The sequence below is a fragment of the Erpetoichthys calabaricus genome, chromosome 5, assembly GCF_900747795.2.
Source record: "Erpetoichthys calabaricus chromosome 5, fErpCal1.3, whole genome shotgun sequence".
Lineage (NCBI taxonomy): Eukaryota > Metazoa > Chordata > Cladistia > Polypteriformes > Polypteridae > Erpetoichthys > Erpetoichthys calabaricus.
The window spans coordinates 165338488-165482666 of NC_041398.2; the positions used below are offsets into that span (position 1 = coordinate 165338488).

At 39.6% G+C, this 144179-nt stretch overlaps 1 protein-coding gene across 1 annotated transcript; it reads right to left on the minus strand.

Moving 5' to 3' along the window:
- Positions 1–34496: 34496 nt before the first annotated feature.
- Positions 34497–115391, minus strand: LOC114652820 (pyroglutamylated RF-amide peptide receptor-like). Its single transcript, XM_028803130.2, has 6 exons — positions 114923–115391; positions 77025–77183; positions 43936–43997; positions 42538–42773; positions 42337–42434; positions 34497–35503 (listed from the first exon to the last, which is right to left on the minus strand). The coding sequence occupies exons 1-6, from the start codon at positions 115260–115262 to the stop codon at positions 35115–35117; spliced, it is 1284 nt and encodes a 427-aa protein (XP_028658963.1). The 5' UTR covers positions 115263–115391; the 3' UTR covers positions 34497–35114.
- Positions 115392–144179: the final 28788 nt, after the last annotated feature.

Below are 144179 nucleotides of genomic sequence, written 5' to 3' on the forward strand. Positions count from 1 at the left end.
TTCGGTGGGCCTCTCTTGAAATGATATTACTGGATCAACGCACCACAAGGTATAAAATTGCACTGGCCAATTACATGGTGTGAAGGATGTCACTACCACTGTTAAAGTAGTGCTCTTTTCTTATATAGTTTCTCTGTATTATGAAACCTGTCCAGCCTGTCATTGATGTTAGCCCCCAAGTGCTTGTATGAATGCACACCTCTACATCCACTCCCTGAATAGTGACCAGACACAGAGACTCTTTGGTGCAGTGAAAGTCAATAACCAGTTCCTTTTGCTGATGCTAAGATGCAGACAATTCTTTCTGCTCCAAGAAACAAACCTTTCCACCAGACCCCTATATTTTGTCTCACTCCCCTTATCAATATACCCCAGAAGTGCAGAATCGTATGAGAATTTCTGCAAGTGACATGACCTGGTGTTATATTTATAGTCTGAGGTGTACAGAGCGAAGAGAAAAGGAGACAGAACTGTTCCTGATGGTGCTCCAGTGTTGCTCACATCTTTATTCACAGACACAGTTGTAGGGCCTCAAAAACTATAACTATACTCTGCCAAACAGGTAGTCACTATCCAGGACAACATAGGCTCATCCACCTGCATATCTCTGAATGTACCCCTTAACAGGTATGGATGAATGGTATTAAAGGCACTGGAGAAATCTAAAAACATAAACTCATAGTGCTGTCAGATTTGTCCAGGTGAGAATAAGCCTTGTGGATTAGATAGATAATTGTAACCTCCACTCCATTCTTTTAGCAGTAATTGCAATGGATTCATGTGGTTTATCACAAAAGGACTCATAAAGGGCAGAAAAAGCCTCTCAAAGACTCATGATGTGAGACGTAAATGCCACTGGTCTGTAATCATTAGATGAAGTGGTGCTTACCTTCTTTGGTACAGGAACAGTCCAGGATGTTTTCCCCAGCAGTGACACTTTCTGGAGCCTTAGGGACAGACTGAATAGGTGACAGAGGATGCCACAAAGATGGTCAGAATTTATATCTTAAGAACACAGGGACTGACTCCGTCTGTCTGACTCCGTCTGTCCCCGTGGCATTTCCTGTGTGTTGTTTCTTCAGTTGTCTCCTCACTTGGTCTTCTGTTATGGAGAGCCAATACTGATGTGACTCAAAGTAGTAGGGGTTGTTGATGTAGCACAAAAAAAATCTCTGCCAGGATGTATTTTGCACTAAAGAGCACATGAACATAAGCAGTGGCATTGCCTAAGTCACATCTGGAAATTTGTTTATTATTTTGCAAAAATTATGCAGTAATATGACAATAAAAATAAAATAAACCCTCTGAGCTTGATGGGATTTTACTATATTGGTGAAAGAAATTAAAAATATTATTTTTAAACATTTAACAATCATCTTCTAGAAGTCATTTCAGGAGGAAGAAGTTTATGATTACCAGAAAACTGAAAATATGACTCCAACCCACAAGAAAGGAGATAGAATTGATCCCAGTAGCTATAGGCCAATAAGCCATACATTCCATCCTATGCACATTTATAGAAACAATAGTCAGAAATAAATAAATATACGTTTCTTATATGAAAATAAAATACTAAATAACAGACACTGGAGGGTTCATGAGAAGGAGATCCTAACCAAACAGAGCTGTTTGTTTGAACAGGCAACTTGAGTACTGGACAAAATCAAAGCATATGGCATATGTATTTAGACTTTCCAACAGATTTTGATATAATTCTGTATTCAAGATTAATTTTGAAACTAGACATTGTTGGCATCAGAGTCATGTTATAAAACTAAAATTTTTCATCTGGCCAACTAGCCAAAGGCAGAGTACAGTTAGAAGAGAATGAGCTGAAGACATCAGTTGAATCCCTCAGGGTTAACACAGATCACTACTCTTTCTAATTTCTCTTACAAACATTCTAAGCAGTCAGTCTGTTTATAGTGCCAACTATAATAGTGAGGATAATGTAAATAGTAAAGTGGAAAGATTTAATACTAAGGTAAGAGCTGCTGTTGACATAGTTGCACCTGAAAAGACAGTTAAAAAATCTTCTAGCATTGTTATACCATGGAAGACCCAAAGAGTGTCTGATTTAAAGAGAGCATGCCGTAGAGCTGAGCGTAAATGGAGGAAGACTAAACTAACTATCCACTATGAAATATTAAAAGTTAAAATAACAGAATACAATAACACAGTCCGTCTTGAGAGGCGCTGCTATTTCTCTAAGATTATAAATAACAATGCTAGTAATCCTAGAGTCTTATTCTCAACGACTGATCGTCTGTTAAACCCAAGTAACTCAAAGGAATGCATCCTAAGTACTTCAAGTAAGACCTGTGATGCTATCGCTGTATTTTTCAATCAAAAAATTAATGATATTCGAAATAACATAGCATATCTCCCCAACACTAAGGATCCTCCTAAACCCCAGAATTCCGTTATAAACAAATTGAACTGTTTCACTAGGATAGATTTACCTGATTTACATAAAATAATTTCTCAAATGAAACCCTCCACCTGCGTCCTTGACCCAATACCAACAAATTTTTTCAAAGAAGTATCAGGCGTGCTAATTGATAATGTTCTTGACATAGTAAATTCGTCATTAGATACGGGGGTCTTCCCAGACTGTCTTAAGACTGCTGTAGTTAAACCCCTACTTAAGAAAAATAATCTTGACCCCTCTGCTCTTGAAAATTTTAGACCCATCTCTAACCTTTCTTAAGTAAAATTCTAGGGAAGGCAGTCATTATGCAGTTAAATGAGCACCTTAATAAACATGCTATTCTTGATAAATTTCAGTCAGGTTTTAGAACAAATCACAGCACAGAAACTGCACTCATTAAAATAGTAAATGATTTACAGGTAAATGCAGACAGAGGCCATTTATCTGTTCTCATCCTCTTAGATCTGAGTGCCGCATTTGACACCATTGATCATAATATTCTTAAGAATCGCCTTAGTCAGTGGGTGGGTCTCTCTGGCAGTGTCTTAAATTGGTTTGAATCCTACCTGGCAGGGAGAAAATTCTTTGTTAATTGTGGTAATTACAACTCAAAGACACATGATATCCTATATGGTGTTCCACAAAGCTCTATCCTGGGTCCGCTGCTCTTCTCAATCTACATGCTTCCGTTAGGTCAGATTATCTCAGGGCACAACGTGAGCTACCACAGCTATGCTGATGACACACAGCTGTATTTATCAGTTGCACCTGATGACTCCGAATCTCTTGATTCACTAATACAATGTCTGACTTGTATTTCAGAATGGATGAACAGTAACTTTCTCAAGTTAAATAAAGAGAAAACTGAAATCTTGGTAATTGGCAATAATGGATACAATGAGGCTATTAGAAATAAACTGGAAGCATTAGGATTAAAAGTCAAAACGGAGGTAAAAAGCTTAGGGGTAACTGTTGACTGTAATCTAAATTTTAAATCACATTTTAATCAGATCACTAGGACAGCATTTTTTCACTTAAGAAACATGGCAAAAGTTAGACTTCTTATATCATTGAAAGATGCTGAGAAATTAGTTCATGCGTTTGTTTTCAGTCGACTAGATTACTGTAACGCACTCCTCTCAGGACTACCCAAAAAAGACATAAATCGTTTGCAACTAGTGCAGAATGCAGCTGCTAGAATCCTTACCAGGAAAAGAAAATCCGAGCACATCTCTCCAGTTTTGATGTCACTACACTGGTTACCTGTGTCATTCAGGATTGACTTTAAAATTTTGCTTATGGTTTATAAAGCCTTAAATAATCTCACCCCATTCTATATATCGGAATGTCTGACGTCTTATATTCCAAATCGCAACCTCAGATCCTCAACTGAGTGTCTCCTTAGAATTCCAAGAGCAAAACTTAAAAGAAGTGGTGAGGCGGCCTTCTGCTGTTATGCACCTAAAATCTGGAATAGCCTGCCAGTAGGAATTCGCCAGGCTAATACAGAGGAGCACTTTAAAAAACTGCTGAAAACACATTACTTTAACATGGCCTTCTCATAACTTCACCGTAATTTAACCCTGATACTCTGTATATCCAATTCATTATAATAACCATTCATGGTGGTTCTAAAATCTGTACTAACCCCTATTCTCTCTTCTGTTTCCTTTTTCAGTGTCCTTTTGGTGGTGGCCACCACCATCTACTCTAAGTACCATGATGTTCCGAAAATGATGGATGGATTAAAAGCCAGAAGTCTGTATGACCATCAGCATCAAGTGACTCTGTGAGAACCCTAACTACAAAGAGGACTATTTCATTTATGTTAGGTAGAATGCCCAGAGGGGACTGGGCGGTCTCGTGGCCTGGAACCCCTACAGATTTTATTTTTTTCTCCAGCTTTCTGGAGTTTTTTTTTTTGTTTTTTCTGTCCACCCTGGCCATCGGACCTTACTCCTTTTCTAAGTTAACTAATGTTGCCTTATTTTAATTTTTTATTTTGTCTTTTATTTTTATTTTCTTCATTATGTAAAGCACTTTGAGCTACTTTTTGTATGAAAATGTGCTATATAAATAAATGTTGTTGTTGTTGTTGTTAATCCAAATACATTTAATAAACTTCTGAAATTTATGGAAGACACCAAACCTGGAAGGATAGCAAACACTGAGACAGCAGCCTCAACAATTCAAAAAAAAATCTGGGTAATTTTTCAATTGTGGAGATACTTAAAAAACATACTTTAGTAGAAAAATAGAAAGGACTGCATGCAGGCAAAAGGAATGTTTATTATCTATTTAAGATGGGTAACTTTGACAAGCAGGAAGCAGCCTCTGAAAGGGATTTATGGGGGTTAGCTGAAGCAACGATTTCATTAAAGGCAAATAAAATGTTAGCTTATATTGCAAAAGCTACTGAATATAAATCAAGGCGTGCTATGCTCAGACTATAACTGTATAATGTGATGGTGGGACTGCATGCTGTATGTAGTGTTCCCTCTGTAGTGCTCAGTTCTGTTTTATATGTAAAGTGCTACTATAGGTGCCCTATTTGATTTTGAATTCATTAGGCACTCTGTCTAGTGGTTTAGGGGACATGATTAAATTGCCATCCTCCTGTAGTGATTCCCATTGAATGAGACATACATCAGTTTTATTGTGCAGCACAAACTATAATCATTGATGTTATGGGACTCAGGCAGCACTCGTTTATTCACACTGTGGGTTGAGTTTACATTTGCTCCTGTCTCTTAGCACCTTTATATGAATTCTGATGCTGTCTACCTGAAAGAGTATTCTTCTTTATAAACTAATTTCTGCATTTGGATAGATTAACTACAGTATGTTTTTACTAGTGTTTGCAGTAAAAGCATTGCACATTTAACATTCTCTCTCTCTCTGTTTGTGTATTTTCTGTTTTATTGGTTTAGGTATTAATACAATGTGGACATTATAAATCAGAAATCCAGACACAGGTATATTGAGTACTCTAGAGAGTAGGAATGGAAGAGAAACAGTGAGAAATATTTATATAGTCTGATTCATGTTACAGTAGTATTTACCAGTAAAAATGGATATATTACATGATGTTTACTTCCAATCATCTTTATTGAGAGAAGTGACATCAGAAGATCAAATGTCAGAGGTTAGGGAGAATGAATGGCACTGGTGGGACTGTATTTTTGTTCCTTTATAAATAGCATTTCATAAAGGTAAATGTTCACTTAAAAAGAGCTAATTATGTGTTGAAGAATGTTCATATTTAAAATTATTTAAAAAATAAGCAAACATTTGATCTTAAAAACTGATTAGTACACTTTAGTAAAGAGACTAATGGAATGTTGTTATGGTTATTTCACAATTCTCTAAAAATAGTTATACAGTAATTCTGCATCCTTTAAACATTTTTTTGCATTAACAGAATATTAAATAGAATTCTTATGAAAACCAGTTAAAAATATTGATACACAAAGGAATTACTTCATTTAAAATATGTAAGGACAACATTATTAATTGCCCCAGAATTGATATGTATGAATACTTAATTTCCTGGCCAACAAGAGATACTATTGCTAGCATGACTTATGTTTTTTAAATAACAATAAAAGTACTTATTAGATTAAATCCACAGAAATTCTACATTATTTGTAATGTGCCTTGAATTATTATCATCTGGGCATCTAAATCTGAAGAAAAAAGAAATGCACGTCTGTATTCAAAGATGTGCTCTGCTCAGAGAGTCTAATGAAACTGCTCTGTTTTGTACAGACAGATCTTTGTGGGAATCACATCCAGATTGGAGTACAACTGACAAAGTGAATCAATTTCATCTTTTCCAGCTCTGTTTAGACTCTGCAGAACTGAATCATCATCCCTGAACCAGTGAATCTGCAGAACTAACCTTTGCTTGGTTATACTACCAGAAAAGATCATGCGTTAACATTCAAATCCAGGTAAAATATATTTGTTTCGTGAGATACATAGAGAACTATGAGCCATTGTACTGAACATAAAGCACACATAGAAGGGGAACACAGGTTTAGCAAATGTACAAAAACAGATGTAAGAAAACAGTTAATCCTTTTTGCCTCTCTAGATCTCCTAGTAGGAATGTGCTGTCTTTTATATAGTTGGAAGAGAGGCTGACCAGCTTTGCAGCATTACACCGTACGTAACACTCCTTTCTCGCCACTTATTCCTTTTCTTCACAATAGCCTGGACTTCCTTCTTCCTGCCAGGTGTGCTATGAATGCCCTGAGTAAAACAGAATAAACCTCTAGGAGGAGGTGGTAAGATCAATGGACCAAGAGGTAAAAGGCAAAGGAACCCAGCAGAATTCAAAGTCTAGGTCTAGGTACAGCAACAATAAAAACAAAATTCACAAACAATTATACCAAAACACTAATGCAAAATCTGTGGTTAAAAGGAGGGTAAAAGCATAAAAAGCCAAACTCCCAAATTAGGGTGTCTAGACAAAAAAATTAATCATCTGAAAGTTAGAATGTGAGATACTCTATGCCACCATTTTAAATAGGTGGAGAATGAAAGGGCACTGACATGAAAGTGCAGGATGATTTAGAGTTTTCAGTTAGCGTAACAACTGTCACCAGTCTGTGCCAATCAGCTTTTAAAATGTAACTAGTTCTTTTTGCAAGTTCTTTTAACTTTTAACATTCTATACCACAATTACTCAGTTCTAATAAAAATTATTAGAGTCTCAGTTATCTCTAAAATGGATTGGCACCTATTTGTTGGATCATTTTCTGCCTTGTGTCCAGTGCTGCCAAGACTAAAAAATGAATGAAAGGATGAAACAATCCTATTTAGGAGTTCCAGTGTTTCTGAATTGGTCTAAATGGGTTTATAAAAGTATGGACAGATAGACGTTTAGCAGTACAATACATATGTCCGTTCAATGAAGAAAAAATCTAACACAGTGGTCCTCACACTGAAGACCTCATGTAACTAAAGATTTAGTTCTAACCAACTTCTGTTTTAAATTGGACTCCAGGCCTAATTAAGCAAGCTGTTAATTCACAGCTTCCGTGTTTTGGTTTACAAAATAAAGTATTTTTTTATTATAATATGCCTATTATTTATGTACATCAAAAGGGGATAATTTTGTGTTTATTTTTTACTTGCTTTTTTTACAAATGTCATTATCATTATGATTTTCATTCTACATTCTGGTTATTTAATCCATTACACCTCATTTATTAATGAGTGCATTAGTGGGTCTGACACTGGAGTACATGTAGCTTTTCAGTAGTTTTGTTTGCTCTGGTGAATGTACTGTTTATTGTTAGGGTACAATTATGGATCCAAATTTCACAGAAAAGGCAAATTAATAGGAAAACAACAGAAGAGTTAAGCATTTAAAGCTATAGCAAAAATACAAATATTTCTAAATGTCTTGTACTTGTAAAAATCACAGTGCTGTGCTTTACAGAATGTAGAATAAGAGAAGGGAAAAAGACCAACTAATTACATTAAATGAGAGGTAAATGATAATGACTGTGAACATTGGTTAGAACAAAAACCTACCCACCATATGGCATCCACAGGGCTGAGTTTGAGAGCCACTGATCTAACCAGTACCAGCACAAGGTTATTTTGCATCTTAGGCCAAGGCTTATTAGTGCACCAACTGACTGTTCAGTAGCTAACTCATGAGGCTGGGCTTTTTTCCCCCCTTATGATCTGACCCCTAGGTGAATGCCTAATTCGCCTTAATGGTGGTGCCGGCCCTGGGTCTAACACAAGCCGGATAAGCTTGTTCTAGCCATAGTCAGTTTTCTTAACAGGATATTAGCACCCTCTAGTGGCCATCTAGTAAGTAAATGTTGATACAAGGAGACTCGTTGGGGACACAGTTGGAACCAGATGTTTATAATTTTGAAAATAATGAAATAACCAAACTTCAAAAAATGCTAAAATCAAACAAAGCACATTATTATGTCTCAGAAAGCATTTATTTAATAAGATACTTTATAGGGGGAATTCACTAAAAATATTTAATAGGTTGCATGTGACAGTAACAAGGGATTTTGGGTTGAACTGTAGCTAAAAACATAAGTTATATCTTTATCTTTGAATGCTTGAAAGTATTTCAGCTCAACCACAGTGAACAAAGTTAAAAGCAATGCAATACTTTTGTAAAAGAAAACACACTAAGAAACAGCCAGCAGCTTCCATGACACCTAACCCAATAATTAAGAGATGTCCCTGCATTCTCTGTAGTCCAACAGTACACCCATAATGGTTGTTGGGGCCTTTTTTCAGCCACAATGTGACAGGCTGCCCATACTATTCTTCTTCTGTTGAAAAATGAAATAAATGCATCAGCATTTTTCTGACATCCTGGCTCCTGTGTGTCCCATGCAGTCACCTCAGTGCTCACATTCTTGAAACTGTGCATATGGCAAGAAACATTCAAAATGTGCACAGTAAAGAAATAATTAGATTTAAGAGACCCTATACTTCTAAAATGCTTCTATATGATATGAAAAGGTTGATAGCGGCAGCTATTGAGGACAATACACACTTTTGGGGGAATAATTATTTCTCTTTAAATTCTGAAAAAACAGAAGTGCTTTCAGTGGGTGATAACATGTAGAATTTTAAGGTTATGTTTGACAAAGTTAAACTTAAAGTCCATATTTCTCCAGAAATATTGCAAAGCTAAAGCAGTTTCTTAAGCTAGCTATTTTAATCAATCACTACTAGATAAAAGCTATATCAAAACACTTCAGCAATGACCATATCTTAAACTAATGCAATATCTTCAGTTCTTAAATCACTATACTAGCTTTCAGGTAACTTTAGACTCCTTTTTAAAATCCTTCTTCTCATACATTTTACCTTTCCTCGCAAAGTCTCCTGAGACTTCACAGGATTCCCCTCAAAGTTGCTGGATATCTTGGCTTGCCTGTACACTGGTACTGTAAGTGCCGTGCATTTTTCCCATTTGATTCTGGGGTTTGTCAGGAGTGTATTCTTGCTCCTACTCTGTTCAGTGCTTGCATGAACAGAGTGTTGGGCAGAGTCGTGGGGACCAGCAGCTTTGAGGCATCTGTTGGTGAAGAAAGAATTAACTAATCTCTTAAACTGCCCAAAGATACTGTGATTTTCATAGAGTCAAAGGTTTGCGAGTGTCCTGGATAAAAACCAAGATCCAGGCCTTTAATGACCTCTTGGGCACAGCCATCTGCAGTGTGTCTGTTTGTGAAGAGAGTGGCGACCTTGTTGAGAGGTTTACGTACCTCAGCAGCGACATTCATGTCTCTGGTGAATCTTCCTATGAAGTCACTATACGGATTGGGAGAGCATGGGGGGATCATAAGGTCACTGGAAAGGGGTGTGTGGCGTTCCTGATATCTATGCAAAAGGATGAAGGTCCAAGTCCTTAGAGTCCTTGCTTCTTGTCTTGCTTGCAAGGCATGGACACTTTCCAGTGACCTGAGATGAAGACTGGAATCCTTTGGTACTGGAATCCTTGGGTACCGCTGGTTTGACTTTGTGAATGGTTGCTCACGGAGTCCTGAATGAGGCACATTACCTGCATTGTGAGAGAGTATCGTTTACGGCACACGGCCATGTGGCATGATAACCCGAGGGTGATCGCAGGATCCTCATTGTTGAGGGGACGTGCACATAACACCTGGCTGCGGCAGATCGATGGTCATTTCCAGAGGGTGGGACTGGACCAAGTGTCTGACTGGGGAGTTGTCAACCATAATCATTAGCTTTTTCATTGTGTGGTGTGTGCAGTATGCTCTACCAGTGCATGTTCCACAACCTGACCAAACCTTGCAAAGTGTATAATGCTTATACTCTCAGGCATTCATTGTTATCTCAAGATGCCGACCTTCTTAAAATTCTGAGAATAAATAAAGTTAGAGTAGGAAAAGAGCTTTAACCTACAGGGCACCCAAGCACTGGAATTACTTACCTACTGTCTACTCTTGTTAGTTACTGCTGAGCTTGCTTCATGTTGCACTCAATTTTTTTCAGTTAATTGTATGAAATTGTTTTTTTTTTATTTTTTTGTTCTATTCTTCGTTTCTGGTTTTATGGAGGTATTTGCTCTGTGTTGGAGTGGATGAGTACTCGCAAATCATGGATTGATTTTGTTCAAACTTAAACATCATTGTTTCCCCCTGAAGGGATTCAGCTCAGAATGGAAGACTGGACATTGGACTATCCATATTACTAACCGAGAATGAATGCTACACCGGATGATGGACGCAGGCACATCCGGCCATGGGCCGTAGCTGCAAAAAGACGTACTGCGCCGGCGCAACAAAGAGTCTGCAAAGACGTACTGCGCCGGCGCAACAAAGAGTCCACGAGAGTCGGCTGAGGAGCCGAGAAAGGCGCGGGCAAAGCACGAAACACATTGCACACGAAAATAAACACACCAAAAAAAAAGAACAGACGAGCGCACAACAGCAAGGCACGACCACACCCCCCCCCCACCCTATAGGCACGGGACGGGACGGGACGGGACACACACCAAGAGGGGGATTCAACAAGCCCATAGAAGACAAAAAAAAAGAACACAAAAACAACCCCACAGACCCTACAAGCAAGGGACGGGACACACACAAAGAGGGGGATTCAAACAAGACACAGGAACACAAAAAGAAAGAAAACGCTCGCGCAACAACGATCCCCCCCACACTTCCATAAGAAGTGACACCCAAAGCCACATATTCGAAAGTGAACGTCCACACCTTCACACTAGGCAGCATAGGTGTCGGGATAGGTGTCAGCATAGGTGGATGTCCTTTCAATAAAGCACTATTAACCGTTCAACTGCAGAAAAGGATACATATTAACAGTGAGTGCGATCCTCCTTATTACTTATCCATATTTCGCATGCTGAGAAAGAAACCAGTCATGAATACACGCTCACGGGTACAAAACGATTCGGAAAGGATAACGGGAACAAACACACGTACACGAAAGAAACAAGAAAATAGACGGCGGGAAATAAAACACGCTTCTGAAACACCGGGAGAGAAAATGTCTCGGATCGAAAAAAGGAAAGCACAAGTGACACCGTTACAGAGACGTGCCGAAATGGACAGACACAATGAACGTAGACGCATTCAGCGCGCGTGTCAAAGTGCTGCATCGAAAGAAGCACGATTACAAACCGAAGGAGCTCGCGTATCAGACATACAAAAAAGGGAGCGAAGAGACAGAATAAATGAACGGAGACGTGAACAACGCGCAAATGAACTGACATAAAAAAAAAAAGCAAGATGCGAAAAGCACCAAGCTCAAATGACCGACATACAAAAACGGACAAGGCTCGATACAAACAATGCACGGCGTAGACTGAAACGGACTTTGCGCAAAGCCGAGGCGAATAAAAAAAAGAAAAAAATAGCGCGTCACAAATAATGAACATGCAACAAAAAGGCAAGCAACCGCAATAAGCAAAACATGCCCATCGCGGTCATCAACGCCACGCACCTGTTAAACGCTTAGGCCAAATGGCTGAAAACGCCTTCAATAAGGAATCCACTATTGAGGAAAATTCATTGGGATTAATGAATGTCATTTGCAATCATTGTCATTCACTTAACTTCACAGAAAAAACAACTGGCAATACAACTAATGAATTTACACGTTGTTGTCAAAAAGGTCAGATTAGACTGCCTCCTTTACATTCATATCCTCAATATCTAAAGAAGCTTCTAACTAACAATGTGCCTGAAAGTAAAAACTTTATGAACTGCAATATTCAAAATACCGGTCCCAATTACAGAGACATCAGTATCCACTATGAACATTCACAGTAGCAATGCCCGAGACATCCGTCTTGCAAAACTGATAATTATTGATGAATGTACAATGGCATCCAGTCACTTACTCAACACCATTAATAAACTTCTACAAACATTAATGAATAATAATATTCCCTATGGAGGAAAAGTTCTTTTATTAAGAGGAGATTTTAGACAATGCTTGGCTATTGTTCCACATGCCATGCGCTCAGCTATTGTTCAGTCCACCTTAAAATACGCAAACAATTGCCATTGCTTTAAAACAATACAGTTCGTACAAAACATGCGATGTCCAGATCCAGAATATAACAGTTAGCTAATACAACTGGGAAATGGTACACTCACAAATACAGATGGACTTCACCCAGATATTATTTCGATTCCACAATCCTTTATCTCAGACGACTTAGTAAAAGAGATATTTGGAACAGCAATCACATTAGACCAAATACCCCTGTTAACACAACGCACTATATTATGTCCAAAAAATATTAATGTTAATCACATTAATAACCAGGTCATTTCATTACTTCCTGGAGAAACACAGATATTTCTAAGCTCAGACAAAGTTGACTCTGATGACGACAATGAACATATAAATTTCCCCTTAGAATATTTGAACACTATTAACCCTGCCGGATTACCACAACACGACCTTGCCCTTAAAAACAGAACAATAATCATGCTATTAAGAACCCTTAACACAAAACAGGGTTTATGCAATGGCACACGGTTAGTCGTCACCACCATGACACGCAATGTTATTCAAGCAACAGTTCTTACAGGATCACATGCTAACAATACTGTTCTCATTCCTAAAATTGACCTTACAAGTTCGGACCTAGAATTACCTTTTACATTAAAACGGCGACAGTTCCCCATTAAACCTGCATTTGCCATGACCATCAACAAATCACAAGGACAGACCATGGACAAGGTTGGCATCTACCTCTCTGAACCCGTTTTTGGACATGGACAACTTTATGTTGCCTTCTCACGTGTTCGCCGTTCATCTGACGTTACAGTTAAAATTATAAATGATCCATGCCAAGGAAGACTCATTCAAGGACAAGACACCATCTTTACTACTAATGTTGTATACAAAGAAATATTCCAATAAAACATTAATATATGACAAACACTCTATTTGTTATTTCTATGCGCATCATCCAAAGCTGCAAACTATTCTATATCTAATTCATACATTTCACTCTTTGTCATGTCCCAACGCCAGGGGTTGGCGAGCGAAGCGAGCAGGGGGCGGAGCCCCCTAGTCACAAGACAAGCGAAAGAACTGTGTCTCACTTGTAGACTGAGATCAAGTGCTCTTAGAGTGCTCAGAAAACATTGATATTATTAGTGGTCATAAAGAAAAGAAATACTAGCAGGTAAGACAAAAATCAATGGTTTAGCAGTTACTTTTTATTTTTATTTACAATATATAAAAGGAGTATTTTATTACCTTTTAAGGGCCAGGTTTTTCTTTTGCCAAAGAGCACATAAAAGGAAGATGATATTTTTCCACTTGGAAAATGTCCTTGCTTTCTGTGCTGGTGCCTATGCCTGATGTCTTTCTAATCTTCCCACACTAAAATTGGGCATCCGAACCCCTGGCAGTGTCTGTTTACTTGTTTACTATACAATATTCCAGCGCCATTTTGTGTTTGTTAGTGTCAATTACTAGTGTGATATCTTTGTTCAATTCCACTTCTTCAGTATGCCCTTTCTTTCCTTATTATTTCTGTTTATTACAAGCTCCATATAAAAAGCTCAAGTGTCCAATAGACCCTCTGCTTTATTTGATAAGTTTTTTCTAAATTACCACTTCATAAATGAAGTATATTTTGAAGTAGCTTTTGCTTAAATGTAAAATATCTCTGTTACACTGAAGCCAATATTTCCCTAAACCTATCTTACAAACATCTCTCGTGAATGCAGAAAGTAGCATAGTCATTGTTATTTACAGTAACATGTAATTTAGTGTGAGTTTAGCAGTATACATTTGTAATAACTGTTACAAGGAAGTTACCATAATATTGTTTTGGCACCACATGTTATGCTATCGTGTTTGCCTTTGAATATGCTGTCCTTGTCCTGCAGGCATAGGTTCCCAGAAATGAGAGTGACCTTAAGAAATCATAGTAGAAAACACCTTTCTTTTTGAAAAGGAACTGCAAAGGAGAAAGGAGTGAGTTAAAATAAAAGAGAGAGATAGCCAGCTCAAGTGGAGCAACTTGCCAAATCTGAGGGGAATATTCAGTGGTTGGATTTGGGGAATCATTCAGTGCTCAAACCAGTGAGTATGTTGAAAGATCTGGAACTCAATAGAAATGTGCTTCTGAAAACTGAGGGGATGATTCTTCATTAGACATGCACTAAAACACATGATTTCAGAAACTGCATTGTTAATTTTGGGAAGATGATCCTTAGTATGACACTTGGATGTAACACCAACATATTTTGAGACTTTACACGGGATTTATACTGTACATGTTTAAAATGCGAAGATAGTGTAAAACATTTTTCAAGCTTGTATGATTGTGATATCTTCAGCGGTTGTTATGGTTGTGTTTATGTCTTTTTTCAAAAATTCAAGTTATTTTTTCTCAATATAAACATTTTGTATTTCTCAGAGTGTGTTGGAGTTATTTTCTTTACATTGTGGGGTGGGTGCTTTGAATCCGTGTTCTTATGGCTACTAAGTGTGATGATCAGCATTGGAGTTAGTCTTAATCTGTTAACCTACCTTTTCAAGATGGGGGTTATTATAACAGTCAGATTGGAAACCTCCCTTATATTATGTGGTTTGCTATAATATACTTTATACAGTATATGAACTGCATTCTTCAGCCATTTTCAAAGTCAGCCAGTGCAGACAAAGGTAGTGGGAGTAATTGGTGAACCAGTTATACATGTAATATGGTAAAAATGTTCCACTTCCAGAAAATGAATTTGGATTCTGCTCTCATCATGAAGCATAGAAAAGCTACTATTTTATCCATATGAAGAATGGAACGCCATTTTGACTAGTGTGACAGACAACCAGGGACCTTGTCCCACTGGGACGCCTGGAGAAGGGAAGGACCGGGAGAGGAGCAATATCTTTTCCAGGACGCAAGAGGGCAGCCCCCCTGGATTACATCAGGGTCATGGATGGAGAGCTTGGAAGTTCAGCCCTGTTGGGGTCCGTGGCCACAGCCAGGGGGCTCCTGGACAATCCCAGAGCCCTGAATGGCAGCACTTCCGCCACACCAGGAAGTGCTGCCGGAAGAGGAACTGAGTGCACCTGGAGTGCTTCTGGTGGCCAATGCAGCATTTCCGCCACACCAGGAAGTGCTGCGGGAGGTTCATCGGGGTGCACCTGGAGCACATTGAGGAACAACATAAAAGGGGTCGCCTCACTCCATTCGAGGAGCTGGAGTTGGGTGGAAGAAGACGGAGCTTGCAAGTGGAGAAGTAGAGGTGGCAGGGGACTTGTGAGTTTAAGTACTGTTTGGTGCACTGTGCTGTGAGTAGGAAGAACTGTGAATAAAAACGTGTGTGTTTTGGACATCTGGTTGTCTCAGTGTCTGTCTGTGTCTGGGCTTCTTTCACACTCATGACTATTCCAAATCTTGGTACTTACATCACTATCACTTTGAAACAACAGCATACACAACTCTCACCTGCTAGGCTTCATCTTCTGTGCCAGAGTTACCACCATTTCACGTAGTAGGTGTTGTCTGATACACATAGATGGTGCTATGGCTCCAAGTTTTTCCATTTGAAGAACTAGAACTTGAGGCCTATCTAGTCACTGACAGGTAACGATTTATTGGCATCCTTAATTACCTTGCATGGTTAATGATTTTTTTTGCTAATTCATTTTTGTTCATAAATTTTTAAACTTCTAATAGTGTGTAAGTTTTCAGGGTGTACTTAAACTGTTAAAGTTAGAATACAGGTTTTACTCATCAGTTCCATCACATGCTTCTCTAGAAATGACCCAAACTGTTTTTCTTAAGCCAGCATCACACTGCATGATTTTTCCAATGATTTTCAGTTGTAGCCTTCATTTACATAATCTTAGAAAAATTGCAGTTGACAGTTGCAGCATGTACCATCAGTTGCGAAGTGTGTCACCCCCAGCGACTCTGTCATAGGCATTTGCAACTTGCTTTAACAAAATGTCACAAGTCATAGGGGTGGGCTCTTGTGTCTATGACAGCTAAGACAGGGATATACTTAACGCCACACAACGCGTGCACTTGAGGATGCTGCTGCTACGAAAGCAGTGAACGATCTATAGTTTCACATGTATTTTAAGTAAATCTGGATGATTCCACCATGGGGCAGTGCGAGAAATCATCACGGTGAGAAAACAATGTCTGGTTTGACTGCATTATGAGTTCAGGAACGAAAGATGTTAAAGATAAAAATTCTTTGCATTCTTATGCTGTTGTGAAGATGCAAAAAAAAGATGGCAACAGTGACACTAAAGATGGTATGTGAGACCTTTACATGTATTGAATCATTACGAACATGCAACGCTTGTATTGCCTGTGTGAGAAATAGATGAATAAACACCATAAAGACATTTGCATGTTAGCATGTACGTTTGACTATTTGCTTTACTGCATCGAACCATTCATCAAACACTGAAGTATGCACATTTCTGCTGTTGGAGCAGCATTGTGGTTTGCTGTCACATGTTGATAGTAAACAATGATGCTGATGTCACATACCAAAACTTGAACACACAAGCCACCGGTATTTTTGGTGGTACTGCAACTCGCCCTGTTAATTTGTGACAACTTTGCTCAGAAGAAGCATAAAAAGAATGCTGGGAATGCATGGCAGATGGCAGCCATGATCCGTGTGCATACACATTCTGAACGTGAAGTATACACAAGCCCGAACACTTACTCTGGAGCCTAATGAACACAATGCTCACAAACAGTGAGAAACATCATCATCTACAAGAAAAGAAGGAAAGAAAGAAAAAGGATAGACTGTTGAAACTAAGATATTTCTGTTCAATGTTTCATGTTTGTTATAATATGACAAAACTGTAAAAGCAAAAAGATGGGCCAACACTGTAGCTTAATTAAAATCAGTTGTACATTGATAACGTAACATCTTGCTAATTTCACAGCACAAAACAATATTTGGAACAGTACTGGAAATTCATGTGGAGATCATGTAATCTGTCAAACAAGCAGCTGCTAACCAAATAATTTGATATCCTAAAAGCCAATGAGGTTGAAAAATTGCAGTTAAGTACTCTCCAACTCCCCAGCATGTAGAATTAAAATGTAATATCAGCCTAAGACATTCTGTAATCTGTTCTAGGCCTTATTATTCCACTTCCAGTCATTCTCTAATAGACAAATCCAGTGTCCAATCAGAGGGAACTAGTATCTTCTTACAGGATGAGGAGGAAGGTTGGAACCAGCATTGGATGGGACAACAGGATGTTATTGGGCAAACTCGTGTAACACATACCAAACACAATATTTAATTAAACTAACCTGTACTTCTTTGGGATGTTGGAAAAAAGTCAAATTACTCTACAGCATCCTGAGCCTGCACTTGAAGTGTTCTATACAAAACAACCTGAACTGAACTTGGAGAGAACATGCAAACTCCACACAGACGATGACTGAGCTGAGACTAGAACCCTGGATTCTGGCAATGGCTATACTAACTATTGCAATGCAAAACATTACCACCCCATACCCAGTTTAGCACACTTTATTGCTAAAGTGTCACTGAATATTAAACTGTACTGTGAGTGGATCACAGTAACCCATACAATAGCATAAGTATTAAAACAGTGCACATAGTGGTTTAAAGGTTTTCTAACAAATTTCATCATTTTGCTTGTACATGTGGTATTTAAACACAGAGAGCAATGGTTCATGGCACCAATGATAAGACAACAGATCTTTACTATTTATTTTTAACAGATGACATATCATTTCCAATGGTTGTTTGCAATGTTGGCATTTGTTTGAAGGAAGACATAAACTCCAAGTATAATAATGCAGGTAGAGATGAAAAGTTTAGAATTAATCATTACAAAATTCAGATTAGACAAACTAGTTCTTTTCAGCACTACAAAGTCTTTGCAATTTTAAATAGAAGCAGTCTGTGTCCTCTTTAAATGTACGGTAAAGACTAGAAGATTGGTCGGCCCTGTAAAGTAGATATCCAGGAGATTTTACAGCTGTGTTTGAATTTAAATTGTTCATTTAAATTTTTGTTAAAGAAAATGTGAGTAATTAAATCACATTGTTGGAAAAAAAACACCTACATAGTAAAAATGAAAAGAGATTAAATAAATAGATGAACATCTTTCTAAATAAATTTTTTACATATTAAACAGACATTAAGAGGAGAAGGAAATGAAAGAAATGACGAGAAAATACATTTATACAAGGAAAGAGATAACAAATGCATAACTGTCAAATTCCCTATAGGCAAAATGCACAAATGGAAATTTAAAGTATAAACCCTTATAATGTGTTTTCTTTTAAACTGAATTTTAAAACATGAATTGATTTAATTATAGACTTTTTCCATTACGAAAATAACGCATACTTTACATTCTTAATACCCACATTATTTTCATTTGTAAGCATTGTAGGGCATTGAAATCCATTAAGTAGACGTTTATTCATTTTTAGATCTGATTTATTTGAAAGTTCTGTTTACACTTCTGTTTAAAAGTATCATTTCTTTTACATAGAAAGTTACAGCCAAGGTCAGGAAAGAATATATAAAGACATGCACTTTTAATAAAGCCCTGAGAAGATGAATTTAAAAAGCCCTGAGAAGATGAATTTACATTAAGTGTTAATTTTAGAAATGAAATCCAATACATAATAAAACACTAAGCTCTGTGTGTCTCACAAGGAGGAGTATAGGTGCACACTGAGAGAGCAGCCTTCATAGATGGAAAGTATAAAACATGAGGGGTGAAAGGTGCCTCAAAAATAATGAGGGTTTGAGAAGGAGGCTTCATGGAAACACAATCAAGAAAGGGAGTGCCAGTGAAAAGAGGTTCACAGACACATGAATACAGAGGTAATGCACTGAAAGTACATGTAGGACAAGAGATAGCAAGTATGTTTAAATTATTCTATTACCTGTCTTCAACAGGTATCGTGGCTAGTCATAATTACTATATTAAACTAAACTACTTTACTTTTTTTTTTTTAACTTGAATTACTCAATGCTATGTATTCTTTGAAGTGCTTTCCTTAATGCCCAAGTCTGTCCCACTCTTGCTTGTCACCTAACTGCCACTGCACCTGACCAACGTAGGTGGGCAACCCATATGGCTGTACCCAACTGGAGTACTTTCACACTTCCTATATTGTATGTAGGGTTTATTCCCTGGCCCATATTTTTTTTTTTTTTCACTTCCTCATGTTATTACTGTTGGTTTTGTTTATTTTTCATTATTTGAGTACTATGTCTTTAAGTGTAAGTCTATTCCTTGTGTTGTGTTCAGGAGGCAGGATCACCCTGAACTCTCCACTCCTGAGATTTCCTTTGTCTATTTAAGGCCTGGAGACGAGGATCTCAGAATTGGTGCGTTGAAGCTTACTAGAGTCAATTGTGAGCATCTGGATTTGGAAACTTAAAATACATGTAATACATGTGAAATCAGAGTGAATTGCTTGAACAATTGACTTTGGGGACTGTCCTATGCTTGCAATCTTGTATGTGTTTTAATCACATGAGCAAATTAAAGATTAACAGAGCACAGAGGTGGCAAGGGGAGATGTTGCAACAGAGGAGAAAAAGTTTGAAGAACTGCCGAGTTTTGCCCTCTCAATGCTGTTTTTAAAATTTTGTAATGCTGCTGCTAGATATTCTTCCTTACAGGTTACACTCATAAAAACAAACCTCAGAAACAGAATGGAGGACAATGCTTTGTAAAAATGTAATGCGTGTTTGAAGATGCATGCAAGAAAACAACACATTGCCTCAAATTCCAGTCAGCTCAAAGGACATCTTCACTGTTCACAGCTGACATCTATTCAGCTCTAGTTGAGGTAAAAGAGGAAGAAAACAACTCTGTATGAAAGAAAGAAAACTTGTGTTGTGTTATTGATAAATATGAGAGGTGACCAAAAGGGAAGGAAGAAACAAAAGAACATAAGAAAAAAACAGGACAGAAAAGTTAAAAAAACGTGCTAACATTTTGGACTTTTCATCATCCACTACCCATGACTGTCAGATGGCTGTCTAGACTTACCGGTGAGACTTTTTTGGTTTATATTTCATAATTGCCATGTTTGAACTGTGTTTTGTTGACATTTCATCATTTGGGACTTTGCTGGATTTCATCCACTTCTCAATCTTTGCAGTTACTGTGTTCTCACATTGGACTTTGTGTGTATATGGATGTTTGTATCAAAAATAAACAAGGGAGTTCAGGTCCATTTTGTGTTTTTTTTCCTATCACTGTAAATATTTGCATCTGCATTGTGATTTGGGAATTTGTGGTGAGTGTATAATATATCATCCTCTTGAAATATATTCATTTTACACCCACAGAACATTTACCTTTGACTAATTTATCTTTTTTTGTCCATTGACTGGGGAGCTTGAGTGTTAGGCAGGTAAGAAACTGAAGAGTCCAGACTTCGCTCCTGCACAGCCAGAGTGTGTAACTTGCCACCATTCGAGTGTGGGCACAGTTGTTATAAAGTTAAGGATTTGTTATGAGTCTGCACAGTGTGATCTTTAGATAACTTTAAAGCATACAATATGGTTTATTGTGGGAATTTAGGAAGAGACCACAAACATGGTCTTCTTCCCCATACAAAAGAAGGAAAAAAAAGGGGAAAGAAGACCTACTTGAATAAATTGGATAACATATCATTATAACCAAACTAATGAATTAGGTGCCAGCTCATTTCTGGAGCTTCTAATGCAATCTCACACACAGCCACTTTAAAATTGTGAATTAACATTAAGCACACCTTTTTGGAATATTGAAGGAAATCCCAGTTCCATGCAAATACTGGGAATACACTAAAACTCCACACCCAAACAAACTGGTCTTCAATTTCAGGTGGTTGGATTCATGAAAGAACAGTGCTAACCACTACACCACCAGGCCACACCAAATTGGAGTACAGTAATTAGTGTATGAAGCAACATTTTTCCTCACTGAGCACTGAGGGGAGAATTAAGAGGGAGATTCCTACTCCGTGTTTCCTACCAGTTACTGACGAAAGTAGTAACAGTCATGAAGATCAATTTTAATGATCAGTTCAAGAAAATGATGCAATTTAGGATTAACAGATTAACTAGTGCTCAATGTAACCTAGGTATACTCCTTGTATCCTGGCACAAGAACATTTGTGCACACACAGAAAGATACCAGCACAGGGTGTTGATTTATTCTTTTTCCCTATCAGCTATTTGTGCATTTGTTTTTTTCAACTCAATCTATTTTCTGAAAAGTTATTTTTAACCACTTGCCATGTGTCATGTTACTGGGGTTGGTCATGCATCCCTCCATCGTTTTTAATAAAACAGACCTTTTCACTTTGATGATACTCAGATAGGTTCTCTCCCCAACTTGCTGTTCCCTAATAGCAACTGTCTTGCTTATAAAATAGATGCAAACATAAAAAATATATGTAAAAAGCATCATATCAACAGCAGGAATCTGCAAAGTTCAACGGGCTGTCATTTCACAATTACTAACTTATGGTTTATCTAATTGTTATGTATTCTTGGCTCACTAATAATTATTACATAAACCAAGCTTACTGTTCTTTGTATAGCCTCAAATGGCAAACAAAGTTCGAAGTTGCTGCATATCCAGCTGCAATTTTTGTTCCCCGTTTGCAGTTCTTTTTCTGTTGGTAACACTGTAATGTTTGTGGTTAAACATAACAATCCTTGGGAGCACATTTCCGGCTCTTTCTATCTGCCTTCATTTAAACACAGACACACAAACGGGTTTGACTTAGACCTTGTTAATGCTTAGCATGTTGCGCTGGCCGACAGACTGCAACGCAAAGCGCAAGGTCAGCGACGAAATCACATTCATGCTTCTGGTGACATGTTTTTGTTCGATGTCACATACCTAACAATGTCACAGTAGAGAATGTGAGACTCTACTGATGGTAGAGGAGTTGTGGCTTTAAGAAGAAAAGAAGGGGAAGGTGGAGTATAGTATTCTCATGAGTGGGGGACTTGCACAATTAACAGATACACTTCAGATATTTTTCCAGGTCTATCTTGCACTTTAATGGTCTGTTATATCATATTCAGCCCTTCATTCATCATTCTGGCTCTGATGTAACCAAACTCTCATCTAAATTCACCACTTTGGATACACGGTGCCACTTCTGCATCTTTAAAAAGTCTCATTTGGATGTATATGCCAGTCACAGAATGGAAATAAGTTTAGTTTGAGTTGTTAATAATATTGTAGCATGTTTTGATAGCATTAAAGCTAATGTATCATTATTAAGAGATGTTAGAACAGTCAAGGAGGAAGTCAAGAGCATCAGAAATAGTAAAGGGGAATTAAAAGATACAGACAGTGAAATAGCGGATGCCCTAAACTTACATTTTTCTGAGGTGTTTACAAGTGAACAAATGGATAACCTCCCAGCGGTAACAGGGACTACTAAGGAGATACTGATGGATTTGGAAATAGTAGAGGGAGAAGTGCTGCTCAGATTAACTACGCTGAAATTAAACAAATCACCAGGACCAGATAATATTTACCCTCGAGTTCTTAAGGAGGCTAGCGAGTACATATATAAACCCTTGACACATATTTTTAGGAAGTCACTACGCGCTGGAGAGATTCTGAAGGACTGGAAAATGGCAAATATCATCCTATTATATAAAAAGGGTGACAGGGCAGATCCAAGCAACTATAGGCCAATAAGCTTAACATGCATCACAGGAAAATTAATGGAAGGAATTATTAAGAATAAGATTGAGCAACACATGGCAATGACAGGAGTTATTAGGAAGAGTCAGCATGGGTTCAGAAGAGGGAGGTCATGTTTTACTAACATGCTGGAATTCTATGAGGAGGCAACAAAAGGATACAATCAAAGTGGAGCATATGATATTATTTATCTGGACTTTCAGAAAGCATTTGTTAAGGTGCCACATGAGAGGTCGGGCATCAAATTAAAAGAAGTGGGAGTTCAGGGTGATGTTTTAAGATGGGTGCAGAATTGGCTCAGACACAGGAAGCAGAGGATGATGATGCGAGGAATCTCATCAGAACTGGCCGATGTTAAGAGTGGTTCTACAGGGGTCAGTGCTAGGGCCACTGCAATTTTTAATATACTGTATATAAATGATTTAGATAGGAATATAAGTAACAAGCTGGTTAAGTTTGTAGATGATACCAAAATAGATGGATTAGCAGATAATTTGGAATCCGTTATATCATTACAGAAGGACTTAGATAGCAAACAGGCTTGGGCAGATTTGTGGCAGATGAAATTTAATGTCAGTAAATGTAAAGTATTACACATAGGAAGTAAAAATGTTAGGATTGAATACACAATGGGCGGTCGGAAAATCGAGAGTACACCTTATGAGAAGGATTTAGGAGTCATAGTGGACTCTAAGCTATCGACTTCCCGACAGTGTTCAGAAGCCATTAAGAAGGCTAACAGAATGTTAGGTTATATAGTATGATGTGTGGAGTACAAGTCCAAGGAAGTTATGCTCAACCTATATATAATGCACTGGTGAGACCTCATCTTGAGTACTGTGTGCAGTTTTGGTCTCGAGGCTACAAAAAGGACATAGCAGCACTAGTAAAGGTCCAGAGAAGAGCGACTAGGCTGATTCCAGGGCTACAGGGGTTGAATTATGAGGAAAGATTAAAAGAGCTGAGCATATACAGTTTAAGCAAAAGAAGAATGAGGTGACATGATTGAAGTGTTTAAAATTATGAAGGGAATTAGTAGAGTGGATCGAGACTGTTATTTTAAAATGAGTTCATCAAGAACACGGGGACACAGTTGGAAATTTGTTAAGGGTAAATTTCGCACAAACATTAGGAAGTTTTTTTTTTACACAAAGAACAATAGACACTTGGAATAAACTACCAAGTAGTGTGGTAGACAGTAACATGTGGGGAACTTTCAAAACTCGACTAGATGTTTTTTTGGAAGACTAAGGGGCTTTGCCCCCTGCTCGCTTCCCTCACCAACCTCTGTGTTTGGTTAATCGGATATACAATTAAAATTTTTTTTTTCTTTGGAATTGTTTCAATTTCATTATTTGCACTTTTACTTTAAAGCTTCATTTAAAACAATATTTTTTGGAGACACATTGTGACAACGTGACGTAAAACTGCCCGTGAGTGAATATTGTTTCTGTTTCTCCAACTTTTTCTAATGTTTGTCCCTGTGATTTATTGATTGTCATAGCAAATGCTATTCTCACGGTAAACTGTAAACATTTTAATACAAATGGCATATCACGATCTCCTTTGGTGTGTAATGTTATTCGCGGAATATATACATTACCTTTCTTTTTGCCTGTTAAAATTTGTCTGTACCTTTCTCTGCATGTGTATCGGACCATAGTTTGTTTGAGCCTTTCGAATTCCACTGCTTTCATAATCTCTTATCTGCCTTTTTTTCTCTCGAACGCCTTTGGGTCTCTATTCTCCATATTGTCCTTATATACTTTATATGTGCTGAAAGCACATGATCTGTGTGTACTACATGACTGAGTGTTTTTTGATGGATGAGTTCTTATATGATATCTTTTGTAAGTAGGGCGTGTCTTGCAAGAATCTTAGGTTCCACGTCCCCACGAGACGGCCCTGGGACAATCTCTTGGCACCAAGTCTCATTGTTTACAGTCCCCGCGAGAGCTCCGTGGCAAGTCTCTTTTCTCTCGCGGGTCTTTTAAATGTCTTCCGAGAACTTACGAAAAGATCACGTATCGTAGCCTTGCTTTTGCTTTCCAGGATTTTTTCTTTATAATAGAGAGAAATAAGTGGATAGGACTGGTGAGCTTTGTTAGGCTGAATGGCCTGTTCTCGTCTGGAATGTTCTAATATTCTAATGTTCTAGATGTAAGGTACAGTGGATTCAGGAAGCATTCAGACCCCTTCACTTTCTGCAGTTTATTGTGTTGTAGATTTAAATTTAAATCAATAGATTTGCCATTTTTGACCATCAATCTACACTCAATAACCTGCAACGACAAAGTGACAACATGATTTTAGAAAAGGTTGCATATTTACTGTAATATTTAAACACTATTAAAAACACAAGTATTTTTTTCTTTCCAACCAGAACCCTGGCCTTTCTTTTGTTTGTTTCTTTGCTCTTCTTTTGCAATACTATACAAACTGAAATGCAATGACAATACTCAAGCATGATCTTAAGTAGCAAAAGATGTTTCTTCAGGCTCACTGTTACTACTGATAGCAATTGCACCTTCACTGTTAGGGATGCCACATTCATATTTAAACTTTGAATACTTCTGAAAGTGTATTATGGTTTATTTAAAACTGAGGAGAAAATATTTAACATCCATAACTGGTATCAAGGAGATCACTAGGTTCTTTTGCAGGATTTTTCAGTTTGACATCTCATATTTGCACAGGATTGCCTAGTTTAATTTTGGGTTGGGTAGCTACCATTGTAATCAATGTAACAGTCACCCTTCTGTCCATTGGGAAAGAGCAGCCATTTTCTTTTTAAATGTGACATGCTATGCAACACTCTATATACTGTATTGTGAAGAGGGGGGCTGAATACACCCCTAGAAGACACGGTCGCTCCTCCGAAACCCCCTCTTAAACGGTGATACAACCGGAAACAAATACAATTTTTTTACCTACTCTTTGCTCTATTAGTTGCTGGCTTGCTGCTGCTGCTGTGCCGCGGTGTTTGGCTTCTCGCGCGGCTCTTCTAACATATAAAAGCCTGTACAGCAGCTGACCTTTTGTCTTTTTTGCCTTGTCTCTCTTCTCCCCCAGACATCCTCTGCTGTATACAAATAAAGTTTGTTTCTTGAAAATCCTGAATGAATCTGTGCAACTGTGTGACCCAAGCCTTACAAGTGGTACCAGAAGTGGTTGCACAGATGGATCCTCAGAACGATGAGAATGTTCCACTTCCTCCAGACCCAGAGGTACTGCCTCCTATTCCCACGGTTGCTCCTAAGGATCTGCTAGCGAAGATGGGTCCTACGGATGACCCCGAGGTGTTCCTGTTAGCTTTTGAACACTTGGCGACTTTGATGCGCTGGGATAGACGAACCTGGGCTGCCATCGTCGTCCCATATTTGTCCAGGGATGCCCTGCTTGCTTTGCGAAATGTCCCTCTCGATAAGCTTGGTGATTATGGTTTCTTCAAGCAACAAGTTATTCAATGTAAAAGTACAAGCTTCCTGGCTAAGGGCTCTGTGCTTTGCCAATGGAAGCTGTACCTGGATCACCCAGTTCGTGCTCATTTGCAGGATTTAATTAATCTCGTTTACAGCTGGTTTGAGGGGGACCTGATCGAGCAGCTTGTGGAGAAAGTAGCCAGTGATGTTTTACTGGCGGGGATTCCTGAAGTTCTCCAGGATGAGTTTTTTCATCACGATGTTGACTCGTTCTCCACCTTGGAGAAACTATTGGAAGGCTCCCAGGCTGCTTGGAGACAGGGTGGTGCATTTGCTCCGCCAAGGGCACACTCTCAACCTGCCCAAGATCGTTGCATTAAACAGTGGGCTCAGGACCCTGAACATCCAGTTTCCTCTGATAGGCCATTATGAGCTCCCGTTGTTACTGATGTGACCACATCTGGAGAAGCTCCCGGTCATAGACGCCACCGTGCGTATTTCAGCAGTGGTGCTGAGCGCAGATGTTTCCGATGTGATCAGGTCGGCCACCTCGCCAGAGAATGTCACCTCTCCCTTGCTCGGTCCTTGGAAGTCGGCTTAGCTGAGGTGTGTTGCTCCCATGTTCCTTCTACTTCACTAAAAAAGGACCGCTTAATGATCTTTGTGATGTTGGTGGGCCGCGAAATCCCTGCCTTGTTGGACTCAGGTAGTGACCTTTGTGTTGTTAGACGTGACTGCCTCAGCAGTACGTCCCCATGTAGCACTGAGACTATGAACATATGTTGTGTACATGGGGATGTTAAGTACTATGAGACAGTGCTGCTTCCTTTAAAATATTAGGATTGGAACTTTAAAGTTTGGACTGCCATTTTGGATTCCTGCCCATGGCCCTTGCTAATCGACAGGAGGAACACCCTATTCTCTAGGCTCTTAGCTGAGTTTGGGGCACCAGCCCTAGAGCCCCCTGTCATCATGAACAAAGGGGAGGAACTGGTGGCTGTCAGAGAAGGCCTCGAGCCCCGATTGGACATTGAACCTGATCTTTCCAGTGAGACCGGGAGAGACTCCTCCGATTTCCTAGAGCAGCTGGCTTGCTCATCTTCAACTTCTCAGCCTGCTCCAGCCACCGAGTGCAAACCGAGCACTAGCGAGCAGACAGATTTTGTGAGTTTGCAGCGTGCCCATAGCTCATTAGAATATGAATTTAAGCAGGCTTACTCCGCTAGTGACTCCTACTACCAGGAGCATGAGTCCGCGGGCTTGAAAACCCTGCACTTTCTCGAGAAAGGCGGCTGCCTTTTTAGAGTGATTTTGGATAATTTAGGGGGTGTATTTATTGAATAGTTAGTTGTACCTGAAGTACATAAGAACATTCTTTTACAGTTGGCCCATTATCATGTCTTGGGTGGACACCAGGGGGCTTATAAGACTAGGGATCGATTATCAAAGTGATTTTATTTGCTGAATATGGGCAAAGATGTTGAACAATTCTGTAGCTTATGTCCTAACTGCCAGATCATCTCTGCTTATAAACCTCCAAGGGCTCCCCTTTCGCCTATGCCTATTTTGAATATTCCTTTTTATCGGGTTGGACTAGATATTGTTGGCCCCCTTCCTAAGAGTAAAAATGGGTATCAATATATTATTGTGCTGGTTGACTATGCAATGCAGTATCCTGAAGTGGTTGCTCTGAGAAAAGCCAATTCCTCCGCTGTTGCCAAAGCTTTTTGTGAGAATTTTACTCATATTGGCATGCCTAGTGAAATTTTAACTGATCAGGGCACACCTTTTTCTTCTTGTGTGATTAAACAATTATGTGACAACCTTGCCATTAAGAAATTAAGTACGACTGTTTATCATCCACAGACGAATGGACTGACTGAGCGATTTAACAAGACTTTAAAACAGATGATCAGGCGAGTTGCTCATTATGACCTGAAGTTTTGGGACTCTGTCCTGCCTCTCCTTAAGTATGCAGTGCAGGAATCTCCACAGGCATCCACTGGCTTGAGTCCTTTTGAGTTGTTGTTTGGTAGGCGCCCACGAGGCGTCTTGGATGTTGTCTGTGGGGAATGGACAGGGATCTGGACAAAAGCTCACGGACCGAGCTTTGCAGATCGGGTAATTTCGTTGCAAGACAGGATTTCTCAACTTTCTTCTATCGCTGTTGAGCATCAGCAACGTGAACAAGAAACCCAAAACCGTCTATACAATAGACGCTGTAAGCTCCGTGAATTCAAACCTTGTGATTGTGTTTTGGTTCTGATTCCATCTGACCAGCACAAGTTCCTAGCAAAGTGGCAGGGTCCTACCATTATTGACAAGCGTATGGGGCCAGTGAATTACAAGTCAGAATACTGGGCCGGCGCAAACCATTCCAGATTTTACATGTTAATCTCTTGAAGGAGTGGCATGACCCGCAGGGGGTTTGCGCTTCCTTGGCTGCTGTCTCTCAGACTGATGTTGCCATTGGTGATGATTTGACTGACTCGCAAAAGGCAGGGTTGTTATCTTTGATTCAACGTAAAATTGATGTTTTTTCTGCCCTGCCAGGCTTGACTTACCTTGCAGAACATAAAATCACTACTGAACCCAGTGTTAAGGTGCAGATGTGCCTATTTTGGATCTTGGAAGCACAATGGAATATTGTACATGAAGAAGTCAAACAGATGCTGGCATTGGGTGTTATTTGTGAAAGTAAGAGCGAATGGTGCAGTCCCGTTGTATTAGTCCCAAAACCGGATGGTTCGGTTCAGTTCTGTATCGATTTCTGACACATGAATAAGGTCTCCAAATTCGATGCTTTCCCAATGCCCCATTTGATGAATTGTTGGAAAAGCTGGGTCAGGCCTCCTGTATCTCCACGCTGGATCTCACGAAGGGTTACTGGCAGGTGCCTCTTGAGGCTGACAGTTGTGCGAAAACAGCATTTGCAACTCCTAATGGTCTTTACGAATTTACTAGGCTTCCCTTTGGACTTCATGGAGCTCCTCTGACTTTCCAGCGTATGATGGATCAGGTCTTGCGTCCTCATTCTGAATACTCCAGGGCATACCTCGATGATATTGTAATTTTCAGTAATGATTGGCAAACACACTTAGTATGACTTCAGGCTGTTCTTGATAGCTTGAGAGAGGCTGTTTTGACCGCTAACCCTAAGAATGTAGATTGGGTATGTCTGAGACACATTATTTGGGTTATTCAATGGACAGGGGATTGATCTGCCTCCAACTTAGAAAAGTGGATGAGGTGCTTGCTTACCCACGTCCGGAGACGCAGAAACAGATTTGTGCTTTTCTGGGGCTTGACGGTTATTATAGAAGATTCATCCTTGATTTTGCAAATAGGGCTGCTCCTCTTTCCAATCTTACAAGAGGCAGAAAGAACTGTCCTGTTTTTGGACATATGATTGTGAAAGTTCCTTTTGTGATTTGAAAACTGCCTTGTCTCCTTACCAAGTTTTGCGGAATCCAGACTTCTCTAAGGATTTTGTTCTACAGACGGACACTAGTGTGTTTGGTTTAGGCACTGTCCTGTCTCAGGTTTTTGATGGTGAAGATGACCCTATCACATTTTTAAGTAGAAAATTGCTTCCTTGGGAATGATTATTCAACAATTGAGAAAGAATGTTTGGCGATTAAATGGGCTGGGGATGTATTACATTGGTGACTGATCACACTCCTCTTCAATGGCTATACTGTCAGAAAGATACAAACTCTCATCTCATGAGATGGTTCTTGAGCTTGCAGCCGTAAAGTTTTACTGCCAGTCATCAACCCGGCTCTGCGCACATTAATGCAGATGTCTTGTCGCACCTGTTTGAACCTGGTTTGGAGAGTCGCTTAATTCATGAAGATGTGAATGAAGCTGACGGAGGGGGTGTGAAGAGGGGAGCTGAATGCACCCCAAAAAGAAGTGGTCACCCCTCCGAAACCCCCTCTTAAACGGTGGCACAATCTGAAACAAATACAATTTTTTTACCTACTCTTTGCGCAATTAGTGATTTGTCTCGCTTCTCACCCAGACATCTTCTGCTTTATTATGCTGAATATGAATAAAGTTTATGTTTCTTGAAACCCTGAATGAATCTGTGCAACTGTGTGACCCAATCCTGACAATATATATGTATATTTTAATGGGAGCAGCTGGCATGTGGATGGCACTTTAATATCTAATCTTGAGAGTACAAGGAAGCAAGGTACTTGATAGCTGAGATATGCTTCATCCACAGATGAATTTCCGATTTTCTGTGCCACATACTAACATAATGAAAGGAAGGCAATAAGCACACACGTTATATTTTGTTCTCTTCCCACTTGTCATACACAATGGGCCCACAGGAGTGCTGCCCTGGAGAAACCTAGGAGAACCTCAATTGCATAGTCAAACATGTAACACTCACTGTAAAGCGCATGTGCATAGGTGACAGCTTAAGGGCTCTGGTGATGGTAATTACTCACCGCTCCTGGGTTTGGTGCTGTGTTCTAATGCCTGTTCTCTTCCTCCCTTTGCAGACCGGATGATTAACAGCTGTAACATATTTGACATCACTTCCGGTATCCGTCCACCTGGACCCGCCTTTTCCTTCCAGGAAGATATATAATTGGAAGTCCGGCCATTTTCATCTAGGTTCACTGTGGAACTCCCTTCTGAAAAGATCTTCTTTGCTATTATTGCTTATTTCTCTTCTTTTCAGTTATAGAGGGTCACCAGGTCATACCCCAACTCTTTAACATGGTCTGTCTACTTTCTTGCAACAATTATATAAACTCAGTTTTTCTGATTGCAACTACATAGTGTACAAGCCTATTAACATATTTACAGTAGTATTAAGGTTTAATGAAAATTAGCAGTCTAACAAAACTACAGTAGGATGACAGTTAATTGCATCATAACAAATGTAGATCCAGGAGGAGAACAAATGGGGTAGAAATCATGAGCAATCTCAAAATCCTCTGAGAAGGATTTACCCTTACCACAGTTGAGAACTTCATTGTCCACAGCTTCACATTGACCCTTAAAGTGTATGGACCCTTAAAGCTGTCCATGCAATATGTTTTCCCCAACAAGACAAGCAACTCCCACCTGAACTAAAACAAAACTCCAAGAACAAAACAAGACAAATCATGAAAAAATATTAGGGTAATTAAAAAAAAACTGGCAGTTGTGGAGTATTATATTTTTTCCTTGTTTCCTTAATGGTTAATAATAGTATTAATCAGTAGTAGCAACCAAACTATGGTGCTGTCACCTGAAGAATTTATTGTGAAAACAGCATGTTAATGGGCTCCTTGCAAGCTGCATGGGCTTGAAATTGGAAAGTACATGTAACCTTGTGGTATAGCGGGTCCACAGCTCACGTCAAAAAGGCCATTTTTTAAATAAATAATTGCTGCACTCAGGACTTAGTGAGGGGCCGTGGTGTGTGTGGCCAAGCGGTTCCCAGGGGAATTTGTGATGCGGGCGAACCTCGCTTAAGTGCACAGGTGAGGAGTCATCCGCATCTGTTATTATTCCCGGGGGCTGATAATTGCCACAGCTGATCCATGTCCCTGTGATAAATAGAAGCGTGAGGCAGCTAGGAAAAAAATAGGAAAGAAGAAAGGAATGGAACAGAGGTTGAAGAAGAGGGATGGAAGAAGGCAGGGAGAGGATAGCCGGTGCGAGTGAGCGAGCGAGCGCAGGCTTGGAGGCAGCTGAACAGTGAGCCCTGGCTGGGTGTTTGGCCGACACCTAGGGCAGTTGATTGTGGTCGCTCCCGCTGAGCATTCAGTGAGGAGCGGGAGTGACCAGAAGAAGGATGGCTCACCGCAGAAGACAGTGGGAGTCGGGAGGCTTGGGAGGTGGATTCCCCAGCGTGAGCGTCCTGGTCACTGGGGAACCCAAGTCTGGGTCTGGGGAGAGCAGAACCGAAGCCAGGGATCGGGAAGCCTCCAGATCAGAAGGTAAAATGAAGGTCAGCTGCAGTTAGGGTGGCTCCCCTGGTGCATAGCCTGGACGGGAGAAGCAGGAGAGTCACTAGTAGAAAGGCACCAGGCTGATTTTAAAAGGGACAACTTCCAGCCATTGTTTTAACCTCGTTGTTTTTTTTTTAATTTTTTCTAACGTATTTTAACCTCCACCTTTTCACTTGTTTTAATGAATTATTTATTTAAGGAAGATTTTTTAAAGCATTGCACTATTTATTTGAACACTGTTTTTTTTGTTTGTTGATTTTAAACAAAAGCACTTGCCACTTTTGCACCATCCCATTGCTCCATTTGTTGCTCCGGTGTCAGGTTCAAGAGCTCCCAGAAACAAGACAGGAGTGTGGAGCGAACCCGCATCGCCACAAACCTACAGAATATTATTCTTAAATATATTCAAATAATCCCATATTTCTAATTTGTATTCCTTTATTTGAAAGAAAACATTATTACAGAACTCAAAAAATTAAAAATAACATAGCAATCCATAAAACTCACCATACAATCCCCAGAAACAGTTGTACAACTAGAGAGCCCCCTCTCACATGTTTCTATCTACAGAATACAACCGCAAGTAAAATAAAAAAGTCTGGACAGTAACAGGACATATTTACTTTAGCATTACACTCATGAGTTCTAAGTTCTTAATAGATCTTCATAGAGAAAATGTATCTTGTTTTAAATATAAGTTCATATAAAGCATCACTTTCTTACTCAGTTATAGAGGGTGGACTGGTATTCTTCCATTTGAGCAATATAAGTGTTTGTTCAAGTAGTGTTCTATAGGACATTACAATTGATTTTTCATTCTTGAATATGTATTTCTAATATGAAATCTTCAGACTTCAGATGTGGATTCAAATGACAGACTGATATGCTGCAGTATATGCATTTGAAAGCATAATAATTTCTTTCACTTGTGGGGTATTTATCTGTCAGACCTAATGGGGCTTCATCAGTTTCTTTAATGAGTTAAAATAGAGGCCAACAATCTTAGACCCAGATTTTGGAATTATGTTTACAGTTAGAAACTAAATATTACTGCAAAAGGAATACACTTTTCTTCAGGGGCTGTCTCTGGGTAGAAATTCACTCAGGGTGACACTCCCTCTCATCTGCATGTCCTCCTTGAAACAGCAATGGACATGAACTTGGAGCCTTGGAATTACAGAACACATTGCTCAGCCAGTGTAGCTGTGGGTGGGTGGGTGGAGAGGGGGTGCCACCCTGAGCAAATTACTTAGTAGAGACAAATGGTGTGGTGACCTGGAATTGCTCACTCAGGGGCCAAGTGTAGAAAGTGGTGAGTGTAGCAAGTCTGAGAGAGAAGGAGAGGGAGAGAGAGACAGCTTGCTGTTAAGCAAGAGGTGACCTAACAGTTAGAAGTCTGATTTCTGGTGGGGTTGAAGGAGCTCTCCTTTAGCTTCACTGGCTAAAAAGTGTGTTCTGAAACTCAGAGGCTCCAAGTTTGAGATCTGCTGCTGTCATGGAGGGTGAGCAATTGTGGGTGCTGGGTGGTCATTCAAATAATCACATGAATTTCAATTATAAAAAAATTAACTTCTAATCAAGAAATCACTGGAGTTAAAGTCCACAGGCCTTCTAAGACTGAGGATATGAGCAAACACATTGGATTAATGAAGCACCTATCTGAAAAGAAAGAAAAAAATATACACAAGGGCAATAGTGGGTAAAAACTCCTACATCCTATAGCATGTTGTTAAATCTACTCACAACTCAGGTGTTGTTTTTGACATTAATTTATTATTTTATACACACATAACTGCCCTTTCCAAGACCCGATTTTCAAGTAAAGTGTTTTTCACAGCAAATTCACCAGTGCTATATTAACTACTACAGTGTTTCCATAGCTCTCAGAAGTATATATATGGAAACAATGGTTCCATATATGCACTTTAAGGGATAATTTAACACTGCTGAATTTGCCATGTTACACAAGATACTCAAAAATTCATTAATTCTTTCATTTTATGTTATAATGATTTTTCTATTCCCTTCCTAAACTAAATTTAAATCACTGTTACAGTGATCAATACCATAGCCTGTATTCCTGACAATTGAATTCTTGCCTTTAAATCTCCCATATATATTTTTTGCAGAGTTTGAACTGTTCTGTCAAATAAATATGCTGAAAGCTTCAGGCATTTTTTAATAAAACTTATTAATACATACAGTAAACAGTATGCATTTTATGGCACAAACAAATCAAAGTTCATGAAATGTTTTGTAAACATTGCTTATGAGCTTTTCAGTTTATTTTAAATAAAAATATTTAAATATTTCCTGTCCATTCTGAATCCTCACTTTCCATTACATGGTCACAGGGCATTCTGTCACAGAAGGATCGGTCATACGACAAAAAATAACTCTAAATGGAACACTACTCCATCACAGGGCACACTCACTCGCTTACTTATAATGGATCAGTTTATCTAAACACAAATAACGTCCAGATTGTTCAGAACATGCACATGAGCACATAAAAATGTGCAAAACTTTATATTGACAGTGAGTATTCCTGGATCATTTAAATGGCAAGTCCATAGTGGCTCTGTATACTTACTTCTCAGGATGAACTGTTACTTCAGATACAAATAGTGTCATACATCTTGCACTGTTTTTAATAGGAAAAGGCTGTTCCAGAAACCGTACTTCTATATTTCCTTCTGCAAAGTCCTTTTTGCTTTCATCTACAAGGTTATCTCTCTGTGTGAAGCCTAACCGTGGCTGGCTTAGAGATGTGCAACCAGAATTGTGTTGCCTTCTGAAAGACATTGTGCCATCCTTCAGAGCACAGAAGCAAAGGGCAGATAAGAAATTCTTCTTAAAATTTTCATTCATGAATGCGTAGACAATGGGATTGCAGATTGAGTTAAAGAATCCAACGACATGAACAACAGCAAATACCATCTTGATGGTGACCTCATCATATTCATTCTCAAAGGAACCTGTGAAGAAACACACGGAAATGTAGAGGTTTTACAAATGAGGGATGACCATTCAGTCCATTAAGTTCATTCTGTTAGCTAATAGTTAATTTGTGAAGAAAACATTGAGTATAATGAAGCCAACATTAATTCTGCATAATTCAAAACATAGTGAGTTAGGCCAATAGAGGGATTAAAGTTTTATTTGTAAAAGAAAGGTCTTCATAATTACTGTATATATTTTAGCATTTTTGGTATTATGCAGGGCTTAGTGCATGCCACATGTGCACAACTTATTTTCAATAAAGTTTCTCTGTTCAGCCTATTAGCTTGCACTGCCTATCTAACCATCCATTGATTTAAACACTGTAATGAACAGCACACATAAATTGGCATCCTGACCAAGATTAAACAAGGATCCTTACCCGGCCAGGAGGCCAGTACAATGGGAAAGATTGGGGGTGTTTAGAATGAATAAATATTTTCTCCCCAAATATGCTTGGTGGCAGCCTCCTTTGGTTAGGACCCCGACATGGAAACCTGCAGGGCATGGTGAAACCTGTAGTCCCGTGAGGCAGCACTGTTGGGTTATGTGGGGGTCGCCAGGAGGAGCTGAAAGGATTCACAATCCTTTCTTTTTGGAACTTTCAATTGACCCAGAAGTGCTTCCAACATAAAAAACATTGCTCAACCTCATCCAGATGAGTTGGAGTCTGGTGGAAGGAGGACAAAGCTTGTCTGGGAGGTGTGAAGGAGAGAAAGAAGAGAGAAGAATTGTGTTGTGGTTGGTTGATGCCCTGTTTAATGCCTTTGTGCAAGGTATTTTGTATAAATAAACCTTTTATTTATAACAGAACTTGCGTTGGTGAAGTTATGTGTTGGGTTTAGGGTGCTACATACCACTTATTTTCTAACTTGCTTATCCAATTCTGGATCACAGGAAATCCAGCCTGTTAAGTGGAAACATGTATCCAGCCCTGGGCAAAATACATTCTCACTATAGGCAGCTTATACAAACAAAGTACTTTGACTCTGACAGTAAGCAAGAGACAACAAAAAACATGTGAACAATCTACAATCTCTGCACTTAGAGTAATCAATTCAACCATAGGCCCAAGAGCTGTCAGGTAGCAAATGTATAATGATTGGCGCTAAAGTCCTCTCATACAAAAACATCAGTGTGCTTTTCATCTTTCTTAAACTAAAATTTTTCCACCATAAACTGTTTCTGCAACTTATAAGATTTAGTGAAAAATGCAATTTTGGAGAAAATGTTTGTTTTTTTTTTTGTTTGTTACGTTTGTTTTCATAGCATAAGTATTTTTAGGCACAAAATTTTATTTTAAGGATCTTTCGAGTATATTTATAATATATTCTATATTAATGTCTTCCTTGTTCTTAATATTAATTCAAGTGGTCAAGTCAGCTCAGGTTGGGGAGCATGCACTGGTACAGTTCGTTGCCACACACACCACATGACGAAGCAGCTCAGAATCTGGGTTGGCAACCCCCCAGGCAGACAAGCGGTCCAGAGCCACCCACCAGGAAATAACCAACTATTTGCTGCAGCCTGGTGTAACGTGGGTGTCTCCTTGGCCTGGTCCAGCCTCTTGGATCCTCAACAATGAGGATCTTGTGAGCTGGATCACCCTCGGGGAATGACCTAATGTTTCATTTCCTCTGTCATTCTATATTTACACAGATCATTGTAGACACGGAACATATATGAAATGTATGTATTTCAAATCACAGTATTTCATTACCTATATAATTCCTTACAAATGCATAGCCTGATAAACACTTCAGCTGTGAGGATTGCAGCAGGGTGATGCTTTCATCTGACTGAATGGGGGAGGTAGTGTAGCAGGCTGTGTTCTGCTAATGCACTCATTTGCAAAATGAAAGCGGGCTATTAGCAAAGTGATAAGGTGCTACAAGCTTCTTGGCATATGTCAGAAAAATTTAAGGAGGTCAGGGACAACAAAAAAAATTGTAACCTTCAAGGATTCTAGTGTTAAACACAGAAAAAATAAGACATTGATCAAGCAATTGTTGATAGTCTTTTATCAGCGTACTTAGAAGTTATGGGACTTAATTCTGAGATTTATAAAGGAAAAATGTAATTAATACCAATATCACACACATGATTCGTACAATTAGAAACAAACACAGAGTGTAAGTAGAAAAACTAGGTCAACTTCAAGTTATAGTGGGACTTCAAGAAGTCACAAATGGGGGAAAATAAATGGAATTTTTAATTAATATATAATAATATTTTAAAATTTATTGTAGGTATATATATGAAGCCATAGAAGAATGAATTGCTAAACAGAATGAAAAGGACTGAGTGTAACTCAAAGGTTAACTAAATGTAACTTAAAGCTGAAAAAGAAAGAGGTCTTTCCCCAGTCTTAGAGAAACATCCTAAAAATTTTTTTGCAAGGCTAGAATAAGATAACTGAAAGTAACGAACACCCCTCCATGAAGCGGAGATAAATTAATGGGAAAGTCCATACACCCTTCCTATGAAGCAGTTCTGAGATCAATAGGACAATCCACAAAACTCCCCTATTAACGAAGTGTTCAGAATAATGGGAAAATCAGCATGGTGGCGTTAGTTGATTGGAGGAGGTAATAAAGTTCTGCATTTTAAGAGTCAAATGATGTGATGTATTAGATGAGGTAATGGTAATCAAAAAAATATAAAAGCAGATGAATTCTTTAATTGATTGCTCACTGTATGGACTGACACAAATGTGCATAACTCTCTGCAAATAAAGACATGTTCTGCATTCTCATCTGGGCTCTTCTTCAAATATAAAGGAAAGTTTATTTCACTACAGAAATTTGGTGACTTCGATGTGATTAGTATAAAAGGCTGGGTGAATATACAAGAAACAGGCACAAACAAATGTGTCATACAAGATAAGTGATTTTTTGCTATGTAAATATATCAGTTTCACTGGGATTTTGCCCTGCCAAAAGAAACGTGTTAAGAAGTCTCTCTTATTAAACTAAAAGTTCAGAAAAAACAGTGAGACTGCAGATCTGAGTCAAATTGAGGGTTTATTGATTATTGTAAATAAGTGAAGTTCATGCTTGTTTATCACTCCAAGTTAGGGGACCTGGGTCTTTGGTTCAATAATCAAGCACTTTGATGAAATATCTTTGAACTGATCACTTTGGAATAGCTCCTCACCTGGCTGAAGTGGAAGGCCACCTCAGTGAGTTACACTAGGAAGTTCTATTGGAGGGCTGGACAAAAAGCAGGTAAAAATCCTGAAAAAACATGAACGTCTGGGATCCATGGCTACCATTCTATTGTGTCGAGGAAGTGTCTCAATCTCTTCTCATTTTCTTAAAAAAGTGCAGAATTTCATTAAAAGAAACAGCCCTTGCACCTAAGCCTTTTGAAGTAGAAGGCAGGTTGAAGAAGCAGAAAAACTACAGTCATAAGCAGACAACAGACAGGTTCAAGAAGTTATAAAGTACTTTCTCACCTCTTTTACACAACACAATACCATTATAATATTTGTACATTTGATGACCACTACTTAACTACTAAAACACATTATAGCTTCCACAGGAGTTATAAGACACAGCCATTTACAAGGCATACACACTTTCCATAGCGCCATACCTTTTTCCATCCACTGCAACCTCTACTGATAATTTCCCAATACATGGTGCCTTCACGTTTAGAATTCATAGTAAGGTTTATCATTATATTGGTTGACTACACCCTTTGAAAGGCCAACCTCCAGTTTATGTCAATGTTTATATTATAGCTCTTTATAAAACACTTACACAGACACTTTGAAGTCCTGAAATCTCTCTTCCTTTGCTTTGAAAACAACTACATTTTAGTTGCACTAGAAAAGTTGAACAACACAAAAAACAAACACCACAGACATATTGCACCCAAAAAGCTGCTGGTTTACAAGAAGTAAACATATAGTTAGGTCCATAAATATTTGGACAGAGACAACTTTTTTCTAATTTTGGTTCTGCACATTACCACAATGAATTTTAAATGAAACAACTTAGATGCATTTGAAGTGCAGACTTTCAGTTTTAATTCATTGGTGTGAACAAAACAATTGCATAAAAATGTGAGGCAACTAAAGCATTTTTTAACACAATCCCTTCATTTCAGGGGCTCAAAAGTAATTGGACAAATTAAATAACTGGAAATAAAATGTTCATTTCTAATACTTGGTTGAAAACCCTTTGCTGGCAATGACAGCCTGAAGTCTTGAACTCATGGACATCACCAGATGCCGGGTTTCCTCCTTTTTAATGCTCTGCCAGGCCTTTACTGCAGCGGCTTTCAGTTGCTGTTTGTTTGTGGGCTTTTCTGTCTGAAGTTTAGTCTTCAACAAGTGAAATGCATGCTCGATTGGGTTAAGATCAGGTGACTGACTTGGCCATTCAAGAATTTTCCACTTCTTTGCTTTAATAAACTCCTGGGTTGCTTTGGCTGTATGTTTTGGGTCATTGTCCATCTATATCATGAAACGCCGCCCAATCAATTTGACTGCATTTAGCTGGATTTGAGCAGACTGTATGTCTCTGAACACCTCAGAATTCATTCAGCTGCTTCTGTCCTGTGTCACATCATCAATAAACACTACTGTCCCAGTGCCACTGGCAGCCATGCACGCCCAAGCCATCACACTGCCTCCACCGTGTTTTACAGATGATGTGGTATGCTTTGGATAATGAGCTGTTCCACGCCTTCTCCATACTTTTTTCTTGCCATCATTCTGGTAGAGATTGATCTTGGCTTCATCTGTCCAAAGAATGTTTTTCCAGAACTGTGCTGGCTTTTTTAGATGTTCTTTAGCAAAGTCCAATCTAGCCTTTCTATTCTTGAGGCTTATGAGTGGCTTGCACCTTGCAGTGCACCCTCTGTATTTACTTTCATGCAGTCTTCTCTTTATGGTAGACTTGGATATCGATACGCTTACCCCCTGGAGAGTGTTGTTCACTTGGTTGGCTGTTGTGAAGGGGTTTCTCTTCACCATGGAAATGATTCTGTGATCATCCACCACTGTTGTCTTCTGTGGACGTCCATGTCTTCTTGCGTTGCTGAGTTCACCAGTGCTTGCTTTCTTTCTCAGGATGTACCAAACTGAATATTTTGCCACTTCGTAATATTGTAGCAATTTCTCGGATGGGTTTTTTCTGTTTTCGCAGCTTAAGGATGGCTTCTTTCACCTGCATGGAGAGCTCCTTTGACCGCATGTTGTATGTTCACAGCAAAATCTTCCACATGCAAGCACCACACCTCAAATCAACTCCAGGCCTTTTATCTGCTTAATTGATAATGACATAACGACGGACTTGCCCACACCTGCCCATGAAATAGCCTTTGAGTCAATTGTCCAATTACTTTTGAGCCCCTGAAATAAAGGGATTGTGTTAAAAAAAATGCTTTAGTTGCCTTACATTTTTATGCAATCGTTTTGTTCACCCCACTGAATTAAAGCTGAAGGTCTGCACTTCAACTGCATCTGAGTTGTTTCATTTAAAGTTCATTGTGGTAATGTACAGAACCAAAATTAGAAAAAAGTTGTCTCTGTCCAAATATTTATGGACCTAACTGTATGTACTCCCTAGCACCAAAAATATTATGATGTCCCCAAATCAAATTCTATTGCAGATGTGTTTACTACAAACAATGGGCAAACTCCATCTAATACAGTTCCAGTAAGCATTTTCAGCAGTTCATATGCAGTGTCAACAGCCAATGAGATCTGCTATTGATTATACCTCAGGACATGTTAACTACAAGTTCAGAATTTATAATCAAGTTTATTGTTATAAAGGTGGACTTTACCCCTTTCAGTTCCCTATTATTTGAGGACCAGAGGTCCACATGTTCAGTCTGGTCCACGTGTTCATCTTGCTTCTTTTTAAATACTGAAACCCAAATTCCAGAAACCTCTCCTAATTGGAGCAGCTTATCTATAGTATATAGATATGTACTCAAATGATCCAATTCTTGACCTTGATTCAGGCTCTAAAGGACAGTTGTTTTTAATGTGTTGTGGGAGGATTTTTAATATCCACTTGCCATCATACCATTTTGCCCTATATCAAGTTACTGTGGGTAAAAAATCTACACCCAGTTTTGCTTTATTACATTGCCATCTCACCATCTAAAATTGTTTAACTGCAAGAACTCATGTCCACCCTTTACTTCTCATTGGTTAGGGAAATGTTGTAGTCTGAGTTGAATTTTTTTTTGCCTTTTTCAACATCATTATGCTTACTGTGAGTGCTGCCATATTGTGCAGTGTTTGCTACTAAATCGCCCCAGAAACTTATTGGAAGTGTGCAGCGAGTGACATCACTGTCAAGGCAGAATAAAGGTGACCTTGTGCACTTCCTAGATAGTGTTCTTGGGAAATGATTCTTGTGCAAGCAAAGTTTGAATACAAGTTTAGGTTTCCATTTTTGTTTGAGAATTATGTGCTTTGAATTCTCAGTTGCTTGTTATCTGGATAACATCTTATTTTCTAGTCCTTTCATTCAGGCAGAACAACTCCCATGACTGTTGCCTCATAACGATAAAATCAAGCCAGTTTTGAATTTGTGGTAACGAGTCATAGAGAACAATGGGGGTCTTAAACTACATGACTAATGGTCTTGTGTGCATGTTGCCACTGTACACCACTTGAAGTAATTTCCTAAAATTACTTAAGATGAAAATCACTGAAAAAGGCATATAGTGTGATGCCTGCTTTAGAATTCATAAAAAACAGCAAACAGTAATTAGTATGTGAACTACACTATAAAAATCACATTTAATGTGGACAGTAATGAGTAAATTATATTAAGCAACTTACTGTATTCTATTTTCATGTGAATCACGTGAAAAGGAGCCCAACAAACTGTGAATAGCACCACTACTGTCACCATCATCATAATAGCACGTTTCTTTTTCCTGCAAAAGGAAATGTGCAGAACATTAAATACATAAATTTAAACTTCATTAAAATAATGAAAATGATATTACTGAATTAACAGGATTAAAACATTTACTGCACCTGGCAATTTTTCCCATTTCCTTTCCATGGATTGTTTGCAGAACAGAAATATCTCCAACCTTTTTCCTAACCCATAACTCATATCCAATTTTACTATACAAGATGAGCATCAGGGTCAGAGGAAGGAGAAATAATATTACTAAGATGAAAGTTGTGTATATTTTTTGATGACTTGGTCCTATCCACTTTTCAAGGCAGCAAATATAATGCTGATCATAAAGAAAGTCATATTTAACCTATGAAAAAATTAAAAAGAAAAAAGGTAAATGTTAAATAATAAATCATTAGTTTAAAATACATTCAATTAAAAAAGTACTGAATGCAAACATCATACGCTATTGTTTCCACCGATATTACTTTAAAGAGAGGTTCAAATTTCCTAATTTATACATAACACTCACCAGAACTGTTGTCAATATCGCAGATTGTTTTATATCTGTTGATTGCCTAAAGGTATTTATAATGAAACCCAATCACAGTCAAAATCCACCTTACATCTTTTATTTTAAAAAAAAGCAAACAATGTTGTTTTCCTTCACTACATTTGCATTTTGGTGCATAAAATCAAATTAGAACTTATCCAAAAGACATGCAAATGGTTTGGGAATCAAAACAGTCCCACAGTAAATTTTAAATTGTGTCTGTACTGTCTGTCAGAAAGGGTGAGTTTTCTCTTTACTAATATTTTGCAGTAGCGATCACATCTGTTAAAAAGTTTCTTCTCAATGTTTCAGGCACAATATCACTGGTGTTACAATGGCCAGTAAATGCACCCTAATTCTCATTAAATTCAAGGGCTGCGCTATGTCACAAATATGACAATTTTACAGTGACACTGTGGGTTAATTTCATTTCTGATGAACTAAAGCTCTGTTATTAATGATTTGTTTCTGCATCTTGTAAAGTTGTTATATGCTTGCTTATACAATATATCTATACTCGTTCCAATTTTCTGCATTTTCTAATTCAAGGTTTTGTGAGCTGAAGTTGGTCCATGCATAGACGCAAGTCAATTGCAAATACATTTATATACACTGGGAAATTTGAATTGCTTGTCTGCTTAAGAGTATGTTTTTAATGCTGCTGGCAGGGAACACAGTGAAAGCAAATAAACTCCATATACAAGGTGCCCAAGATTGCATTCAAACTGTGATCCAGTTTCAATGGCAGTGCTATGCAATGCATACCCATTCTGCTAATATTTGCAAATGCAGATTTTTTTTTTTAATTATCAAGAACTTAAGGCAGTCTTTATTTTTTTTTTAGTAAGTTATTTTGGGATTTGTAATTGAAATCACAGAAGATATACATTTTAAGGCAATTTGTATATATTATTTCATAAACTGTTAACTAAATAAATCTAATAATGCATAACAATATGTAAATGTATCAACATACCTCAAGTCTTTGTACATAAAGCAAAGGAGAACCAACTATAGCAGCCAGTATCCACACTACACCTATAACAGGAGGAAATCTTTAAATATTACTTGTATTTCAATGATTGAACAGCAGTGCTATTAATTTGAAAAGGAATTAATAGTAATAGTTTATGTCAATGTTTATATTATAGTTCTTTATAAAACACTTACACAGACACACTGAAGTCCTGAAATCTCTCTTCCTTTGCTTTGAAAACAACTACATTTTATTTGCACTAGAAAAGTTGAACAACACAAAAAACAAACACCACAGACATACTGCACACAAAAAGCTGCTGGTTTACAAGAAGTAAACTGTAAAATAAAGACACACACGATCATAAAGGTTTGGGGTTTCCCGGCCCCGTATACTGTAAAGAAGATGCAATAGGGTTATACAGTTCAAGTACATTCACTTCGATAACTGCTAACAGCCATGTGAGTTGATGGGGGAACATTTATAGAGGGGACCGGAATTGAACAGAGGAATGCTGGGTAACGAGGAGTGGTGCAGTCTGGGATACTGACGTCATCAGAGGGAAGTAAGTTGTGGAACTGGATTAGCGGGAGGTGATTCAGGGTGTCGTCGTTTCCTTCTTTCTGGGAAAGATAAAGAAAATAAGGTTAGCTGCCTGCCCGTCCCATGGCTTTCGGTTTTCGCGCTCTTACCCGGGTCGTTCTGCGACTCCCCATGCGCACGTGCGTGACAGGGCCCCCCCCTCAGCCCAGCCCCATCGGGGCGGGCGGACCGGACCGAGAGGTCGTGAACCCGGGAGAGGGCATCGGCATTGGCCTGAAGGTTACCCCGCCTATAAGTGACGGTAAACTTGTAAGGCTGAAGGTCCAAAAACCACCTGGTGACTCGGGGATTCGACTCCCTGTGCAATGCCATCCACTGTAGGGCCACGTGGTCTGTCATAAGGGTGAACTCCCGACCCAGCAGGTAGTACCTCAGATGTGTAACCGCCCACTTGATGGCGAGGGCTTCCCTCTCCACTGCCGCATACCTGGTCTCCCGGTCCAACAGTTTCCGGCTCAGGTAAAAAACGGGGTGCTCGACACCATCGATGCTCTGGCTCAGCACTGCCCCCAGGCCTGTGTCCGAAGCATCGGTCTGGAGAAGAAAAGGAAGTGAAAAATCAGGCGTGTTTAAGACAGGTGCCGAGGTAAGGGCCGCTTTTAAGTCACGAAATGCTTTGTCAGCTGTAGGATCCCATACCACATACAAAGGAGCCCCCTTTCTTGTCAGGTTAGTCAAGGGTGCTGCCCTCTCAGAGAAACGGGGCACAAACCGGCGGTAGTACCCCGCCAACCCCAAGAAAGCCTGCACCTGTCTCTTGGTACTCGGACGGGGCCATTCCAGGATGTCTTTGATTTTGGAACATTGCGGTTTCACCTGTCCCTGCCCCACTAGGTAGCCTAAATATTTGGCCTCCTTTAAACCAAAAAAACACTTCCGAGGGTTTATGCGGAGACCTGCTTTCGCTAATGTGGCCAGGACAGCATACACCTGCACAATATGTTCCTCCCAGGTGCCGGAATAGATGACGACGTCATCCAGATAGGCGGCACAATAGGACTGGTGGGGCCGTAGCACTCTATCGACCAGACGTTGGAAAGTCGCAGGTGCCCCGTGCAGCCCAAATGGGAGAACCTTATAGTGCCAATGTCCACTAGGAGTACTGAAGGCGGTTTTCTCCTTTGCGGATGCAGTTAAGGGAATTTGCCAGTACCCTTTGGTCATATCAAGAGTAGTCAAGTATTGAGCCGTACCCAGTCGCTCAATAAGGTCGTCTATCCGGGGCATAGGGTAGGCATCAAACTTGGAGACCTGGTTCAGACGTCTAAAGTCGTTACAGAACCTCCAGGAGTCATCGGGCTTAGAGACGAGGACGATAGGACTGGACCACGGGCTGTGACTTTCCTCAATAACATCCAAGTCCAACATCCGCTGGATCTCGAGTTCGACCTCCGCACGCTTTGCCTCCGGGAGGTGATAGGGCCTTTCCCTGACTACCACCCCGGGATCCGTACTGATGTCGTGCTCAATCAGCGCGGTGCGGCCCGGAGTCTCACTTACCACCTCGGGGACTGCCAGTATTACTTGTTCCAACTCCTGGCGTTGGGACAAGGATAAATCCGGTCCGAGGTTAAGTGGCAATTTTTTTGAGAACAGGGAGAGGGTTGTACCGGAGATCGGGGCCTCTTCCCGAACTCTCCACGGCTTCAACAAGTTCACATGGTAAACCCTTTCGCGTGGACGACGGTTTGGTTGTCGGACCAGATAATCGACCAGCCCCTTTCTTTCTATAACCTCGTAAGGCCCTAGCCAATGAGCCAATAATTTAGAGTGGGAGGATGGTACGAGCACCATCACCCGATCCCCAGGCTGGAATTCCCTGAGGGTGGAGTTTTTATTGTAGCAACGCGCCTGCGCTGCTTGAGCACGAGTCAGGTGATCTTTAAGAATAGGCCTGATGTGGGCTAACCTATCACGCAGTTGCGCAATATATTCCACTACGTTTGTAGAAGGAAGGGTTTCCTCCTCCCATCCTTCCTTCACTATGTCCAATAGTCCCCGGGGTTGGCGTCCATATAATAACTCAAATGGAGAAAAGCCCGTGGAAGCTTGGGGTACCTCCCGATATGCAAAAAGGACGAGGGGCAAAAGCTGATCCCAGTTCCTACCGTCCGCGCTGACTACCTTGCGTAGCATCTGTTTAAGGGTCTGATTAAACCGCTCGACTAATCCGTCGGTCTGGGGATGATAAACAGAGGTTTTCAGATGCTTTATTCGCAGTAACTTGGCCACCTCCCTAAACGTATCCGAAGTAAAGGGAGTACCCTGGTCCGTGAGGACTTCTTTGGGTATTCCCACTCTGGAAAAGAAAAGTACTAGTTCCCGTGCGATTGTTTTAGTTGTAGCGGAGCGCAATGGAACCGCCTCTGGGTAGCGAGTCGCGTAATCAACCGTAACCAATATATACTTATGGCCGCGGCTTGAAGGCTCCAGGGGACCCACTATGTCTACCCCTATCCTTTCGAAGGGAATATCGACAAGGGGTATTGGCACGAGAGGAGCTCGAGCCCTCCTAGGGATCTGGCGGATCTGACAGTCAGGGCAGGATTGACAGAAACGTCGGACCTCCTCGTTAATACCGGGCCAATAAAATCGGAGCTTTACTCTCTCCAACGTTTTTTCGGCCCCTAAATGGGCGCCTAAGAGATGGGCATGCGCTAGTTCACAGACCTCCCGCCGGTAGGTCCGCGGAACTAGCAACAGTTTCCGTATCTCGCCTTCGTGAGTCGCGACTCGATACAACAGATCGTTCTCAAGAATAAAGTAGGGTTCCGGTGGTGTGGGATCACTTGACAAATGGCCATTCACAGTAACAACAGCATTTCTGGCAAACTTTAGGGAATCATCATTCCACTGTTCACGTTTGAAAGAAGCCGGTGTAGCCCTATATTGCAGCTCCACCCGGCTTAGTGGGTCGTCCGTCACTGAATAGGGGTCGGTGCTCCGGCTCGGGCCCTCACCCGGAGGTTCCGGGCCAGGGTCCGTCACCTGAGCATCTTCCCCCGGCCGACCTACGTCATCAGTGTTTGCCGCATGGCACGACGTGGGAGTCGCAGCGAGTTTCTTTGGTTTACTCACAGCCAGACCCAAGTTATTACTAGGAGTGGATTCCGTCTTGCCGCAATTAATCTTTGACCAGTCGTGCCCCAATATTACTGGGAAGGGGGGTTCCGGGAGAACAGCGACCGCCAGTTGAATCACCGCACCCTTCCAAGCAATAAAACATTTCGCGGCTCTATACGCCCTGGTCTCCCCGTGCACACAGGTAACTTTTAAGCGTTGACTTATCCACTGTCGCGGCAAGACATAACGGCAAGCAACAATAGAGATATTGCTCCCGGAATCAAACAAAGCCCTCACCGAGTATCCATTTACCAAAACCACTCCCACATTCGGAACAGCCAAGGGATGAGACAAAGCACTATACCTTTCTGTCAGGGCCACGCTGCAGTCCATTGACTCGACATATAAGGGACAGGCTGGTAAGATGTGGCCGAGCTCCCCGCACTTGAAACAGCGCAGCGGAGCCGGCTTCTCCCGGGGTTTTGCTGGTGCTTCCGCCGCACGGCGGCTGGGCTTGGGGTGGCTAACGCATCCCTGTCGGGCACCACGAGCCGGCCGTTCCGTCCCCCCGGATCGGTGAACCGCGAGCTGACGCTCTAAGACCTCTAGGAGGCCTTTCATATCCTTGTAAGGATGTCGCCGGACCTGCTGGGCGAGATAATCTGGCATGGCATTTATGAGGCCTTCGCACGCGACCTGTTCCACGACCTTGCGAGCGTGGGGCCCTTCTGGCCGTAGCCAGCGGCCCATCTTGCCCCAGAACTCAAAGGCTTGTGCTCTGGCCGGGCCTTCAGGATTAAAGCGCCACAGCCTCCATTCACTCGCCTGCTGATCCGGCGTGACGCCGTAGCGGCTTAGGATTTCAGTTTTAAGATTGTCATAACTCGCGGCCTCCTCCTCAGGGAGATCGTAATAAGCCCGCTGCGCAGCGCCCTTCAAGTACGGCGCTAAGATGGACGCCCAGTCCGATCGCGGCCACTGGTTCCGAGAGGCAGTCCTCTCAAAGATTCCCAGGTATGATTCTATATCATCCGCCTCCGAAAGCGGGACAATAGGCGGAGGCGGGGGCCGTGCAGGCTCTGGTCTTACCGCATCAGGTGAGTCAAGCCTAGCGGTGGTTTCTGCCAGTTTTCGCTGCGTTGCAGCATGTTCTACCTGCAGCTGCTGTAGTTGGGTTGCCAGAGTCGTTAATACGGCGTTCAGATCCTGTCCTTCGGTCATTTTCGGACGATTTAGTATCCTGCCGACTACGCCACTGTAAAATAAAGACACACACGATCATAAAGGTTTGGGGTTTCCCGGCCCCGTATACTGTAAAGAAGATGCAATAGGGTTATACAGTTCAAGTACATTCACTTCGATAACTGCTAACAGCCATGTGAGTTGATGGGGGAACATTTATAGAGGGGACCGGAATTGAACAGAGGAATGCTGGGTAACAAGGAGTGGTGCAGTCTGGGATACTGACGTCATCAGAGGGAAGTAAGTTGTGGAACTGGATTAGCGGGAGGTGATTCAGGGTGTCGTCGTTTCCTTCTTTCTGGGAAAGATAAAGAAAATAAGGTTAGCTGCCTGCCCGTCCCATGGCTTTCGGTTTTCGCGCTCTTACCCGGGTCGTTCTGCGACTCCCCATGCGCACGTGCGTGACAAAACATATGTACTCCCTAGCACCAAAAATATGATGATGTCCCCAAATCAAATTCTATTGCAGATGTGTTTACTACAAACAATGGGCAAACCCCATCTAATTCAGTTCCAGTAAGCATTTTCAGCAGTTCATATGCAGTGTCAACAGCCAATGAGATCTTCTATTGATTATACCTCAGGACATGCTAACTACAAGTTCAGAATTTATAATCAAGTTTATTTTTATAAAGGTGGATTGCTTGTCTGCTTAAGAGTATGTTTTTAATGCTGCTGGCAGGGAACACAGTGAAAGCAAATAAACTCCATATACAAGGTGCCCAAGATTGCATTCAAACTGTGATCCAGTTTCAATGGCAGTGCTATGCAATGCATACCCATTCTGCTAATATTTGCAAATGCAGATTTTTTTTTTTTAATTATCAAGAACTTAAGGCAGTCTTTATTTTTTTCTTAGTAAGTTATTTTGGGATTGAACAGCAGTGCTATTAATTTGAAAAGGAATTAATAGTAATAGAAAACGTAAAGTGTTTAAAAAAATACTGAAGAAAACCACTCTGCAACACATACAATTAATAACAGTAACTTTTGGGCTACAATTTTAAAGTATAATCCCTGAGCTCCTGTGTTCATACTGGGAAATCCTCATGGATCAAGTGTTTGTAATGACACTTAAATGAAAAGTGATATTTGAAATAAAGATGAGATGATTAACCAGATATACACATGATCAATAAAAGCTAATGCTTTCTAAAAAAGTTATGTAATTTAGCACCTGTTTTACTGAAGCAATATGTAAAATTGTAGAAGTGCCATATTTCTCAACCAATTAAGAAGCATAAATACATATAAATGAGTGTTTTTAATTATTTGGTCAATTTGGTTTTGTGTTTCAAGAAATTACCGTATATGCATTCATTGACTAAATTGCAAGTAAGGTTGAAAGGGGCTCTTGTGAGTTATTAAGTTTAAAAAGGACATATGATGTGTCCTATTAGATAGTTTGTTAATAACGACTGAAAAAGATCAACTGAAGTCTTTATCTTGGGGCTTAAATGAAATTGATCACTATCCAATGATATAAAAAATGATTATTTGGGGTGAATGTCATCTCCAGGTGATAAGTACTGAATGACCAGAGCTAAACACAAGGAAGCTTCAAGCCAATTGTGACAAAAGAAAGTAAGGAATACCATCTGACAGTGTCAGTTAATAAAATATCATATAAACTATACTACAAAGATCTGTACATAGTATCAAAAATATCTTCATTCATTTAATACACAATGGCATTCATACTGATACACTGACATAACAAATTGTTACTAAAGTAAATGTTTACTTCCTCAGGGTCTGTATGTTTGTCTCCAGGCCAATTTTACAACAAGGTTTTTTACATAAATACATTTTTACACAAACTTCTAAATAAAAAGTAACAAAAAATGAATATTAAACATCTTAAAGAAATGTAAATAAAACATCAGAATATGTGAAGAACATACAAAATTAATTTAACAGATAAATGATGAAGTGTGCCAATCAAAACTGAATTTAATTATACCAAGCAAGGACTTTATTTGTAAAAAATGCACAACTATGAAACATAAACAAAGTGGCAATCAATAAACCTCAATACTTAGAATATAAAGTTCTATTGATTTTCATGTTGGTTCTTTAAATACTGCCAACAGCACAAGAACTATTCTGTTTTCCCCAATATTCAGATGCAGAATTCTCACAGTCGAAAAAACACAGAATTAAACAAATGGAAAGAACAGGAAACTTATAAATGTAACTGAATACATTGATTTACAAATACTATATTGGAAACAGGTGAAAATTATAACAAAAGTATCACAAATAATAAAGGACATTCAACTAACATTTAGACTCTTACTTTCACACAAATACATCAGGAACCCCTGCATTGATACCATAGGATTCAACATCATCAATTCAATGGCCATTTTCTGGGTTTAGCTAGATGGACTAGTTGCCCCCCAGATTTTTTTGGTTTGGAGAGATTCTCATTCTTTTGGCACTGCTCAACACTGCCTTCAACCATGTATTCTTTGTCCTCTATCTATTGTAGGTCTCATCCCCTTCACCTCAGTCTTGGTGTGTGTCTTCATCCAGTCATTTGCTGCTTTTCACTCCACATGTGCAAATCAAAAAGGTCATTATCTTGATAGAAATCAGATACTGCTTGCAAAAGTGCACCAAGTTTTGCTTGATATTGAACGTTTTTTGTTTCTTAATATGTAATCAGTAATGATGAAACATGATATAAAAATTGAACAATAAATTTTATTATGCTTGTACCAAAAAAAAATCACTTTCTCCCTAATTTTAAATATAATGGAAAGAAATGCCCCGGGCCATATTAATAGCATCTTAGGCCCCCAGGGAAAGTAGTACGCTGTGGCCCCTGTTTAGATAGCAAAATCCTGAAACATACATAAGCATCAGGAACATCGTGGGCCCTTGTGCTCCTGGGGCCCCCAGCCAGTGCCTATAGTGCCAAAGTCTGAGGATGTTATTTACTTACAGTAAACTTACGCAAATATGACATTAATCTAAATTGCCAAATTTATACTGGGTCTCAATCATGTTCAAATGCCTGTTACACTAAATTAATCTGTTATTATGTGACCATTGTAATAGATTTAAAAAAGGTTGTCTAATTTTTTTTATATCTATACATCTCAAAAAAAATAATAATTTAACAGATCTGGGCAGCATCTATACATACTAATAAATTAATTTTACTTGTTTAATTAAAAACATTCTATATACAGTAGGATTATAGTGTTATTATTGTCATGTGTGCATAGTACTTTCAGTACTGCAAAAATGTCTCTATTACAATTTTACTGTTATGTAACAAGACTTTAACAAAGGCTTCTTTTAGTCTTACTTAAATTCACAAAGCATCAGTAAATTAGTAAGTCACCATTGTACAATGTGGTATATTGACAGGCTAGTAAAATTAATTGTCAATATGAAGAATTTGAAGGTCTTATACTCAGACTAGGGAGGCAACCCCACTGGCGCCTTTGGCGCCCAACCCCCAGTTGCCGCAAAAATATTAGTAAAATCTGTAAATGTACAAAAGAAAAATTTTTATTTATTACAGTCAAAATCATGAAATTCTATAAATATCCATCCATCCATATTCTAACCCGCTGAATCCGAACACAGGGTCAAGGGGGTCTGCTGGAGCCAATCCCAGCCAACACAGGGCACAAGGCAGGAACCAATCCCGGGCAGGGTGCCAACCCACCGCAGAATTCTATAAATATATAAAAGAAAAATTAATTATTATTTAACTGAGTAAAAATCATGAAATGAGAATAAAATATTTACTCTCTTACCGATTGGAGTATTCCCGATCCATTCGTTTTAACTGACATTCTTATAGATAAAAAAAACTCTTTTTAAAAAAATTACTCATTTAAAATCACGCAAAAACTAAAGTGGTATGCAATGGGTCATTGTAACTCGACCTTCAGCTAATAAATCACCTAAATACAAGGATTGGTGTTATGAATAGATAATTTTTTTTTCATACTTTGTTCCTGTGGAAGAAAGTTTACTGGATCAAAAATTTTCTTGATATTTTAGTTTATAATTTAAAAACAGAATAAAATCTGAAAATCTAACAACATCACATTAAAGTTCGATAAACTCTGAAAAGAATGATATCAAACATTTATACGTAGGTTTTAAAATAAGCATAACATAAAAACATCATATAAAATCGTTGCACAAAATCATTGCACTTTTAGGCTTAGGATTTTATACATAGAGAGTAGATATTGAATTACAAGAGAAGCAGGTCTCAGTTAAACCACCTCAGACCATTCCAAAGTGAAGTTATTGTAGTAGTCCATATTGCAAAGATTAATAAACACTTAATTGATGCTTTGTAAGTGTTATTAAGACCAGAATAAGTGTCTTGATGCATAATAGTAAGTGAGCATATAGATGCAATTTGTGGTATATATTCTATGATGCAGTAATATCTTGATTAATGGTCCTTAAATATTCCACATGTAAAAGATGTAAAACTAAGTGCTGTGATGGATTGCTGGCTTCATATTCCGGCCCTCACCCCCAGGAGGAGCTCTCCCAACAGCATGGACGTGCCCCGAATTCCAGCAGGGCCTCATGGACTATGTAGTTTTTATACACAGCCCTGCTGGATACCTTGGGAACCACTGGGAGTCGCTGTCGGGAGGCCCGTGGACTCATATGTGCCCTATAACCTGGAAGTATGTCCTGGTCACGTGAACAGGAGAGATGACGTACTTCCAGGTTGAAGAAAAGGACTTCTACCCTGACCCGGAAGGAATAAGGACTTGTGGGTAATGGAACAGGAACACCTCTGGGTCAGGGGGTATAAAAGACTCTGGGAAAGCCCAGTACACTGAGCTGAGCTGGAAGGTAGGGTGGCGAAGTGTCTGGGAGAGGAGGATTGGTAATTGTATTAGTATTTGGAGTATTGTTTATTATATGAGTAGTGTGGAGTATAGGGTGCTTTGTGCACGTGATTATTGTAAAATAAAGAAGTCTTGGACTTTTACCTGGTGTTTGGAGTGGTACCTGAGGGTTCAAGAGGTGGATCGATACCTCTACTGCTACAGTGCTTATAGAGTTCATTTATTTTCTGAACATAGCAGCATTTGTTGTAAGGCAGATGCCAACACTGAAAGTGACACCAGTCCAACAAAGGACACAATCCCCATGGGATTAATAAAGTTTACCTAATCTAATAAGTATTCACACACTCATTCACACTTGGTCAGTTTAGCTTTGGGGTAGCAGCCGATGACATTGTACCACTTTGTTGCCCTAGTGCATGTAATGCCTGAGATGTAAAATATAGTGTTGCATCAGCAGTCCATGCAATGAAAAGCTCTTATAATCTAAAAGAATACAAAAACATGTGATGGAGTACAATTGCATGTACATTGAGTAATACACTTTAAATTAGTTAATTTGTTTATTTTTAGTAAAGAATGCATAATATTAATGACTATTACACTCAGTAATTCCTTCACATTTACAGGATGATAAACTGAAGCCATCACTTTCAGGCTGTCAACAACTGACATCTGGAACACAACAACACTTTGCACCAAAAAGTCAATTTATATGAAATACACCTTCAGAGGTGCCCAGAAAGTTATCTTATTTTATTTCAAAAGACAGAAATAAAAAATACAAAATTTGTGACATCCTTTGTTCAATATTCACATGTTCTCTAGTTTGATAGACTTCCCCTCTAAACTAATTTGGGTCTTCTACTGTATATTGTTGGTTGACGCATTGCACAAAATACTGCATAAAGAATCCTCCTAATAGAGGTTTTACTCTGGCACCTCTAATGGTTTGCCTACAGCCTCTTCATCTCAAAAAGGCTTCATCCCAATCTGTACCACCCCTTTCAGGACATTTGCTAGAAGTGTTTTAAAAGACAGCACTCATTTGGTTTACTTTTACCATGCATTATCCACAACAATTATTATTCATTTTCCTCTTGTTTACTGTTACCTGGCAACAATCATTCTGTTATAACCTCAGGCTGTTTTGTTAAGTTGGCTAGCATATCTAAATGGACTTGACAGGCCTTCACTGACTCATTTTCTTGTTTTGTCTACAGTTGGTTTGTTCTAGTCACTCTCTGTCTCATGTGTATAGCTTTGTGCCTGTGACTTTCTCTGCCCTTTTCTATATTCATGGTGCTGTTTGCTTTGTCCTTACATTTTCATCTGTTCCTTTTTTAAAGTATGGAATTTCCATAATAAAAAGCAGATATTCTAATTTATGGAAGTCTTCTCTATTTTATCTTAGACCATTGGTTTCCAGTCTGAGGCCTGGAGGACCCCTGTGGCCCAAGGTTTTTGTTCCAACCAATTTCAGAATCAGTCAATCATTTTCACTCTAACTGATCTCATTGTTTAATTAGCTGGTCTTTTTGCTGTTCTTATTCTTTATTTGAAAAAGAACATAGTGTGCATTTATGAGACATTTAGATATATTTGTGTTTTTTGTCGTAGTTTTAAGTTGTTCATTTTCATTAATCATTACCCTATTAATTTACCTTTTTCTATGCAGCTTTCTCCCCAAGTTGTATCCTAATAGCGACAACTAATGAGAAGTAGTGTAGTTATATTAATATAGTGGTAGCGGTGCTGCCTTGACATTCCAGGTTCCCGTCCCAAGTGCTCAAAAATCCCAAAGCAGATTTAATAGGGATGCAAGCACCTAGCTGCACAAAATCTCTAGTTGCTTCTGATTTTCCTGCCTACTCACCACATTTCTTCTTATATCTGGTGGAGCAATAGTCATATATGTCAATATATATATGCATTAATAATGCTTCTATAATCCTTGATTTTATCAATAATTTTATTATTCTGTTTTTTAAAAACAAGTGTGCTTCTGTTACTTTGATATAAGTCTAAAGGCCAGAGACCCACCTCCTACAACAGAGAAATGTAAGATGAATAAAGTAGGCGTCTGGCCAAATTATTGGATTAATTACCAGTATCACCAAAGGCAAAACTGATAACTAACCAAGTTCAAATTTTATTTTTCAAATCCCAGATTACTACAGCATTATTCTGGTTGGGAATTTTATTGATTAAAAGTCATAAAATACCCTACAGTGGAATTTGCATGCTCTCGCCATTTCCATGAGGGTTTTCTTCCACAGTCCAAAGACAGACAGGTTGGGTGAACTGCTGTGTGGGTGTTTTCCCTGCAGTGGACTGATGCCCTATGCAGGAATTACTCCTGCCTTGCACCTGATATTTGGAGGGATAGGCTCCAGCTTCTCTGTGACCCTGCTCAGAATATGCAGGTTTGTTCATTAATCCATGTTTAAACTGAAGACAAATATCTGTGTTAACTATGACTAAGTAAAAAACTGTTTGTGTACCTTTTTAAATAGTGAATTATATACAACTAGATTATTAAAAATCATGAAAAGCTGATCTAAAAACTTTACAAATCACAACTCTGTAATGGCATCAGAGTCTAAAAGCAGAGTTGTCTGTCTCATCACATTCTGGACTTTTAAAAATGGTTACCAGCCAGTAAGGTATTTCATTTTTGTAACAAATGTTTTCCTTACCTCTCCATCTAGCCATCCATTCATGTCCAAATTTCCTTAACCCACCAGGGCCCAATCCAACATCATCAATAGCAAGGTGGAAATCAAGCCGAAACACAAAAAAGATAATTCTCAGAAAATACAATAGTTTAAGAAATGGAGAAAGAAAATAAGAAACCAAACAAACTTACTTAGCCACTTTAAAAAAAAATATTGACAGAGAGCATGGATGAGAAAATATTAAGGCTTGCTGTAAGTGAAATTAGATGAAGAGACAGCTCTGAGTTTTTAAACACTGACTTGATTTCCGTATCATAATCCGGCAGGCTCCACAGTTTGCACTCCAGTGTGTATTTATGTTTGCAAATTTTACTGAAAGTTGAATTACCAGCTGTTCTTTCTTTAGACAAATTACACTTTTGTATATAATTGCAAATAAAACGTGGTTGTTTAGAATATTCTGTGTTATAAAATTTGTCAACATGGTGATGTACATAATTCACTTTTAACAGTCATTTCTAAGGCTCCTATCTGATCTTCCTGCTTGATCTGAGATCAGATGTTAAGGCTTTCTTCTTGAAATCAGTGTTACTTGTTGAAACATTTAGTCTTTGAGCATTTCTTGGATTAATTGAAACTTCAAAGTACTACAGTCACACTGATTTCTGCATTGTGCTACTTTACACATGCTGTGGACTATTGCATTGATTCCCTTTCTACATTTCACTCCCAGGATCTATTCCGTAATACAGGAAGACGTCTACTTTATAAACACATTCAATTCAGGACCCATTTTATGACAAATTTTTCTGTCTCACTCTCCTTTCTTTTGATCTGATCTAAAGTTGTGCTAAGAACAATTGTCCCTTAAAAGTATCATTCTTATCCAGAACCAATTCCAGTTCAACGTTAAATCTGATAAGGCTTATTTACTTCTGGTTCATGGTAGCATAGCTAAGCAAGAGAAAACAGGATTTTTTCTTAAAACAATGGAAAATAAATGCCATAATTCTGATTTTCCTTTTGTTACTACAACATTTTTAAACTTTAAATGGCTTTTTCATTGTCACTAATGTTCCTTTTACTTACCTCAGCCAACATGTTTCACACTTACTCTGTATTAGGTACCCTGACTTGATAGACAATGCAGAAACAATAAGGTGTAATAAAAAAATAAATTTTAAAGTTATATGCAGTACATTTTGTAGTTTAGTCTTATATATTATTCGTTAACCACCAGCTAGTAGCAGTTAAAGTCAGTTGGAATCTCAATCTACTCAAGCACTCCCAGCCTATTGTCCACCAGCTGCTTTTTTTAAGACTGATAGAAAAATGAAGAATAAATGAATGAATGAGGTACAAAAAGCAGTAGGAACTGGATCCCATTCTGATTTAATACTTATTCCATTTTTTTCCCTACAAGGGTTTTTTTGGGAGTTTTTCCTTGTCTTCTTAGAAAGTCAAGGCTGGGGGGCTGTCAAAAGGCAGGGCCTGTTAAAGCCCATTGCGGCACTTCTTGTGTGATTTTGGGCTATACAAAAATAAACTGTATTGTATTGTATTACATCATCATGTGCACATGACTTGCTGGGCTCCTCTGAGGAGAGTCTTGATGCTGAGATCTGGGATCTGTAATGCCATTTGCAGCAATATAGGGAGGAACTGAGTAGCTGTCGGCCGGACTTCAGGCTTATGGATCCCGAAAGGTGAAAAGAAAAAGTGTGGTAGATCCAGCAGCCACTCACCCCGGGTGAGCAATTCAAGACAGGGCCAGTAATGAGTCTGCACAGGAAAAGGATGGAAAAGATCGTAGAGACATTACGGAGTAGTTGAAGAGGGTGAATTTTAAAGCTGAGATCTGAACCTGGTACACCATTTGCATCATCAGTTCAGTGAAGGAAGACAGCCAGGAGACAGGTATATTCACAGCTCCACTCAAGGGGGCTTGCCTGTCCACATTGGAAGAACAAATCACCACATAGAAGTTGAACATTTAACACCTCTTCTGCATTGCATACCAGGACAGCACTCAACATCCCAGCTGTGCCATCTGAAATGAAGTGCTCAAGACTCCTGGTGATGTGCCTTTGTAACTGGCCACACAACCAAAGCATAAACGAAGACCACCCCACCCAGTGCAGTGCAACACACATAATAGATAACAATAACAAAAAAACATATACAAGATCAGTATATATGATATGTAGCACTCAGCATTAAGATTTTACAATGTAATATGAATATTCTAATCTTAGTTTTTGGCTAATTTGACAGTCCTACTTCAAACCAAATAGCCTCCGAACTGAGTAAGGAATAGGCATAAAACCATAGAAATGGATTACTTTACTATCAGTTTTCAAAAGATTCACCAATAAGCTTTCTAGACATCCCATGTTTTACTAACTAATGCAGAAGGGCTGTTGTGCAGTCTCTCCATTCTAAACATTCGTCAGGTTGGTGATGACTGGGTTTCCTAACTTGTTTCTTTGTGCTCCACTAGAAAATGTGCACTGAAACTTAAGTTTCTTGAGAGAGAACATTACTTTAACAATTGTGTGCATGCTCAGCTGAACATTAAGAAGTGGCACCTCACACTGTAGTAGTCAAACCCGCTGTTGCCTGCTGGAGAGCTGGCACCAAGGGGGCACACTGTGTGCACATACTGTATGTCATTATGGGTGCAGCATTTGATTGGGAGCCTGACAGTAAGTGGTCAAAGAGTAGGCTGAGGGCCTCAACTAAAGAGTTTGTGTTTGCTTCCATAATCTATTCTTAACAAAGTTATAATAGATTAGGGCATTAATTTATAACATATCTGAGAATAACAAAATGTATACAAGCATATAAATTATTGTTTTGAATGCCTTTTACTTTAACTGTACTTTTGGATGAAACACCAGAGGCAGAATAATACAATTATAGTGGTGCAGTACAGAGCACATAATAGTCTTTGAAAAATGCTTAGATATGCTTTTCTGTACAAAGGATACTACACAATAAATAACCATAAGCATTATTTACATATTGTATCATAGGTGAAAACTGAATTTGTAATAACACAGCTATGATTCTTTTTTAGTGTGTGTTAAAGTGAAGAAGCATAGCATATTTATTAAAATATAGTCCTGATTAATATCCTATGATTAGAAGATCAATTCAGCTCGTCTTTTTCCATTAGTTAGTAAATTGGATTAGGTATATTTTTTTCTTAGGCTGTTTTTAAATTATTTAACCAAATTTAAACTTAAAACTGAGATCCTAGAGGTGCCACTCCCCAGAAGTGTTTCTACAATCTTATGTTTTGAAGGCCGTAATTCAAATTATTAACATTTAACATTATTCAAATTAGTAACATTAATCTACTTTAGTATTTAGTGGAGTTAATACTTTGTAGATACTACCAAATTTAAAAGTGCATAGTAGATTTGACAGATCCACAACTACTTTCTTTAAACCTGGACTACTGTCTTGTGGTGAGCTACTGTCTCCATGACTGTCATTTCTAATATAAGTTTGTAATTTAAGTGTACAGTAATTCCTTTTCAAATTCTTGCTTAATCACTAATCCATGGTCTGCAGTGTGTGCTTTGCTTCTAACTGGCATGGGTGACAAAAGTATTAGCAATAAATTTCCAAAACCTCATTTTATTATAATTCATTGATCTACAGTAGGTACACTTCTATGTGCTTGCCAAAGTCTGCATGTTTCACTAAAGTTTTGTGCAGTAAGAAATTATTAGTTTATTAGGTCATCATGAAAAATATCAAAACTGCACACAAATTACCTCCAGTTATCATCTGTAATTAACGAAACAATCTTGATATGTGTACATAATGTATTAGCTGCACAGTGTTACAGCAGGGTGGTGGCATTGATCCCTCGCAATGTTAATTATTGTGCAGTCGTGTGGTGTGGTGGCTATTATATCTTCTGACCTACCTAACATTGAGACAAACCTTTAATTCTTCGTTTCTTTCCTCTATGTTATACCATTGCTTTTATTTTTACCTTGTCCCTTTTGGCTTGGATTTTGTCTGATCTGTGATTTGACCCTCTGCCGGCCTAATGCTGTCAACAATTCAGTAACACTTAAATGTACTGTAGGGCCTTTAAGGGCTTGTTGTAGTGCTTGTTTTAGTAGTTCAATGCTATGTAACACAAACAAATCCACTGGTAATGTTATGTTACACAGCAGTAGCTGCATTTCCAACCTCATTAATGTGCATTTTGAAATTGCAAAACAAAAAAAAACAGTAATGGAAACACTTGACTTTTGAAAAAAGATTAATTGGAACTCTAAATAACCAGTAAGCAACCTGCCTCTTCTGTGACAAAACTCATCATTAATTAACTGATTGATTAACATCATTCAATCTATTCTATTTCTCATATTCATACACGATTTCCTAAATTTACTGGGTCTCCCTGGGTGGGCAGAAACAGAGATCCCTACATTGCTACCCCAAGCCCAAAGCCCCATGCCACTCATTTTTCAGTTTCTACTCAAACAACCTCACCTTCCCTTTAAATTCAGCCTATATAAGGTCAAACCCTTTTCTTTTTATTTTTTTGCATATTGATTTCACTGACCACCACAAACCCAATTTACACTGTTTATACTTTCTTCTGGAAGTTTTCATTTACAGGACAGTTGGGTCTTTGCATCGCTCCTTCTCCTTTTTACCTCCAGGTTCCAATGGCTAAGACCCATCATACCACAGCCCAGCCAAAACAACGAAAAAACATTGTGCAAGTTATGTATGGCCTAATATAGTAAGAAGGTTCTGACATTTATGCTTCTTGCATTTAATTTTTTGTAATTTCCAGAATGTGCTTCTTTCTATGTGTAACGGCCACAGACTGGGATCAGGGATTGTTTGTCTTGGCCCATTCCAAGTGAAAAGTCCAATTTGCTTTATCTCCAGATATGGTGATTACATTCATATAAAAAAACTGTATTTATCATCTGTGGAATAACTTCTAGTTACTTAAGTTATGAAATTCCCAGAAAGGGAAGGACAAAAATCATTAGGTAAGCCACAAGTAAAAAAAATATCAATAAAGACTAACCAACATCCTTCACATTACAAGAGAAGCAAACAAGTTTATAGAAAAAAAGCAGTAAATCTACACAACAAAAACACTGGTAAAGGTATTCAGTTACAAAAGTCCACAAATGTTTCAATGTGAAATAAAATAACAAAAACAAAAAACTCTAAAGAATCCTTTACTAAATTCAACTATTAAACTCCACATTTTAAATCTGGCAAAACCTAGCTAAAAATCCAAATAATCATCAATCAACAAACAAACAGTTTGTTAAAATATGCTAGCAAACTAGGTATATAGATTAATCTTTCAGGATTCAGAAAAACCTACCAAGAGCAGGCAGCCAAAAAACACAGAAGTAAGTCTAACATAGGCCACAGTGAGTGCTGAAAGTGAGTGAGTGCGCTATATAATCCTTTCCTTTAACTGCAGCTCTAATGACTGCAGCACTGATTGGATATAAAGCCTCACCTCTGCAAACACTAGACACAATTTAATAAAACCCATTCTTCTAGACCCTTAGCAATCACCTGTGACTCTGGACTTCTAGTAGTTCATAAACCAAACATAATCCAGTTTTAAGAGACATACACAGATACTTGAAAAAGATGCAAACAGTACTGTCCTTTATTATAATAAAAGTTAAAAATCAAAAATAGGTGTCAGGCAAGTCAACAATTGCTCATTCCAGCACTGACACACACAAAAAGAAAAGAGATGAATGCAAAAAATGAGGTATGATTAAGTTCTGCACTAGACTTTCTCCAGGCAAAAAAAAAACAACAAAGAAACAAACAAAGAAATATTAAAATTCAAAGTAAACCTCTATGCACCATACCTCCAGTTCCTCATCACTCCTTTCCAGATTGCCTCCACACCCTTAAAAATCAAAAGTTTTCACCAACACTTTCTCTCGATTCTTACAACACCTTGAGTGATCTGTAGCTCATATTGGCCTGAAAACAAGCCCCAGCATCCATGCTGTCATTTTATATTGCTGCGGGTTTTTGCCTAGCCAATCGCAGCAGAAACTCCACCATTGCCGGTCCCAAGCCTGGATGTGAAAGGAGGAAGGTTGAATGTGGGGCCAGCTACCCCACTGTGTGAAAAAACCCAGCTACAGAAATGCCATCAAGTAGAAATCTAGATAACTCAGCCCTGGGAAGAGATAGGTCTTCATCAAGAGGACTTATGATGCCACATGGAGAAAGCCAGAAAACACTGGAAGCCAGAAGGTCAAATGCCCCTCTTACAACTGTGGGAAAACCCCATGAGGGAAGCAGCAGAGATGAAGAACTATAAATTATGCCAAATGGACACTGTCCAGACAGAAAAGACTGACCAAAGGAGAGATGCCCCCATCACCAGATCACTTAATGGAGAACCAAATAGATCACATCTGCATTGCAAAGAAGTTTAGAAGATACCTGCAGAACATGAGAATGAAAAGAGGAGCAGACATGTCCTCAGACCACCATATTATCGTGGCCAGACTACAGTTAAAACTAAGGAAGAACTGGATGGCAGTAACAACATAACAGCAGAAGTGCAACATAGGACTCCTGAGGGATGCACAGAAGCTGGAAGAGTATAGAACAACCCTGAACAACAAATTTCTAGTCCTGCAAGAACTGATGGAAGATGAGGAAACCATACAGAACAAATGGAAAAAGTTCAAAGATACAGTGATAACAACATGCCAGGAAGTGCTTGGTGCCAAGAAATACCAGCACAAGAAGTGTATTTCAACTGACAGCTTAAGTAAGATCCAGGAAAGAATGGAAAAGAAGGCCGCAGTGAACAACACCCGTACAAGAACAGAGGAGGCAAAAGTGCAGGAAGAGTACACAGCAGCAAATAGGGCCACCAAGAAAAGCATCCAAGTAGACAAACAGGACAATGTAGAAAACCTGGCAACAGAAGCAGAACAGTGGAGAAATTTTAAAAGAATATAGGTAAATGCAAATAAACTAAATTGAAAAGAGTAAAATTATTTTTATTTTATTATAAGTGAATTTACCATGTGTATAATTTTTTTACAGGTTTACGACAGTTAAGTTATCCAAATAAAAATGGAAGGAATGAAGTCTGTTAATTTAAGAGGCTTGACATATTCAAAATATTTAATGGGTTATTAGTTTGCCAGTGACTGTGATTCTGCCCATCATATCATAATTATAGTGATAAACTGCTACTAAAGATTTATATCATTTTAAAAAACCATAAGGCAGTGTAAAGACATATTATGGCATCATAGGGAAAGGCTTCCTCAAAAGTCCTCATTTTTCGATCCAAATGTCCTCATTTCCAGAGAAAGAGAGTTGGCAGCCCTATACATGAAGTCATCAGTTCGATTGTAAACAGAAATATCCATTGCTGTGTTCTTTTAATGTCCCTTAACAGAATAAGCATTCCTAGATGGGTGGGTGTACTTTCCAGTAATTACCAGGGAACCCTGCCAGGTAGGAAATTCCCTAAGGCATAGCTGTAACACTCAGACTATACACCTTAAAATATATTTTTATGTCAATGTTGTGAGCTGCCTACAAGATGTAGTCTGACGTCTGACTCCTAGCAAATACTGTATATCTGAGGTGAGCAGGTACAAAAATGTATGTGTCATAATAGAGTTTTATGTTTTTACACAACTAATAAGCATGATGTACAACTTACAAAAGGTCCAGAATGAGTATGCCAGCAAATGTACATCTGGCTTATTTTTTAAACTATATTTCTAAGGTTTTGACTCTTGCTTAAAAGGAATCCATATTCATTTAAGCTACAAAAACAGTGCAATAAATGCGATTAAGTTGTAATGTGTAGTTAACAAGTATATAAAAATATAAAAATTCAATTAATTTTTCTGCCAGAATTATTCAGTCACCATTATGGAAGATTCTTTGTTTTGCTTTTGAAATTATGCAAATATTGATTGCTAGTTATTCTTTGGCTTTCATGTTGTATTGGTATTAAAGCTGCTTTTTTGAGATTATTTTGTATTCTTTTTGTGCATATTTAAATAGGTAAACTTAAATGTTTATGTAATTTATTTTACAAAGCATTTGTATTTTTTTCTATTTCTTTAATTACATTTGCCATCCAGTCCTCTTTCAATAAACTGCTTAATCTTTAACAACTAGTAATGGGAATAAATGGAAATGCTGCTAATTGCAGTTCCTTAGAACAGAATGCGATTAGCATAAGTCTTCTAAAAGAGCAAAAGTCCATGCGTATGCTTTTAAAGAAAAAAATCAGTGCTTACAGAATTTCATTACTTTCTGTTTATAGTATTTTCTATTTACTGTTGTTCTTGCTTTAGTTTTCTTCCGTGTGAGCATCTGTCTATGGTTAATTTATGCACTCATTAGATAATTTTCATTTCAATCAGAAATGATCCAATAATAAATGCCAATTTTTCTATCTGATATTTTCATATTTACCATCTAATATGTTTAAGCATATGTTATGATATAAAGCATGTATCAAAGAAAAACTATAAGCGATGAAAAGTCAACACAACTTTATTTTAATAGTAACAGTTATGAAATAGTAATTGTTGCTTCAGCTTCACAAAAACAAATTGCATTAACATCTAACTCCTCACCACACACAACAATATATAACAAATTACAAAGCCCAAATGTTAAGAACAGAAAAACTTAGTTCACTTCTTAATGGCTAATGTAGTCATTTCTCATTTATTTGCTGACATATATACATATAATAAAATAAGCTGTGCCATTTAATAAAGCCTCATCATTTTGATATTATTGTTACTGTACTATTTCACGTATTACTTAAAAAGATTAAAATGAGTACAATAGAGTATGAATTACTGAATTTATTGAGGAAGAGGTAACAGGTAGGTAGGTAGATTTGATTATCCCAGAGGGAAGTTTATTTGCAGCAGGGAAGTACTAAAACTAGGAAGCAGATTCTCTCCCTATTCTCTTTTTCTTCTCCATTTATCTATATTCACTTATTAATTGATCTATTTGCTTATTTTTACTAGGTTTAAGTTTTATTCTGCTGCCCATGCTCTCTTTCTTAGGGGTGGGGGTTGATTTGTTTTCAATCCTATTCTTGTAAAATTGATCTATTTGTATGGAATGTTGTGTGATTTCAATAAAATCAATAAAAAATTAAAAAAAAAAAAAAAAAAAAAAGGAAAGTACTAAAACAGAAGACACTGTTACAGCAATTCAATATATAAACAAAGACATAACCTTTGACAACCAATGTTATTGCATAAACACACCCTCAAGATCAATGCAATGAAGAATAATTACTTTCAACAGTACACAAAACAATAATACCGAATTTAACATTTAGCAGCCTCTCTACAAGTAACCAAATTTAAAATGCTTATAGCTCTAGGAATAAAAGAGTTCTTAAACCTGTTGCTCTTTACCTTTGAAAACCTAAATCTGCAGCCTGATGGCAGCAGCTGGAATTTAGAGTAAAGAGAATGGTTACTGTCTGACAGAATTGAGTTGGTTTTCTTTCTAATGTGTTTGCAATACATTTCAGTGACAGTGGTTTGCTGTGAACCAATAATTTTACTGCTAATATAAGTAAGTTCAGATAGGTAATCAAAAATCGATCAGATAGATTGAAATGTCAAATAGAGAATAAAATGGAGTAAATTTAAACCAACAATAATTTAAAAGATTTAACATTGTAGTAGCTAGCAAATCAGCCTAAAGGTAGGCAGGACCAGATGGGTGATTGACAGCAAAATGTTCAGAGGTGTACTGAGCTCTACATTCCAGGAACCCCTGGAACCTTCTCATTGCACCTTGTAATTCCAGGATGTCCTAAGGAGGCAGGTGGAGACTCCCAAGGAATAGACCTGGCTGGTTTAGGTAATTGCCATTTTAAGAGGCATCTCTCATGGCTTTAACAGTGGGAAGGTCATTCGCCTAGAAGTACAACTGTAAATCATTTGTTGTTAAATAAATGCATCTGTTATCAGGCTTAACTCCCACTGGACTGGACTGGTAAACAGCCCTAGATGGAAGGCTGGTACCATCAATAGACAAAAGACTTGCAGCCATTGGCCCTGTAGAGTGCGATCAGTCAACAGAAATCATCAATGAGCCCCAACAGCAGAATGCAGGAAACCAATAGTGGATTACTGATAATGGAAGTATGGTTCTATAGTTATCCCCCAAGATAGGACACAATAACTGGAAAAGCCCTTGTTCGCTGAGGAGAAAAACTGAAAGTTGGTCAGTACAATGGATCAGGCTACTAGGACTCTTATTAAAGCCGATTTATTGCCGCTGCTAATGGATGGGGACTGAGGGAGCAAGTAGTGTAGTACATTTGGTGGCAGCATTAGAAGGTGAGGTGCTACTAGTTGTCACACATGTATGAGTAGGAGGCAGCTAAAGGGCTTGAGTAGTGGTAAAACCATATCAGACCAGGGGGCAGCAGGGTGTACTGACCGTCTTCCTTGCAGACCATTCCCAGGAAATCCCACCAGGTTCCGGTGCCACTGATGACACCACTTCCGTATGTGGGCGGTTCCGACCCTTTTGATAATGTCACTTCCGGTCATGACGACGTCACTTCCAGTTCTGGCCCTGATGACGTCATTTTCTCTTTGGGCCTTTAAAGCCACCATCTTACCTCCACATCATCAGTTCTGCTTTGGACTCAGTCCTGTGAATATCTCTGTTCAATAATTTTCACACTTTTGCAGCCAGGATATAATATACGGGTGGCTGCCCCGAACCTTTATAATGTCAGGAGGGTATTTCTTCTCACATAGTATTAGAGGATTTGGCACTTGAAGATCGGATGGCGCTGAGTGCCAGTTCAGCTGCAAAAAGTCATCACTGGAATTTCAAGAAAAACTGAGCTTCCAGTCCCAGATGCCTGACAAGTGTCTGGGAAAATTTGCCACCGAGGTTCAAGCGGAAGTGCAAGGGTTGTTTTTGTACTTTCCCCGGGCTGTGTAGGGCATTCTGGCATGAAGTGTGCTCCTGAAGGGTCTCACACTGTATCGTTGCACCAACAGGTCCATCTAACACACCCCATCACATTAGAACAGACACTGACTGACTGCTTTCATGTGCTAGCTAGATAACCTGTGCAGCTTGAATCAGTATTGAGATGAGTGCCTCTCACAACTAGCAATACAAACAATCCAGCAAGCTCAAACCCCTGAAGGAGAGGTCAGACCTCCCTCTCCCAGAGAGGATGTTACCGTGCTGTCATTCTTGAAGACTCCCCAACCGGAACCAATGACATCTGCTTGCTGGCTCAATGGTCATCTCGGGCACATACGAAGATTCTGCTCTAAAAACAGAAAAGAACTTGTTTTGGAGCAGAGAAAAACATTTGGGAAACTGCAGGGCCAGGTGTGAGTGGAATGACAAAGGACCCACTGCCACACCCAAGGGCTGGTCAGAAGGACTGGAAGCAGCCTCATGCTACTATACAATGCTAGAGAGGTGGAGACTATTATCACTTCACATCTGGGTTGGCATTCAAATGATAAAGGCACTGATTGACACAGTGGCCACTGCAACAATTAAGTAGCCAGGACATGTTTTACCATGGCAACTAGAGAAGCTACATCCATGCTTGAAGAGGCTGTGGTCAAACTTTAAATTGAAATGCAATGGTGAACTCAAAGAGTTTAGGTGGAGAATATCAAAGACTTCTGAATATTGGGGATAGACTTTTTACAAAGGGCAAGAGTGTAGCTGGACAGGGCACTATGATTTTTCCAGATAGTACAATCCATAGACTATTAGGGTGCAAGGAACATCTGAAGCCATGTTTTATCCAAAGATGCAGGAAATCTCCACTCACCTCACTGATCAAAGAAATTCTGTGAGCTGTCCTCACAATCACCTTGGTGCATACTAGCCCCAAAGAAAGCTTGCTGTTTTGCATAGGTTATCAGCAATTAAATGCCAGAACTCATAAGGATTTCTGTCTATTGCATTGGATAAATGAGTCCTTAGACCTAGCTGCAAGATCAACTTGGTTTTCATTGTTAGATCTTCAAAGTGGATACTGGCGGGTGGAACTGGCACCTGGTGTGAACATAAAGACAGCATTTACCACAGGGAATAAGCACTGGCATTTTCATGTCATGCCATTTGGTCAATTTGATAGGCTTATGTACAGAGTGCTTGCAGATATACCACACTCACAGCGTCTAGTGTACCTTGATAATTTATTTTTACATGGAGAGACCTTTTGATGATGCTTTGAGTTTATTTCTTGATGTTCTTCAAAGTCTATGAGAGGTGAACCTGAAGCTACATTCATAGAAATGTCACGTGCTGCCCCAGGAGGTTTCATTATCAGAGCACCATGCATATAGCAAGGGCATTAGCGCTGAGAAGAATAAAGTGGTTACAGATTAGCCAATTCCATGGACTTGGAAGCAAGTTCGGGAGTTCTTGGGTTTGGCATCCTATTACAGGAAGTTTGTCTTGAATTTTGCTTTAATAGCATCACCCTTTCACCAATTACTGTGCCAGGGCAAATCATTTCAGTGGGTTGCAGAGCAACAGGAGGCATTTATTCAATTAAAGGCTGCCCTGTGCTAGGCACCTATATTGGCTCCTTCCAATCCTCATTTGGCCTATATCTAGGACATGAATGCCAGTAGCTTAGGAATTGGAGCAGTGCTACCCCAGCAACGCATGCAATGAGAACAAGTGGTGGCCAATTACAGCCACACTCTGAGCTAACCTGAGCGTAATCAGGGAGTTAAAGGCAGTAGTGTAGACTGTTTGCCATTATTTCTATGGACTTCCCTTCGTGGTCCATACAGACATGCTGTACTTCAGTGGTCATTATCCTTCCACAAGCCAGAAGTATAAATGGCTTGTCGGCTGGAGTAGCTCCAGGCTTTCGATTTTTAAGTTGAACACAAAAAGGGCAGCAAACATCACAACATGGACACCTAGTCTCAGAGGCCATGTGCCGGACAGGACTGCCAATACTATGTTGTGTGCTCACTGTTCCTGAAAGCAAAATAAGTTGGCATAAACAGCAAGATAAAGATTTGGACTAGTTTAAAATATGGGGCTGGGTAGAGCAGTCTGCCTGACCAATATGGGAGTAAGTAGCACTGCAAAATCATGTGGTGAAGGAACTTGTTATCAATGGGACAGTTTGGCCATCCACGATGGCATATTCACATGATCCGGCAACAGGAAAAGGACAGCGGCAAGTGCCTCCATAACAATTTTATTGGAGGCTGTGTCGCTGAGATGTGGAGGACTTTTTTGAAGCTGAGACATTTTCACTGCCAAGAAATGCCCTACCAGTCAGTCAATATTGTAACGCAAGCAATATTGTGTTGGGGCACCCATGGATTGATTGAGGGTGGATGTATTGGAACCCTTTCCGAAATCTGACAGAGGGCATCATCATCATGCACCTTACAAGTCTGGAAAGGCTCGAGAAGGCAGATGGTGACTCCTAGGTCATTATCAATACATCTTCGCAGATAATAATGGGAGGACGGTGAGAGACACAGCATGCAATGGTGGATGATGAATGATGATCTGGGACAATGACAGAGTGGAATAGCCCTGCCTGGTTTAGGTAATTATCATTTTTAAAAGGAACCTCCCATGGCTTTAAAAGCAGGTAGGTGATTTTTGCTAGAAGTACCAGTGTAAATCAATTGTTGTTAAATAACAGTGCCTGTTATTGGGCTTAACTCCCACTTGGTGTGTGTCTCGGTCTTTCTCAGTGCTCGTTACAGTATTACTAGTATGTTAAACTAGCCAACCCGCGGCGTACCATACGCCGCATAATCAGGCCGCTTTTTTAATGATTTTTAAGCACAGGGAGAAAATTAACATTTGAAAAATCGGAAATGTAATAAATCACCAAGAAAAGTAACATTTCATGTGCCCACCCCCAACTCGTCACCTGAGTCATTTTCCTCTTTGCACAGTCCATATGCACGTGTGAGTCACGTAGACTTTTCATTGTTGTTTGCGGTTTTGGCTGCTTTTCTATATATAATCCACCAAGTCATCCGACCATGGTAGTACCGAGTGGGGCCGTACAAAGGGCAGGGACATAATCAGTGTGAGCGTATGAGCCGCTAGCCATGTTTTTGAAAGTTTGGCCCTGTGCCTTATTAATTGTCATCACAAAGGCAAGGCTAACAGGAAATTGTCTTCGTCTTAAAGTAAAAGGCAAATTATCCGCGACAAACTGTTTTACACGCTGCATACCAACTCGCTGCGTAGTATACGCCGCATAATCACACTGCTTTTTTAATGTTTTTTAAGCAGAGGGAAAAAAATGAACATTTGCAAAATCCGTAACGCTGCTTTCAGTAAGTGCAATGCACACGCGTTTAATTTGTCAGCCACTTTTTGCCAGCCGTCTTTTCTGGTTTGGGCCGCTTTTACAGTGTTACCGCTTGTGTATATTAAATCTTGAAATCCTTCGAGTAACTAATTAACTAACACCCACCCACCCAGCTTGTGTGAAAAAAATGCACCCGTTCTTTCATCATTTTGTTGCAGCCTATCAAAGACTTGCTGATCATGTTTTGTAGACTCAATATACATTGGCTTTTCACTCAGCGCGAGGGTGCGCATTCATCTCGGATTATTACATCCTGCTAGACTAATCTGCTACACGGCTGCGTTTGAAAAACCGACTTATCCCGGATGAGTTTCACCGGCATTAATGATTAGGAATCTGGTTGGAACAAAACCCTGCAGCCACAGGGGTTCACCAGGACCGAGTTTGGCAAACACTGCTGAACAGAGACGAAACCAACTCAGGTGAGGAGTGGGGGCAGGCAAAGTAGTTGCAGCTATTGATTATTCAGTGTTGTTTGCCTGGGTGTCTGATCTGCGTTGACTGACATGGCTGTTTTCTGCGTATCCCATGGTTGTCTTCCGGCAGTGTGAATGCCTCGAGAGACAGGGCGTCCTTGTGTGGTGAGTTGTTGCAGTTTGTGACCACGTCGCCGACATTATCCCAATGTTGGCAAACAAAGCCAACAGCCATGTTGCGAAGTTTGAGAGCAACAGTTTCGTCAATGACATTTTTACATCCAGCTAGTCTGCTAGACTAATGTGCTACACGTCTGTGTTTGAAAAACCGACTTATCCCGGATGAGTTTCACCGGCATTAATGATTAGGAATCTGGTTGGAACAAAACCCTGCATCCACAGGGGTTCACCAGGACCGAGTTTGGGAAACAGGTGAGGAGTTGGGGTGGGCAAAGTGGTTGCAGCTATTGATTATTCAGTGTTGTTTGCCTGGGTGTCTGATCTGCTCAACAGGATCATAAATAAAAGGAAAACAATGTGAAGGCAATGTCACAGGTGATCCTGTGGTATAGCGGGTCCACAGCTCCCCTTCAAAAGCCCATTTTTAAATAAATAATCATCGCACTCACAGTGTAGCGAGGGGCGTGGAAGTGTGGCTGAAACGGTTTCCAGGTAGACTCGTGCTGCGGGCATTTCTCCCCTGTGCAGTGTGTGAGCGAGTGAGGAGAGAGAGAGAAAGCCGGTACGTTAGAGTGAGCGAGAGCAGGCTCGAAGGCAATGTGTTCCTGTGGTATAGCGGGTCCATAGCTCCCCTTCAAAAGGCCATTTTTAATCAGGCGACTGACAGTAGTGGAGTCAGGCACAGAGAAGGTCAGCAGCAGAGAGAGCGTCTCGACTGTTGCAGGGCCTGAAGCAGGTGAGATGCTAATGAAAAAGAGGCACAGGGCTTATTGGTTTTTAAAGACTGCTTCCTTCATTGTGTTTTAACTTCAGTTTTAAAGGATTGCGCGGCTCTCTCTTGCGCTGCCTGTGTGTGCCTCTGTCTCTCTGTGGCGCTGCCTCTGTGTGTGTGCGTGGCTCTCTCTCGCGCGCTGCCTGTGTGTGCCTCTGTCTCTCTCTGGTGCTGCCTCTGTGTGAACCAAGGTTCCACTGAGGTTGACTAATGAAAAGTCAACGTGGCCCAGAGCTGCAAGTGGACTGTGGCACAGACAAACAGAAATGACGGCATGTTTTCTGAGGTGTCGCATCCGAGTTGGTGGGCGTGGCTCTGTGATTTTTTTCATCGTATCCAATGGTCTAAGAGTTGGTGGGCGTGGCTCCTTCCTGCGTGCGCCATTGGCGTCTTACTTGTCGGCGGTTTAGTGAATCCACGCCCCTTCCGGCGTGCTTTCCATGGGTGGCACTTGTCTCCCGGCTTATTGAATTACGGCGGTTTAGTGAATCCACGCCCCTTCCGGCGTGCTTTCCATGGGTGGCACTTGTCTCCCGGCTTATTGAATTATGGCGGTTTAGTGAATCCACGCCCCTTCCGGCGTGCTTTCCATGGGTGGCTACTTGTCTCCCGGCTTAGTGAATTATATATATAGATTATTCCTTATGTTGCTTGGAAAATATTAATGCAAATAGGTCATTTATAATAGTCAACTTAACATATATCTTAAATTGAGATCTGGAATATTGCACCAGGCACTACCAACACTAAGATCTGTCCTTTATAATGGCCATAGCTTGTCAAATCTATTCTCATGTACTGTATACAAACGTACACTCAACTCTACCCTCTTGTTAACTGCACTAGAATTACCATGAAAACAATTTTCTATTCTTCCTTCTAAGGTTATTAATTAATTTTCCTTAAAGCAGCTTAGAGGTGCATTGGATTAGTTTTTCTAGTAATACATAGAGAAAAGCCAAGCAAAATGACACCTTTTATTGGCTAACTAAAAAGATTACAATATGCAAGCTTTCGAGGCAACTCAGGCCCCTTCTTCAGGCAAGATGTAGCAAGCTTTCGAGGCAACTCAGGCCCCTTCTTCAGGCAAGATGTAGCAAGCTTTCGAAGCAACTCAGGCCCCTTCTTCAGGCAACATCTTGCCTGAAGAAGGGGCCTGAGTTGCCTCGAAAGCTTGCATATTGTAATCTTTTTAGTTAGCCAATAAAAGGTGTCATTTTGCTTGGCTTTTCTCTACATTCATAATGGCTAACACGGTACAACACCCTAGTACTAGTAATACATACAAATTGCTTTTAAACAGTGAGAAAGAGAGCAACAGTGGAAGAGCGCAATCAGAGATATTGTCAGTGGTTTATTACCAGGAGGAACTCACACTAACATGCAAGCTCCACCGCTAGAGATGCAAACCCTGCATGTATATCAAGCTGTTTCACACTATTTTAATTGCCTGGGGCTTTCAGAGTCTGAGGCCATGGAGGTTTGTTGACTTTTTTTAACAGTAAAAAAAAGGAAAAACCTATTTTTGGATCGGACTTTGCCTTCCAATAAGTTACAGTATTTAGTCAGCTGCTGTGTGTCAGAACTGGGCCTGTTTAGCCCATTTAAAGAAGTGATAGCATAGAAACTGTCAGAGACATCCAGCTCATTGAGATCAGGGTGCAGGAATAGTGAGACCACCAGAAGAGTTGTACTCTAGATAGTTGCCTCTTGACTGTAGAATTGACTGTGGAATGAGGTTTAAAGCCACTCATAGCTAACTGATCAATGATTCTGGAGTAGAGAGAACAGTTTGAGGTGAAGGCTAATGAGCAGGAGGAAGAGCTCAGAATTGTGATAAAGCAGGGAAGACTGGATATGAAAATAAATTGGTGTATTTTTGGAAGTTGAGTAAATGCTTCTGCCAGAAAAAGAGGAATAAACCTGCTTTGGAAAGTCCCATAGGTTCCTTATTTTATTTTTCCTCTTTTGTCAAAGGAATTACACAAACAGATCAGTGGGATAAAATCAACATAGCAAATAGATAAAAATATAGCACTAACAGACATGAGCTTGGAATTACTTGTTCTGCACAGGTGGTGACATGGCTCGGCTAGACAGCTTAGTGGCAAAAAGTCATTTAAGAATGGATTCTGCACATTTTGTATTTGCATGAGCATCTTTCTTGAGTATTTTCTCATTTTAATCTCATAGTTTTGCTCCACAAACCACTCTTTTACATAACTTTATCTTGACAGGGGCAGTATAATGACAAATTTTAATGGCATGTATCAGAATGAGTGTTGGAAATAAAACACAATAAGAGTATAAAACTAAAATAAAAGGAATGTAGCAACAGGGATAGACAAAACAAGAGTAACGGAAAAAAATCAATTTAGAGTACCAACTACAAAGCTAGAAGTCTAAATTCATATGACTGTCCTCTCATTGGACCATTGAAATTCATAAATGAAGGAACAACAATTAAAATGCCCAAGAGAACAGAGGGGTCATTAGTCAGGATTTGAACATCAAGATAAACAGAGCATCCTGAAGAATACATTCAAATGAATGCTAGAAAAGACTTGCAAATTTAATTTTAATTTTAATTTGATTATATATTTTATTAATTTCTAAGACGTTATTATGACTTAGGTTAAATTGCCTTTTTGAATGTTTAAATTATCCACACGTGTTTTTGTTTTGTTAGCATATGTTTTATCAGTGATTGCTAACTTATATTTAAGAGATCTTTTCCAAGGGCCATACTCCACTGAGCCACATATTAAAACATAAGAGGTAAGAGAGGCTCATCTTGACAATTACAATTTTATTTGCATACATTTGGCCACTTCTTACTGAATATTGGTCTTAAGTGAGAATTGCCATGAGGGTTAGGGTCAGCTTACAAATTAACTCATCAATTTCCATTCTGATGAGATTTTGACACTGGAATATCAAGACACTGAAATTACTTAAATGAAATTCTGTGCAGTTCCAAGTTTTGTTTTTTTTTTTTCTTAAAAAATTTGTGAAAATACATGTTGTAACATACTGTATATTTGCAGTATTTACTATCATAAAACGTTAAAGGTATCCATCATGTGGTATTAACCATACAAATGAGAAACAAGTAAAAATCTATGTCAAGGTATTGATTTTGCTACACTGGTAAAGGACTACTTGAATATTTGAAAAAAAAAGTTTAACAACTGTATTTAAAAAAACAAAAAAACTTAACTACTACATGAAGCAGAGGAGAGATGTGAACTCATTTTCTGTTGTACTATAATACATGATGCCCTCGACCATAAACATAAAAATGAATAAATATATTGATAAATTCATTTTCTTTTATCATACATTTCACGCTGTTTTATTGCACAGAATCACCATTACATCTTCAAATTTTTCATCACTAAGACTACACCTTTCAGGCTCAAATATCTTAGCAGTGACAATGAAAATATATTTGACAGATGCAGATGAGACAGGGAGGACTACTCATTGGGATACAAGTTGTGCCAAGTAAGTGAGCAAACCAAATGGCAGTCAATTCTATCCAAAACAAGCTATCACACACTAAATCATCAGTCGCACACCTTTAACACAGGTAAAACAGAATTGTGTTGAAAATGAATTATACATAATGATAGATGAAAATTAGAAATGAAAATTTACTCTATAAACAAATGAAAATGAGTTGAGAATTGATTTAACTGTCTTTTATCTTATTCATAATGGTTGAGTTATAATATTTAGTTAGACAAGACATCCTCTTATTGAGATGGAATTTAATGCAATTTAGATGTGTTCAATATTGGTTCCTGTCATTCAAATTCAATTCCCATTCTCTTTCCTTAGAAATGGGTGCAATTCCAATATTAATTTCAATTTCTGGTAAAGGAACTAAAATTTACCATATACTCTCATTTCAGTCCTTGAGTGTCTGAAATTCTGGTTGCCATACAGACAATATGTCCGCATCAACAGAAATGCATCCCCTATTTATTGTGCACTCCAAAATAACATTTGTTTCTAATGCACATTCTATCAATCTATTGTAAAAACATCCATCCATCCATCCATTTTCCAACCCACTGAATCCAAACACAGGGTCACGGGAGTCTGCTGGAGCCAATCCCAGGGCGCAAGGCAGGAACCAATCCCGGGCAGGGCGCCAACCCACCACAGGACACACACATCCACACACCAAGCCCAATTTAGAATTGCAATCCACCTAACATGCACATCTTTGGACTGTGGGAGGAAACTGGAGACTCCGGCGAAAACCCACGCAGATACAGGGAGAACATGCAAACTCCATGCAGGGAGGACCCGGGAAGCAAACCCGGGCCCCCTTACTGCGAGGCCCCCTTACTGCAAGGCAGCAGTACTACCACTGCGCCACCGTGCCACCCTTGTAAAAACATATTTTTTCAAAATAGAACCATGAAAAGGAAGCTAGTTTATCACATGACAGACTTGTTCATTTGGAGTGAGTTTATTCTTCATTCATTCACCCTAACATGCACTTATTTAGGATTTGTTAGAAGTGTAAAGAACTTGGAAGAAACTCAAATAGAAAGTGAGAGAACAACGCTAGTATGCCCCAGGCTCAGAATTCAAAGTACTGCATGAGAACTGTTTTCCTATACTAAAGGCAAGGTGCATACAGTATATTTGAATATAAGCAATAATAACAAGAATACAGCTTAACACAAAAACATTTTACATCCTTTTCTGGTTTATAGTAATTTATGCTTTGAAGATGCACTACATTAATCAATAATGTCAGTTTCCACTGAACAGTTGTACATGTTGGTCTTTGTGCAGATCTGCCACAAGCTTTAAAGGACAGCCCTTCAGCATGAGAGCAGAGGTTACTGTAAAACTTACCAAGTATAGTGAAAGCCCTTCTGTTGGTGTACTGCCATTTCATTTTTAAAGGGTGCATGATCCCCTGGTGCCTTTCTATGGCTATGCACATCATTGTAAGTATTTCTGTCACGATAGCTGTGGATTGGATAAATGGCACCATTTTGCAGGCAAATGCCCCTATGTGGAAAAAAAATATTAAGGTTAGGCTTTTCCAGTAATATAAAAATGTGTAAGAGATGGTATCCTGTTGAATACAAAAGACTTGTATTAGTTAACAGGATAGATTACTATAAAATTCATCTAAAAATTAAGAAGTTTAAAATGTTCACACTCACACACAAACAACCCACCCTTCTGTCCTACCTAACTGGGCTAAAGAAATGTCACCCTTGCAAGAGTGTCTTATGGGTTATTTCACCCACTGGTATTGCTGTTAACATGATAAACAGTATGACCTCCCATTCTTTTTTTCTCTTCCACCATTTGTGCCTTCATTCAGTTGATTTTTACAGGGAGAGGCCATTTAAACAACCTCCAGGATTAACTTCTATGATAGAGCAAGAACACAGTGCCTTTCTGTGTCCCTAGATTCACTGATATTAACTCTGTTATTTTCTAGAGAAACAGCTAAGCTGGTTGCTCTTCATAACTTGCATAGTAGCAGTCCCAAGTCTGGCTCTTCTGCTGCCATCTGATGAACTGAAGGAATTCAATTTTTTCCTGTTTGGCTTTCTAAAAAAGATGATACCTTTGAGAAAAGTCCTTATCCATGGCACCTGTCATGGCAGTATCCATCTGAACTGTCAGGATATGGGTGTTTTTATGGTGCTCACATTGTGTTATTTATTGAAAACACTTTTGTAAATTTAGTTTGCTTTCCAGAGTTACAACTTCATGATGTCAGGAGTGCCTATGATTGCACTTATTATGCCAGGGCAAAAGTTACACATCCAAAGAAATGTTTTGAACATTTTATTTGCACCAGGAGATTAGAGATAAGTACAAAACAAAAGAAATGTCATAGAGGAGAGCAAAGAGCTATTAACAGGAAATCAATGCTGCAAACAGAACATAATAAAAATGCGAGATAAAAGTATAGAAATTCAAGACCAATAAATAGTAAGTGAATACCATAACATGTAGGTTTTTAGAGTTTGTCTTAAGTTGAATAAGGAAAACTGTGCAAAGCCACCTTTTATAATTCAGTGGTCTCCAATTCCATGTCCTAGAGGGCCGCAATGGCTGCAGGTTTTCATTCTAACCCCTTTCTTAATTGGTGACCAGTTTTTGCCACTAATTAACTCCTTTTCCCTTTCATTTTAATTGGCTTGTTTTTTTAAGACTTGTTCCCCTGAATTTCTTCATCGTTCTTCTGAATTTCTTCATTTCTTTCCTTAAATGGCACCCACATAGAAATTAAATGTGAAGTGAATGAGCCAACAGAACACCAACTAAGTCAGGGCCTCCAGCCCAACCAATGTCACTCCAACCAGTTGCTTAATTAGGCACTGATTCTTGTTGTTAATTAAACTTGTTCTTTAATTCCTTGCCTTGTTGCTGCTCTCATTGTGCAATCGCATACATTTCCGGAATTGTTGATTTTTCCCTTTTCTAAGAGCACTGTTTAAATGTTTTAGGGAGCTGAGCAGATCAACATTCCTGAGACCTTCATCTTTCTTCATTTTCAGGTATGCTGGTCATGTTTTGGCTCATTTTGTATTTCATTATTGTTTGGCTTCTAATTAAGTAAAAAACAATTAAGGGGTCTGAGTCTTCAAGAGCAAGTTAATTAAAATTCATTCAAAAGAAGGTTATTAGCAGCAAAAACGGGTCACTAATAAAGAAAAGGGTTAGGATGAAAACCTGCTGCCACTGTGGCCCTCCAGGACCAGAACTGGGAACCCTGTTTTATATTATCAGGAAAAGATGTCACATTGTCATGTTGATATCACTCATGTGCTTGATAGCCATCCATAACAACGACAGTCAAGAATTTAAGTAAAGCTCAAAGAATTATTCATAGAATGGTACGTGATTTAAAATTTTGTTTGGACCATTTTGTTTTGAAGTCACTAGTTCTTTGATTTCCTAGTTTGTGAAATAAGTCTGTTCAAGGGCATCTTCATTTTTATTCATGACCAATGTAGAATGAATCCATTGTAAAAGAGTCATTGTATTCATTTATGCTATTTGGTTACCAACTTAATGACTTTACTTAGAATAAAATGTTGAACATCTGTCCTAAAACCATGTGTATGTCATTATTTCTGTCAAATTTGGAGGAAATCAGGCAATATGTTCAAAAGTGTTACAATTTTCAATTCCAGCAGTGTTGTTGCTTTTGTCAAAAATTTAATTCCTTAAACTGAACTTTTTTTTTCTAGTGTTCAAATATCACATGCAATTTTTTGGCATTTAAAGCAGAATAATAATATAAGCTTTCACCCCACATTCAGTTATGAGCCCTTCCTTATCCTAAACCACATTAGTGCTTCTTCTGCCTCAGAAAGCAACTGCTCAGGCATACAGTATACAATTTGCATTATACATATGCTTTAGACAAAGTGTTTTGTCTAGGTAAAGTGATATATTACTCTACTTTCCCTTTTGTATTATTAATGTGTAGCCTTTGTCAGAATGCCTCAAATCTCACAGACGTATCACTGTTTATAAGGTATTGTACCATATAACTTCTCCCCACCTTCCCTTCCACATTTATAACCTCAGGCAATTAGGTGTAGCAAAAGACAAGCAGAAATTATGTTACACTTTAAATAATATGCTGTATTATTGATAATATTCTTAAATAATAACAATAAGCAAAGTACAAGTGAGTACTGGCAACCATACAACCTGGTAAATGCTAATGTGTAGTTGAGGAGGCACACAGACTTGTTTGTTACTTAAAATGTCTCTAGTTAAGACATCATTTTTGGTCAGCTTTCTTCAGAACAGGTCGCATGCCTGTCTCAGTATGGCTGCCGAGTTGTGCTTCTCTGTCTTTTTCAGATTATGCTGTGTGAGATGCTCCTTCATCAGATGGTAGAAGAGAGATATGGAGGGTTAAAGCAACCGAATTTATGCATTCTTTATCCAAACACTTACACCAATAGGGTGTTGTGCTACAGAATAAAATAAAATAAAATAAAGACATACAAAATATTTATCATCTTATATACAAAATCTTACACCACAACCTTACACCATGACCATTAAATGAATAAATACATCTAAAATTAATTCTTGTCTATTAAAGAATATATTCTATTTTATATTAACAAATCTACTCTTGTATAAAAAGCCTTGGGAGCTTATGCAATTGCAGTAATTATATAGAAAAAGACTTTCAAACTGTAAAAGGGACACCTTGATAAAGGTAGTTAACACTTCACACTTTGTGTTTCAAGAATCAAAAAAATAGAAGCTTCTTTTCTTTGTCTATTCCTTCAGAAGTTCACAAGTATTGAATACTCTCTTAAGATGAATGTATTAAAATTTGAAAAGAATCACTCCACTATGGTTGTTAGAATAAACCCTTTACATAAGAAAAAGGTATCCCTAGAAAAAAACAACTCATTTGCAAAAGTAACTTGACTTTCCATGTCTGTCACTAAATGTGATAAGATGACCTAAACTAATTAAAATCTAGGAATAATGAGTATCTCATTTCTTTTCTGGCTTACTTAACAGGTGAAAATGGCAGATTAGACTACCCAGCAGTAGTCTCCAGCTCCTTCTGGGTTTTCCAGTTGTTCCAGGATCATCTTTTATGTTCGGGTTCTGCAACTGACTCTGTTTTTAAGTGGGCCATTCAAGAGCCATTTCAACTGCCTTCACTTGATCCAGAGCAGCAATAACTATATTCAGAGATCTTACCAGATGGTCAAGCTCTTTATTTTAATACAGACAATCAGCCTGTAAATCTGTGGAGCAAAATTATCAGTTACTTTTATCCACAATCTTATTATAACAAAATGCTGTAATTATATGTGAGAGCTGAGACATCTCTACCTTCATCTGTGGAAACGATGTTGAGGTAAGTAAACTCCCCAAGCTATAGAATCTACACCTCAACAGGTCCAAACAAATAACTGCTTTTTCCAGAAGAGAGGACCATTACCTCAGATTTGGAGAATTGGTTTACAACCAAATCATGACACAGTCAGTAGTGGACCACTCCTTTGCACATGCCGGTAAAGTCCGAGAGGAGAACATCACTCATAAATATCAAAGATGCAACTGTCCTAATCTTTATACTCTTACAGGATTCAAATCTGTTTTTAAACCCAGTTCATGATAATATGGAGACCCACACAGTACATAAAAGTTTCAAATACATTTGAAGTTGATCCATAAATACAGGAATGAGTGTCTCACAGCTTCAAATTCAGAACTCTATACTTTTTCAGCGCTTCCACAAAAAATCAATGTATGCACTTAAAAACCTTCTACAGGTATGAAAGTAGTGATAGGAAGAAGAGTTGGTTTACTTGTAAATGGCTAGAATGTAGACTATACAGAGTTATCTAATTCCACTTAATTAAGAGTGTAGGAAAAAGGAGGAGTAAAGGGTAAGCCCAAGCCCAATCTTAATATATTGTTAAAAAGACTTACAGGGAAAACAAAGGGCTATAGGCAGAGCCCAAGTTCAGCCCTGACATGTATCAAAATACATAGCACATCATATCTGGTCACAGAAGACATAATAGAAGTTGACAATTGAATTCCGTTACTGTCATAACCAATAAAAATATTTGGTAAAACTTTTCATTAGGTACTGGATCCATTAATCATTTACTCTTATGTAACACAACCTTAGCAAAGTTGTCTTTTGGTCTTCATTAAGTTTATAAAACATCAGTAGATATGTTTTTCATCTCTGTGCTGTGTGGCTTTTTAAGAGTCCTTGATATGTTGGTAAAATTACTTGTTAATATGAATGATTTGCTTATCTTATAAAGAAGTTAACAATATCAAGATATATTATGTCTCATTTAACCCACTGCTGTCCATTCCAAAGTGAAATTATTTAGTAGGTCAGATTGCATAACCACTTTAATTATGCTTTGTATCAAGATTTGGGAAGTCCCAAAAGCACAAGTACCAAAAACACTTTCCAAAGTTACCCACTAGAGGGGGAAAACACTGTCAAATATCCTGACTAGATATCCAAAGGGTTGAGACAAATGGTTTATTTTAGCAAAAAGGCTCCAAAGCTGCAAAGTGCACAAAGGAATTGCCTGAAAGACAAGGTAACACACAAAGTCCCAATACAGAATCAAGAAGCATACACAAAAACAAAGCAGAGGTTAAAAAAAATCACAGTCCCAAAATAAAAACCAAAGATGAAGTTGAAACACAAAGAACAGGGTCGAAAATCCAAAAAACAATAGCAATAGCACTGAAACTCACAAGAACTCTTCACTCTCTAGCGTATTCGATGAACTGCCAAGAACTTTGGGATGCCCTCCTTTAAATAGGACGGAGGGCCATTCCTTTTAATGATGGGCAAGTGACCCTGCCCCTTGTTTTATCACCCACAAAGCACAAGGGTCATAACTAAGGTCCTTACCCTTTTCCAACATGCTACAAGAAAAAAAAGTAAATAATAAATAAAATAAACATTAATACAAATAAATGATATATAATTAGACAAAATAGACCCAACACGTGACTTTGAACCTCAGCAAGCGGGCAAGTCTTTTACAGAAAGATAATGTTTCATGGCATCAGGCAAAGAAAGTCCTGAATTTATCTTTTAAACATGTCCATGAATTCACCACAATGCAGTGGCCTTCATAAACAATGCATTTCAATCAAGATGCAATGAGCCTGTTTCCAGAGAGATACCCATCACAGGCTAATCTTCAACAAATGCAGGATTCATTAGACACAGTATGCAGCATTCCTGTGCTTGATCTCTAAAATATAATAAAGACCATCCCTCAATGCAATGAGGCTGTACTGTGGGCAAAAGAAGGAACAGCATCCTATTAGATTTGTGGACCTAATAAAGTGTCCACTGTGTTTATTATACAAAATATCTTAAAGAAAACTATAACCATACATCAAGGGAGTTAAGATATTATTGTGGCAATGGACATAACTGAAAATGGTAGATGACTGCATTTAATCTTTATTTGTTACAATATTTTCATGAAGAACACCAACTCAAAGCACTTTTAGTCCAGTGTAGAATTATAGTGTAAACTATAAAGTTTTATGTTTGTATGGGTGGGTGAGTGCTTACCCGGAGATGGACTAACAATCTGTCCAAGTATCGTTCTTGCCTTGATAATTGCTGGGCTAACCTCCATATGTGGCCCTGCCCTAGATTTGCAGGTTAGGTAGATGGAAGGATATTTAGAGTTACTGACTTAAAAGTTAAAGGCCAGACATGCTTGTGTGAAAGTCCTGCAAAAAATGTGTTCACTGAAAGCATTCAGTGATGTAAGTCCTTCATTGGTTACTCACAGGTAATTGAACATGAAATAACACCTACCAACCTGAAAGTTTCAATTCACATGGTAACATCATTTTTCATTTTATTAATGTACTGTATTTCTTTTTCTGTTCAATTATTAATTTACACACTTTTTTCACAAAATATTTTTTCCAATATTTTCAGTTCATTTTCATCTGTTCATCAGAAGGATACACAACTGAACAATTTTGTAACATCAAAATCAAACACATCTCTAGAAAATGGCTACTGAATGCCTTCTGGGACTAACAAGCAAGTCCTACACTGACAAGCTAATGGAATTATTCCTTCTCCCTCAATTTATTTATCAGTTTTCCAATTAACAACAACATACATACACACCTCCTCAAATACATAAAAATGCCAAAGGTATCGACAAACATATTAGTGTTAACTATCAGACACAAGCAATAAACCTATAATGCCTAAACCCCATATCCCACCCATAGGCTCACAAAAAGATAAATAAATAGAATAGATAATGAGTAATTAAATATTTAAACAACAAGAAAATAAAAAAAAACTCTAATACACAGTGTGTTACAAAAAATAAATAAATAACAATTTAAAAAAATAATAATAATAACAGTAATAATATAAAATAAGAAATAAATAAATAAAGTTCAATCAGGTGCAATTGTTTCCAAAGATCTAAAATAAAAAACAAAAGGTTGCCAGACCTTCAGAAACCCATCAGCTCTCCCTCTCAGACTAAACTTGATTTTTTCAAGTTTTAAAAAGAACATAAGATCCTTCAACCAACAGGCCATGGTCGGGGGATGCAGAGCCTTCCAGGACAATAATATTCTACGTCGTGCTAAAAGCGACTGCATCCAATTGTATACTATTAAGAGACGTAGCAGGATCTCCAGGAACCCCAAATATAGCGATCAAAGGACAGGGTTCCAGTCAGATTTCAAAAACATGAGAAATAATGTCAAAATAAGAGGTCCAATATGACTGGAGTTTGGGGCAAAGAAAACACATATGGCTTAAATTGCAGGGAGAAGAGTTACATCGGTCACATAGGTCAGGAACATTGGGATAAATTTTAGATAGTTTAGACTTTGACCAATGTAGCCTATATACTACTTTATACTGAATAAGAGAAAGCCTTGCACAAAATGAAGAAGTACGAATCCCCTTAACTACACTATCCCAGTAACCTTCTCTAAAGTCCAGACCCAACTTCTGTTCCCAATTTGAAATAATTTTATTGTCAGAATAACTATCCATTGAAAGAACAGTATTATATATTTGTGAGATAAGAGCTTTCTTATGCAGAGAAAGTTCGAATAAGTCTTCCCAAGACTGTTTAGATGGGTGAATGGGAAACTCGGGGAAAATAGTGGAAGCACAGTGTCTAACTTGAAAATAACAAAATAAATAAAATGAGGGAAGACCATATAGGAACGACATATCCGTAAAGTTAAGAAAGATATTATCCTTATAAAGATCGGAAAAACATTTAATGCCCATTTTATCCCATAAATTAAACGTAGAGTCTAAAAGGGAAGGGAGAAAAAGATGATTGTTACATAGTGGGGCAAGAGCAGAAGCAAAAACATATTTGAAGTGGCATCGAAATTAATGCCATATCTTGAGAGAGTTAAGTACAACAGGATTATCTGTATATTGAGTAAGGGATACAGGGAGAGATGAAAATAATAAAGCGGGGAGGGAGGTCGAGAGACATGATTGAGCTTCTAGCTTACACCAAAATGTCTGAGGATCTTTTAGCCAATAAATGTATTTTTGAATGTTAGCTGCCCAATAATAAAACATCAAATTAGGTAAAGACAGGCCTCCACTGAATCGGGACTTTTGTAAAAATGACTTGCGAATTTTAGGAGACTTACCTCTCCATATAAATGAAGAGGTCATTTGATCAATAGATTTAAAATAAGATTTGGGTAAGAACAAAGGAATGCACTGGAAAAGGTATAAAAATTTGGGTAAAACATTCATTTTCACTATATTAATCCTGCCCAATAAAGATACTGGCAAATTAGCCCATCTTTGAAGAGCTGACCTTACATGAGGAAATAAAGGAACGAAATTAGCAGCCCATAGAGCCCTAGGTGAACTAGTCACATTCACTCCCAAATACTTGAAAGCAGTATTACTCAGGTGGAAAGGAAGGTCAGTCTGTCTGAGCCGCTGTGCAGCTTTGTTTATAGGCAAGCATTCACTCTTTTGAATGTTAAGTCTATATCCAGAGAAGAAACCAAAATCTTTTAGTATTGCCATAATACTGTATATGTTAGGGAATTAATAGGGTTTGTAAGATACAGAAGTAAATCATCTGCATATAAGGCCACCCTGTGTTCTATATTTCCACGAGTCATGCCTTGAAACAGAGAGGAAGTCCTGAGAGTTATCGAAAGTGGCTCTATAGCTAAAGCAAAAAGTAAGAGGGAGAGAGGACAACCTTGACGTGTACCACGTGATAAAGAAAAAAAGTCAGATTTTATGCTATTGGTACAAACAGAAGCTAAGGGGGAAGTATACAAAAGACGAATCCAAGAAGTAAATCTATCGCCAAAGCCAAATTTCTTCAGGACTGCAAAAAGATACTCCCACTCCACTCTATCAAATGCCTTTTCAGAATCTAATGAGATGTCCACTTCAGGGAGAATACTATGATGTTTGGAGTACAATATATTAAAAAGGGTACGAATATTAAAAAAGGAGTGCCTTCCTTTGATAAAACCTGTCTGTTCATCTGAAATAATAGATGGGAGGACTCCTTCTATGCGAGAGGCTAACAGACTTGGCCAAAATTTTCACATCCACGTTGAGAAGGCTTATGGGTCTGTAAGAACTCGGATCCTTCCCTTCCTTGAGTAATAGTGAGATAGAGGCCTGTCTCAGCATTGTGGGGAGAGAACCTTGCTCTAATGACTCCTCAAAAACAGCCAAGAGTAATGGGGCTAATTTAGGATAAAATTTCTTTTAAAAATCTGAAGAGAATCTGTCAGGACCTGGGGATTTACCCAATTGTAAGGATTTGATCAAAGATATGACTTCATCCAAATTAAGGGGGGCATCAGTTTCAACTGCTTTGACGGCCTCAACTGTGGGGACAACTAAACTGTCAAGAAACTGCTGCATATTTCCCGAGTTGAAAGGAAACTCTGATGTGTAAAGACTGGTATAAAATGCCTTAAAAACAGAGTTAATTTCAATTGGGTCAGATGTCAAAGAACCTGATGTATCTTTTATTTGCATAATGTGACGGGTGGAAGTATGATGCCTTAGTTGACGAGCTAAGAAATGAGAAGCTTTCTCCCCGTATTCATAATAGTTACCACGAGACTATAATAACAGCTGCTCTGCCTCACTCGTTGACATCAAGTCAAACTCAAATTGCAAGTTAAGACGCTGCTTATATACTTCTGGAGAAGGCTTCTGGGCATATTGGCGATCAAGTTTAAAAATTTCTGTAGAGAGGTCTTTTAGTCTGGATTTCTTAGATCTAGACAAATAAGACGCGTATGAGACAATTTGGCCTCTTAAGTAAGCCTTAAGAGTCTCCCATAATAAGGAATTTGAGATTCCATCTGACTTATTCATAATTAAAAAGTCATCAATAGAAACAGAAATATATTCACAAAAGGCCGGGTCTGAGAGAAGCAAGGAGTTGAACCTCCAAATGGGTCGAGCTGTATGATAGGTGGACAAAAAAGACGTCTATAACCAAAGGCGCATGATCTGAGATAACAATTGGAAGATATTCCGAATTATGGACTTTTGAAATTAAAGAGTCATTAATAAAAAAATAGTCTATACGAGAGTATGTGTGATGAACATGAGAAAAAAAAGAATATTCTCTGGCTTGTGGATTATGAGATCTCCATGGATCAATGTATCCATTTTGAGTCATAAAGTCTGAAAATGACTTTGACATGGCAGATGGGGCTTATATGCTGGAGGTAGATCTATCTAATACTGGATCGATAACGCAGTTTAAATCCCCCCCAAAGATCAAAATGTGTGTATTCAAATTGGGGATCATCCTCAAAAGATTATTAGCAAATTGGGCATTGTCAAAGTTTGGAGCATAAACATTCACCAAGACAATAGTATTATGCAGGATAGTCCCTACAATAATTAAAAATCTCCCATTTTTATCTGTTATCGTCTTAGAAAGTGAGAACTGTATTTTATTACTAATTAAAATTGCAACACCTCTTGCTCTGGAATCAAAACTGGAATGAAAGACGTGACCTATCCATGGCATTTTAAGTCTTTTCTGATCCTTAATGCGCAAATGAGTCTCCTGAAGAAAAATAACATCTGGTTTAAGACGCTTTAAATGAGTGAAAACTCTAGATCTCTTGACTGGACCATTCATGCCCTTCACATTCCAGGACAGAAACCTAATCGGGCTCCCCATAATATTACTGTCAACCATATTGGTTTTTTCCAAGCAACATTACTGTACAGCTATAATACCGAATTGGCAGGAAAGGGTAGAGCAAACATTGCAACACATTAAGCACCGACATTGTGAAGGACACAACACAAATTATTCCTTCTAAGTCTTCAACTAAGAACATTACATGAATATGTAATCCATGTCATCAAAATTCTTAAAGGCATCAGTAAAGCTGATCAAAAGGAATCCTTTCAGTTAGTGAATCACATACATGGGGATACTGTTGGAAACATATTGAACTGAAGACATAAGACCTTTTTCATAAAAAGTTGTGGAAATCTGGAACAAACCAGGAAATCATTTTTTTTGTTGAAATGGAAAACTTAACATCTTTTAAAAAGTATCTGTACTTTTTAATATTACTTTTTAAGAGATATTCGGACAACTTCACTAATACAGCTGCTAACCAAATGAGCTTCATGTGCTGCACATTATATATAAAAACCCAATCTAAATCTGTTAAGTAGTTTTCTTGTAAAAAGCTGACAGACAGATGTTGGATTTTATATACAGATATATATATATTGTCACGCTTGGGTCACAGATTTGCACAGAAACAAAGGAGACTGTAGAGACAGGAACTTTATTCAAACACTTCAAACAAGCCCCAGAAAAGCACAAACTTGTTTCTGCATTTCTGGACGTGGGTAAACAAGCATCTGTACCACTTTTCTAAATTGTGGCCGGAGTAAATCCCTGCCCATTGAATAACCCAGATAATGAGTCTCAGACATATCCAATTTACATTTCTTAGGGTTAGCTGCCAAGCCAGCCTGCCAATCATTGCTGAAAATCACAATATCACCGAGGTATGCCCCAGAATATTCAGAATGAGGACATAAGATCCGATCCATAATACGCTGGAAAGTTAGAGGCATGCCATGAAGACCGTCAGGAGTTGCAAATGCTATTTTCTCATAACTGCCAGCCTCAAGAGGCACCTGCCAGTAACCTTTCGTGAGATCCAGCATGGAGATATAGGTCGCTTGACCCAGTTTTTCCAACAGCTCGTCAACATGGGGCTTTGGGTAAACATCAAATTTAGAGACCTTATTCAAGCACCTGAAATCGATACAAAAGCGAACCAAACCATCTTGTTTTGGGACTAATACGACCAGACTGCACCAGTCACTTTTACTTTCACAAATTACACCTAATGCTAGCATCTGTTTGACTTCCTCGTGCACAATATTCCATCGTGCTTCCAGGATCTGAAACAGGCACATCTGCACCCTAACACCGGGTTCAGTAGTGATTTTATATTCTGCAAGGTTAGTCACGCCTGGCAGGTTGGAAAAAACATCAGTGTTCCATTCAATCAAAGATAACAACTCTGTCTTTTGCAAGTCAGTCAAATCGTCACCAATGGCAACAGTGGTCTGAGAGACAGCAGCCAAGGAAGTGTAAACCCCCTGCAGGTCATGTCACTCCTTCAAGAGATTAACATGTAAAATCTGGAATGGTTTGCGCTGGCCCAGTATTCAAACCTTGTAATTCAGTGGCCCCATACACTCCTCAATTCGCTAGGAATTTGTGCGGGTCAGATGGAATCAGAACCAAAACACGATCACCAGGTTTGAATTCATGGAGCTTACAGCGCCAATCGTAAAGACGTTTCTGGGTTTCCTGTTCACGTCGCTGATGCTCCACAGCAATAGAAGAAAGTTTAGAAATCCTATCTTGCAACAAAATTACCCAATCCGTAAAGCTCAGCCCGTGAGCTTTTGTCCGGATTCCTGTCCATTCCTCATGTACAATATCCAAGATGCCTCACTGGCGCCTACCAAACAACAACTCGAAAAGACTCAAGCCAGTGGACGCCAGTGGACGCCTGCGGCGATTCCCGCACCGCAAACATAATAAAAGGCAGGACAGAGTCTCAAGACATCGGGTCATCATGAGCAACTCGCCTGATCATCTGTTTTAAAGTCTTGTTAAATCGTTCAGTCAAACCATTCATTTGTGGATGGTGAACAGTGGTACTTAATTTCTTAATAGCAAGGCTGTCACACAATTGTTTCATCACTCAAGAAGTAAAGGTGTGCCCTGATCATTTAAAATTTCACTAGGGATGTCAATACAAGTAAAAACTTTGAACAGAGCTTTGACTATAGTGGAAGAATTGGCTGTTTCAAAGCAGCCACTTCAGGATATTGTGTTGCATAGTCAACCAACACAACCATATATTGATACCCATTTTTACTCTTAGGAAGAGGGCCCACAATATCTAATCCCACCCATTGAAAAGGGACTTCCAAAATAGTTATAGGAGAAAGGGGATCCTGAGGAGGTTTATAAGCAGAGACGATCTGGCAATCAGGACATAAAGTACAGAATCGTTCAACATCTTTCCCATATTCAGTCAATAAAATCGTTTTGATAAACGATCTCTAGTCTTATCAGTCCACAGGTACCCACCCAAGATGTGAGAGTGGGCTCACTACAAAAGAATGTCCCTATGTACTTCTCAAAATGAAACAAAGCACACTGCCACAAAACAAATCACAGTAACAGCAACATTCTCTCATTGGATACTATATGAAAAGAAATAACAGCTGCCGTAACATAGCACAATGCAAAAAGGTATGGTTCCTATTACTATTGTTAAAAAATGTGGATTTCAGAAACTACTGAGAACAATTGATCCCAAATATGTCCTTCTCAGTTGGAAATACTTTGCCGAAGAAGTGCTGCCCAACCTATATGATGAGGTAAAGGAGAAAATTTTGAATCAGCTTCAGAACGTGAACCACTTTTCTACCATGTTCAATCTGTGGACTTGTCATACCATGCAACTGTACATTAGCCAAATGGTCTATCTTATTGAGAACTGGGTGATGAAGAACGCTTGTTTTCAGACAGGCTAAGGGCCAGATGACTATACCGGAGAAAGGATTGTGCTGGGGCTCAGAGTTGTGCTTAAAACGTGGAAATGAGACGATACATGACAAGTTTGCATTACTACAGATAACGCTGCTAATGTGATTAAAGCCGTTGATTTGAATAAATGGAAGAGACTACAGTGCTTTGGTCATTGGCTACATCTAGCAATTGGTAAGTGGTTTGTGTTTGTGTGTACATGTGTGTGTGCATGTATGAGAAATATTTTACATTAAATAATAACAATGTAAATAATGAATAGAACTGTAACTTGTGTTTGGTTTTAGAAAGAAGCATGAGATATTCCCCACACTGAATAGGCCATTGGTGCATGCAAGAGAATTGTTGCAAGTTTTTCCTGTAGCAGGAAAAAGAGAAGGATTTGACAGCAGCATAGAAAGAGCTAAATCTGCCTTCCCATCAGCTCATAACAGAATCCCAAGATGGGGATCAAGGGTGGCAATGATTCAGAGGGTGTTGGAACAACAGCAAGCCATAACCTAAATTCTTTCATCTGACAAGAAAACCAGACATCTGGAAAGGCATTGATGTTCTGGAGTCAACTGATAAAGCTCTTCGAACCCTCCTGGAATTTACAGATGTGCTCTCAGCTCAGCCCTTTGTCACAGTCTCCTATAGTAAGCCTATGTTACACCCTTTTCAGATCAGCATCTTGGCTCATCATTAGGAGGAAATAAAGGGCTTACTATGTCAATTAAGACCAAAATTCTTGATTATCTGTGGAAAAGGTTTGATGACTCTGCCACCCAGCAACTACTGGACATTACTTCTTTTATAGATCCACTGATTCTAATGTGAGACACGGGTCCGAACACCACCAGACAAACACCACTTCTTTATAAAAAGCACATGTTTTATTCATCAAACACAGTCCGGTACAGCACACAGTGCTCCCAGCACTAACCACCCTGTACACTGGCCTTTCTCTCCCTGTCTGTGGCCCGCCTTTTCTCTCTTTACGGGAGCGTTGTCCTGCTCCCACTTCCAACTCTAGCTCCCTGATTGTAGGGAGGCAGCCCCTTTTATTCCCACCCGGATGTACTCCAGGTGCCTGATGACACTCTTCCGGCAGCACTTCCTGGTGTGGCGGAAGTGCTGCCCTTGCACCCGGAAGCACTCCAGGCGTCCCAGGAAAGATCCTCCTCCACCTTCCAAGGTGTGGCAGAAGTGACAGTTTCCCGGGCTCCATGAGGCTTGGGGAACTCCCTGGCGGTGGCTATGGGCCCCAATGGGCTTGAGCCTCCTTGCTCCTTTCCCGTGGTCTCCTCAAGATCCAGGGCGGTTGCCCCCTCGTGGCTCGGGGGACATATAAGCCACCTCCCGGTCCTTCCAGGTGTCCCGGCTGGGTCTGTCCTCCAGCCTCCTTTGACACTAAGATCTTACATTCCTGAGGGAAATTATGAAGAAGTTAAACATAGAGTTGTGTCTGAAGTGGAGGACCCTCAACATGATGAGAACTGCACCCAGCTTGGCTTAGCTGTGGGAACTCCAGAAACAACTGAAGCAACACTACAGGCAGCCAAAAAAGAAAATTGAAGCTTTGGTAGCTTCTTTAAGAGACCAACAACTTCATCCACATTGTCTCATAGAAATAAAACTGAAGATGAACTTTCAACTTACCTGCAAGCAGCCCAGATTGACAGTGAGACAAACCCACTTGCATGGTGGAAAGAACATAAGAAAGAAATATCTCTCCATGCAGGCCACTAGTTCACCCTCAGAGAGGGCATTTAGCATAGGGGGCAACATAGTGAACTGCTACAGGGCATCTTTATAGCCAGAAGCAGTTGATAGACTTGTATTTCTTGCACACAACTTGTTGAGTTGCTTGAATGCTTGTTCTTGCTATGGAATTTTTTGTTTACAAAATATAGGTTGAAAAAAAAAGTTTCAAAAAACTGTTTTTTTTTATGGCAAATCTATGAAAATAGTTAAAGCACCTACTCCTACACTACCTAAGTACAGTCAGAAAATTGGTTGTCTTGCGTTAATGTTAATATGTTAATGTTAATATTCTTGCAATAATGTGTATATTTTGTTTATGCCTGTGCTATTATAAAGTAAATCATTTAAAGTTATTACTGTGCAATTAGGTGCAAATAAAATAAAAACAAGGAAAATATACTGTATGGCTTCTTTTTGAGTAAAATTGGATAGGAAAAAATATTGATGCATATTGCATTTGGTCCAAAAATATTGTGATTTGAATTTTGAGCCATATTGCCCAGCCCTAATTCTTTGTGTTGTTTATTTGTTTTTTTTTAACTTACTAACGTATCTTTGGGCAAAAGATAATTCTAATACATTATTAATCAAATCAATCACCATATTTGCTTTTTAAGAACTCACTTTCTTCTAAAATCCTTAACACAGTGCATGTAAAAAATAAGGTTGTCCCTATATGTGCGTTACTTCAATGCACTGCTAATATATATGCTAATTAATACAAATAAAGAACTATTAAATACAGCGGGTGCCTCAGCATCAATCTCAACTAAATGTCTCTTACCTATTTTTATTTACTGTATAGCATTATTTGTATTTATTACTTTTTATGTCAATATTTAACAGATGCCTTTTGTAGTATTACATCTGAGTTTCTCCTGAAATGAAATTCTGAGTAACAGTTTTTGAGTTCAGTTTCTTTATTATACAGTACTTAAGTACAAGTTGAGATATTTTTTTAAAGCCCCAAAAACTAGATATAGTCACCCATTGTAAATGTGAATATCCATCCTTCTCTTTACTTTAATCACCTTAATCCAATTTTAGGACTGTGTAAAGCCAGGCACAAGGCAGTAGCAACCAACACTTCATAGGCTGTAAGCCCCTTTTCTATAAACTTATTTTAAATTGTTATCTTTGGGTAAATGGATACCTTATGAAAGTAATCTTTTCTTGAAGTAGAGCAACATACTGGGTTGAGAGTATGCATAACCACCGCCATGCATAACCAGAGCAGTTTCAAGCTGACTAGCAATAGTGTGATGGGAGGACTCGAGAGACTGACAAATCAAGAGATGGTCAGTTCCAGAGTTACAACTGGAAGTAAAAACAAGATAAAGATTATATATAGATCTACTACTTTGGTTTTACTTTAAACCCTGCAATCTACTTTAAAAGATTCTGTCTGGTTTTACCCTGAAGACTACACTAAAACAGCCTTCACTCAGGTAAACAGCATTCTAATATTTGAGGCAGACAACATTACAGTTATTATATTGTTGATGCTATTGACCACATGGTTCCATTACACATACCATGGTGCAAAATTGGGGTTGCAAGTGCAGTTATGCACTCTTTTTACCAATCTATATTGGTGAGGAAGGAGCTGAATCAGAATGTGAAGCTTTTGATTTACCAGTTGATATATGTCTCTACCCTCACCTGTGGTCATGAGGTCTCTCCGCAGGGTGGCTGGGCTCTTCCTTAGACATAGGGTGAGAAGCACAGACATTTCAGAAGAGGCTCGGAGTATAACCACTGATCCTGTGCATCAAGAGGAGCCAGTTGAGGTGGTTTGGGCATCTGATACAGATGCTTGCTGGATGCCTCCCTGGTTTTACAGACATGATCAACTGGGAGGAGACCCCAGTAAAAACTCAGGTGTCACTAGGAGGATTACATCTTTCAGATGGCCTTTGAATACCTTGGGATCCCACAGTATGAGTTAGCAAATGTGGCTGGGAAAGGGGTGTATGGGTCTCACTGTTGCCCATGCTACAGTGGCTTTGGATAAGCGGTGGAAAAAAGAATGAATGAGCGAATGAATGAATCTCAATTTTGGGCGGTTCCCTGAAAATAATTTTAAAAACATGTTGCCTTGTTATAAATCACAGTTAATATTAGTGGGCTTGCAAGAAAATAGGCTAAAGTGAGCATTCAGATGAAGATCATTGCTTGGGTGTTTCTTTTAATTTAGCCTTAACCTGAAAATAACATGCTTCTTGCGTCCACACTGTTAAATAATTAGAGCTGATGTGTGGCAGGGTGAATGAGGTTAATGAGGTTTCACTTAGCCTACGTAGACTTATCTTGCTCAATTGGAAGAATCCTAACTCTCCTATTCAAAGTCAGTGGGTAACTGGTGTTATATACTATTTGAAACTGGAAAAAATCAAATTCGCACTTAGAAGATCTGTGCAAATCTTTTTCAAAACATGGCAGAATCTAATCAAAAACATTTTAGAATAAGCATTTAAATCGAGGAAGCAGGTTCTCTCTCCTCTTTTACTCCATTTATCTTTATTCATTTATTATTTTATCTATTCATTTGTCTTTACTAGCATAAAATTTTACACTGCTGGCCTAGCTCTCTTTCTCAGGGGTGGGGTTTGATTTGTTTCAAACCTTTTTCTTTTTTTTCCTTTTGTAAAACTCAACTTATGCGTATGGAGTGTTATTTGATTTTAATAAATTCAATAAAATTTAAAAAAAAAAGAAATTGATCTATTTAAGATACAATATCTATCCATCCATCCATTTTCCAACCCGCTGAATCCGAACACAGGGTCACAGGGGTCTGCTGGAGCCAATCCCAGCCAACACAGGGCGCAAGGCAGGAACCAATCCAAAGCAGGGAGCCAACCCTCCACAGGACACACACACACAATTTAGGATCGCCAATGCACCTAACCTGCATGTCTTTGGACTGTGGGAGGAAACCCACGCAGACATGGGGAGAACATGCAAACTCCACGCAGGGAGGACCTGGGAAGTGAAACTAGATCTCCTTAATGCGAGGCAGCATTGCTACCACTGCGCCACTGTGCCACTCTTCTGTTTAATATATTCCTATCCTAATTGTTTTATATACCTAAATGTATTCCACGGGGCCAGAGTATAATTACAGTGACAGAATTATGTTAGGCTGTCATGCACTGTTCTCGTGTATCGTAGATTATCCCTCAGAGCTCATTACTGTGTGGCAGGTGGCCGGGTGCGGCCCTCAATCTGCTGCCTATAAAAGGGTCCGTCTCCCGACAATCAAGGCTGGAGTCAGGTGAGGAGGTGGACGAGGTCAGAGGAGGCGGCAAGGTGAGGCCCTGAGTGTTTGTGAGGAGAAGAGAGACGGCTAGTGAAGGAGCCGGGACTTTGAGAGACGGTGGGGGTTTGTTGGTGTGGTGCACATAGAGACTTGTATTATAATAATAGTGTAAATAAACGTGTGGTGATGGACTGCAACGTGTCTGCCTGTCTGTGTCCGGGCTGTACCCTTCTACAACTGGAAAAGTTATTGTTTTCTCCCTATATAATGCCCTTAGAATACAGTATATCCTTTGAAAATATATTATTAACTTAAGTTCATATGTAGATAACAATCTGCTTCAATTTTTAATCAGATCAAAAGATATTTCTTCTCTTGTTTCATTAACTGCAGTAATATTTACATTAGTTGTAGTACAGAATTCGAGTCATTACTTGTCCATAAATTCTGAAAATATCATGAATAATCAAAAATTAAACCTTCCATGATGGTTCCTAAAATATCTCATGAAACCTCAACAAGAAGAGAGATTTCAGACCAGAGACTTAAAGCTAAGCTTGGGGCTTATGCTTGCTGGCAAGAACCTAAAGTAAGTGCCCTTGTAAAAAGTCACATTGAACCAACATGTGCACTCAACATCCACAATTCATTGGGTGGGAATCAGGTGCAGTGGCACACAGGTGACTGATTTATTTAGCACAGATCCTAATGTACTCAATCTAGGCAATAAAAATTAAATAATGGGAGATGACACATAACTTTCCCACTAAGAATGGAGCAAGACCACATGAATCCAGTCAAAATAGCAGCAATGCTGCACAAAGCATTGACTCTAGAATCTCAATTGAGAGCACCCCACTCCTAGGATTCCCCACAGGAGAGACATCGCAAATTGGTTTGCACATAAAGAACAAGCCAAAGACTGGTGCCATACAGTGTGAGCTTAATCTGTGGATAAAATAGTTACCTCGATGCAATATCCAGTTTAAGAGAGAGAAAATTATGTTCTTTGCGTGACTGCATCTGACAACCATTCGGAACATTCTGCCTTTTTTAGAGACTATGTGATCAAAACAGAACTGAGTACTCATTGGTAGACATTACTATCCACAAATGTTGAATGATGATAATATCTGGAAGAATATGATTAAGAGAAAAGGACGGCAGGGGATTTCTCTTTTAAACAAACACAGAAGAGCCAGACTGACAGTGAGGGTGAACTGAAAACAATTCAGTATCTTTAGATCTGTGTAAGCACTGTGAAACTTTGTGAAATACATTGAACTATGAGAGTTGTACACATAGTAAATAAAGCATTCTATAGGCATGTATTATGTCATATAAACAAATTAATAAAATACTAGAACAATATTTGTCTTTTGTATAATAAAAATGTATATTTAATGCAATAACATCAATAATATGCTACACAAAGCTTGGTATCAGCATGTTCTGTTTAACAGCATGCAGAGGAAAATGTTAATCTCATTATAAAAAGCAAAAACATCAAGGATCATTAATCATTTTACACATATATTATCAAATAACCATTCGTGTATATTTTGACAGAAAATGCAAAACTGTCACAATTAAAACCAGGCATTACCAGTAAGATAACATTTTTCTAAATGGTTTAGTAATTAATTATTTAATTAAATGATTTAACTTTGGGGTGGCGCAGTGGGTAGCGCTGCTGCCTCGCAGTTGGGAGATCTGGGGACCTGGGTTCGCTTCCTGGGTCCTCCCTGCGTGGAGTTTGCATGTTCTCCCCGTGTCTGTGTGGGTTTCCTCCGGGCGCTCCGGTTTCCTCCCACAGTCCAAAGACATGCAGGTTAGGTGGATTGGCGATTCTAAATTGGCCCTAGTGTGTGCTTGGTGTGTGGGTGTGTTTGTGTGTGTCCTGCGGTGGGTTGGCACCCTGCCCAGGATTGGTTCCCTGCCTTGTGCCCTGTGTTGGCTGGGATTGGCTCCAGCAGACCCCTGTGACCCTGTGTTCGGATTCAGCGGGTTGGAAAATGGATGGATGGATGGATGGATTTAACTTTGAAATAATTTTATTAAATACAGGGTGACACAAAAAAACGGGAACTTTTTTACAATCCAATAAAACTAGAAGTGATAAAAGAAATAAATTTTGTTCATAGTAATTGAAACCTTAAAATTTGCCATTTACGAAAAATTGATAGAATTTATCATTTTTTAAAAATTACGTCTTTTAGATGGCGTCCTCCTGTACGAATACATTCTTGAAATCTGCTGTTGAGATTCTTCATTGACCGCTGTAACATCTCAGCTGGGATACTGTGAATTTCATCCCGAATTCTCTGTTTTAACTCATCCAGGGTTCTTGGTCGAGTCGTGTACACTTTACTCTTGAGGTAGCCCCACAAGAAAAAATCACAAACGGATAAATCTGGCGATCTAGGGGGCCAGGGAATGTTACCGAATCTTGAGATCACACGGTTACCGAACAATTCTCGCACAGCTTCCATTGATTGCCGTGCAGTGTGTGATGTCGCTCCATCCTGTTGAAACCAGGTTTTTTCTTTAGGGCAGATCCAGTCTCTTCAAACTTATTAATCCAACCTTTTATCGCGTGTTTTGACGGAACGACACCATGACGTCCTAAATTATAAAAACGTCGAAACTCCCTCTGCGCAGCTTCCAAACTATCACTGTTTTTATAAAACATTTTTATGGCTAACGCACGCTGTTGCTCGTTCCACTGATCCATGATTACTAAAATGTAGGAGTGTTTACTTGCTAAATGTCACTAACCCGCAGTGCTACCACCTGCTAATGGCTACCAATACGCATTTCAAAAATTCCCGTTATTCTGTGTCACCCTGTATATTGAATATGAAAAGAATATCATGACAAGTCATTTTCTAACCAACGTAATCCAGACCATGGTCACAGGGGGCTGGAGTCTAACCCAGAGCACAAGGTAGGAACAAACCCTGGACAAGGCAGCAGTCCATCACAAGGTGAACACACACAAGCACACTAAACATACACTAGGGTTAATTTAGCATCACCAATTCACCTAACCTGAGTGTCTTTGGACAGACACAAGCAGAATGTGGGAGGACTCAGGACGTGAACCCTGGTCTCCTTACTGCAAGGCAGCAGTGCTGCCATTTTCCCCCTTGCCCTATGAAAAGAAAGCAAATATGGTAATTGCTTTACATTTAAGAAACATTAAAAGAGTTAGACCTTTCATAACTTCTCAAGATGTTTTTTTTGGCTGACTAAATTATTGCAATGTACACGTAACAAAGCTAGAGATCTAACAAGAAAGAGATCAATCAGTTGCAGCATCCAGAATCTTAACCAGTAAATGAAAATCAGTGTTACTTGAGTTACCTGTATCGTTTAGAATTGAATTTAAAATCCTTTTGGGTGGCACAGTGGCGCAGTGGATAGTGCTGCTGCCTCTCAGTTAGGAGACCTGGGTTTGCTTCCCGGGTCCTCCCTGCATGGAGTTTGCATGTTCTCCCCGTGTCTGCGTGGGCTTTCTCTGGTTTCCTTCCAAAGACATGCAGGTTAGGTGGATTAGTGATTCTGAACTGGCCCTATTGTGTGCTTGGTGTGCGTATGTGTGTGTGTCCTGTGGTGGGTTGGCGCCTTGCCTGGGATTGGTTCCTGCCTTGCACCCTGTGTTGGCTTGGATTGGCTCCAGCAGACCCCCGTGACCCTGTGTTCAGATTCAGCGGGTTGGAATATGGATGGATGGATGAATCCTTTTAATCATATAATCGCTGAACAATTTTGTGTTTCCTAATATTTTTGTCCCTTATTCCCAGTCATAGTCTTAGCTCCTCAAACACTGATTTATTTACTGTATTATTCCAAGAGCCAAACATAAAAGAACTAGTGAGGCAGCATTTTGCTGTTAGGCACTGTCACACACATTAACATGGAAGGCACCTAAAGGGCTCGAATAGTGACAATTCCATGTCTTACAAGGGGGTGACAAGGTGCACTGACTTTTTCTCTCAATCCTCTGCAGACCATTCACGGGAAATTCCACAGGGTTCTGGCACCCGTGATGACGTCACTTCCTGCCCAGATGATGTCACTTCCAGCTCCGGCACATGTGATGACATCACTTCTTGCCCAGACCTTTAGAATCGCCAACATGTCATCAGTTCTGTTTGGACATTGAACTAGACACAACTCTTCAAAAATTAACCCTTTTGAAGCCAGAGTATAATACACTTGTGGCTGCCCCAAACCTTTTTATGTATCCTGTCCATTCTTGTGACAGCACCAAACGTCTACTGTAGAATGCTTTACCAACAGAGATACGCCTGAGTAATACCAAGGACTATTTTAAATTACTGCTGTAAACTCATTTTTTAAATTTAGCTTCATTATAACTCCATTTTTTTGGTGTCAGACCTAATAAATTATATACTGTCTTAATGCCGAATACTTTAAAGCTTTGCAATCATCACTAACATGTTCTATTCTTTGTTTTCTTTTTCTTGTTTTCTATTGTAGTGTCTTTCACCAACAGATTAAGGGAGTCTGCAGCCACCTGTAATGTTGTGAGGAATGCAGACACACAGAATTTTGAGGAGACCTACTGTATCTAATCTACTAGCACAGCATATCATAACAATGAAGAGCTACTTTAATATGTATATGTTTGGGAGAATGACTAGGTGTCTTAACAGTCTTTTGGCATGGAATCCCTACCAGCTCTTTATTTTTCTGTTTTCCGTGACAATCTGAACATAGCATTGGGGTTACTGTTATCACCATTAGAGACTTAAAAAGTCAGTTAATTTAGTATTAATTTAAGCCATGCTTAAGGACTTCACCCTTTCTAATACTTATTTGTATATCTGTATCCATTTTCATTATTCTTATTTATTTAAGTATATTTTTATATATATGTTTATATATGTGTTACAGTATATATTTTCTTCTTTGTAGCTATGCCTTTTTCCTTAGCTCCTTGTAGAGTACTTTGAGGTACACATTTTAAATGAAATATTGCTATATAAATGAATGTTGTTGTTGTTGTTGTTGTTGTTGCAATAGAGAGAAAACTCCCTAGCTTTTCATCAGTTATGGAGTAATGACAAGCGGTTAGCAGATTTGTCAGAAATAATTATAATGAAATACACAAGGGAAGAACAATCACAAGGAAAATATACATAATAAAGGAAAAACCTGAAAACAAACCCACTTCCCAAACCCACAACAACACATTCCTCTTGCTCACCTCTCTCTTACGAAGTTCTGGCCTTCCTTTGCCCCTCTCACCCCCTGAATACAGGGACAGACTCCATTTCAGAGTTACTTCTGGACCAGATCCCAGAAACACTGCAGGGCTGCCCTATACAGCTACAGAAACCTGTGGCCTTTATATGCCCCTCTTGGCCTTCAAAGGGCAGGATCAGTGGGCTACCCATTCCCTTAAAAGGGAAAGGCTATCCCAGAGAATCATCTCAGAGAAGATTAAAGACGTAGCAGCCTCCTACCAGGCAGTTTTAATCTCCTTTTTTCTCCTCTCCCATAAAATAAGCAGGGTAGCCTGATCTCTAGGGCCTTTTAGTAAATTTCAGGTTTCTTTGCAGTGTGCCAGAACCTTGTTCTCTCATGGATGTTTCTGGAAGAACAGGTTATAGTGGCAGGTTCTACTAGACCATTGTCCTATCTGTCTACAGTGACATTAAGATCAGTTCTTCATCCATCTTTGTGGGCTTCTGTCTCTATTGGAAGTCCCATTTTGTTTGGACCTTTGCTCCCAGCATTCTCTTGCCAGCTGACCAACGCTTTACAACATAAATTTGTATTTTTACCTGACATATTTTATGTGGACAGTTTGTTAGGTACAGCAGTTCATATGATGATATTATTAGGCAAACACTGGGCCTAATAAATCCATCCATCCATCCATTTTCCAACCCGCTGAATCCGAACACAGGGTCACGGGGGTCCGCTGGAGCCAATCCCAGCCAACACAGGGCACAAGGCAGGGAACCAATCCTGGGCAGGGTGCCAACCCACCACAGGACACACACAAACACACCCACACACCAAGCACACACTAGGGCCAATTTAGAATCGCCAATCCACCTAACCTGCATGTCTTTGGACTGTGGGAGGAAACCGGAGCACCCGGAGGAAACCCACGCAGACACGGGGAGAACATGCAAACTCCACGCAGGGAGGACCCGGGAAGCGAACCCAGGTCCCCAGGTCTCCCAACTGCGAGGCAGCAGCGCTACCCACTGCGCCACCGTGCCGCCCCGGGCCTAATAAATCTGGTATATAAATATATTCCATTTTGTATATGTACACAACAGTGAGAGATGTGTGACCAAACAAAACAACATTGAATAGAAAGTGATAAGCAGTGCCATATATCATGGTAGAATCATCTGAGACAGATACAATGTCTAACAAAATGGTCAACAAGCAAATCATATCCAAATGCAGTAGAATTGTTATCTGAAACAGAGAGTTAATGTGAAAAGGTAAATGAAAGTTGAGACTATCAGACTGAGCAGGGATATTTAACAGTGGCATAGTGCTGCATTCCAATGTAGTGGGGGAGCATTTCATAATGTAACACCTTTTCATGCCTAGTGTCTAGATTGACAATGGGTTTGGAAGCAGATTTTCCTATAGAAAGCTTGGTCCTTAATAAATATCGATCGATACCTGAATTAACTGATGAAAAACAAAAGACTGTCAATAAATAAATAATTTTTTAATTATTTCTGAACACATTTGGTTATTATTATTGGAAAGGTGAATCCATCCATCCATTATCCAACCCACTATATGCTAACACAGGGGTCTGCTGGAGCCAATCCCAGCCAACACAGGAAGAAATCCCAGGCAGGGTGCCAGCCCATCACAAGGCACACAAACACACCAAGCACACACTAGGGACAATTTAGGATCACCAATGCACCTAACCTGCATGTCTTTGGACTATGAGAGGAAACTGGAGCACCCGGAGGAAACCCACGTAGACACAGGGAGAACATGCAAACTCCATGCAGGGAGGACCCGGGAAACGAACTCAGGTCTCCTAACTGCAAGGCAGCAGAGCTACCACTACGCCAGCGTGCCGCCCCGGAAAGGTTAATTCATTCATTAATTCTAGCCATATAATGCTTGATTGTGAATGCTTTCAGGAATATATCAGTGAACTTACTCTCTTAACCACTGCCTAGAATCTGAATTGTACTACACATGAGAGTATGTGGGAGGAGGTGGTGGGCTCTGAGTGAAAAGAATTGAGCCAATTCAATCCAAACAAATCACATTTAAATGGGTCAGCATCAGCATCTTAAAGACTTCCATTTGACTGCTCTTACACTTAGTGTTCTTTTAAATTCAGACTACAGACAAAAGTGCAGGTTCTGAGACATTGATTTGATTTAATTTGACCACTAGACACGTGTGCTGTACTGACCATAATAAACAGCCTCCTGAGAGTTCATTCCACAGTTTTAATGTATATGTTAAAAAATAATGGTCCCCTTTGGATGAAACCCATCTCTATTTATCCATTGTGATCTAAACCCTTTACTCCACTGCCTTAATATTGTGACGTACTGTAATTAATGTTTTCTGTTCCCTCTGTTTAGGGAAGGCTTCGTGTTTTTTTATAACTACATAGAAAGATAGAAGGTGCATGCGCAAGGGGAAGGTGGAGACAGGAAGGAGGGGGTGTGGTGGGGGTGTGTGTAGGACCCTAAAAGAAAGAAAGGAGCGGAAGGTTTTTTTATGGCTGTTCTGTCCAGTATTGTTTAATAAACTCAGCATTTTTGGAGCACCACGTTTTCCAGCACTTGTTTTGTGTCTCACCCTCCCTAGTCGCTACAGTGGTGTCAGGAGTGGGACGATGGAGCGAACTCCCATAGCGACTACCAGAGTGAACGAACAAGAAATACAAGACTTAACCGCATCTTTTAGACGGGTCCTTGGGGAAAGTGCACAGCGCCCGGCTATGCTGTCAAACGTATGGGATGCGCAAACGCCACCTCGCCGCAGCGTTAACACGGAGCCTCAAGTACACGATGCAGTGAGTCATGAACACATGGTAACAATAGAGTGCGATAATGTTTTGCAAGGAAGTTTCTGGGGACAAAAGCGAGAGCCAAGATACGATGTGGTACACGTGGCAGATGAAACGAGACGCATTTACGAGACACCAAGCCCGCCCAGCCAGGTTGCAGAGCTTCAGCGAGGTACGTTGCCTATAAATCCGGATATGCTGAGCAATGAATGGAACAACCCGCCGCGGGTGTTTTCGAAGGTGGCCCAAGCCGAGCACGGACCTGACGGGTTGCAGCAACAGATGTCAGCATGTGAAGGTCAGCTACCTGCGGAATCTAATACTGCATGGAAGAATCTTGCAAGAGAAGGAGGGGCTTACATGCAACAAGCATCAGTGGATCGTCATATCAAAGTAGGGCGCTATGACGGTAAGAGTTCATGGGAGGCATTTCTAGCCCGCTTCCAGTTAGTTGCTCTAGCCAATAGTTGGAATCCGCGAGATCAAGCTTTGAACTTGGCCATATCCCTTGAGGGTGAAGCATTGCAAGCACTAACTGATCTCAGAGTAGAAGACAGACTCAACTTTAAAGCACTGACCAATGCACTTGAATGGCGTTTTGGAAAGAGGGAATCTGAAGCAGACCTGCGCAGTCAGTGGGCCAGCAGGGTCCGTGATGAACAAGAAAGTTTAGGAAACTTTGCTGCTGATGCTCAGGCATTAACTAGAAAAGCCTTCTCTCAATTCCCTCCAGCCTCTCAGGACACCTTAGCCACAGAGGCATTTCTGAGGGGATTGACACCTCTTCCCTTGAGACAGCACGTACGCCTGGCAGCCCCATCTACCTTGGAACAGGCTCTACAGATAGCTCAGAGAGTGGAAGAAGTCTTAAAAGAACCACCACCTATTAGCGGTAGCAGTTTACACATGATCAAGAGCCAGCAGCTGTTTCATCAGGCCCGGGGAGCACAACCTGTAGAAGACTTGCCACAGAATTCAATTACAAGATCAGGTAGCCAAGAAGGCCGTGGGCGAGTTGTGTCAAACTCTCGTTTGTGTTGGCGTTGTGGAAGGGGTGGCCATTTAAAGAGGGACTGTCCAGTAAAAGATGAACAACTGCCGGGAAACACTGGGGGGCCAGCGTAGATGGGACAGCGCTGGTCCCTAAAGTCGTCCCGAGGAACAATGAGGGATTGTTACAAAAAGTCACAGCAGAGGAGTTCCATCCATCTGGTGAGCTGGAATTCCGGGTGGGGCAGATAGGTACAGGGGCAAGCTGCTATGTTGCCATCCATGTTGAAAATAAGCCCTGCTACGCATTGGTGGATACTGGTTCTACAGTTACACTTGTACGCCCTGACACCCTCCCACGGGACTCCAACCTCGAGCCCACTACAACACACTTGAGTACAGTCACTGGGGAGGAAACGCCAATGATTGGAAGGTTGAAAGTGAGGATGGAATTGGCTGGTTGGACCGGAGAACATGAAGTCTGGGTAGCTGCAGTGGAAGATCCATGTATTCTGGGGCTGGACTTTTTGCGGAACCTTGGTGCCAGTATAAATTTACAGACAGAAACTCTGCATCTGGCTGGGGGTTTTATCCTACCCTTAACCTCTTCCTCGGGATCTTTGGAGAGCTCAGCCATGGTTGCTGTCTCAAGCTTGGTCCAGCCTCTCACACCTCAAAACCAATCTACTACCATAAAATCACCACACTTGGATGCCCTTTCTGCTGTACAATCTCATTCCAGTCTCTTGATGGGGGCAGCACCAGAACCTCCACATTGTCCCATTCAGGCAGACAGGCCTTCATCAAGCTGCAAAGAAACTGGTGTACCTCAAGTGTCAAACATTATTCAAGCAATCTGGGAGGCCAATATGGAGGGGCTTGATTTTGTACAAGGCCAGCGCCTGAAGGCACTCTTAATAAAGTATGAGGAGTGTTTTGCTACCAATTCAGTTGATGTAGGACAAACCCATCTAGTCCAGCATGATATTGTGACTGGTGATGCCCTCCCTATACGGCAGACTCCACGCAGAATCCCCTTGGGCCGGCAGGAGGCAGCAAATCAGATCCTGGAAGAGATGAAGAATGCAGGTATTATTGAACCTTCTGAAAGCCCTTGGGCCTCCCCAGTAGTAATGGTAAGAAAAAAAGATGGCAGCTGGAGGTTCTGTGTTGACTACCGACGGCTAAATAGTGTCACGCTTAAGGACTCCTATCCCCTACCCCGGATTGATGAATCTCTTGAACTGGTTGCTGGGTCTGCCTGGTTCTCCTCATTGGACCTTCGCAGTGGGTATTGGCAGGTGGCCCTTACCCCGCAGGCGCGACTTAAAACTGCATTCTCTACAGGGCGAGGTTTGTGGCAGTTCCGGGTCATGCCCTTTGGACTATGCAATGCCCCTGCGACTTTTGAACGCTTGATGGAACGAGTACTTGCTGGGATTCCACCTACACAGTGTTTGGTGTACCTGGACGATCTCTTAGTACATGGGAATACTTTTGATGATGCACTTAAAGCCCTAGAGGATGTTTTACAGAGGATACAGAGTGCAGGACTAAAGCTTCACCCACAGAAATGCCACCTGATGCGAAAGAAAATTTTATTTTTGGGTCATGAGATCAGCCACGAAGGTATAGCCACTGAGGAGGGAAAAGTAAATGCTGTTAAGCAGTGGCCAGAACCGAGTGACCGACGTCAAGTTAAAGAATTCTTAGGCTTGGCCTCATATTACCGCAGGTTTATCCAAGGATTTGCCACAATTGCAGCACCTCTACATAATCTCTTGCACACAGATGTGCCTTATCACTGGACAGAGGAATGTCAGGAGGCATTTAGTGGCCTTAAACAAGCCCTCAGCCAGGCTCCTGTTTTAGCTCCTCCTGACCTGAAGTTGCCTTTCCTCTTGGACACTGATGCAAGTAATGTGGGCTTAGGGGCAGTACTTTCCCAGACACATTCAGATGGTGAACGGGTGGTGGCCTATTATAGTCGGGCATTGTCAAAAGCAGAAAGAAACTACTGTGTGACTCGCCGGGAACTCCTGGCTGTAGTTTCTGCAGTTCAGCATTTTAAACATCTACTATGTGGGCTCCCATTTGTCATCCGCACGGATCATGCTGCTCTACAATGGCTGCTGACATTCCGAGAACCCGAGGGACAGGTTGCCCGATGGATCGAGCAGCTTCAAGCATACAATTTCTGTGTGGAACATCGAGCTGGACAGCGTCACAGCAATGCAGATGCTCTGTCCCGGAGGCCGTGTGCAGCCGAGGGTTGTGGTCATTGTGATCGTCAGGAAGCCCAGGATGCTGAAAGAGCAGTTGAGACAAGTCCGGAGTGTCGAGCCTTAAATTTGATAAACATGTTCATAAATTGGGAGGGCCGACAGAAAGAAGATCCAGCCCTACAATTGATCATTCAGTGGTTAGAGACCCAGCGTAAACCCAGTTGGGTAGAGGTGGCAAAAGAATCCCTGGAAGTGAAGGGCTTGTGGGCACAGTGGGACAGTCTTGCTCTACAGGATAGGATTCTAATGCGGTCCTGGTGCGTACCTGCCACAGGTGAACTGCAGTGGCAACTGGTGGTTCCAAAAGCCCTCAGGGAGCAAGTTCTTAAAGATCACCATGGGGCCCCAGGAACTGGGCATTTTGGCATAAGAAAAACTTTACGCCGGATACAACAGAAATACTACTGGGGTCATTGCCGGAGGGATGTAGAAGATCACTGCAGGAGGTGTGATGTATGTACAGCCCGGAAAGGCCCTCCCGGACAGTCCCACGCGCCCCTACAGCAGTATCAGGTGGGAGCTCCCATGGAACGGGTAGGTGTTGATGTGTTAGGCCCTTTTCCTAGGTCAGAGAAGGGAAACCGGTATGTTCTTGTAGCAATGGACTACTTTACAAAATGGCCAGAAGCTTATGCCCTTCCTGATCAAGAGGCTGTGACTGTTGCCCAGGCACTTATTGAGGATTTCTTTAGCCGTTTTGGCATCCCAAATGAACTTCATTCTGATCAGGGGCGCAACTTTGAGTGCCGGGTGTTCCAGCAGATGTGTCAGCAGCTGGGGATCCAGAAGACTCGGACTACCCCTTTACACCCACAAAGTGATGGATTAGTGGAACGGTTTAATCGGACTCTGGGTGTCCAACTTGCACTTTTCACATCCCACGGTCAGAAGGACTGGGATGACCAATTACCACTTATCCTCATGGCATGCCGTTCTGCTGTCCAAGAGTCTACTGGGTGTACACCTGCACTCTTGATGCTAGGACGGGAGATCAGGACTCCCCCAAACCTTGCGTATGGCTTTCCCCCTGATTCGCTCTTTCCTTGCCCAGGTCCCGAATATAGCCGCCGTTTGCAAGATAGACTGGAGAAAGCCCATGCCTTTGCCAGGGACCAGCTGAAGGCTGCAGGGGAGCGACAACGGCGCAACTATGACATCCGAGCCCAAGGAAGGCACTTTCGAGAGGGAGAACAGGTCTGGGTATACCGCCCTCGGCGTCGAAGAGGGCGTTGCCCAAAGCTGGATAGCCCATGGGTAGGCCCCTGTCAGGTCCTTGCTCGCCTAGGGGAAGTAGTTTATCGTGTACAAATTGCACCAGAAGGGAAGAAACTTGTTCTTCATCGAGATCGGCTTGCACCATATTTAGGTGCCCATTTAGTTTCTCCTTCAAACATGGATCCCGAAGATGCCCCACCATTGACTCCCATCCCTATTCCAATTGAAAGCACCGGTTCAGGGGAGCATAATGATGGCAGATCTGGATCTCAGGAACATGTCCCTCCACGGCCCAGACGCAGAAGAAGGCTACCAAGACGTTTATTGGATTTTGTGATCCCTCGGGGCGAGGGACTGGGGGGGGGGGGGGGGGGGGCAGTGTGACGTACTGTAATTAATGTTTTCTGTTCCCTCTGTTTAGGGAAGGCTTCGTGTTTTTTTATAACTACATAGAAAGATAGAAGGTGCATGCGCAAGGGGAAGGTGGAGACAGGAAGGAGGGGGTGTGGTGGGGGTGTGTGTAGGACCCTAAAAGAAAGAAAGGAGCGGAAGGTTTTTTTATGGCTGTTCTGTCCAGTATTGTTTAATAAACTCAGCATTTTTGGAGCACCACGTTTTCCAGCACTTGTTTTGTGTCTCACCCTCCCTAGTCGCTACAATATTATAACAGAATGAAGGAATAAGAATTTCCTTAAATTAAACAAATTAAAAACAAATTTTTCAATTACTGGGTGCAATAAACAAAGTGAGAATCTTAGAAATGGAAGTAATCATCTGGACCTGCGAATCAAACCAGAGGTTAAGATTTTTAGGTGTTATTATTGAATCTGACCTTAATTTCAGATTGCATATTAATAATATTACCAATACTTTTTACTTCCATCAAAGGAACATTCCAAGGGTGCAATATCTTATAACATTTAAAAATGCATTGGTATTTAGCCAACTGGATTACTGCAATGCTCTCCTATCAGGACTACCCAAAAAGGACTTAAATCAGCTACTCCTTGTCCGAAATGCAGCAGCAAGAATTTTAATTGAAAGGAAAATATATGAGCATATAACCCTACCAATACCTATCAGGATCGATTTTACAATACTTCTACTTGTATATAAGCCTTTAAACAATCTTGCCCCTGCCTACATCTCAGAATGCTTGTTCCCTTATGCACCAAATCTCAGTCTTAGATCTGCAAATTCTGGTTTCTCATTATTCCTAGATCTAAGCATTAAAGAACTGGTGAGGCAGCTTTTTGTTCTTATGCATCTAAAATTTGGAATAATTTACCAATAGAAATATGCCAGGCTAAATCTGTGGAAGTTTTCAAAAACTTCTAAAAACTTTTTTTAGTCTTTCCAGTAATTATATCATAATATAGTGATCTGATTATAAATTTAGCTCTTTGATGCAATAATAAGGACTCGGCATTAATCCGTTGCTTTTTTTTTTCTTTTTTTTGTCTCATGCGCCACCCACACTTGCTCAGTGTGCTCTATTCAGCAGTCACCTGGGGTACTGGAGGAAACGAAGAAGACTTGGAAACCTCATTTTCTATTGACTGTGCTAACTGTATAAGCTAGGCCCTTTCGAGGGTGGACAACCAGCTGGCCTAGGTTATTCTGCATTCTATGATGCAGAAACTGATTACCATCAGACCTAACTTTTTGATTTGTTCACTTCTGTCTTCTGACCGTGGCCCTCCAGAGGCTTCTTTTTCTCCTATAGCCCATGATAAGAGTTTTTTTTTGTTTTCCTCTCCTCCATGTGCAGCTGGTCAAACATTAACCTTCAGGAATCAAGAACTTTATCTACATCCTAAATCAACCGAAACCGCTATGGACTGTTTTATTTGCTTTTGTATCTTTTCATTAACTTTAATAACATCAAACTGTTTCTACTCAGTGGGTTGCCATGTACATATGCCTAGGTAAAATATAGATATATACTGTATGTTTTTATTTTTGTAAATATTAATCTGATGTGGTTGATCTATTATCATCTTTAATGTATAAATATTTTAATCAGAAAATCTTTTTCTGATAAGAATAAAGGTTTGTTTTGCACTTTAGTGATTAATTTTTGCTTAACAATACTTGGTTGATTTTTTATTTAGTATACTTACATTTATTAGAAATTATCATAGATTAATTAATGATGATAATCCAACTAAATGTGGTATATCTTTGTTTGTTGTTATTATTGTTATTATTATTATTATTATTATTATTATTATTATTATTAGTTGAATCATTTCACACTTTTCATTATGATCCAGTTCAGAGTTTCTGGGAATTAAGCAGGTTTGGAAATGTTATGCTATTTTATTTTACTTGATTTTCATCCAGATTCCAATAACAAAGGTCATATGAGTAAAAATACATATTATAAAGACTCCCTGAATGAAAAAGTGTTTAAATTTCTAATGATAGTAGTTCACCTACATGTTTATTTACAGGCACAGTTAAAGACACAGTGTGGGAAACAATTTCCATGCAAGTTAGCCTTTGTTAAAGGTGACATTTTACTAAAGTTGTGAAGAGTGAAGCATAAAATTAACACTGAAGTCATAAAGAAATCTAAAGAGCTATAAGAGGTATGTGCTAAATAGCCCAGTTAGTCTCAGTCTGAAAAAGCCGAAGGAAGAGATTTGGTGCAATGCCAGTCAAGCAACAGACAAGAGTGGGATAGACACAGGCATAATTTTCCAAACAAAAATATAAATTAAAAAACAAAATGGTGTACAGTATATATTTACATCTGTTGGAGTTATTTAACATATAAATTACATTAACACTTATACTCATAGATTTTTATTGGAATGTTCATATATATTGCATGGTATTATATGTTTTATTTTAAATCTTTTGTTTGTAAACAGGTGCTTTGAACTTACTGTGACGATGCGGGTTCTGCTTCACGCTCCCACTTCACTTTTGGGAGCCCTAGAACCCAACACCATCAGTAATGTCACCGGATGAGCTGGATGATTAGAACACCAATGAAGCCAGGGGAAAGGTGCAAAAGTGCTTTTATTTAAAAACAACAAAACCAAAAACAGTGTTCAAAATAAATAGTGCAGTGCTCCACACATCATTAAATAAATAATCCATTAAAAGCAAGTAAAACGTGGAGGTTAAAAATCCCATAAATAAATCCAGTTAAAACAAGGTTAAAAACAATGGCTGGAAGCAGTCCTTTAAAACAAAACCCAGTGGCTTCTTTCTACCTGGAGGCTCCCCTGCTCCTCACTTCCAGGCCTTGCATCAGGGGAGTAGCCCTATCTGCAGCTGGTCTGGAAGCTTCTTGATCCTTCGCTTTGTTTAACTCCGCCAGACCAAAACTTGTGATCCCCAGCGACCAGGGCGCTCACACTGGGGCTTCCACTTCCCATGCCTCCTTCTCCTGTTGACTTCCGTGGCAAGCCAACCTTCTTCCGGTCACTCCTGCTCCTCTGAAGTGCTCAGCAGGAGTGACCACTACTTTTTGCACCCTGAGAGCTGGCCAAACACTCTACAGGGGCTCTTCTCCCAGCTGCCTGTTAATACCATGAGCCGGTGCTCACTCACTCGCTCACGTGCACACACACCGGCTTTTAGCTTCCTGCTTTCTCTTCTTCCACTAACCTCCATTCACTTTCTCGATTTTTCTTTTCCTCTTTTCCTCCGCACTCACGCTCTTACTATTTATAATGGGGACGTGGTACAAGTGTGGCGATTAGCAGTTCCCGGTATCAATTATTGATCCGGGCAATTCCTCACCTGTGCACATAATTGAGGAAACGCCTGCAGCATGTCACATCCAAGAACCAGTACGGCCAAAATACCATGCCCCCTCTATAAGTCATAAGTGCGGCGATTATTTATTTAAAACTGGCCTTTTCATTTCAGCTGTGGACCCACTCTACTAAACTTACACACTTCAAGTCAGGAAATTGAACAGGGGTAGCACAGAGACTCGGCAGTTAGTGCTGCTGCTTCCTCACAACTTCAGGTGCCTTTTTTAAATTCAATTGCTCAGTCAGTATTTGCCTGAAGTTTGCACATTCTACCAGTATACTTGTGATTAATTCAGTTTTCCTTCCACCTATCAAAAGCATGTTTGATTAGTGACCCTAAATTCACTTGGAGTAAGTGTGTGTCCTATAAATGGACTGACCTCCCACTCAGAATGAATTCCTTAAACTGCTGGCTTAAGCTCCAGCTCACCACATCCCCGGCCTATCACTTTATTAAGTGGCTTCAGAAAGGGGATATATAGTAATAAGAATTTAAAAAATACTAACTTTAGTCTAAAATATTTCCAGTTGTCATCAGATTCCTACTCGTTCTACATTTTATTGTAGGAGTTAAATGACAATTAAACACTAAGCTTCACCAAATAGACATCATGGATGTTACATCTAAAAAAAGAGATTTTAACAACACACTGAAACAAGCAAAGATTATTCAGTTTTTTCATTTGTTAGACTTTTACTGTGGCTTTAGGAAATATCAGAAAATTAAAAGCATCTACTACCCTGAGGCAGGTTTATTTATACATGCCAGAGTCTGAGGCATACACGCAATTAAATTTATTAGAGTTAAAATGAATAAATAAATGTCTTAAATTAATGGTTACTGGACACCGTTCTGCCTAGCTGTTTCAAGAGCTTTAGATGGTATTAATTGTTGATGTAATTCTTATTTCCATTTGACTTACAAAAGCTGGTCAAAGGTGACCTCTTAGGAAGGAAATAAGACCTTGTGAGCTGAAGAATCACAGAATATGGGGGATGTTTTCCACATTTTTTATCCTGTGGAACAGCTGCAATGAACTACAGCTTTTAGGAGTATTCATAATAGGCAAGTTTAACATGAATGCGTTGGATAGACTGATCACCTTCAGTAGCAATCTTAGCATCAGAAATTACATTAATCAGCAAATTAATTTGCTGAAACTATTTATCTCAAGTTTAGAGACAAGGAAATGCTGTCCTGGAAGCATTGGACACTGAAATCAACCCTCAACAGGGTTATCAGTTTATCACAGAATATTCTTACTCACCCATCCACATTCACTCACACTGGCTCATTGTATGGTTGACAACATGCATTTAGAAGAAAAAAAAAACATATACTGTATACAGCAAGAATATACAAATTCCACACAGTGACCAGACTAGGAATCTAATCCAGATGCCTAGAAATAAAATACAGCAATGCCAGCTATTGTGCTACCATGCTTCCTAAGTACTACATCTGAAATAATAAAAAAAGAAATACACTGAATATGAGTTTGCCCACTTGGAATAAAAATCATTTTATAGTGCTCTATATTAGACATTTTATGCTTTAATTATTATATATAAATATTTATATATACACATACAGATAAAACCATTACCTTTATATTTTTTATTACATTGCGTATAAAAGAAACATTACATTACTACTTAATCTAATTCACAGTTTCAGAGAGCCATAGGTCATCCTGATAGCACTGAGGGCAAAGAAAGAAACATTCCTGGAAGAGTGTCAGTCCACTGAAGGGCAAATTCAATTACACATACACACATACACACACAGACATACGGCCAATTTAGAAGAGGCAGTTATTTTAACCATATATATTTTAAGGATAAGGGAGAAATATCTGATTGCATGGAGGAAACCCATGCAGAGAAGGGAGAATGTGAAAAATAGACACAGATAATGACCAGGATTGAAACCCCAGACATTGGATCTATGAGAAATTTGTACTTATCCCTGTATCACTGGGTCACCCCATATATTTACATTTACAGTACATAGTGAGTGTACTCACATTTTGTATGTGTCTAAATGTGGACAGTTATTCCATCCAGAGCTGGTTCTTGTTCACTGCTGCAGGAAAATGGATGAATGAATTGCTTTATATTATATATATTATATTAGGGGTAGTACAGGTGCAACAAGGATATCCATGTTCCTGCATGGAGTTTACATGTTCTTTCCATGTCCCGATGGATTTCCTCCAGGTGCTCTAGTTTACTCCTACAGTCCAAAGACATGCAGGTTAGTTGGGTTTGCAATGCTAAATTGACCCTGCTATGTGCTGGCCCCCTGTCCAGGGATTGTTCCTGCCTTGTATCCGGTGCTTGCTGGGTTAGGCTACAGTTTCCTTGCATCCCTATTCTGTATAAACAGGTTTGAAAAATGGATGGATGAATATTATTATAACACAGCATTGTCAGAATAATGAATCTAGTTCAGGGAGCTGAAATCTATCTGGGCAGCACTGCACTCAAGAGAGCAACTAGCTTTGAACAGGGTGCAAGTCCTTTTATATTATATTATATTATATTATATTATATTATATTATATTATATTATATTATATTATATTATATTATATTATATTATATTATATTATATTATATTATTCCATCAGAAAAAAACATAAGAGGTAGTTCAATAAAGGAACTTAGTCCTTTTCAGTGGGAATACTGAATCAACTGTTCAGGAGACTGTTTCCACAATATGACATAAATATATTTTTATGTCCAAACTATCCACCTGTGTAAGTAAGGGAAAGTTGTCACTTACCTCCCAGCCAATTGGAAGAGATATTCTGAAGCATTGTGAAAGGAATGCAAAAAAAAGCAATCAGCAAGTCACTCAGAGCCAAAGAACAGATGAAAATGTTAGTGACCGTCCTCATAGCTTTTCTTTTGGTAACCACATACAAGACCAGAAAGTTGCCAACAAGTGCAAATAGGAATATAATCAAGCATATAGTCACAAAGACCACCTTGCTGTGAGCTGGCAGCTGTGGGATGTAAATAAGAGGCTGAAGATGGTAGAGGTCAATGAACTGCTGCCGTGTTAAGTTGTTCAGTTTTAGGAGCTGATTGAACTCCTCAGGTGTGATATTAAAAGCTTGCATTTCTTCAAGTTTACAGTTGCTCTAACTTTACAATTCTGAGACCTTCCTCTGTGTTCCTGAGCACATCACAGTTTCTCACTCAGTTAAACCTTTAAGAGTAAACCCAGCAATAGGCTAAAATTCCAGCTGGCTCTCTCCTCACACAGGTTTAAATCCTTCTGAATACTATTCTTGCCCACCACACCGTAGCAGATCCAGCCTCCTTATAATTGCCTTTCCTGAGCAAGAATTGGAGCTGCCAATCGCAGGCTGCAGTAAGGGAAGTTATTTTCTCATTCACACAGTAAACCAATTAGAAAGCTGCTGCTCATGATGTTAAGCATAGTACTGAAGTTACCCAGATTCAGAGCCACATTCAGACAAGAGTAGATGTTGTTCTCATTATACCTTATGAACTGCTCCTCATTATAGAAGCTACAAAAGTATTGTAATTGCTTTTCCTATTATTTTCTAAACAAATTCTGATTATTTTCAAGTGTAGTTTAACATAAATATAATAATGCTCTTTCATTTATTGAAGAATGTTTTTTTTAAATATTCATCATTTCATAACAGTTTTTACATAGTAAAAACAGCTATCCATATTCAATCTAAACGTATGGCTATGTGTCAACAGAAGTGAAGAGATGCTGTGAAGTTTAACATGAGCTTTCAGAGCCTCCACAGAGTGTTACTGACTAACTAGGTCATTGTAGTCTAATGGTAGTGGTGGCACTGAGGCTAAGGATCTGAGCTGGTATCCAGAAAGTTGCTGGTTCTAATCCCTGTCACTGCCAAAAGTGATCCTACTCTGCTGGGCCCTTCAGCAAGACCTTTAATCTGCAGTTGCTCCAGGGGTGCTGCACAATGCCTGACCCTGCACTCCGACCCCAAAGGGTATGCGAAAACTAACAAATTCCTAACACGAGAAATTGTATAAGGTGAAATAAAGAACAAAAAACAAAAATAAAAAAATCAATGAGCATATAATTCTTTATGGCTACTATGCACACTTGCTATTCCAGTTGTACTGACCAGCTCTTTAGATTACCAACTGCTCTATACAATCCATAATTACTGCTTTTCATAGGGCAGAAGAAAAAACAGAGAACAAAGTGTCACTAAACTAAGTGGTAAAAGTTATGGGTGGGTTTATATAACATCAGCAATTGAGTGTCTCTGGGTGGTAAGAAGTATATTTCAGAGCAATTTTGCAAGAGAGAAAATAACTCTGGATGCCATTACAGGGCCCACTTATTCTCATGTCCACACATGTCCAATTTTAGTGTCACCGATTAACCTTACAAGTCTTTGGGAATGTGAGAAGACAACCCAAGTGCCCAAAGAAAAACTCTCACAGACATGGGTAGAACATTCAAACCCCACATAAGCCATGACTGAGCAGGGATGTGATCTCAGGATTTGTAGTTGCAGTGCTGCTATGCTAAGTAAATCATAATTCCTCCCACTAAATACTATGTTTAAAAAATCTAGCTAAATATTTAATTTTATGTAAGGTAAACTGCAAGGTCAGGAGCAGACCTACCAGGTAGAAGGTCAGACAAACACTAAGCAGAAACTAAAGGCAAAGCCAAGAAGAGTGGAAATTGGGAGCATGCACTGATACAGCGTGTTGCTGCACCCACTACACAATCTCAAATTAGGACCTAAGCACAGCCATGCAACAGGCAACACCTCAGCACAACACTAGTTCAAATGGAATAGTTTCTTTTTTTTTTTTTTACAAGGGCTGAAGTGCCAACCCTGCCACCAACCCCCTGATTTTCCCTTGCAAGTTGGAGAACCTGTTTGCAGAGCTGGATGCATGTTAACATCATAGCCAGGATGGAGCAATTGCAGCTTAATGGCTTTGCTCAAGGGCTCAACAGAGTGGAATCACTTCTGGCATTTATGGGATTTGAACCAGCAACCTTCCAATTGCTGGCACAGATCCCTAACCTCAGAGCCACCACTCCACCCTAAAGCCAAGAAACACTGGGAAACTACAAAATCTAAAGAAACAAGGATTAGGTTCATAAATCCAATGAGAGGAATAAGCAAATCTCTTAAACACACCACAGTGACAAGAAGTATAATGTTTGTATAATGACAGAGCAGCCTGCTTTCCTTTGTTTGCTCAACACCTCCCATAAAGAACCTGATACATAATAATCATTGCCATGAAATACAACTAGATGGGTCAGCTCAGGGAAAAGGAGGCACCAGGACAGACCTCAACACAAAATCTGACTCTAATAACATACACTACATAGTGTCAAGTGAGGGGCACTATAGCACATAACAAAGGTAGACCCAGGTAAAAAAATTGCTTTTATTGAGCATAAAAGCAAGCAGGGGTAGATAATGCATCCGGGCATTAAAATAATAGGAACAGAAGATATAAAATAAACAAAAGGTTATAGCCTCTCTGGGTCTGCCTAATACAATAGATGCTACACTTTCACGACGGTAGCATGGGGTGGTCCACTCACACCATGAATCAATCATAAAACTCCTGTTCACCTCCTTCTCTTTCTTCATCACCCATCTTCCACCCACCAGACAAACCTTTCAGCATTATCTTATGGGTGGCATCCTCTTTTCAAGTCTGGTCTAAGAAGTTCTTATGAAGTCATTTTCATTCCTCTTTTAATCACAAACCCTTGGATTTATCTGTCCAGAGCTCACCACTGATGGCCCCAGCTACAGGTATATCTGCCAAACTACCGGTCCACTTTTACAGACGTACGGTCTTTATTGTATGTATGAAAGCACCCCTCTTGCTGTCACCAGTTAGAAATACTTTTTTTGTGAATCCTCCACTGTCCTTTCATTATATTCGTGTTTCTGGACCTACTGTACTCTGCCCCATCCAAGCAGGACTAGTTAGCAACGGTCACCCTTCTGTGATGTAATCCAGGGGCTGCCAATAGAGGTTCTGACTACAATTACCTTTACAATACTTGAGTGATATTGACTCATTCATTTTAATTGTTTGTCATCTACCATTTAAAGCTGCAAATCTCTGTGTGTGCGTGTATATGTGTCTGGTATACAAATCCACATCTCTTCCAAATTTTGCACGGCTACCTCATTTGATCAGAGGAAGGCTGTAGATTATATCCTGGCCCACATTTTTGGAGAGTTATGAAATATTTTGGGGTAAAAAATGTACTTATTTTAACGTTCATTGACTGCGCAGTGCCGTAATGTGACTTTATGCAAACAAAGGCTGATGGGCATAGGACTGATGGGCCACGTGAACAGCACCACTAACTCATGGATGGACAAGTGAAGACAATGCAGAGTCCTGGACGGAAATAAGGAGACTGCATCATGTTTGGTGTGAATTAACTTGGAAAGTGAGATGTCAAAATGGAAAGAGAAAGTTCAGTACAGCTCAAAGAATACATATTTAACAAGAGTGCTTTAAAGGTTTTTGCTGTGGCTTCACTAAAAGTGGAAAGGAAGGTAGTATCGTTATTGCCAACTGCCATTCCATGAAGTGATATCTAAGAAATGTCAATGGTCCACTTACCATTTCAAAAATTACACCTAGAAGAATCATGCAGTAGTAATATGTCCGGTTAAACGAACTTACTGTTCAGTCCCCCACCCCGGTGTACAAGCTCCTGGAAAATCTAAAGGAGTGCACCCCACCATCTCATCTTGCTTGAGGAAACCTCCCTCACTAGCACACCATTTGAAACTCTGGGACGGATTACTCACCCCTTCTCAAGATTCCAATGATGGCACACCACGCTCACAAGCCACTATAACCTTGTCCAGTCCCTGAACATTTACTATAATAAAAAATGGTCCACTAAACAAAAAATGTTGACTACTACTGGTGTTGATAATGGACAGGCCCCTTGATTTTCAGCCAGCAATGAACAATAAACATATTTAAATATTTTCTGTCTTATCTTAACCCAGTAAACAAGTATACCTGGGCAACATCAAGTACTTTGACTAGTTGAAATAATAAATTCTGTGTAGCAGAAGAAGACACCATACTGTACATTCATGACCTCAGTTAGTTCTTGATTAACTAATGATATGCGTAATATTTACATTTTCTTTTCTAATTAATTTTAAATATTTATAAAGAAAATATTATAATGAAACACAACTCAGATGGATAAAATCCCAAAAGAACTTGGTATTCAATCCCAACAAAACAAAGACAGCAATGTAAATAGAGAGTCCCATTTAAAATGTACAGGATATATTTATATCTGTATCTTCTTTGACAGAAAATTATTGAACTGTACTATATGAGGTATGTGTGTGTGTGTGTGTGTGTAAACACTGCCAAATTAACATATTTATTGATAGTAATAATTCATTCAATACATCCATACCTTGCACAATGTGAACAACTTACTAATGCGGTGGGGAGCTCACCAACTTTCTTTTTTATTCATGATGATAGTATGACATCTCCCAAAAAATCATTAGCAAGTTTCTTGCACAGAGGTGTCACATTTAACAAGCAACCTTGTCCTGCAAAAGAAAGATATTATTTTGAAAAGGCAAAGGTGAACATCTAACTACATCTGAAAGAGCTGACAGAGCTCCTAATAAGAATAAAAGATAGTTATATTAATGTTGATCTTGGGAGGCACCTTGAAAGATAACTTCAGTACTTTTGAATCTGGAGTTATTCCGTTTTTCTCTTTTGTGTATGAGGAAGTCGGGAGTGGCAGAGAAGTATGTAAGAGTTGTACAGGATATATACAAGGGAAATGTGACTGTGGTGAGGTCTGCGGTAGGAGTGACGGATACATTCAAGTTGGAGGTGGGATTACATCAGGGATCAACTATGAGCCCTTTCTTATTGCAATGGTGATGGACAGGTTGAAAGATGAAATTAGACAGGAGTCCCCGTGGACTAAGATGTTTGCTGATGACATTGTGATCTGTAGCGATAGTAGGGAACAGGTTGTGAAGATCCTGGAGAGGTGGAGATATGCTCTAGAGAGGTAGAGGAATGAAGGTCAGTAGAAACAAGACAGAATACATGTGTGTAAATGAGAGGGAGGTCAGTGGAATGGTGAGGATGCAGGGAGTAGAGTTGGCAAAGGTGGATGAGTTTAAATACTTGGGATCAACAGTACAGAGTAATGGGGATTGTGGAAGAGAGGTGAAAAAGAGAGTGCAGGCAGGGTGGAATGGATGGAGAAGTAATTTGTGACAGACGGGTATCAGCAAGAGTGAAAGGGAAGGTCTACAGGACGGTATTGAAACCAGCTATGTTATATGGGTTTTAGACGGTGTCTCTGACCAGAAAGCAGGAGACAGAGCTGGAGGTGGCAGAGTTAAAGATGTTAAGATTTGCACTGTGTGTCACGAGGATGGAAAGGATTAGAAATGAGTACATTAGAGGGTCAGCTCAAGTTGGAGTGACAAAGTCAGAGAGGCGAGATTGCATTGGTTTGGACATGTGCAGAGGAGAAATGCTGGGTATATTGGGAGAATGATGCTAAGGATAGAGCTGCCAGGGAAGAGGAAAAGAGGAAGGCCTAAGCAAAGGTTTATGGATGTGGTGAGAGAGGACATGTGGGTGATGGGTGTAACAGAGCAAGATGCAGAGGACAGAAAGATATGGAAGAAGATGATCCGCTGTGGCAACCCCTAACGGGAGCAGCCGAAAGAAGAAGATAGTACATTATTTTGGGCTGGAAATGTATTGTTAAGTAAAGCATTATTTATGAAGTTTAAAAAAACGTGTCTCCCCCAGAAGCTTCCAAGAGCAGTCCAAGGAGCATCAACAAAAGCCTTCAACTTACTGAATATGTTCATTTCACAACTATGAATGATCCTACGTATTAATCTCTTGAGATACCATACTGTTGTGACATTTCTCCAACATGAATTTCATATGGAGAAGGAAATAATCAAGAAACATTGGCTCCAGAATAAAACTTTAGTTATTTAATTTGATTTAATAAGTTAAATAAAAGAAAACCAAATGCATGCTCAAAAGAGGCAAAAAAGTTTTAAAAATTATGAATATGCCGTACATACACAATTGCAAAATTCAAGAAATAAAATACAAAACTAGATCCAAAATTCATAGAGAGACAGTCAATAACTTTGAATAATGTTAATGTTTACCCCCCAACCCCCGGGTGGAATTGAAGAGTCACATAGTGTGGGGGAGGAACGATCTCCTCAGTCTGTCAGTGGAGCAGGAAAGTGACAGCAGTCTGTTGCTGAAGCTACTCCTCTGTCTGGAGATGATACTGTTTAGTGGATGCAGTGGATTCTCCATGATTGACAGGAGCCTGCTCAGTGCCCATCGCTCTGCCACAGATGTCAAACGGTCCAGCTCCGTGCCTACTATAGAGCCTGCCTTCCTCACCAGTTTGTCCAGACATGAGGCGTCTCTCTTCTTTATGCTGCCTCCCCAGCACACCGCCGCGTAGAAGAGGGCACTCGCCACAACCGTCTGATAGAACATCTGCAGCATCTTATTTCAGATGTTGAAGGATGCCAGTCTTCTAAGGAAGTATAGCCGGCTCTGTCCTTTCTTACACAGAGAATCAGTATTGGCAGTCCAGTCCAATTTATCATCCAGCTGCACTCCCAGGTATTTATAGGTCTGCACCCTATGCACACAGTCACCTCTGATGATCACGGGGTCATTAAGGGGCCTGGGCCTCCTAAAATTCACCACCAGCTCCTTGGTTTTGCTGGTGTTCAGGTGTAGGTGGTTTGAGTCGCACCATTTAACAAAGTCCTTGATTAGGTCCCTATACTCCTCCTCCTGCCCACTCCTGATGCAGCCCATGATAGCGGTGTCGTCAGCGAACTTTTGCACGTGACAGGACTCTGAGTTGTATTGGAAGTCCGATGTATATAGGCTGAACAGGACCGAAGAAAGTACAGTCCCCTGTGGCGCTCCTGTGTTGCTGACCACAATGTCAGACCTGCAGTTCCTGAGACGCACATACTGAGGTCTGTCTTTAAGATAGTCCATGATCCATGCCACCAGGTATGAATCTACTCCCATCTCTGTCAGCTTGTCCCTAATGAACAGAGGTTGGATGGTGTTGAAGGCGCTAGAGAAGTCCAGAAACATAATTCTTACAGCACCACTGCCTCTGTCCAAATGGGAGAGGGATCGATGTAGCATGTAGATGATGGCATCCTCCGCTCCCACCTTCTCCTGGTATGCGAACTGCAGAGGGTCAAGGGCAGATGGACCTGTGGCCTCAGGTGGTGAAGCAGCAGCTGCTCCGTGGTCTTCATCACATGTGATATCAGGGCGACAGGCCTGAAGTCATTCAGCTCACTAGGATGTGATACCTTTGGGGCTGGGGTGATACAAGATGTTTTTCAAAGCCTCGGGACTCTCCCCTGTTCCAGGCTCAGGTTGAAGATGCACTGTAGAGGACTCCCCAGCTCCAACGCACAGACCTTCAGCAGTCGTGGCGATACTCCATCTGGACCCGATGCTTTGCTGGCACAAAGTCTCCTCAGCTCTCTGCTTACCTGGGCTGCTGTAATTGTGGGTTGGGGTAAACTCTCTCCTATGCTGGTATCATCATAAGGATGGGTGGAGAGTGTAGTACTCCGAGGTGAGAGTGGGTTAGGGTGGTCAAACCTGTTAAAAAAGTTGTTCATCTGGTTTGCTCTCTCCACATCTCTCTCGATGGTGGCACCCCGCTTCGAGCTGCAGCCAGTGATGATCTTCATCCCATCCCACACTTCCTTCATGCTGTTATTCTGCAACTTCTTCTCCAGCTTTCTCCTGTACTGCTCCTTGGCCGCCCTGAGCTGGACTCGGAGTTCCTTCTGCACGCGCTTGAGCTCATGCTGATCACCGCTTTTAAAAGCCCTTTTCTTCTGGTTCAAAAGGCCCTTGATGTCACTTGTAATCCATGGCTTGTTGTTAGCATAGCAGCGTACTGTTCTTACTGGAACTACAATGTCCATACAGAAGTTGATGTAGTCAGTGGTGCAGTCAACAACCTCCTCAATGTTCTCACTATAAGATCCCTGCAGGATATCCCAGTCCGTAGTTCCAAAGCAGTCCCTCAGAGCCTGCTCTACCTCAGGGGACCACTTCCTGAATGAGCGTGTGGTTGTAAGTAGCTCCCTCACTCTTGGTTTGTAGTGAGGCTGAAGCAGAACCAGGTTATGATCTGCTTTCCCAAGCGCAGGCAGCGGGGTGGCGCTCTATGCGTCTTTAACGTTTACATACAGTAGGTTGATAGTCCTATTTCCCCGAATTATTATCATTTTATCTGCATTATATTGTACCCGCATACCTTAATGTGTTTTGTACAAACAGCAGTCTGAGGAAACCTCTGTAATGTCATACACACCAATGTGATAAAATATTTAATAAACAAACTCTTCGAAGTTTTAAAAACCCGTTTATCCAGAGGGAGACACAGGAACAATCCCAGGTCAGGACATCAATACAACACAGGGTGAACACACACACACCCCATTTAGCGTCGCCAATCTACCTAACGTGCATCGTTCAAAACAGTTAAACCAATCCGAGAACACACTGAATGCTATGCCATACACACATTTCCTAATTTAAGATAAGAAAGTGTTTATTTTGTCACAAATACAAAAAACAAACAAACAAACTAAAAAAATACTCTGTCATTTTGATATTGTTAATGGCACTTGTGTACTTTTTTGGCATTTCAAGGTTATATTGTAACTTTATATTATGAACAATTTATGATATTTGACTTGAGATATGATACAAATATTTAGCAGCACAACTATGACTCTGAAAGAATTCAGTTATTTTTTATGGTTCATTCTGCTCCTCCCCCCAGCCTTTTCAAACTCCGCCCACACTGTGATCAGTAGTGTCAAAAGAAGCACGTACACCTAAGAGCTGGGGTCAGTTTTTTTTTCCATATGTTGCTATTAGGAAGTGTCATTTAGGAACAAAATTGTTCAAGCCTTGTTCCATTTGTGAATGGAGGAATGGATGGATAATGCTGCAATGGAGAGGATAAGAATATAATTTACAACACAAGTTAAAGCAGTTTCTGTGCTGTAACTGGAAAACCAGAGAGAAATTTTTCATAAATTTTATGTTTTCTAATTTGAAGTTGTAAGATTCTAATTTATTCACAATACCTAATATCAATTGGGTCAACTTGTTTAATAAATGCCTAACAATGGTCTGAAGGAAATACAGGCAATGCTGCTTGGTAAAGATTTATTAATTGTCACCGGTATTGCCTGTGCAAATGCTGCAAATGTGTTTACAATAAATTAGCTGGAATTTGTAAAGAATGGCTAGTAAGTTCAATTTTACAGAGCAATACATAAATTTGTCTGTTCTTTTGATAAATTACTAAATCAATAAGTGCAGGGGGCATTAAGATCTAGTGCTACTTCATCACGAGGTTAACTGATCAATGTGCAGGTTTAATAATATCTTGGTAATTTTGAAATAAATCTATAAAGGGCTTGCTACGAATATCAGGTGGATTTGTATCAGAAAATTCAGCTTTCTCCTCAGAGATGAATATATCTTGTTAGGTCAGGTTTGAATAAACAGACATGCACTATACTGAAAACAAGAGTAAGTAAACCATTCAATGAGAAAAAACTCCGAAAAAATCAGTGAATGTCTCTCTAGTGGAAACTAAAACAAGTTATAGGAACAAACAGTATAAATGAAACAAGACACTGCATACTGTAAACCAGATACAGCACAAGAAATCGATATAGTGATGTCAGCATGCAGTCAATGTCCTATATGGCATTCGGTCAGTATCTAAAATCCCATCAGGGTTTACTAGATCAGGACCATGTTATGCTGAGCTTCAATGAATTGTTCCTTTGCCATTTTAAATACTTAGAATTATACATAAGGTCTGATCAATTTACAACAAATGCAATATAAAACACACTGACAGACTCAGTACTTTATGTATTCTCACTCACTGTACTACATGAAAGTATAGCTGTAAGGATTTTGTGGGTCAGTCTTATTCTTTAAGTGTGCGTTAGGAGTCTAGACTGGTATCTTTTAATCTTTAATGGCTAACTAAGTACTTGGCTTTAAAGGACATTGTCATGCGATCTGGTCTAGAGATTACAATATCCCCCATTGGCTCCTTTTAACTTGATTTTTAATATTAATTTTTATATCCATAGCAGCGGATAATCCAGTGGCACAAGTATCAGGTAAATGTATGTTTCTCAACTCAGAATGATTACTGGTTCAAAGCACTTATTCCACCATATTTTATTGGCATGTCTATACATGTTAAAGGGTGAAATATTGTTTTCAAGATGTTATACTGCTAAACTGCTTCATTTCATTCTTTAGAGCAGTCCAGTTACTGAGGTTTACATTTACATGGAAAGCTGTTCATTACATACTGTATTTCAGGGCCAGTTCTAGATGAGCCCTAAACAGGATTTTATTCTATCCCAGTCTGTGCAATTAGCACCAAAATGTTTTTGCTGCTTTATACAGTATAATTAAAATGAACACATTGTAAGAGCCATTTTCCTTGTTCTATAAGACTCATGAATATTTCTTAGATGACAATGCATAAATAACGGGAAGTTCCTATAACCCCCGTAAATAGATTCGCAGTGGTATATTCTTACCATTTCTAACAGCTTGGAGTAAACATTATTAGTCATTCAGCTAGTGATAGCCTTGCCTTGTATAAGGTACAGAGGCATACGGTTTTTAACCGTGATCGCACGTCACCGTGCCTGAGCACTTGCACTGTGCCAACTGGCCTACGGGCTCTTTGAATGTGAGAAATAGCAAGTAAAGAAAATTTATTTACTTAAGTACCGCACCGTACGCCAAGGCGTACAGAAGAAGAAATTAAGAATCTTTAAGTATAGAAATAACTAAAGTCTTTCAAGAAAGGCTAAGTTTAAAGAAGATACCTTTTTACTTTTTACTTTTTTTGTCTTTTATTCTACGTGTGTAACTATTTTTTCTTTTATTCTTGTGTGGACTATTTGCTTTTATCTTTCACTAAATACCTTTAAAACGAACTCCTGGACTCTGAGAATTCTTTTGACACGCGTCTTACCCGTGCCTGATGACACCTTATATATTTCAGCAGCTACACACATAGCTAATGAGCATATAGAGATTCCTGTGCTTTCCAAAAAAATCCTGGAGGTGAAGACAGTCTCTTAACACTCCTTTTTGCCTTACGAACCACAATAAAGCTGAATTTCCATCCAAGTCTGCAAAGATTTTCAAGCATGTGCCACCAGCACTAACACCTTCACAGCCATTCTAAAGTAAACCTTGACTCCATCTGCAGAACGGAGCGAGGCTAAATGTTGATGCCTTACAATCACAGCCTCAGTCATTTGTCCTTGTGGTAGCCTGACACATGAAGCAGGGTTGGATCTATGGGCTCTATAGGCTACAGCAAGGTGAGCTTCTGCGTTTACATGCTTTTGGTTCACTCCCCTGTCTTCTTGCATTCTCTTGAGAACATGACTTCAAGAAAGAGCATGAAATTGTTGAAACGCCTCATAAATGGTGGAAAGGTCATTCCTAAGAATTTGAAACTTGAAGCGAGTAAAATGGCACCTTTTATTGGCTAACTAAAAAGATTACAATATGTAAGCTTTTGAGGCAATTCAGGCCCCTTCTTCAGGCAAGATGTTTACATGATTACATATTGCATGTTGTAATCTTTTTAATTAGCCAATAAAAGGTGTCATTTTGCTTGACTTCTCACTACATTTATAATGGCTAACACGGTACAACAACATATGACTACAAACTTGAAGCAATAAAGCCTAGTCAAACAGCTCTATTAGACAGAAGTTAATGAAGTGCTTTTTACAGCTTTTATAAACAAATTTTGTTAATTATTACAACATATACAGTATATTTTAGTGTTATTCTAAAAAAGGAATGCTTAGAAATGTTTTCCATTTAAATATGTGGTAATTAGGTGCCAGATTATGACATTCCACTTTACAAAGAGATGGTCATGAACAGATAAATGTCATAATATGAGTGATTATAGTACATACATAAGTACCTAATTTGTGATTGTTTAAGTTTGTTGGATGCAGTAATGGTACAGTTAAATAAATATAGGTGCATCTACAGTATATAATGAGAACTCTGAAATAGGACTGCTACATACACCACAAAAACAGTAGTGGGAAGAATACATTCTCCAATAAAATTATAGTTTAAATGACACCATAATGCAAAAAACACAAAGATTGTAAAAAAGTGTAACCTAGCAGCTGAAAACATGAACAAGAAGTAACTACATATTAAATGAAATTTATATGTCTTTTATAAGCAGTGAGAGTTGAGATGTTGGTGAAACAGAGAGCTCTGTGTGTGGCATCTGTATAAAATAAACAAGAGAAAAACTCTTATAATCTTGAATGTTTGTTATTTTTAAACTTGTTGCATTTTCTTATTACAGCCTATTCTCACTTTATCAGGTATTGGACAGGCAACTGTTCTGCACATCATATATAGGCTGTTCCTTACTAGAACTACTGTATTACATACTGTATCAATCATTGAGCCATGCCACATCTGGAGAGGCTAACTATTGAGGAATCGTTGGATGTTTCCTTATAGCCCACCTTCCATCAGGCTGGGCTTGTTAAATGACATCATCATGGTACCATCACGGCCATCATGGACATTTAACAACATTAGTATTATTTAATTACAAGTTAAGTTCAAGAAACTGCACATCCAGAGCAGTTCAGAGCCAGCACCTTTCATTTCATCTTCATTCTCTGAGAACAAACCAACACAAATAAAAAAAATCTGTTAAAAACAAGAAAATCTTTAAAACTTTTTTTTTGTCTTCTTCTTTGCAACGTTAGAACGATCCTAGATGAAAACAGGCCTTTCAGCCCAACAAAGCTTTTTTATGTCTTTGTTGATATTTGGTGCCATTGCAACTGAATTTCTGAGACTGCAACTCACTCACTAGCAAACTCTATTGAACAGCTAATTTACTGGGGAAGGCCACCCCTGTGGCTGCAGACACCTAGAGAAGGGCACTGGGGCAGAATAATCTGCCAGTCAGGTTTAAATCTTGAAGCTATCAACATGATATACTTCCTAAACTTAGGTCATCACCATTGGATTTTGAGGGGCCCTTTACCACACAGCTTTCAGCAGACCAATGGCTTGAACAGCAAGGGGAGCACAACGCATTATGTCATGAATGCATTCTGTCATTAATGTTAATCATGAAAGAATGCAAGGCCCCAAAGGTACACCTGGTACTGATGTTGGAAGACAGTAAAGATGGCAAAGTTTGCCAGGAAGGCATTAATTTTTGAACAATTTAAAATCTGGACTATTGTGTGAACTTCAGAAGGGGCTGCAGTGTGTATGCCACCATATATAATTTCTATTCACACGTGTGAATTTATTCACATGTTGTGAGTTGAGGAGGAAAAAGGGTCATTGCAGTTTTTATCTTCATGTCCTTCTTTTTTAAATGTAAAATATATTTTCCTGCTCTACTTAAATTGCCTTATAACTGTCTTTTTTCATATACTGTATATGTTCATTTGACTGTTTAGAGCAGGAGTGTCCTACTCCGGTCCTGGTGGGCCCCATTTAATTGACTTCGCCCCCTTAGTTGTTTCTTTTCCCTTAATAAGCAGCCAAAGAATAACAAGACACAAAACAAGCCGCCACATGACTAGCTAACGTCAGAATAAAGCAAGGTTGAGGTCTCGGCCATGTTGGTCTGCTCAGGTCACCAAAACATCTTGACGGTGGTCTTATAAAAAACAGAAAATCTACAGTCTGCTGTGGCAGAATGAGAGCAGCAACAATTCAGGATATTCAATAATGGTTTTAATTAAGTGCAAGAATTGGCTTCTTATTAAGAAAATGGTTGGAGTGAAATTGGCAGGAGTTTGATGTTTCAATTTAGCTGGTCGTCTATTGGCTAGTTTCACATCTCATCTCAAAAGGGTTAGAATGAAAACCTACAGCCACTGTGGCCCACCAGGACCGGAGTTGGACACTCCTGGTTTAGAGCTTATTATATTAAAAGGGGAATGCTTTGGGGGTAATATTGGGTTATCCTTACATTAGCCACCTTACAGTTCAGGAAAGAGAGTAGTAGCGATCAGCCCCTTTCAGCATATTGAGTCAGATTCATTCCAAACCGAAGGGACAGAAAGTACAAAATACACCAGCTAAGTCCCACTTTAGGGACTTCTTGGGGCAATCATTCTATGGAGTTTTGGGATGTCTTGGTGTTGATGGAGCAGGTCAAAGAAAGTTGGTGTTCATACCTAAGTGAGGAGGTTGAAGTGATTCAAATAAATGAACATTAGGGAGCCAAGCTGATAAAAGAGAGGAGGAACAGAGCTGAGAGAAAGACCTGAGGAGCTAAGGAGGTAGTTTGTAGGTTGTGAGTGAGGAATCTTTGTTTCATGATCTACCCAGAGATACCAAATAAATATAGCAAATTTTACAGTGTAAGAAGAAGAACTAATTGCTTGATGTTAATCAATCAATTAACTAATGATCAGTATTGCCTCTTGCAATGACAGTAATTAATTAAATAATCTTTTAAGGTGCCCTCTTTATTTTCCTTACCTTTATCTGGCTGTTAGACTTCTGTCAAGGTAGCTGAAGCATACCCAAGAAATAAAGAGACTAATCATTTTAGAGCTCTGTGAAGCCAAATGTTTTACTCAGAGATGGTTTGCTTGAAGCAGAATGAATGTTTTAAATGTGAAAAATTAGCAATTGCCATGCCTGTCATCTCACAGAAGTTACAGGACGTAAAGTTCTCTTGGTGAACCAGTTGGTATGTCCTCATTTTTATTGTAGGTAAGTAATTACAATATGTTCTTGTCTTGGGAAAAGTCAGCTTGCGGGGTCTTTGTGGGTAATCTACTTTCATCCATCCATTATCCAATCCGCTATATCCTAACTACAGGGTCACGGGAGTCTGCTGGAGCCAATCCCAGCCAACACAGGGCACAAGGCAGGAAACAAACCCCGGGCAGGGCACCAGCCCTCTGCAGGGCACACACACACACACACCAAGCACACACTAGGGACAATTTAGAATCGCCAATGCACCTAACTTGCATGTCTTTGGACTGTGGGAGGAAACCGGCGTACCCGGAGGAAACCCACGCAGACACGGGGAGAACATGCAAACTCCACGCAGGGAGGACCCAGGAAGCGCTAGTTTCATCTCAATTAAATAAATTTAAGATTAATTGGTGATTTAATCTGCTCTTACCCAAGTGTGGTGTGCATTAGTGTGCCAGGCAATGGATTGGTTAGGAAATACTTTGGTTCTGTGCTGTGGCTTTGAATTTGAAAAGCATCAGTTCAAAAAATATTGTGAATTAAAATATATTACTATGTCTAACTTGTTATTGCATTCTTCAAATTTATTAACTCAAGGGAACAAATCTATTTAATATGTTAACATTTATCTTGATTGCATGCATGTTTTCACACACATTGGTCACAGTATTTTACAATGCAAGGTACTTGAAATATTTCATTTAGAAATTAATTTTCTGTATATTCTGATAAAATTCCTGAAGTTTAGCACTGGATTGAAATTATAAGTGCTTTAAAGTGGACACATAATGATTTTAGCACACACAAAGTGACATGATTAACATCACTGATGTAAGTGATCTTAAATCGACAATCAGCTTGAGGAACAAAATGGTTTGCTATGTATTAGTCAGTGTGAAGAAGAAAGTATAATGTAAAATAAAGATTGACTGGTATATTTCAGCATTTAACTGTCTTTATCACATGCATGTCATTTTCCATAAAATAGTGCTCTCTGTTGTCTTTACATTTGGATTTGAGTAGAAATGCTTTAACCTGCATTCCATATGAAACAACTTTTTCATTTTTTTTAATTAATTGTATTTATTTCCAAAAATATGCAATTCAAGGGAAGGTTTATAACAATCATACAGTTTTAGACAAAAAAATATTTATCACTCCAATCAGAAATACTATTAATCCTACAGTAAATGTCACAAAAGGAGTTAATGTTAATCTTAAACCACACTAACAACTCCACCTTTTCCTTTGTTATAATTTCTCTTATAGATTGAAACAATAGGAGCTTAGCAGGAATGTTGGCAGAGGCTCTGTAGAGCTATTTGGGAATAACATTAATAAATTCCTGACAAATTTTTAAAAAACTTTACATTGTTCCAAGAAAAATATGATTTTGTTTTCTAGTTTTAAGTAATATTAGGTAACTTCAAGCTGAAATGTAAATAATCAACATAGACCTCAGCATTAAAGTTTGCGGTGCACCATGCAATGTGTATGTCTCTGTTATGTGCCATGTGCTATGGGATTTGTTATAACCATGTTAATATTTGTGATGCACCATATATTGGAATGTCAAATGCCGCATGCACTTCAGAACAGGTCATCCACCTGCTCTTAAGCATGTTTGGGCCTTTGGGTACTTTGATTGGAGACCATGGGTTACTGCTGGAAGCGGTGGTGGCAAGGCAATCAGGGGGTGCTTACCCTGAGGTCTTTGTGTGGATCTCAGCGCTTGTGCTATAAAAATGGTGCTGTCCATTGGATGAGATGTAAAACTGAGGTCCTAACTCTCTTTGTTCATAAAAGAACCCTTGGCATCCTTCTCAAAGAGTAAGGTATATCCTGATAATTTGGCTAAACTGCCCAACTCAGCTTAGTCATTCTGGCCCCACTCACAAGCGGGGAAGGGCTGGGAGGTGGCGTATTTGTCCTCCGGGCCATGAGGGGGCAACCGCCCTGGATCGGGAGAGGACCACCCACGGGAGAGGAGTAAGGAGGCTCAAGCCCATTGGGGCCCGTGGCCACCACCAGGGGGCACCCCGAGTCTCAGAGAGCCCGGGAAACATTTACTTCTGCCACACCTGGGAACATGAAGGATGATCCTTCCAGGGACGCCTGGAGTTCTTCCAGGTTGCTCTCCTTACACTTCTGCCACACCAGGAAGTGGCGTCAGATGGAGCACTTGGTGCCCATCTGGGTCACTATAAAAGGGGCCGCCTCCCTACAATCAGCGAGCTAGAGTTGGGAGTGGGAGCAGGACGAAGCTCCCGTGGAGAGAGGAAAGGCGGCCCACGGACACTGAGAGAGAAGCCCGGAGTAGGGGTGATTGGTGCTGGGGGCACAGTGTGCTGTGCGGGACTGTGTCTATTGATGAAAATAAACGTGTGCTTTTATAAAGATGTGGTCTCAGTCTGGTGGTGTTCGAGTATATCTCACACCCCCTAATTATTTCCTCTCTCTAACTGGCTATTTCACCAATTCACCACCTAATATCTTACGTGTAGTGAGTATACTGGTGCAAAAATGGATGCCGCCACTTCATTCAGGTGGAAGGCTATACATTAGTGGTGTAACCACTCATTATGTAAAGCACTGTGAATAGTGAGGAAAACACTATATAAATGTTAAGAATTATTATTATTATTATTGTTAAATGCAATGCACTTTATTGCTAAAGCCGCTTGTGATGCACCATCTTTTGGAATGACAGAGGCATAGCAACCAGATGGACACACTGACACTTATCCTTTTATGAAGATGGACATTAGATATTGTTTTCCCATTGAATTATCAAAATATGCATTTGCGTTCTTCAAGTTAATGCACAATGCTTTGCTTGTATTAACAAATTTGATTGTGTTGATGGGTAGAGTTGGAGCATTGAGGCCTTGTCTTGATTGTATTTGGCCTCTGGGCCATACGGTACATGTAATAAATTCTTACCAGTGACATTATTGTTTTTGCATCTCTCTGATTGTCAGTACATTTCTCCTTTCATTTGTCCTTTCATTTAACCCAATCTTGTTTGGGCAGGAAAAAGCACTGGGTGGGGCAGCACATTACTACAGTCTGGATCAATTAAAAGTAGTAAAGAGTTTCACAATCCAACATCATGTTATGTGTATATGTTATCATTTGATTGCAACCTCAAACCCATTTCCTCACAGGTCGGGTTAATGTTCTGCAAATTTATAGCAAAACCTGCTCCTGACTTCAAGAGTTTTCCTTTCACCTCATAAAGCTGTAAAAAACTAATAAAAATACTTGTATCCATAGTTTAGTATGGGAATACACAATGCTGGGTGAGTGTACTTTGCTGAATAATTTGGCTTTGATGGGACTACATGAAAATGTTACCAAAGCAGTTACAGGGCTTTAAGTAAATAGTATGGAATTTCTCTTTTAAATACTGTAAATGTAAGGCCTTCATTGCCAAGTATTGAAAAAAAAACAATACTCAGAAACAAAAAATGGTTGATTAGTGCTGAGTAGTAATTTGAGTGAGTAGTAATTCTGGAAGCTAGGCTAAGAAGTGAGGTGATGATTAGTGAGCAGCAGTATGGTTTCATGCCAAGAAAGAGCACCACAGATGTGATGTTTGATCTAAGGGTGTTGATGGAGAAGTATAGAGAAGGCCAGAAGGAGTTGCATTGTGTCTTTGTGGACCTGGAGAAAGCATATGAAAGGGTGCCTCGAGAGGAGCTGTGGCATTGTATGTGGAAGTCAGGAGTGGCAGAGAAGTACGTAAGAGTTGTACAGGATATGTACAAGGGAAGTGTGACAGTGGTGAGGTCTGTGGTAGGAGTGACGGATGCATTCAAGGTGGAGGTGAGATTACATCATGGATCGGCTCTGAGCCCTTTCATATTTGCAATGGTGATGGACAGGTTGACAAACAAGATTAGACAGGAGTCCCCGTGGACTATGATGTTTGCTGATGACATTGTGATCTGTAGCAATAGTAGGGAGCAGGTCGAGGAGACCCTAGAGAGGTGGAGATATGTTCTAGAAAGGAGAGGAATGAAGGTCAGTAGGAACAAGACAGAATACATCTGTGTAAATGAGAGGGAGGACAGTGAAATGGTGAGGATGCAGGGAGTATAGTTGGAGAAGGTGGATGAGTTTAAATACTTGGGATCAACAGTACAGAGTAATGGGGATTGTGGAAGAGAGGTGAAAAAGAGTGCAGGCAGGGTGGAATGGGTGGAGAAGAGTGTCAGGAGTAATTTGTGACAGACGGGTATCAGCAAGAGTGAAAGGGAAGGTCTACAGGATGGTAGTGAGACCAGCTATGTTATATAGGTTGGATACGGTCGCACTGACCAGAAAGCAAGACACAGAGCTGGAGGTGGCAGAGTTAAAGATGCTAAGATTTGCACTGGGTGTGACGAGGATGGATAGGATTAGAAATGAGTACATTAGAGGGTCAGCTCAAGTTGAACGGTTGGGAGACAAAGCGTTGGTTTAGACATGTGCAGAAGAGAGATGCTGAGTATATTGGGAGAAGGATGTTAAGGATAGAGCTGCCAGGAAAGAGGAAAAGAGGAAGGCCTAATAGGAGGTTTATGGATGTGATGAGAGAGGACATGCAGGTGATGAGTGTAACAGAACAAGATGAAGAGGACAGAAAGATATGGAAAAAAGATAATTCACTGTGGCGACCCCTAACGGGAACGGAAGAAGAAGTGCTGAGTAGTAATTTCCTCAACCTAAATAAGGAAAAAACATAAATCTTAGAGGTTGGCAAAAATGGAAATAGTGAAGATCTTAGAAATAAACTTGATCCCTTAGCATGAAAAGTGAAGGCAGAAGTAAAAATTTTGATGTAATCATGGACTCTGACCTTTACTTTAAATTGTACATTATCCATTTTGCTAGAATTGCATTTTTCTATTTAAGTAACATTGGAAAAGTTAGACCTCTTATAACACTGAAAAATGCCAAGAAAATTGCTTCACACTTTTGTTTTTAGTCAGCTAGGTTACTATAAGGCACCCCTAACAGAATTCCCTAAGACAGACATCAATTAGTTGAACTTACTTCAGAATGCAGCAGCAAAGAAGGTTAACCAGAAAATTAAATCTAAGCACATCTCCCCAGTTTTAGCATTGTTACAAGTACTACTAATAATATATGAAGCTTTAAATAATATTTCTCCTTCCTATATCTTAAAATGCCAGTCCTCTACACATCAAGTTGTAACCTTAGATCTTCTAATTGTGTCCATCATATTATTCCAAGAGCTAAACATAAAAGTGAAGTGATGAAACAGCCTTTGGAACATTGTAAAAAAACTCCAAAACACTTACTTTGTTAATTTGAATTTCTCATTGCTACTTTGCAGTTTTTTTCCTAATAAACTCTAAATGCATAGAATTATATCAGTCATGGATTTGCAATCTCTGTTTTTCTCTGTTTGCTTTCTTGTTTTTTCTGACGTGGCATTTTGTACCACCACCACCTGACCAAGGCACTGGGCAGCCACCTGTGATACTTGAAGGAAGGCAGGTGCCCTGACTGTCCACAAGACCCACTGCATCGAATCCCCTTGAAAAATGTGGGCATTGCCCATTTTGCTAGGGTTTTTAGTGGCACACAAGGCCTGTTGAGACAGCAGATTTAACAGGGATACAGAAATCCAGCTGCATCCCCCAGCCTGCATTCCTGAAAAAAGGCTTAACAGCAGCTCTAACATTCTTAGCCCTAGACTTCATCTGATAACAAAGGTGTAAATTAGAGTTGAACTGACATCTCCGCAGACTCCTTGAAACACAGAGTTGCTAAATGGACATCCACATTCAAACAAAGGGCCTTAATAGCAACTTTGATGAACAAAATGAGGTGCCTATGAGGAGGCACTTGTTCTGAAGTGACTTTGATCCAATCACCTGATGTGTCACACCTACCTATGAAAAGTAGCAGCACTCATCTCTTCTCTCCCTTAATAAGATGCATTCTCCCACTGAAAGCTAAACTTGATGAGCCCATTTCTCTTTGTGAACCTGAAGTTTGAGATTCAGTCTTCCAAGCCAAGTTCTGTGCCAGTGAATGAGCCCAGTATGACAAGACTGAGAAGTAGCTATTACAGGAAAGGAACTGCAGCATCTAAATCCTTGTCCCAGAATGTGTAACGCTTTTCTCTATGAAGTTGCAGAAGACACAGCCATGAACCTAAACAAGAAAAGTACAGCGCTCCACAAACAAAGGGTCATGCAGCAATGAGAAAGACTACATTCCAAAGCAGCAAGAATCCTCCACTTGAAACCAGAGCAACTACATTGGGCAAAATCTTTAAAGTCTTGGTATCGTAAAACTGTTTATTCGTGCCATGATATATTACAACTCTAAATAGTGGGTGAATAGCCAGCCTCTTCTGTGTTATATATATGTTTGTCTCATCTGTCTTGCATCCTGTCTTCTAGGTTAATATACAGTTTATGCAGCTTTCATATTTCTATAATCCTTGTGTTTATCAATAAACTGTTTTATTTTATTTCTTAAAAACAAATCTGCTACAGTTACCTTGATTTAAGTCTAAAGGTTTTCTTTGACATCTTGAAAAGCACTTTCATCTACATCCTGTGTTTGAAAATGTGCTAAAGAAATAAATGTTATTATTGATTCATTTTATCCAAAAAATATTGTAAGCTTTTGTACAATTTTTATGATTTTCATCAACTATTTTTTGAATATTAAAAATCTTATTTTATTCCACCTACGTGTGGACCAGCATCCTGGAACACCATACTAATGCAGCAATTTCTGTAACACACCTCTGAGTATACATTTAAAAATCCTTTGCAGGTTTGCAAAATAAAATTAGAAAACTCAAAGAAATCTTCAAATATCAATTCAAGAATTAACATTTGGTTTACTATTCTACAATCTAGAAAGAATCCATATTGCTTCTCTTGAATTCAGAGCTAGACTAGTTGGTAATTGAGGCAAGATGCATCTGCAAGGGTGCGATACATCTCAGTTCCTTCATCGGCTTTCTATGGTGTGCTATTGAGGTGCTGTGCCCATGGAGGCATATAAGGGGAAGCCAGCATGAGAAAGGAGAGGATTGGAAAGGAAAAACAAAAGAAAAAAGAATGGAGGTTAAAGAGAGGATTGTAGAGAGACAGGCAGGAGGTGGAGGACGTTGGTGCAGGTGAATGAGAGAGACAGAAGGTAGGCAGCCAGGTGAAAGTCCCTCGGGGAGCATGCAGCAGACACTCAGGGACTGAAGGAGGTCACTCTGGCTAAGTGATCTGGGAGCTGGAGAGTGACACGCTACTTGGTTGGAACAACTCGCCACATAAGGCTGCAGAGAGGCAGTGTGGCTGCAAGGGAGATGTAAGGCTCAGTGAGGCACTCCTGCAGGCAAGCCATGGACCGCAGAGGTGCAAGCCTGGCAATGGGAGTCAGAGCCTTGGTGCAGAGCCTTGTCGGAGCCACAGAAGGTTGCAGGTGTCTGAGCCTAAAAGCATACGCAAAAAGTTGGCCAAACTGCCGGTTAGTCGTCCCCTTGGCTGAAATGACTGGGTTGGGATTAGCCGAGCAGACATAAGTTTTCAAAGAGATGCACCGGGAAATGCATTTTTAAAGGACAGATTCCTGCCATGTTTTAACCTTGTTTTGAAAGAATTATTTATTTGTTCAATTTTAACCTCAACAGTTCACTTTTATGTATTACTTATTGAACACACTGTACTTTTTGAACACTGTTTGTATTTGATTGTTTCTAATAAAAGCACTGGAGCACTTTTGCACCAGCCCCTTGCTTTGTGTGTTGTGTCCTCATCCGCTGGCTCATCCCTCGGGTACGTTATTGGCAGTGGAGGGTTCCAGAGGCTCCCAGGATGCAACCAATACCATGGAGCTGACCTGCACCGTCAAACCAATTTAGATGTTTTTGTTGTTTTTAATATTCTCCCTTTTTTAGTCATTCTGGTATGTGTTCATACTGGAGTGTGTGTGTACCTGTCTATCTAGAAATACATTTTGTTAATTGCAAGCCTTATTATTCACTGCGGGATGTTTTTTTCATTTATTCTGGCTGGTGTTTACATTCCACCCCAAGCCTGTGTGAGTGTATTGTTGCAACAAGTAGCTGACCTTTTAACAAGCATAGAGCAAAACTACCCAAACTCTTATTCACAAATTGAATACATTTATACAGCACATTAAATGCCCTACCAGAGACAGAACCCACTGGACCACTGTTATACTGTGTTAAAGCATGCCTAGGCAGTATACAAATGAATACAGCCTTCTCCCCCACATTGTCTACCATTCAACTTGCACTTCCTGCATTAAATATCTGTGAAGAAGATGTGTGCCGGCCCTTAAAGAGGCAGCACACCAAGAAAGCAGAAGGTCCACATGGTGTCTCACAGTCTTGCTTGAAAATCTGTGCTGAACAACTGGTCCCAATTCTTTACATGGATGTTTAACAAGTCATTAGTGCTGTGTGAAGTTCCTTTATATTTCAAACAGGTCGCAGCCATACCAGTCCCAAAAAGAGGACTGAATGTCTACAGGCCTGTTGCTTTGACATCTGTGCTCATGAATAATATATGACAGTTTCCCTGTTGGACCTCTTCCAGTTTACCTACTGAACAAACGGGTCAATGAATGATACAGTCAATATCGATCTGCCTGGGTAGACAATGGTGAGTGGAGGTTGCTGTCAATATGGATCTGCACTAAATCCTACAATGTATGGAAGCTTCTGTTTGAGGACTTCAGCTCAGTGTTGAAAATAATCATCCCTGAACCCCTCCACTGTAAACTCACTCAGTTTTCTGTTCCTGCCTCCACCTGTCAGTGGATTACCAATTTCCTGGCAGATAGGAAATAGCTGGGGAAACCCACTTCTAACCCACTTCTAACTCCCTCACAATCAGTACTGGTGTACCCCCAGGGATGTGTGCCCTCCCCACTGCTCTTCTCTCTCTATACTATTGATGGCACCTCTAAGGAACCCTCTGTAAAATCCTAAAATATGCATATGCCACAACCATCATTGGGATCATCAGAAGTGGTGACAAGTCTCCATACAGAAGGGAAATTGAGCAACTGGCCCTTTGGTGTGGTCAGAACAATCTGGTGCTAAATTGTGGAAATGATAGTGGACTAAGGGAGGATACCCCCAGTATTACCTCCCCTCTTTGTACATAACAATAATGTGTCAGCTGTGGAAACCTTTATGTTTCTGTGACCTATAATCATCTGGGACTTGACATGGAAGACTAACATAGATTCTATCAAAACAGTCACAGCAGAAGATGTATTTACTGCAGCAGCTGACGTACTTCAATCTACCACAGAAGATGCTGATTTAGTTCTACACAGCTATCATTGAGTCTGTTCTAAGCTCATTCATTACAGTGTGGTGTGGATCAGCAACTAAACAAGATAAGAACATGCTACAGTGAATAGTCAGGTCTGCCAAAAAGATCACTGACACCAGTCTTCCCACCTTACAGAACCTGTTCTATTCCAGAGTCATGTAGTGGACTGAGAAAGTCATCACCAACCCCACACATCCAGGCCACAACCTCTCTAAATGTCTGCCATCTGCCAGGTGTTATAAAGCACCAAGAAAAGCAGATATAAGAGTAATTTCTTTCCATAGACCTTTAAGCTCATAAATGGTTTATTTGGCTGTCCTTGCTCAGTTTTGGCAAACGCCCCGAAACCCCCTCACCCAATATCTTGGAAAATTCTTACATAAAGCTAATGCTTAATGCAGTATTTATTTAACTATGTCTTGCACTGCCTTGAGTCATATTCCTTGTATAAAAGCTTACTTGGCCAATAAATGTGATTTTTAATCTGAATTTGATTCGGAATGTTTTAGTCTTACTTCCATCAATTGTTTCCTAATTGTTAATCATCTTCTTTTCTTCTTTTAGTTAATGTGATTATTTCTCTCAGGCTTTGGTTACTTATGTTGATAAGTGTTTCATGAAGTCAGAATTGTGGAAATAATTATATTGCTCTTATTAGTCTCTAAATTGTTTACAGTTATTTTAGTAAATATTTTACTAATTTTCTATTTTTTGTGTTTACAGTGTTTGTAGCAAGGTGGCCCATACTAATAGCTCCATTACAGTTAATTTTTCATACCATGGTTACCCTGCAGTGCAGCTCTTTAAGAAGGCTTATTCTAAAATGAATTCCTGTTCAACAAAAGCCAAATGTTTCGTGCTATAAATGGTAAATACATCTTTTAGCTTCATCTCATTTAATATTAGCCAAGACAATTTGCCCTCACTAATTTACTTTTGGATATATTCCAGGACTATGTTGCTGTTATACAGCAAATTTCTAATATTTTTCTTAATGTCATCTCTAACATTTCGTTGTACTTCACAGATAATGAGGAAGAGTGTAGGCAGTGTCAGGGAAAACACTATATTTAAGGAGGGCTACATGCCGGTAATTGGTGTGTCCTTTATCTCTGAAGGAGTCTCTTTCTCTTCCCCATGTTAGTATCTATATAAATGATAAAAATTTGAATTTACAAGAATCTCCTTTTGTATTATACTGTAAATGTGTAGAAAAGGGGCACATCTGGAAATTTTTACTTTAACAGTTTCTTCCACATTGTTTTGTTATAAAGGATATTTTTAGGCAAGAGAAAAGGATTACAACAGCATAAACAGTGACAGGGCAGTACTATTGAAATGGTAGTTTTTGTTGATGTAAAGACTGAAATCAAAGCATGTCAGATCTTTTTTCTCCTTTAAGATTGTATACAATAATATTTCAGGAAAAAACAATTAGTCATTTAGGAAATAAATAAATAAATAAATAAGTTTAACTCATCTGTGTTTTCCTAAGCCAGTCTTGCCCCTGTTGTCTATCACTGGTGTCTCCCACCTACTCTGAGGTGTCGTGCCAATGCAAGCTGGGATATTTTAGTTAATGTGGCAACCAGTGCTATTGCTGTACACCAAGAAGAAAAAAGTGATTGTGAAGCGTGAGTAGTAAGCACTTGGAGCAATAACTGCAGTTATTAAGCAACTGTAATCAGAGCCTTGCATCAGGTCAGATAGCACTGATTATCTAAGGAAAATTAGGGCTGGTGTGAGAATTTTAGGACTTGTTATTTTTTTTCTGATTTTTAAATGTAACCCAAAATTAAAAAAGGAGAAGTAATATGCACAAAAATATATAAAACTGCAAAAATAATACCTTATAACAAGGTGCTATATAGGCGCCTGACCCGACACAGATAGACACAGAGGCACGTATGAAACAACACAAGACTTTTATTTTCTTCACCCGTGGGCGCACGTCTTCCCATTGACCCACAGGCAATACACAGTCCAAAAGCACTCTTCCACACAACACAACAATCCTTTCTCCGTTTACCACCACTCCTCCACAAGCGTAGTCCTCCTCCTCCTGACACTGGCTCCTTGACTGGTGGTGGCTGGCCAGGTGCTTGACCACCTGGGCCTAATCGCACTTCCAGGTGGGGCTGAAGATTCGTCCAGCCAGGCTGTTGAAACCAGACAGCCCCCCCTAGTGGCCACCCTGGGCCCCAACCAGGCTGTGAAGGACTCCATCTCCCATGGAGCCCTGTCGGAGGTTGGAGAATCACTGTCAGCCAGGGAGGCTGCCACCAAGCGTCCTGGGGGAGGTACTGAGCTGCCCATGGCTGCTCCCCCAGAACATAAGCAGCAGGGGCATCCCGGCTGGGCATGGGACCCGGCCGTTTGCCACAACCTGTATGTTTTTTTTTTTTTTTGTACTGCATTGCTTTTCTTTTTCTCTTCTCTCTGACACTTTAACACCCAAATCTTAATGAACACTGGCAGTTATGTGCAGCTTCTGATGGTACCTGGCACCTATAATCTGTTTTCCAACAAGGAAAACACTCACATGTTTGGTCAGGTACTTTCAACATTATTCTAATAACATAATACATGATGTCACAAAGGAAAAATTAGTTACTGGAAAATATCAAATAATTGCTAAATCATCAAGAGTTAAGTTATGTGTCACAAAAAAGTGCCCGTTTATGAATAGATACTGTACACTGCTAATAAAATGTTGCTCAGCTACTCAAGCAATTTTAATTATTAGCTTTCATATATTTTCATATTGCTTTTACCGTGCCATCATGTTTTATGTCAGCATAGTGCAAGCCTTTAAGAGGATGTTGAATGACCAATGAAAAAACAGAACCATATCCTCCATTAAAGGCAACATAGAATGTGTGGCCTCTTGGGGCACCACTGAGACTCAAACCCCAGACACAATTGAACAGACAAGTCCCAGGCTCACAGTCAATGATTTTATCTAACAAAGTATCTTTCCAAGGGCTCCTTTTCAAATTTCTCAGCACAAGCCAATCCTTTCCTTTTTTTTCCTTTCTTCTCCTTCTATTCCTCCATTCCTGCCAGACGAGTGCTATCCTTCTCTGCTCCCGACTCTGATTCCCTCAGGTGAAGCTGGAACAGCCTGCTTTACACCAGACCTGGGACTACTTTCGGTGTCACTATGCTGCATCCAAGGAGCACTTCCGGGTAAAGTGGAACTTCCCTAAGCTGGACACAGCTTCTCTTGCCACCTCCCCTAGTCGATCTAATGCACCCATTAGAGCTGCCTATTGAACTGTAACTTCCATGCAGCAATGCGGGGGTGCACATGGAGGACCTGCTATTTATTGTGCTGATGAAACACATGGACCCCAGAAGACAAACTCATTCCACCCTTCCATTATCAAGGCCCCGTGGCCAGTGTGAGGGACAGCCGGCTGCCTTACCTGGCCAGGACGCTCTTGGAATGGAAGGACAGGGGGAGAGAGTGTGCACAGGGCATTATCTCCCCCAGAGTGCAAGATGGCAGCCCCTTTGGGTTGCAGCAGTGCCTCAGACTTCCACAGAGCAGCATGAGACATGGAGTTCTTCAACTCAACCCTGCTGGGTTCCATGGGTGCCACCAGAGGATTCTACAGCGATTGGAAGCCCTACTTCATGGAGTTTCACTCTCACCTGGAAGTGCTTTCGGACCACGTGTGTGGAAGACTGAAAGTACACACCAGGTGGAAAATAAAAGGAGCTTGCTTTAGATGGATGAGCCAGAGTCTGGTGGAAGCTTGCGAGGAGGAGTGGAGGAGGGAGTGACCAGTGAAAGACAGAGAGAGACATGAAGAAAAAGAATGTGCTTATTGTGCTTTATTGTACTTGTAGCTGTGGTGTGAGAAACGTACTAACCCCCAATTCCTGTCTTTCCTTTTCTTTCTCCAAGAAACCAATCACCACACGATCAGCTCTGTAATAGATGCCAATCCATCTGTAAGCTTAGTACGCCAATTCTTCAAAACTTTTATGGAACATTGAAATATCTTCGTAGTACATGTTTAATTTTTCCATCCATTTATCCATCCAGGGTCATGCCCTTCCCAGCAAGCATACAGCGCAAGGCAGGAACAATCCGTGAACAGAGCGCTAGCTCCTTGCTAGCGCTGTGACACAGTGTCCTCACATGTTTAATTATTAACAATCTAGATTATTTAAATGAAGTTTAAAAGTTATCTGTATAATGTAATAAACATATTTTACTGCATTTCATCTTAAGAATGATATCAAGAGCTCCAAGAAGATAACGCTTGGAAATGTGAATCGACTTAGATGCCAGTCGTCATCATATGTAAATAAAGTGGCTCAGTTTGTGCAATATTATAACTGTAGTGCAAGTTTACAGTGAGGTGATTGTACTTCACCAAGTACAAACAGTTCTACCAGGAACACTTTGATGGACCAATTGAGTGCATTTAGAGCTCTTGGGATGAAACTCCTTCTGAAGCGCGAGGTTCCTACAGGAAAGTTCAAATAGACTGTGCGCATGGCGGAGGCAGTGTGTGCTAGATGGTGTATCCCGATAATCCTCTTTCCAATCAGCTGCTGTAGAGCTGTGATTACACACTCAGATACAGTGGGTTAAATACTCAGTGGTGTACTGAGAGTAACAATGCTAAAGCAGCTATGGTATTTTAAATAGTCTGGCCATTCTGTGCACCATTATGTGGTTATGGGTTGATTACAATCAGATGTCTTAAACTAATTAACGATATGCGGTTAATTTCAGTGTATTTGATAATGCCACGTCAGGGATGT

What these genes read in the sequence shown, in the direction of transcription:
- LOC114652820 (XM_028803130.2), bottom strand. Translation starts at nt 115,262, where the DNA reads ATGCAAGCTTTTAATATCACACCTGAGGAGTTCAATCAGCTCCTAAAA. An exon ending in TTTATGTACAAAGACTTGAG is followed by an intron (nt 42,774 to 43,935) that starts GTATGTTGATAC and finishes ATTTTTTCATAG; the next exon opens with GTTAAATATGACTTTCTTTA. An exon ending in TCACATGAAAATAGAATACA is followed by an intron (nt 35,504 to 42,336) that starts GTAAGTTGCTTA and finishes GTTTCTTCACAG; the next exon opens with GTTCCTTTGAGAATGAATAT.